We start from the raw sequence: 121896 nt of genomic DNA on the forward strand, positions 1-121896 counted from the left end.
GAAGTGGCCACTGGCTCCCTGGGCCAGGGGCTGGGAGCTGCTTGCAGGATAGCATACACAGGCAAATACTTCGACAAAGCCAGCTACCGAGGTCTATTGCATGCTGGGAGACAGGGAGGTGTCTGAGGGCTCCATCTGGGAGGCCATGGCCTTTGCTGGAATTTACAAGCTGGACAACCTCGTTGCCATTTTTTACATCAACCATCTGGCCCAGAGCGACCTAACTCTGCTGCAGCACCAGGTAAACATCTACCAGAAGCGTTGTGAGGCCTTTGGCTGGCACACCATCATTGTGGATGGACACAGCATGGGGGAGCTGTGCAAGACGTTTGGTCAGGCCAAGCACCAACCAACAACCATCATTGCCAAGACCTTCAAGGGCAGCGCAATCACAGGGATCGAAGACAAGGAGGCATGGCACGGGAAGTCCCTCCCCAAAAACATGGCTGAGCACATTATCCAGGAGATGTACAGCCAGGTTCAGAACAAAAAGAAGATCCTGGCCACTCCCCCTCAGGAGGATGCCCCTTTAGTGGATACTGCCAACATCTGAATGCCTAGCCCACCCAGATACAAAGTGGGGGACAAGATAGCCACCCGGAAGGCCTATGGACTGGCCCTTGCCAAGCTGGGCCATTCCAGTGACCGCATCATCGCCCTGGATGGAGAAACCAAAAATCCCACCTTCTCGAAGCTCTTCAGAAAGGTGCACCCAGAGCGTTTCATTAAGTGCTGCATTGCTGAGCAAAACATGATGAGCGTTGCTGTGGGCTGTGCCACACGTGACAGGACAGTGCCCTTCTGTAGCACTTTTGCAGCCTTCTTCACACGGGCCTTCGACTAGATTCGCACGACTGCAGCAACCTCAATCTCTGTGGCTCCCACTGCGGCTTCCCACTGGAGAAGACAGGCCCTCTAGGATGGCCCTGGAAGACCTGGCCATGTTTCCGTCCGACCCTATGTCTACTGTCTTTTACCCGTTATGGAGTCGCACCAATGAAGGCAGTGGAATTACAGCCAATACAAAGGGCATCTGCTTCATCCAGACCAGCCGCCCAGAAATGCCATTATCTATAGCAACAAAGAGAATTTCCAGGTTGGCCAAGCCAGGGTGGTCCTGAAGAGCAAGGATGACAGTGACAGTGATCGCGGCGGGTGTAACTCTGTAGGAGGCCTCGGCTGTTGCAGAGATGCTGAAGAAAGATCGGTATCCGTGTGCTGGACCCCTTCACCTTCGTGCCTCTGGACAGAAAGCTCATTCTTGACTCTGCCCAAGCAACCAAAGGCAGGATCCTCACCACAGAGGACCACTACTATGAAGGTGGCATAGGCAAGGCAGTGTCTGCTGCCACAGTGGGAGAATCTGGAGTCACCGTCACTCGCCTGGCTGTCAGCCAAGTACCATGAAGTGGGAAGCCAGCTGAGCTACTGAAGATCTTTGGTATTGACAAGGACGCCATTGTGCAAACTGTGAAGGGCCTTGTCTCCAAGGGATAGGCAGGACGTGGGATGGGTGAACTACACATTCCCAAGAGGTTCTGGCAAAGGTGCTCAAGGATGTACTGAGTAGAGAGGTAAATATATGTTTTGAGGGGGAAAAAAAGGAAGTGTGATGCCTCAGGCCTCCCTCACAGACCTGCTCACTGCTACCTTCATGTGCCCCCAGTAAGTACCTTCCAGTCAAGCATTTTGCCACTCCCACACCAGTATTTTTCTATTCACACAGTAGTTCTGCTGTTCTGCTCATTGTATTAATATGTTCTGAAACTCAAGGAAGTTGGAGCATTTGCCAGGGATTTGCAACCAGGAAGTGGCAGAGCCAGGATTTGTCCCCTATGCTCACAGTAACATCTGTCTCCCCTGCTCTCATGCCAGATCCAAAAGGATGCAGAAGCAGGCAGCCAGCTTCAGGAAGGGCCAGCTGATTCAAGATGTGAGTTTACCAATAACACTGGAAAGAAGAAGATAAAGTCTACACTGTGGTCATCCTGCTTATCCACACTTTCCCTTGCCAGGGTTTCAATTACCCACAGTTGGTTGTCAAACACGGAAAGGGAAAGATAAAGGAAAGAGAAGAGATTTGGAAAGAGGAAGGCAAGGCAAGGACAAACACTAAATGAAACTTCCACAAATAAGCCAATCGTACATTCTGCACAACTTTCATTATATCATACTGTTACACATATGATTAGTTACTGTTGTTATTAATCTCATACTTCATTTCCAAGCTAGCTTTTATCCTAGATCTGTCTAGGATAGCCATAGTACTGATGGAGTTTGGTATTAGCCAGAGTTTCAGGGATCCACTGCAGGTCTAGGAACACATTCTTTATGATTAAGGAGAATCACTATGTAAACTTCATCTTAGACATTCTACATTCGAGACAGCAGAAACAGAAGCTATAATTGTGTCCCACAGGAATGAGTCTTCATTCAGACTGTACAAAAGGACGATGCTCATTTTGCTTAGGAGATTTATCTGTGGGGTGCTGATGTGGTGGTGGTGGGCGTGACAAGTCCCTCTTCTCTAATGAGACTGGCCCAAGGCATCTGCCTACTTCACTGCCAACAACAGAGAAACGCTCTGGTGAACACTGAGCGCATTGGATGACTTATAAATAAAGAAAAAACAAGAAGTACTCAAGTCAGAAAAACACAAATATCAATTTAGAGATTCTTGGATTGATTTATGCTCAGATGGTTTAAATTATATGAACGTTCAGACCTGCAAGAGAAAAAACCAGCCAGGGCTTAGACTACAGACCCTGAGACACCCAAGCATTGACTGCACACCTTGTTTGACTCTCCTGCTGGCTTTGTTTAAGACTGGATATATCACATCCTGCAAGGGTCCGGGTGCAGCCAGTAAGTAGTCACTGAATGAATCTGTCTCTCCTGATTAGGAACCATGATGTGTGCATTTCCAGAATCCTATATATGAAATAAACAAGTGTACACATCTCCTTCTCCACCTATTTTCAATCAGCTAGAACATACTAGCTTTATATGTTGAACTTCTGAGAAATGTTTGTGTTAAAGAAAAAGTTCCATCACAAAAAAAGGAAAACGCAATTTTTGAAAACCATTGGTACAAGAAAAACTGATTACTCAGAACATAAAAAGGAAAAACAGCTGGTGAGATGGCTCAGAGAGCAAAGCATTTGCCTTGTAAATGAGAGTTCAGACTCCCAGAAGCAAAGGCAAGTTGGTGTTGTGGCCCACCTGTGATCCCAGCACACGGAGAAAGAAAGGAAGAATTCCTGAAACCAGGTGGCTACCCAACTACCTCAAACAGTGAGCTCTGGGTTCAGTAAGAGATGCTGCCTCAATATACAAGATGGAGAGCAAGGAAGATACCTGACATGAACCATAGGCTTCTGCATCAATACAAGTATGTACATACGTGTGTGCTTACACACATACATGGGCACTTACATGTCTGTTGCTGTAATAAAATACTCTGAGTTAAAGCAACTATCTTAGTCAGGGTTAGTATTGCAGTGATGAAGCACCATGACCAAAAGTAACTTGGGGAGGAAAGGGTTTATTCAGCTTCTGCTTCCACATCACTGCTCATCACTGAAGAAAGTCAAGACAGGAACCTGAAAGCAGGAGCTAGGCATACGACATGGAGAACTGATACTTACTGGCTTTCTCCTTGTGGCTTTGCTGAGCCTGCTTTCCTATAGAACTCAAGGTCACTAGCCTAAGAGTGGGACCACCCACCGTAGACTGGACTCTTCCACACCAAATACTAATTAAGAAAATGCACTACAGGCTTGCCTACATTCTTATGGAGACATTTTCTCTACTGATGTTCTCTTTTCCCAAATGACTCTGTCTTATGACATAAAACAACAAGGTGGGGGGATGATCCCTTTGGCTTATACTTCCAAGACATTGTCCATCACTGAGGGAAGTAAAAGCAGGAATTCAATGGTAAAAACCATGAAGGAACACCCCTTCCTTCCAGCTTGCTTCCTTATGTATCCCAGAACCACCTGCCAAAGGAATGGTGCTGCCCACAGTGAGCTGGGCACTCCTATATCAGTTAACAACCAAGACAGTTCTCCGTAGACATGCCTGTAGATCAACCGAACAAAGACAATCACTCACTCAAGACTCTTTTATTTCTCCTAGGCAACTCTAGACAGTGTCGAATTGTCAGTTATTGCCAACTAGGACACATACACAGTATGCACATGCATATGAACATAAACATACAGATGGATAGAGAAAGAAGCTGAACACAGTGATGTAAGCAAGCCTCTCGTCCAACGCTCGGAAGGCTGAGGAGGGAGGAGAGCAAGTTGGAGGTAATTTTTGGCTATGTAGGTAAAGTAGTCTCAAATAAATAAACAAATAAATAAATAAGAGGGAGAGGGATGTAGGGAAGAAGGAGAGAAAGAGAGAAGGGAAGGAGATATGGACAGATGGAGGGACAGACAGAAAAAGAAAAAGTGGAAGACATTAGTTCTCTTATTTTAAGCTGTGTGACCTTAGATAGTTTCTTTCTCTGATGCCCATTTATATCACTGTTAAAATAATTTGATGACTTGGATTAATTTTAAGGTCTTTTAAATCTGGATTCAATAATGGTAGTTTAATTACCACTCGATTTTATTTACTTCTTCTTTGTGTGTTTTCTGGTTTGTTCTAATTTCTTTTCAATGAGCATATACTTTCTGTAGAAAGATTTACTTTCAAAGACTTGGGAATTAAATTAAATTAAACAAGGATGACAACAAGACCCTCCCAAGTATTCCCTACACCTGCATTGCTTTTAACAAAAGCTAGGTAAGATGTTTTTCCCAATCTCCTTGGGGGAAAAGAACTTACAATCATGCTGTAGGGAGAGCTGAAGCCTTCAAAAGCAAGCGAGACTTAAGCTGTTCTATTTCTGAAGCAAAAAATAAAACCAAACAAAAAAGGAAAATAAGCTACCACTTTGCCAATGCCAAGTCTTCTCATGCATAAGCAGAGATCCATCCAGAAAAACAGCATTCTCAGTCGGATGAGACAAATCCTCGTGCTTTGTGGAAAATTCCCCCAGGAAGCTGGCATCAAGGACACTGACTACAGCTGTCTCCTCACACAGCCAGGAAACCAAAAAACGTGGAAAGATAGCTTGGGCCTGGAGAATGACAGCCTGAATGACAAAACCCTTCTAAGTCCCCTGCAGGCCATGTGGCGGATAGACAGCTGGAATGCAAGAGCCCACAGCCACCACTGCCACCACTACCACCAGCTCAGGCATAGCAAGCCCTAGAGATGAGGTCTGAGTTTGACGCTCAGGTTCTGTCCATTTGTCTTTTCCTAATCCACCAACCTAATCGACGGTAATACCCACTCTGAATTGTTTTGTTTTGTTTTAAAATAAGGTCTCTTATAACTAAGGTTGGCCTTGAACTTGCTATATAGCAGAAGCTATCCTTGAACTCATAGCTTCCTGCCTCCATCTCCCAAGGGCTGGGATTAGACGTATGCATCACTGTATCTATCCCTGTCTGAGTCTTAGCAGCACGCAGTAAGGCTCTTTATTCCTGGGTCCATTGGCCCTCTCTTCTCTTTTACCGATGCCTCTCTTAGGAAGGAACTCAATCATTTCAGACTGCAGATATGCATGTGGTTTCTGGTGACATTTCTCACAAGCCTTCAGCTTTAGTGGAAACTGAGGGTTGGCATTTCTAGATGACAAGGTTGTCAGCAGACTAGAGCTTGCCGGGCTACCTGAAACCACGCACACACCAGAGCTGTCTCACTGTATGAGAACAAAACTGCCCTTAGTCAGTTGCAGGGCTTGAATAAGTAAAGTGGAAAAAAGCACTGAGTGGAATAACAGAATGGTCCTAAAGACAGGCATAGCTGCCTCCTGTGAGGCTCTGCAAGAGCCTGAAAAATACAGAGGTGGATGTTCACAGCCAACCATCAGACTGAGAATGGGGTCCCCAATAGAAGAGTTAGAGGAAGAGCTTAAGGAGCTGAAGGGGTTTGCAACCCCATAGGAAGAACAGCAATACCAACCAACCAGACCCCACAGAGTGCCCAGGGACTAAACCACCAACAAAAGAGTACACATGGAGTAACCCATGGCTCCAGTTGCATATGTAGCAGAGGATAGCCTTGTCTGGCATCAATGGGAGGAGAGGCCCTTGGTCCTGTGAAGGCTTGATGCTTAGGGGAATGCCAAGGCAGAGAGATGGGAGTGGTTGGGTGGGTTGGGGAGCATCCTCATAGAAGCAGGGGTAGGGGGGATGGAATAAGGGAGTTTCCAGAAGGGAAACCAGGAAAGGGGATAACATTTGAAATGTAAATAAATAAAATATCCAATTATTTTTTTAAAAATGTATAGACCACAACTAAAAAAAAAAAAGGCAGGGGCAAGGGCAGGAGGTGGTAATCTCAGTATTTAGGAGGCTGAGACAAGAGTATAATTAAGAGATTAAGAGTTCCAAGCCAGTCTAGGCTACCAGTGAGTTATACACCAGCTTGAGCAACAATTCGAGATCATGGTTCAAGAAAGAGAGACGGGAGAGGGGATGGAGAAGGAGAAAGAAGGGAGGGAAGAAGGAGGGAGAGAGGGAGGAAGGACAGAAGGAAGGAAGGAAGGAAGGAAGGAAGGAAGGAAGGAAGGAAGGAAGGAAGGAAGGAAGGAAGGATGGATGATATACTCACTGATAAGTAAGTATTAGCCAAAGAATAGTTCAGAATATCCACAATACAACTCACAGACAATATGAAATCCAAGAAGGAAGACCAAATTATGGGTGCTTCAGTCCTATACAAAACAGGGAAGAAAATAATTACATGAGGAAAAGGGAGAAAGAGAGAGATCTGGGAGAGAGATAGAGAGGAGGCCGAAGTAAATGGGGCACAGGATCAGATGCAGGAGGAGACAGGGAGAAGTACAGAGGGTTAAGAATTTGAACAGAAGTATATATCAGTTGGTGAGGGGAAATTGGGGGTAGCCACTAGAAATTCCCTAATGCCAAGGACCCAAGAGGTTCCCAGGACCCAACAGGGATGGCATTAGCCGAAATATCCAACAAAGGAGAGATAGAACCTGTAGAGACCATATTCAGTGGACAGGCACAGCCCCTGGTTGAGGGATGGGGCCACCCACCCATCTCAAAATTATTAGTCCAGAATTGCTCCTGTCAAAAGGAAATGCAGGGACTAAGAGTGGAACAGAGACTGAAGGAAAGGCCATCCAGAGACTGCCCCACCTAGGGATCATCCCATATACAGCCACCAAACCCAGACAATATTGTTGATGCCAAGAAATGCTTGCTAACAGGACCCTGGTATAGCTGTCTCCTGAGAGGCTGTGCCAGAGCCTGACCAATACAGATGCAGATGCTTGCAGCCAACCATTGGACTGAGAGTGGGGACCCCAATGGAGGAGTTAAGGGAAGGACTGAAGTAGCTGAAAGGGTTTACAACCCCATAGGAGAACAACAAAATCAACCAACCAGGCCCCCCAGAGCTCCTAGGGACTACTACCAACCAAAGAGTACACATGGGGGGACCCATGGCTCTAGCTGCGTATATAGCAGAGGATGACCTTGTCTGGCATCAAAGGGAGGAGGGGCCCTTGGTCCTTCCAAGGCTCTATGGCCCAGTGTAGGGGAATGTCAGGGTGTAGATGTGGGAGGGAGTGGGTGGGGAAGTGGGGGAGCACCCTGATAGAAGCAGGGGGATGGGAGATGAGATAGCAGGTTTCTGGAGGGGAAATTGGGAAAGGGTATACCATTTGAAATGCAAATTTAAAAATTCAATAAAAGCAAAGAAGAAATTTACACTCACAAAGACTTTAAAAGAAAATTTTACCAAACTGAACAGCAAGGTACTTTCAGTGCACAAAAATAGTCCCAAAGCAGGAAAAACAAGGAAAACTTTAAAAATTATTTTCTGAAGCAAATGTAATATTAGGGCAAAAATCTGATTATCTTGATTTTAGATAAATGCTCTAATCCAAACAAATTTAATAAAATTGCAGAGTAATACAGCATTGACTACCAATATAAAATATTAAATATTTACTATGGAAAGCATAATTCATTGCTACACTATGACAATAATATATAATCACCAAACAGATGTAAGACATCCTTTGTTTAGACAAATCTATGGGTCAATGCCTCCTGGAACATAGACACATTTAATCTCAGAGCTCAAGAAACAAAGGCCCTGGGTCTCTGTGAGTTTGAGATCAGTCAGTGCTACATAGTGAGATGAAGGCTCAGAAAAAAAGAAAAGAAGGAAGAAAGAAAAGGAAGAAAGAAAAGGAAGGAAAACCTGCCAATGAGTGGCTGAGAGAACTCGCTGCTCTTGCAGAGGAACTGAATTTGGTTCTGAGCACTCATACTGGGTGGTTCACAACCACCTATGAGTCCAACTCCAAGAGTTCCAATGCCTCTGGCCTCTGTGTACACATAAACTCATGTGCACATACCCACATACAGCATACTCACATGCATGTAATTAAAAATAATTGCGTGAAGAAAGAGAAGGCTTGATGGGTGTGTATACATATCTAAACATACACATGCCCAGCAGTGATTCTGAAGACATGATCACACTTAGTATAAAAGTACTCTACATATGTGCTGGACTACATATGTGCTGGACTAGCACCTGCAAGTTGACCCCAGTGATTCTCATTTTCATGTACTCACTCTTCATAGACACCTCCACATTGCTTAATCCTTGAAGTCTTGACCTGTACCCACCACAAATACTGTATAAATGTTGCAACGTGGCATCAGATATCAGGTAGAACCTCCATTCCGTTCTTTCTTGGCTCACTTTGCCCCGTGGGATTCAGTTACCATTGCTGCAAAGACACTGAAGCAAGTCTGGAGATGGCATGTGGTGAGAAACTGTGACCTCTGGCCACAGGTCAGCATCAACCTACCAACTATGCTCCTGGCCCACCATGGAAGCAACCCCACACGTATGAAGCCTCAATCACCATCCTGGCTGCTACCACTTCCAAAGCCAGAACCGTAAATCCATTCCTCAATGCTTTACTAACAGGAACTATGGAAGATGATAAATATAGATTGAATGGAGTTATGACTCTGTAGGGAAGTGTTTGCCTGGCATATGTAGGGCCCTGGGTTCAACCCTCTTGTCACAGAAAAGGGAAAGAGAAAGAATTATTATTGCTATTTTAAGCCAGTGAGTTCTGGCATATTTTGTTAAAGAGCTGTAGAAAATCTTCATCATGACACCAGACAATGAAATCTTGTGTCATAGAAAGAGTAAAATGAGACCAAGCCACATTTTATGAACAAGACAAGCAAATCTTTAACAGTAGTTGGGGGAGAAATAGCTAGAGGGCTGAAGGGGGATTGTCACTGAACAAGCATTCATGAGACTACACTGGATTTTTGTTTGATTTTGAAGCAATTGCCTACTAGTTGTACACACGGTCAGATCTTCTCTTTTTTGTGTGTAAACATGCTGGCCTTGTACTTGGCTAAACAGCAATGACTGGATCCAGAAAAATGCTAAGGTGCTAGGTTTTGTGGTTTGATCTGAATCTTATGATAATGCTAAAGGATGCTGAAGTTGATGAACAAGAAATGAAAGAAACATTTCTTCACTCCAGTGGATATGTCTGTCTTAGACAAAGTATTTCTCAATCAGCGCGTCCCCTAGAGAAGCAGTGTAGAGTCTGATGCAAAGGTTGAGGTAGGGACGGGACAGGAGACAGGAGAATGGAGATGCCAAGTGGATGTCATTAGAGTCTTGTACTCAGTGTCTCCAGATACCAGTAAAGTGTCACCCATTGGTAAAGAGACACTAGTACAGATGTGTCTGCAGAGAAGTCAGAGGCTGATGTATTATTTCTCTATGCGCCCTCTAAAGTGGATGGTTTTTAGGTTAGACAGGGAGCAGTGCAGCTAGAGAGTGTTGGGGTTCTCCTTGGTAACAAGTCTGTCTTGTCATTGTGTATCTTTATGCATCTTAAACTCTACTAGTCTGAGCTTGGCTAAGTCATCAGGGGCTTCTAACATGTAACTATTATAGCCTTGTGAAATCAATCTGTTGTTTTATGACAAATGTGTGAAAAGCATGCTTTTTTAAAATGGGTAATGCTTAAGGGCCCTCTGTCCTCTGCCCTCTGTCCCCTTGTGAGATCCCATTTCAGCAACACGTTAAACACTGCTGAAAGACACAAAAATGACTTGGGAACAATGGAGAGTTAGCCCTTATTCTCAAACAGAATGAAGTTACAAAGTTAAAAGATTGCTCCTCCCAACACTTATTCGCACATTTAAGACAGCAATAAAAATATCAATAAACTTTTCTGTGAGGCTAAATGTGCTGCAATCAAAGTTTGTATCGGAAACAAACTTGTATCAGGAGCTAGGGAAACAGTCCCAAAACAAGCTATATGAAGGGACTCACCCTCCATATACAGATTCAAACAACAGTCAGCAGCGTCTCCATGATGAAGGCAGTGTGGGACCACTCACAGAGAAGCAGTCAGCAGCGTCTCCATGATGAAGGCAGTGTGGGACCACTCACAGATAAGCAGACAAACCAAGGTCCCTAGACAGAGCCCCAGGCACAAATGAAAATTAGCATCCAGCAAAGGAGGCCATTATAACATGGACAAAAATCATCTTTCCTATGCTGAATATCTCTAAATCTATTTTACTTTTTTACCCTTTGACAGTTTCCTGCCTCTATATAGTGAATTTTGGGCATTTTCCTCCCCTTTCTTATTTTTTCCTCCCACTCTCAGCAGCTCCCCCCTTCTACCTTCTTGTCTTTTCAGTGTGGAAGAAAACACAACTAAGCCCATTACTCCCACCATATACAGAAATAAGCTCAATCTAAATGTGAAAACGAAAAGTATGAAATACAGAATTTATCTGCAGCTTGTTATTGATTTAAAAAGTTTCTAAGTAAGAATGAAATCTGGTTGCAAAGGAAAAAAAAAGGATAAATTTACCCTTATGAAAATGCATACAGTTCATTAAAACACTGCAAACCAAGTATATGACAAGCAGCAAAGGGGGTAAAACATGTGTATGATGTATCATAAATAAAAATGGAGTGGTCTTAAGATATTTGAAAAGTTTCAAACAAAGGGGGAGACTGAGTATTGTGGCACACACCTAACACCCAGCACTCAGGTGGCTGATGCAAGAGGATTGCTGGTTTGAAACTACCTTGGCCTACAAAACAGAACCCTGTCTCAAAGAGTCAGTAAAATAAAAGCGGGCAAATTCTTAGCAGAGCTATAAGCTGAAGATACACGTGATGCATGACAGGAGCATACAGCATAGGGACCATCTCATTTTACCTGTAGTAAGAGGACTTCAAGTGAAATTAGCCTGATAGACCATTTATTTTCTATTAAACTCGAAAAAAAGATTAAAATCTTAGCAATGTATTCTATTGGCAAGGCTGGGAGGTAATCCTACATGTTGCTGGTGGTGGGACCACAGCATCACAGCCCTTATGTTGAGGGAATTTGGCGATCTCTGACAAAATTACACATGGATTTTCCTTTTAACTCAGAAATGTCCATTCTAGAAATGTACCCTGAAAGTACACCTCCAAAAATAAGGATATAGGGGTTGGGGATTTGGCTCAGTGGTAGAGCGCTTGCCTAGCAAGCGCAAGGCCCTGGGTTCGGTCCCCAGCTCCATAAAAAGAAGAATAGAAAAAAAATAAGGATATACATTTGGGTTCAGTTACTCATTATAACACTATTTATACATCCAAAGGATTGGAAACAACCTAAGTGTCTATACCCAGGAGGTTGCTAGAATAAATTGTGATATATGTAAAGACAAGGGCTGGACATTTGGAGTAAAAGAAGGAAAGAAAGATTTCTATGAGCTAATGAACTAACTGTGGCCAATATTGATGGGAGACAAAGCAACAGCATGCAAATATATTTATATTTCCAGAATATGCAAATGTAGTTAATTACAAAAGAAAAGCTGGTTATTGGCAAGCTCGCTTTAGCCAGGAGGTTACACTTAAGACCTTTAACAGTTGTGATTTGAGTGAGAATGGCCCTCATAGGCTCATATGTTTGAATGCTTGAGCGAGAACTAGTGAAACTGTTTAGGAAGGATTAGGAGGTGTGACCTTGTTGGAGAAGATATGTCACTCAGGGTGGGCTTTTAAGGTTTCAAAAGTCCATGCCAGGCCCAGTCTTCCTGTCCCTGTCCCTCTCCCTCTCGCCCTCCTTTTCTCTTTCCCTCTCTCCCTCTCACTCCCTCTCTCCTTCCCCTTCCCCCCTTCTCTTCCTGCAACTTGTGAATTAATATGAGCTGTCATCTATTGCTCCATTGCCATGCCTACCTGTCACCATGTTCCCTGCCTCGATACTCATGGAATAGCCCTGAAATTGTAATTAACCCCTAAATAAATGCTTTTTTATTAGTTGCCTTGTCATGAGGTCTCTGTACAGCAACAGAACAGTAACTGCGATAGCAGTAGTACAAAGTGATTTGATAAGCTTGGAGTCCCTGATGTCTGAGAACACATGTCCTTTGTGATTTTGTGTGTGTGTGTGTGTGTGTGTGTGTGTGTGTGTGTGTGTTTATTCCCTCAGATCACTAACACATTGAGATACATAGAGATATATCGATATAATCATGAAAAATATTAGATACACCCAAATTTACCAATGCTCTACAAAATAAGAGGTTAAAGATACACAAGATAACCACGAGAGACAGACTGACAGATGTATGCTTGCATCTGCTTCAAGGAGAACATCAGACTTTGGACTAGAACCTGGGAACTGAGGTCCAGCGAGGAGCCTATGGGGAAGAATGCACAGATTTATGCCTGAAAACCATTGTGTAGATAAAGCATCAACTGCCCTCATCAGTCTTGACAATATGATCCAGCTTTAAGAGCAGCATAATTTTTTCACAGAAACAGTTTTCCACTTCAAACGCCTATTATACACCTAAAGAAGGTTCAGGGCTTTTCCGTAAGCTTGGAAGACTGATCTGTATGAATATATTGCATGTGGCTCTAAAGACATCTATCTGGAGGATAATCATGTATCGTCTAGTAATATTTTATTGGCCAAAGAAATTCTCATAGTCAAGTACAATTTCAAAGAATGAAAGAGAAGTGTAATTCTACCACATACCACATATGCAAAAGGTAGAAAACAGGTAAGATTGTTATTTATTTGTTTGTTTGTTTGTTTTTGGCTTTTTATGAATACATATGCTTTATTTAACAGTTGCGGGTCATTCCATGGGCTAAGTAGTGGATATCCAGGCCCCAGCAGCAAGGTCAGCACAACCTCCGAGTTTCCCTTTCTGACTCCAATAGGGTGAGCACATTGCCTTCTCGAACAGGGCCTTTGACATTTTGGATGATAGAGAGGCTGGTGTCATCCACAAATTCCACTCACACCTGCATGCATGCACTGTCCCTACGAATCGGTCCTGCCCAGCACTTTGGTTACTCTAGCCAGCTTGATGGGCTGCGCATGACTCATGTCCATGATGGCGGTGATCTGACAGAGAACGTTTTGGCTTTTCGAGACGGGTTTCTCTGTGTGGCCTTGGCTGTCCTAGAAATCAATCTGTGGATCAGGCTGGCCTCAAACTCACAGAAATCTACTTGCCTCTGTCTCCCAAGTGCTGGGATTAAAGGCAAGGTCCACCACCATCCTTGAGAGTAGGCAAACTTTAATGATTGGTGCTCATGACAAGTGTACCCTTAACAAACTGATGATTCAAATCTCTGGTGATATTGGCTACCATGTGTTGTGTGAGAAACCATGACATAAAGGCATTTCTAACTTGGAGGAGCCATGGATTTGAATCACCCTTACTGTAAGCACCTCGCCTGGCAGGAATGAGGGTATACAAAAATGTTACATCTGTACCTCTCTCTCACCGTCAGACTATTGAAACAGTAAACCCCAAGACATAAGAATTTCCCCAGGAATCTCATTCTTGGGAAAGGAAAACGCCTAAAACCTGGGTCTGTGAGAGGGGAACCTTTTCTCAAGGAAAAAGATTTGCAATTTGTCAGACCTCCTTACCAAAGAATGAAACCAAGAAAATGGTGGGTCAACACCTCGTCACTCGTAGTTCTTGCTTCTATTTAAAACTAAATTTCACACTAGAGCCTTGAGGATGGACTCAAGAGTGGACAGTGCTGGGGGTGTCTTTGGAACTCTTGTTCCTTATTCTAATGTGGCCACATTGAATAGATAGACCTCCTTTCTTTGCTTTTCTTTTTTATGTTAATTTGGTTCTTTAAATTGACTGATTGAAGATGGGTGCTCAAGCTAGGCTTGTTAGAGATGCTGTGGCACAATCTGACCCTCACTGTTTCCAATAACCATCCTAATGACAATAAAGCTTGTGTAAGGGACACAGAATCAAGTTCCTTATCTGTGAGAGAACCAAGATTGCCACTTCACTGTTGCCAGCAGCAGCACACGTGAGACCTAAGAGTTCTTGTGGGTAATTTGGGGCTGTTTTGTCCAACAATGCTTTCCACATGGATGGACACATCATCTCTCTGTATTGTCTAATACAGCAGCAGCCGTTAGATATGTACAGCCATTAAGCACTTAAACCAAAGCTAATGTCACTGGGAATGTTTCAATTTAATATAATCTGAAATAATTTAATTTGAATTTAAGTAGGACCATGAAGCTAATGTTCACTGAGTTGAACAGTACAGATTTAGGGCAAAGTTTCTGGACCTCTGGAGTCTCAGGTCATCCTCAAAGGATGCATAAAATCATCTAAAATTATAGATGAGATATTACACAGACACTCAAGAACAAGTATTAAATAAATCTTGGTGGGTATCTGTGGTGGTTTGAAAATGTTTGATGGGTGAGAAGTGGCACTGTTAGAAGGTGTGGACTACTTGGAGGAGAAGTGACCCTGTTAAAGGAAGTGTATCACTGTGGGGGTGGGTTTTGAGGCTCCTATACTCATGCTCTGTCCAGTGCAAAAAGAGAGTCTCCTTTTGGCTGCCTTTGGATCAATATATAGAACTCTCAACTCCTCCAGCACCATGTCTACCTGCCTGGACACTGCTATGCCTCCTGCCATTATGACAAGGGACTGAACCTCTGAACCTATAAGTCAGCCCCAATTAAATCTTTTCCTTTTTAAGAGTTGCCTTAGTCATCTCTTCATAGCGATGGAACCCTGAGACAGTGCCTATGGGGAGAGGGTATAGGGTGAAGAAGGAAAGGGAAGGAGAGGAGAAGGGAGGGGAGGGGAGGAGAAAGGAAGGGAGGGAAGTTTTGTTCGAACTAAAAACAATAGTGTGCCAAGGATTGAAGGGAATGGCTCAGTTTTCCACACACAAGGTATTAAAAAGATTGCACTGGATTTTCAAAGTTGTTCTTGCTTTCAAAAAAATCTAAGACTCCCAGCAGAATTGGAAAAATCATGGACCAAAATCTATTCCCTATCTTAAAACAGATAGATTTAGAGAGGCGTGAAGATTGGATGAATACTAGGAGACCTGACATAATTAGGATTGGGAGTTTACTGGTTAATCTAATGTTCTATACATGTATGTATGTATGTATGTATGTATGTATGTATGTATATAAATGTGTATATGTATATTAAAAGGTCTTAATGTATGACCCAGGGCTGGTCTCAAACTCACAATCCTCCTGATTCAGTTGCCCAAGTATTGAGGCTCTATGTGAGCACCACCATACGTGCCAATGATATTTTTATATAATGTTTTATTAATTCCTTAAGAATTTAATACGATGCATTTTGACTCTATTTACCACATTCCTCCAAGGTCCACCCTCTACCTCACCAACTTCATGTCCTCTTTTCTCTCTGTCTCTGTCTTTCTCTCTTTAAATAGCTAATCAAATCTAACTTGTGCCGCCCACATACATAAGTGAGAAGAATGGGCGGGTAAGGGCTTGGGGAGAAGAAAATCTAATACTAAGGATGTTTGAGAAAGCGGCATGGAAACTTTATAAATTTTATAAATTTGCCGAATAAATATGTTTTCATGTAAAGGAGTTTAAGGGGTAATGTTACTCTGAAAAGCCATAAGCTGAAAATGAAAAATCCAATTCTAGGTGTGTGGGAATCCCTCCTCCAGCTGTTGGCCAGGGTGCCACAGAAACTTCTTCAGCGCAATACATCGTACCTCCACTGCTCTAGGTTGCCCACCAGAACTCTATGGTAAGGCCCCACCACTGAAGACAACACACATTTTGGTGAGAGGACATGAAAGCGTCAAGTTGGTACTGACTAGGAAGCTTCCTTTCCGCTGGCCAGCTTTCGTAGTGGCAGAGGCGCTGTGCAGGCTGCTGTAGGGGGAGGAGCATCAACGGCCTAGCCCAGTCCGGGACCCTGTAGACATAGTGATGATGACTTGTGTGGCAAGAGAGCTCTTGGGTGTAACAATGGCCTGTCACGTTGTTATCTTAACTAGGGAACATTGTTTTAAACAGTGTTTATTTTCCTCTACATCATCTTTCTCCCATAAATCAAAAGCATGTTGCACCTCTGTATTCACAGATTGTTCGAAATGAATCGAGAGCATTAAGACACTTCTCAAGCAGAAAGAAAGATACACTGGGGAGTTTCACAGTTACCCCGCATGTTTTCCATTATCTAGCCCACATCGAATTCAAAAACAATTTTTCTTAATTTCATGTAACAGTCTAAAGCAAGCAAGCAAAAAAAAAAAAAAAAGCCTGAAATCCATAAAAATGATCATGCATTCTCTGTGGTGTGCCCCACCCCCCTTCTCCCCTTCCAGCCTGCACCTCCTCCTCCTTCCAACTGCTGAGGCAGGCAGAATAATGTCCACTGTCTCTGAAGATGAAGGAAAGTCTGAGCCACAAGCAAAAGAGTGTGGGGGCCACCCTTAGCAGTGGGAAAGGCCAAAGAACAGGTTCGTCCTTACAGCTCTAGCAAAGGAGCCCACTGAAGTCCAGTGAAGTCCATTTCTCAGTCCTCTGGAAAGGTAATGAGCTGTACGATTTTTGAGGCACAGAGTTTGGGGGGTTCTGTTAAAGCAACAACAGTAAGCCAGCATACCAGTTTACGTCGCAGTTATAAACTAAACAAATACTGATACAGTAAGTATGATCATTCTGAGAAATAACTCTTTGCAAATACAAAACCCCATATTGTAGACCCAATATCTGCAGATTGGGGGAGTGGGCTGTACAGTGATTGTTAAGAATGCTTTATTAATTGGCATATTTTGTAGGAAACTGAAGAGGGTTTACTGGAGAAGTCATTAGCAACTTTATGAATAAGGAAACTTGAATTCGGAGAGTTAATTAGGCCGTCGGGTCACATCCGTAATCCATGCCAGGAAGCAGCCGGCACTTGAACTGTGATCCCTCTAATTTGAAAGTTTTTTCATTTCTTAGATATTAATCCTATTTCATTTTCCCAATAAAATCTTACTTAATCTAACCTGCCATAGCTTTATCACTGTAACAGTCAGAATCCCAGCAAGAAATAAAGTAGCCACAATGGGTAGTTAATGAGAATTTAATGAAGGGATTTTCCCAGAGCTATGTTTCTACCCTTACTCAGTAACTCATTGCGGAAGTCCAAATGGAAAAATTTTCACCTCTGAGAAAGAGAAAAATAAATAAGACTATACAGTAATGGCATGGCATAGTTAGAGAACATAGCTTATCACAATGTGAAAGTTCAATGCTGATTGACATGCTAATAAGGGAAATCTCAGGGGTCTCCACTCATAGACAAAGAACTACAGACAGCTAAGAACTGTCAGAAAAAAAAATCACAAGCACTTTTACTTTTTTGGTGTTTGTTCACTTTTGAGATTTTATTTCAATTATAGTTCCATTTTCCCTTCCTTCCGTTCAAACTCTCCCATTTAGCCTCTCCCATTTAGCCCCTGAAGCCTCCTTCAATGTCATGGTCTCTCAGTTGCTATTGTATGCACAAATGTATATACATATATATTCCCAAACATAACCCACAAGTCCATATGATATTTGTATGTATGTTTCTAGGACTGACCATTCAGCACTGGACAACCATTGGTGTGCTCTTCCCTAGGGAGGGCCATTTCTCATGTCCCAGCTTTAATGGTAGCCTGTAGCTCTTTGCATGGGGCTGAGGCATTGGAAGCTTTTCCTTGGATGGTTTGTCATGTTGGTTCATTTGTGTCTTCTTTGCTCAGTTCACCTTATGGCAACCATGATGGTGAGACTCTGTGGGTATAGTTTCTGATGATGCTAGGAGATACGATCTTATAGCAAAATTTCTGGTCCTTTGACTTTTTCAATCTTTCTGCTCTCCCCACCCCTCACCCCCTCTTCCACAATGTTCCCTGAGCCACAGGTAGGGGAGTGCTTTGTAGATGTATCCACTGGGACTGGGCTCCACAACTCTGTGTGTTGATTGGCTGAGGGTTTCCATCTGTTGCAAAAAGAAGTTTCCTTGAACTACAAAAAAAAAAAAGTTTCCATATGAAGACTACACTTATACTTTTGTTTTCTTTTTAAATGAAAATTTGTCTTTGCTCTTTAAAGTGCCTGGCCTATACTGCCGACTCAGGCCACATTGGTATCTGTTGACCATGCTGCCTCCAGGGGTCATGCCTGGGTTCTATACTCTTGATGCAGTGTTCATGGCCCGTATGGCCTATGTTATCACCCAAGTGTTGATGTCCATGGTCTTAGTCACCAGATGATGTTGGGGGTTAGGGGGGCAGGATACTGCCACCAGAGACCATGCTGAAGTCCATGGCATGGACTAATACCCGAAGCCAAGTGGATGTCTGTGGTCCGTGCTCTCACCAGATACCATGTGAAAGCCCATGAACTGTACTCCTGCTGACTGTAAAGGACAAGGAAGCTTCTTGTGCAGTGGGATGGATGGTGGCTGAGGACTCACAGTTGAGAAAGACATAGAGGACTTCTGTAACAACCCCTACCTTTCCCTCAGTCCCCCCCAACTCCCCAAAAATAACAACGTAGATGGGAAGGGGTTGAAGAGAACTTTATAAAAATCGTGGTAAGGATGCTAAAGAGTAGTTCTGAACAATTAATTGATGACTACTGGCAGGGGGTAGAGGGATACGACTCACTTTTCTTTAAGATGCTGGCCATTGGGAGTTTGACCACACTCCAGTGACTATATGGACAACACAAATTGGACTTGTTGTTGTTGTTGTTGTTGTTGTTGTTGTGTTGTTTTGTTTTGTTTTTATCTTTTTTAGGTGGAAAGGGAGAGGCCACAAGGGTTGGGGGACAGACATGGAAAGAGTGGGAAATAAGGGTAATCTGGTACATTAGGTGAAACCTCCCAAAAAACAGTAAAAATATTATATAAAAATATCATCTGTGCTTTTAAAAGTTGTCAACTTGCTTTAGTTCAAGATGAAAAATCCAGTATTCATAGAAAATACATGACTTATCCTAGAACATATACCTCGATATTAAATGCAGTGACCACTAGCCTCTCATATTTACAAAAAAAAAAAAAAAAAAAAAGTAAATTGCTTAAGATTTATAAAACAAGGGAAGGTGAACCAGACCCATCTTTTAAAGAAGATGTTTCCATTTGAATAGATGAAGTGGTGATGGACAACATACTAAGTGAATTGTGGGTTGCTTTAATTTTACATCTTCTGGGGTCTGGGTAAGGTATTTGTTAATGAACCCTGTAAGGAAATGAGGGGAAGGGCAGATGCACACCTGTGAGCCAAGGGAATTTATAAATGATGTGTGAGTGGTCATGCAACCTATGGAAAAACTTGATAAGTCCCAAAAACTGTGCTCGTCTCTAAAGACACCAATCAAGCTAGGTACACAGTGAGAGCAGTAGTTATAGATGTGATTAACAAACTTGAATTCAGATGCAAAATGAAAACACCCAACTCTGCAAGGTTACCCACTTAGAAGGCAGTTGCAATTTAAATTTTGCTTTTATATGATAAAATGTAATGTTGGCAGAATGAAGAAGAATGTGTTCGGTCATAGAAATGACTTGGGTGGGTTAGGGAAAAGGAAAATGAAAAAGAGAAAAGAGAAGTGAAGTGAAGGAGAGAAGAAAGGAAAGAGAGGAGCATGGGGAGGACTGAGACTGCCACTTGGGATTTTGACACTCAAGGAACTTGCGGTCAAGTTCAGAGACTAAACAAAGGTTCGATGGGGAGCCAGTCCCTTACAGGTCTCAGAGAGTGTTCCAGAAGAAGCAACTGGTAAGGTGGGGCTGACACAGAGGAAGAGGCAAGAGACTTTAAATTAGAAAAAGTCACTGGCAGAGCTGGTGAAGTGGCTCCGTAGAGAAAATGCTTGAATGAGGTGGACTAGAGTTCAGATCCCTAGCATACATAACAGATATGGTGGCACATGTCCAAAAACACGCTGAGGGACAGTGGAGATAGCCTCTCTGGAGCATTCTGGTTGAAAAGAAAAACTCCGGGTTTAGCGAGAAAGTCCGTCAAAAAAAAAAAAAAGGTGAAGAATGATAGAGGAAGGGAGGTGGTGGGAAGCGGGACTGTGAGGAGAGGAGGAAGAGAAAACTGCAGCCGGATGTAATATATGAGAGAAGTATTTAAAAAAAAAAAAACAGTGATAGAGAAGGCAGGAAGACATTAGACATTTCCCTGTAACCTCTACATGCCCAGGGATGAATGGATGTACACTTGTAACAGGCACACAGGAAGAAGAAACAGAAGCAGAAGAGCTCATCAGTGATGGAACAACTGCAACCCGTGAACAGTAAATATAAAACAAACATGAAGTCTATAAAAAAATAGAAAAATGAAATGAAGCTGGTGCAACACAAATCAGGAATACAGGGAGCTATGGCTGGTAACCACCAAAGAACCAGAGGATCATCCCATGGAACACCAAGAAAATGCAGCTGATGTAGACCCACCCATCTTGAAAATGGCCACAACTCACTCAATATTCAGGCAAACTCTGGAAGAGGTCTCCAACCATGAAGGAAATGGAATTGACCATTTAAAATCTTCTCAAGAATGAATATAGAAAATGAGTTTCATTTACACAATGTAATACCACTCAGCTATTAAAAACAATGACTTCACGAAATTCTTAGGCAAATGGATCGAACTTGAAAATATCACCCCGAGTGAAGTAACCAAATCACAAAAGAACACACTTGGCACACATTCACTGATAAGTGGATATTAGCCCAAAAGCTCGGAATAACCAAGATACAATTCATAAACCACATGAAGCTCAAAAAGAAGGAAGACCAAAGTGTAGATGCTTCAGACCTTCTTAGAAGGGAGAATAAAAACAGGAGGAAATATGGAGACAATGTGTGGAGCAGACACTGAAGGAAAGGCCATCCAGAGACTGCCCCACATGGGGATCCATTCCATATACAGACACCAAACCCAGGCACTATTGCAGATGCCAAGTGCATGCCGACAGGAGCCTGATGTAGCTGTCTCCTGAGAGACTCTGCCAGAGCCTCACAAATACAGAGGTGTATGCTCTCAGCCAACCATTGAACTGAGAATGGGGTACCCAATGGAGAAGTTAGAGAAAGGACTGAAGTAGCTGAAGTAGCTGATTTGCAACCCCCTAAGAAGAACAACAATGTCAACCATCCAGACCCACCCCCAAGCCCCACCCCAGAGCTCCCAGGGACTAAACCACCATCCCAAGAGAACACAGGGATGGACCTATGACTCTATCTGCATATGTAGCAGAGGATGGCCTTGCTGGGAATCAATGGGAAGAGAGGCCCTTGGTCCCTTGAAGGTTTGATGCCCTAGTGTAGGGGAATGCCAGGGCAGGGAGATGGGAGGAAGTGGGTGGGTAGGTGAGGGAGCACCCTCATGGAAGCAGTGAGGGATGGGAAACTGGAGGGGAAATGGGAAAGGAGATAACATTTAAAATGTAAATTTAAAAAATTCAATAAAATAAGAAACACCTCAAACAAAAATACCCAAGTCCAAATGACTCCTATGGAGAAATCTACCTTTTATTTAAAGCATGTACACCAACTGCCCACAACAGCTTTTAGAAATTGCTGGATGTTGACTGGGATAGAGGCAGTCCTTGCTCCCACAGCAATTATGGCTTAACTCACTAATCCTTTCAAGGAGGCAACAAAGCAAGCACTACCAATGTGCCCTGTCCTGCAAGAAAATGAGTCCCCGAGAACCTACTCCAACCACACGGCCAGCACATGCCCCAGTATGTAGTCCAGTATTCTAGTTCAGCTTTTGGTCCCAAGTTCTCAGTCTCGCCCACCACAACTCATACAGTTCACGACAGAGTTTGGCACATAGCCACTTCTCAGGGCATATTGGAATCCAGACAGGTGCAAAGTTTCCTAATCTATTACAAAATTTACTTTCAATTTGATGGAAATTCACATCTCAACAAGAGAACTGTTTCAACAGAGACGTTCAGGCACTATTCAACTTTTCCTTCCACCCAGAAACTGTCCAAATAAACAGGAAGGTCATTCCTTCTAGCAATTTCCATCCAGATTGTTTTTACTCAGAAAGCAGAAAAAAATGTACTTGAGAGAACACACCAAAAGGGCAGTCTGTTACCTGGAAGGTTAATCCCAACACTGTAATTACAAGGGCCAGGAATCAAAATCCTGTTTCATTAAATTTCCCTTTCCTTTGATATTTTACACCTTCAAGACTAATTGTACCCTGTGGTGGTTTGAATGATAATGGCCCCCCTAGGCTCACATATTTAAATGCCTAGTACCCAGTTGAGGGAACTGGTTGGGAAGACTTAGACTTAGGAGGTGTGACCTTGGAGGATGCTTGTCAATGGGGATGGACTTAGGAGTTTCAAAAGCCTAAGTTTTTAACTGTCTTTTTAAATGTCTCTCTGTTTTGCTCTATCTCTGTCTCTGTCTCTCTCTTCCCACCTCACTTCAACCCCCCAACCCCCGCCTTGGGATTGTCAATCAGATGTAAGATCTCAGCCACTGCTCCAACACCATGCCTGCCTGCCTGCCTGCCTGCCTGCCTGCCTGCCTGCCTGCCTGCCTGTTGTCATGATCTTTACCACGATGGTTATGACTCTTATTAGTCTGAAACTATAAGTCCTCAAATTAAATGCATTCTTTTATAAGTTGCCTCAGTCATTTTTTTTGTCACAGCCAGAGAAAAGTAACTAAGCTATATCCCTTCCTGTTGATTTTAAGTACACCAAATTGAACACTGTGGACGAACTGGTTAGAAACTGTAGTGGGACACAGTCATAGCTGATTGCCTCCACTTGAAACACCAGCAGGCAGTAAAAGAGGAGTGTCTCTGCCAACAGTAACACATTACAACACAAATTGACAATATAATGTGCAATGTTTGCATACTTCCTTCCGAACCAAGAGCTTTAACAATTTAGTAATCAATATAACCCACGATGCGGCTGATGGCAAGGTCTGGCTGAGTCTATTCGCTTGTCTTCCTTTAGAAGACATTGGTAGGAAAAGAATGTGTTTTCTGGGACATAAGTAAGGCTCATATGAAAGGCATGGGATTTCTGGGAATTTTCATGGCTGATAATGGAGAATTGACAATTCTCCAGTGTTTCCAGAAAGAGACACCAGCTCTCTACCAGCAGGCCAGAGCCCCGGTGTATTCTGGGAAGTGACTGACTCCAGCAGTCACTGGCCTGAACTGTAATTAGTTGCCATTCTTTGGCTTGCCCATTGCTTCAACCTCCCCTCACGCTTGCTCCAGGCTAGGAAGCACCACACACATATAAATGCCCCAAACAAAGCTATTAACTTGCTTTAACATTAAAATTTTGAGAAAAGCAGACACCACAAAGGCCTTCTTCATACACATCTCAGAGACAGCTGTAGATCTCTAAGGGAACGGTGCCCTATTCTGATAATCACAAGCCATGGGCTTCAGGAAGAAGAACAGAGGGGAAAACACAGTCTGCCAGCCTCTCCCCCGGCCCCTGATTTGTCTCCACGAATCTCATCCTTTCGCTAAGGCCCAAAAGCATTGTTAACATTCATTTCTTCCAGGAGGTCATTCTTTATAACATTTGACAGAACAATTAACACCAAAGAAAACAGGTTCCAGTACTTGTCTCTGACTTCACACATAAACACTGTTCTCTATGCTACACTGGCTCCACTTGTAATCTAAGCCATAATGTTTCATCTAATTTAAAACTGTAATTAAAAACTGTAGTTAGCCAGCACCCAGACTGCACTGAGCTCTTTTCTGTTCTAAGGATATGGAAGATTGGGGGCACCGCAGCAAAAGGGAAGACATGATTGACCATTCTAAACCTCTCTGCCAGAGCCTGTGTCTCTGAAATGCCATTTGCAAAAGAAAACAGTCAATATCGTTCCCTCATAGCCACCCAAATCTAATCAGCCACAGGTATGGCCTCAGAAGGGCATTCCTCACTCTCCAACATCTTATTTCCGTTATAATAAACTGTCCTTTGGGGTCATTCATTCACGAAAATATTTTCCCTAACATTATAGGGACTTTTAATCTTAGAAAAATACCCATTTGCAAGCATGTGTTGAAAACAAACGTTTCAGTTTCTCTCGTAGCTTCTATATAACCCACATTTGAGCATGTTTTCTATAGCCTGAATTTCTAGCCTCCCCCCCCCAACAAAGCTCCTACCGTAAGGACCAGGAAGATTTTTTTTTCCTTTGACTCACTGACAAGGGCAACTTTAGTTTCCAAAGATCAGACTAATAACCACATCCTTAAACAAGCACAAATGACAGTGGGGCTTCCATCCAGAAAGTAATTTCCCCTAAACCTCTAGAAACAAAGCAAAACTAAAAGCCAGCAATGTGACAAGTTCCATGTGTGAACAATTGATGAGCTTCTGAATTCAAGGGGACACCTCAACTCCAAGTAGGAAAACAAAAGCATGAGGCAAGCAAGCAGCACTCTCTCCCGTCCTCCAATCTAAAAGTTCATCTTGGCGCCCACACAAAGAAGTAATGATTCCATCAACAGCTACCAGATGGCAGGCACGAAATGGCCGTAACCTTCTCAGAGAACGCTGGAGAATGGCTCCATGGAGTTTAATTTAATGGTGGCTGCCATTTTCTCTCTGCTACTTCTTGCTCAGCGTGTCTGTCCATAGTTCGTAGGTCCGACTGTGCAGTGACTGAGGTCAGCACCATGAGATAAGCAAGAATTGTGGGGTGGCATTTGTTTATGAGACCTTTTTTCTTCTTTACCTAGGATCCTGTTTGCAGAAAATGGAAATCGAATTTCTGGTCATAACCAAATAGGCTGTTTATGGCTGGATATATTTTACATCACTTTTCTTCTTTTAGTAATTAGGAAATATTGTAGCACTTTTTTTCATCAGGTAGATAATTAATCTCTTAGTAAGGGACCATAGGCAAACACCAAAGGGAGGTCTGCATCACACTTTCTCCTCAGGGGGCTTCTTACAGTGCCATTCCTCTAAAGTCAGTGCAAACCACTGTTATGACCACCTGTGGACCCCTCCCCAACCCTAACACAAGGGCTGCAACCAAGCCAGTCTACCAGAGTCTCCAGGCACAAGACCCAGGCATCAATCATTTCTCAAGTTCCTCTGGTGGTCCAAGGATGACTAAGGTATACAAGAAGTGATACATTTGAAATTTTTACATGCTTTTGTAAAGTGATTTATAGAAAGCTAGCTTCTGTTACTTAATTTCTATCCTGGGTCACTCTGACTTGGGTTTGGTACTTTTGGTAAGTCCCTTCTCTGGTCTCCCTCCGTTACCCTCAGTTTCTTCAAGGTTTTGTTAAAATGCTCGTGTTTGGAGGTTAACCTGTCATCATTCGCATGTCATCCTGTCCCATCAGAGAGACACTGTTCTGGCACTGCAGCTCTGAACTACAAGATGCCAGGTTGGGCTGCCAATGAGAGTCTGAAGGTAAAAGACTCACAGCTGAGTGCCCCATATCCCGTTACCACGACACAGCTCACTGCTATGGTAGAATGGTCGTAGGAGGCTGCTCCACCCTCTGTCTACTACAAGACACAAGATCTGGATCTACAAGAAGCCGTTATCATCTAAGATGCCACATGGCCCTCCCTAACTTAGGCAATATCCAGAATCTAGTTCAAGTCAAAAGAGATGGCACGGCCAGCCAGCCTTTATGTCTCGCACAGCAAGTGCTCAGTAAATGCCGGGTAAACTAGCGTCTACTCCTAAAGTCAAGTCACCAACCTAGGGAAGGAAAACATCGATAAGGTCTGCACAGGCACTTCAATAACAAGGTATAGCTATCACTCCAACACATCCAAGTGAAGATAGATGTCTTAGTCAGGGTTTCTATTCCTGTACAAACATCATGACCAAGAAGCAAGTTGAGAAGGAAAGGGTTTATTCAGCTTATACGTCCACGTTGTTCATCACTAACGGAAGTCAGAACTGGAATTCAAGCAGGTCAGGAAGCAGGAGTTGATGCAGAGGCCATGGAGGGATGTTACTGGCTTGCTTCCCCCTGGCTTGCTCAGCTTGCTTTCTTATAGAACCCAAGACCACCAGCCCAGGGACAGCACCACCCACAGTGGGCTGGGTCCTCCCACCTTGACCACTAAGTGAGAAAATGCCTCACAGTTGGGTCTCATGAAGGCATTTCCACAACTGAGGCTCCTTTTCTGTGATAACTCCAGCCTGTGTCAAGTCGACACACAGAACTAGCCAGTACAGCAGACAAACAGAAATACAGAAATACACAACAGAAACATAGAAGATAGTCTCAGAAACAATGTGCAGGAGACGGCGCAGAGGTTTGGGCCAGCCAGAGGCAGAGCAACTGTCCCCCCCTCCTCTCTGGGGCTACCTGGCTCCACTATGCACACTGTGTCTTTTCCTTTGGCCTACGTGGATCAAATGGTGGCCTCCCTTTATATCTCAGAGAAATGTTATGGGCTCATCTTGAGAGAGCGAGGAGTGAACATCTTGTTATCTATCACCTTTATCTAAAGCAGATGCCAAAAACCAGGATTGCTACTGCAACCCCTAAACACAGATTGGGAGGGGGCGGGGGAGAGAGGATGTGACGTTCCCAAGAAAGGAGTGTTCACTCATAAATACCCATTGTAATGTCTTTATTTCAGAGTAACTACAGAATGGCATTTCATAGCTCTAATTCACAGTAACACTGAATTTAAAACACGTTGTATATGTATAAAAAGCATTTGCATTTGGATTTTTGGATTTTAATCCATATTGGCTTCACATTATCAAGAGAATACATATGAAAATACAAACACAGCTGGGAAAATAAGGGTTTATACATCAAAAGACATGAGCCCGAGCTGCATCTCACTTGAAGTCACAGTCTGAGAACTGTGGCTGAAAGCAGGAAATACAAAGACAGTTAAGCCACTGAAACAATTCCTCAGGGCATGACAGCAAGTTCATTCATTTTAATGTGAGCAAGGCCTCTCACATCCTCATCAGATACTGTTCACTGCTACTTGACACAAACTGTGTTGTCACATGACTTCACGAGCCCACAGAAAGTGAGAGGACGGCAAGTAGAAGCCGACATGGTAATGGTGGCAGGCAATGGCAAGGAAAGGACACCTCAAAAGAAACTAGAATCCGGGCGTTGGGGATTTAGCTCAGTGGTAGAGCACTTGCCTAGCAAGCACAAGGCCCTGGATTCGGTCCCCAGCTCCGGAAAAAAAAAAAAAAGAAAGAAAGAAAGAAACTAGAATCCAAAGAGCAGTCAGTCGGTAGACAGGGGCTTTCAGAAACCTGGGAAGGACCCCAAAGAGTTAAAAAATATGATGGCCCTGAAGAATCTTCAATAAATTCCTTTTACAAAAGTGAGAAATATATACAAAATGAAGAGGGGGAACTTGCCTATACAAAGTAATTCACTTGAAAAGGTAAGAACCCTCCCTGGTGAAAGAATTAAGTCACCCAGAAGGCACTCAAGCTAGCTTCCTTCCTTACAAGGACCTTACACTGTATTCTGAGCAGTTGACTAAACTGATCAAGGGATTCCACTGGTGCAAAACCTTCTTAAAAGGCAGGAGACATAGAGACCAAAACTTGCCCCATCGGATTCTCTCAAAACGTAGTCTGTGTTACAGAACCACAAATGTACTACAGAACTTGCTTCAGAATGTACATCCAGAGACTGTACATTACAAGAATCAGAGTCTGTGGGAGAAGGGCTGAACCTGAACTGCACTGGTATCTGGGGGTGTCTAGAAAGTCTCCACATAATGGTACAGCCTCATCTTGAACGGCAGGCTCAGCAATGCAGTCAGGAAACTACCCAGGCCTGTGAGTGAACATTCCCCACTCTTGTGACTATGGTGCCCAATAAGGCCACACTCCTGACTTTGACATTTCTTATCTAACTCATTAGATGACAATATACATGCTTTGATAAAATATACATAATTTTAAAAAATTAAAAAGAATCCTAATTATAAACAGATTTTTAAAGGATTTTTGTTATTTTTACTTATGTTTATATGTGTATTTGTGTGAATAAATGTCACATGTATGTGGGAAACCCTCAAAGGCCAGAAAAGGGAATCAGATGCCTTAGAGTGGGAAATACAAAAATTTAAGAGCCTCCTGATGTGGGTAGGAACCAAACTTGGGTTCTCTGGAAGGACAGAAAGTGTTCTTAACCACCAAGTCATCTCTCCAGCCCCAGCCCTTTATATTTTTATAAATACTTTTTTTGTTGTTGTTAAGGTTTTCTTTTTAATACTGGGAGGAGGACTGTATGCACATGAGTGCAGTGCCCTCAGAAGCCAGAAGAGGTCACTGAATCACCTGCAATTGGAGTTACATATGGTTGTGAGCCACCCCAAGTAGGTATTGGGAACCAAACGCCTCTGGAGAAGAAATACCTGCTCTTAACTGCTGAGCCCTCTGTCTAGACCCAGGACTATAAGATTTCTAGAATGTGCCAGTCAAACTTTAAGCAACAGATGTCTGAGCAGGGAACAACATTGGGTGAGAAAGAGTATTTGATGCAAGTTAAGAGATTTGGGAACAAAGAAAGAGAATCAGCTAGAAGCTGCCTTGGCAGAAAGGCAGAGTGCAGCTTATATTTAGAGTACAAAAAGCATCCATGATGTCTGGCTGAGATAGTCAAGCCAATCCTAACACCCTCAAAGCATGGGCTCAAAAGTACTGGCTGGGCTGGCAAACGCCACTGCAAACAGAAGAGTTTAAGCCACTCTGAATTTGTTGTTGACACATAAAAGTTAAAAAGTTTCTCCTCCTCCTCCTTCCTCCCTCCCTCCCCTTTTCTTTTTCCTCTTCCTCTTCCTCTTCCTCTTCTTCCTCCTCATCCTCCTCTTCTCCCTCCCCATCAAGGTGAACAGTGCAAAAGCCACATTAAGCAGCCATGGGCTTAACAGAAGTCCACCTTCAGCCAAGCATGGGCTCCAGGGTCTCTGCAGTAACCTCAGGCAGCTTCACTCACCACAGCAGCTGTCAGGACCCACACACTTTCTCAGCAGCCATCCCAGCTTTCAAAGAATCTGGCACAGCTTCAGCCTCTCCCGGCCTTACATTCTTAGTGAAAATTCCTGCCTCACATGTGTTAAGGAAGAAATCAAGGAGAAGCTGGGGCAGGACACTTGCTCCAAGTTGGAAGCCAGGCTGGAGTACACAGCAAGTATTGGAGCACCCTAAGCTACGCAGTGAGACCCTATGTAAAATAAATAAATAAATAAGAAATAAAAGAAGGAAAAAATCAGACTTTAATATGGGGCTCTTATCCTTGGATTCCTATTGGGCACACCCGAGGAACTTTAAAGGCAGTGATCCCCAAAGTCTCACGTTCAGGGATTCTTATTTCTTGGTCTGGGGTGCACTCTGAGCTTTGAGATAGAATGAAGTCTCCCAAGGGACCCTCAAGGGTAGCTGAGGAAGAGAACTCGGGCTTTGAGAGGATGTGAGCTATTTAAGTGCAGAGAACTGTATTTACTCCAATGTCAACCTCCAAGTAAAAAACTCGTGCCTCTCTCATCCATAATAAATCACTTACTTTTGGAAAAGGGAAATTATTCCAAACGCCATTTACAAGCTGGAAACCAAGGTCAAATATGCTCTGACTTCTACCACTCATTTTCCCTCCAACACAACGGAAGAGTAGAACACTAAGGAAGGAGGGGAAATTATCCCAGGAGACAAAACTCAAACAGCACGAATGGCTCAGACACAATGAGAGAAGGCTCGTGGTGGCAGGCTTGTATGAAAAAGTACAATTGCTTTGGAATTCATCAATGCACTGAGCAGGAAAAAAGTTCAAATCATAAAAAAGAAAAGAGAAAAGAGGGAACAATTTCCTTACGTCGTTTCAATAGTGGCCTAATTTTTACCTTAAGATGAGTTCTAAATTATTACTTCCTTTCAAGCTTCCTGTTAGATGGTGCGCATTTACATTTTGGCTTCTCATCATGTCATGCAAACTAATGTCATCTAAATTTAAATATTAACACCACACACAACCCAGTTAAAAAGCGGGTGCCCGGGCTGGCAGGCTCCGTTGGTGTGGCACTTGGCAGCGTGCAGAAAGCTCTGAGCCCGGTCCTCAGCACATACCGCAATTCCAGCACTCTGGAGGCAGAAGCAGGAGGATCAAAAGTTCAAGTTCATTTTCAGTTACATAGAGTTTGAGGTGAGCCTAGGCTACACCAGACCTTGTCTCAAAAGAGGTAAAAGACAAAAAGAACACAGAAAAGCAAATGCTCCAAAAAAAAAAAATCACTTCACATAATAATGGAATCCATTTAATATTCCTACATACCATCTCAGGTCAGTCAGACAACCTCATTTTAAAGCCATTACCTCATCGCACAATTTTGATTTAAATTCGCTTTGTAGGGGTTTAAAAATGATGTGCAAGCCCACTAAATAATGGTAGGAGAAGCTGGGTTTAATCCACGCCAAACCAACTGGCCCCACGCCTGTACTCTCCAAGCTAAACCTACAGAGAGAACTATGTCTGACTACTCACACTTTCTGGTCAAAAGAGAAGTGGAGAGAACAAGTTAGTGGGAGCCACAGCCAGACCCTGCCTTATGCTCTCAACTCCATGTTCTCACGGACCAGCAAGTCAGTTCATGTGTTATCTCCTAAAAGCTGTCTGACTTCTGAGAATATCAAAAATCCATGCACACGTGGCTTAGCTGAGCATGGTATGAACATGGCTTAGTTGACCATAGTATACATATTACTTAAGCTTCTTCAGCAGGGTGTACTTGTGGCTTAGCTGCACATGGGTCTGGCACACTGACTTTCTATTCCAGATCTCTGGAAAGAGGTACTAGGATGGACCTCTATCTATCATTCCCAGAAGCCTCTTCTGGATCCTCTGAAAACAGATGCTGGCATCATAGGCACACAAGGAGCTTCCCCGAGCCTTTATCCTCCTCTTGGCTTCCCTGACAGCATAGCAGGGAATCAGCAAAACATCTGGAAAAAGCATAGATGTCATCTGATAGGTTTTTCCCTTTATTCATGAGATTGTAAAGAGACCATGTCATAAAACTCCAGCTGCAAAGTCTCATCTCTGTGAGTCCCATGATTTGAAGCAGGCCCCAAAGGGGAGTGACAAGTCTGTACTCTAGCAGGAAGGTCCCCTCTTCTCTAAGCCACTGACTCTGTCCTGGAACCAGCATCCGGTAAGTGTGCCTATGATGTTGTGGCCAAGAAGTAAGTCTCAAGGAAGAGTAGACACAGTGGCAGCTTCCCTGCAAGAGAAAGAAATAGGTTTTATCACCTAATAAACACGTCTCAGCAATCAATACTTATTTGCCCTCTTGTCTAAAGCAACTCCCGAGAGTCACTTGAATTCTCTCACTATGGATAATTCTTGAAGAAATTGCATTCCTACCTCCTAATGATCTTCGAACAAAGCAAGGACCTCATTTTATTAAGTCCTGCTACCTAGAGGAGCCAGTTCAGTGCGGGGCTGAAGATACAGCTAAAAGTAAGGTCTTAATCATTCTGGTGGGATAGAACTCTACTGTGTTATCAGACCTCACCAAGCCAGTCCTGAATGCCAGTGGCAAGAACAAACAGATGTCAGTACTATTTGTTTTATTCAAACGTGACAGGAAATCAAAAATCCATCAAACAGATGTGTCAGCAGCAATGCCACAAGCATATTGGTTACTGAGATTTATGGGCCTCCATTTCAGTCCATGAGAAAATTACCTTCTAAGCATTCTACATCTTCAAATGTCCAGTCGGACGCACAGGTCAGAGAGTTCATGAATGTTACTTCTGATGCCAGGTACCAGGGAAAATGGAGGCATATTCTACATGAATGTAAAAATTTTTTTTTTGATATGGGGTTAACAATACAGCCCTGGCTGGCCTGGAACACAGAGAGATAGGCATGCATCTTGAGTGCTGGAATTAAAGACATATGTTGTAAAAATATGAAACAATCTATGTTGTAAATTTGTGTAAATCTACGAATTGTCTTTTAAAGGCAGAGCTCAGGCTGGAGAGATGGTTCAGTGTTTAATAGCACTGACTGCTCTTCCAGAGGTCCTGAGTTCAAATCCCAGCAACAATATGATGTCTCACAACCATCTGTAATGAGATCCGATGCCCTCTTTTGATGTGTCTAAAGACAGTGTGTGTATATATACACACACACACACACACACACACACACACACACATATATATATATATATATATATATATATATATATATATATATATATATACTGGGCTGGGGAGATGGTTTCATGGGTTAAATGCTCACTACACAATCATGAGGATCTGAGTTCAAATACCTAGAGACCATGGGAAGTCAGATACATTAGCACGTGCATCTATCAACCCAGTACTCAGATACGATGGAAAGTGGAAACAAGAAAGTCCCCAGACGATCCCAGGCCTGGCACACAGAGCAGAGCAAGAGATCCTATCTTAAATATGGTACAACATAAGAACCAATACCTTAGATTATCACCCCTCCTCCTTCCCTCCCTACATCTCTCACACACACACACACACACACGTCTGCATATAAATGCATACATACACATATGCACACATGCAAAAGACAAAAGAAAACTAAGAATTGCAAAATTCCCAAGTTCGTATATCAGTGAAGTTATATGCAGTGCTCATACTATGACCGTGCTACAGTGATTTTGTCTGGGCCCCTCTGAGTGACTTCGGCGACCACTGTTGATGATACTTTTAACTTCATTGTTATTAGCATTTTAATATGTCTTTATGCCTTAAGATAGCATCATGTGAGTCTTCGCTAAGTGAGGGTGTTAGCACAAATGCAGAGGAGATAAACAGACAGTACACAGCAGAGATGTGATGTGATCGATTTTATAGGTTTAAAAGGCCATACAATCTCCACCACAATCCTTGGTGTTAATTTAAAAAAACTAACTCAGGAGACAGCAATGTTTTCTTTCTTGTTTCCAACAAACAACAACTGGAGCATAAAGTAAAGAATTTAGACTTTAAAGGTAAAGACTGCAGGGTCTCTGTCAAAACTATTCGAGTCTGCTGTTGCCGCTTTGAATGCAGCCACAAGCACAGCTATGTTCCAATAAATCTTTATTTATAAAAGGCAGCAGTCTGGATGTAGCTTATGGGGCTCTTGTTTTCTGAACCCTATTCTCTGTGTGATCCCTCCTACCCATTATTATATTTTAACTTTTTTTTTTCTTTTCTTTTTTTCGGAGCTGGGGACCGAACCCAAGGCCTTGTGCTTGCTAGGCAAGCACTCTACCACTGAGCTAAATCCCCAACCCCATATTTTAACTTTTTTTATTTTAGTCACATTTGTGTGTGTGTGTGTGTGTGTGTGTGTGTGTGTGTGTGTGTGTGTGTGTGTGTGTGTGTGTCCCCGTGTGTCTGTGTATGTGTGTGTACTTACACAGCCCATGTATGGAAGACATAGGACAGTTTCAGTACCTTCTTTCTACTAGCTGGGTCCACAAGACTGACTCAAGTTATCAGGCTTGGCGGCAAGCACCTTCTCCGAATAAGCCATCTTTGAAATTGTTATTTTGATTTTTGAAATAGGTCTCACTCCATAGCCAAACCTCTCAGCAATCCTGCCTCAGCCTCCCAAATGCTGGCCCCTTTCCATTTAATTTTATTGCTTTCCATCTCCTAAGAACAGTACATTCCCCTCCTACAACTTATTTTTCCTAAAGCTGTTTCTGAGAAAGTAAAAAACGCTCCATCAAGTCGGAGGGAATTTAAACTACAAAGGCGTTGTAAAAGCTGTCAAGAAAATGGGGAGGGGAGAAAATAAGCCTGTAGCTGGGTTACAGAATCAAAACCTCAAATTTTCCAAATCTACAGAGTTGTTTATACTTCACAAACTGGTACACCTCAAAATCAACAATTAAATCATCAATTTAGTTATATATAAATAAGTCAATGATAGTGCTTGGGGAACAGCTCATGCCTTAAATAGTTTATTCAGTTTATAGTAACTGTGGACATCTCTGTGAAGAATTATGTCCTTTGAGAAAGTGAGTTCTGAATTGTGACACCCCACTCTGCATAAAATGTAGGAATTATTCTATGGCACAAAATGATAGTACCCCACTCAGAAGTCCTGGCATTTTGCAGACCCAACCACTTAGCTACTTGAGAGAAAGTAAATGGCTTCCCATACACCAGGAAAAGCCTAAGCTCAGGAGCCCACCTAAGACTTGGTCAACCAGAACTCTAAGAGTGAGCTCATTCTTCTATGCTTTAAAATCCTCCAGATGATTCTGACGCTCATTAAAACTTTAAAACCACTAATATAAAATTTGGAAAGTATCAGGTTTATACCTTCCCAGTGTTAGCACAGGCCCCTTAACTCCCTCACATAACTTTGAGCTGACTTCAGATCTCACTCCCTGGGTAAGATGGGATCCATGCCCAAGTGCACAAGCACATTAGTATTTAGTGAGAGTGGGGTCCATTATTAACATTGAAACAGAAATGGAAGCCATTAGAGGTGCCTCTATCTGGAACAACAGTAAAGAAAGCCATTATTGAATCCCTGAAGAGATTGGTGTCACCATCAAGGCCATAGGGGTGGTGGCTCATCCATATCTTCATTTAAGTCTACTTGACCTGTGCAGATTCAGTTCTAACATTTTATAAGCACCTACCATTTGCCATGCCTATACTAAATAAAACTTTATTTAGCCCTCCAGTAACAGTGAAATCTACTATATGTCACGTGTACATAGCTAAGTATTCATCAGAATATCGTTCAACTTGCAAATAAACGGAAATGCGACTCTCCAACTGATGTCCATTCAGAGGCATGATTGGCACGCTTTGAAACTCAAGGTTCTTGTATGTGAGTGCTCCTATCAGGTCTTCTTTGGCTAATAGCTCTCAGAATTCATTGTATACCACAATTAGACTGGTGAGTTGTTTACAGGAAGCCACGTGTAGTGTCCTTTCAAGCTGGCCTAAGGTAATGAATTACTAGTCTGTACCAATGACAAACAATCCTAATAACTCAAGGCCCTCCAGCCAGAGGCCAGCAATTATTCCTAAGATTCAGATTCCTTCAGAACAGTACTTTGAGCAGTGGAACATGTTTACTTATTAAATACCTCCACAAATATTTTGGATTGGGAAATTTTCCATATTTTTTGAAATATTTTCACATACCAAATGAGATTCCCTAGAGCTAGAACCCAAGTGTAAACAATAAATTCATTTCTGTTTCATGTAGTCTGTATAGTCCTACCCTGAAGATGATTTACATACAATTCTCAGTCCCCTTGTCTGGACGTCCACCCACCACCCTACCATATAAGGTCCGGCATAAAGGTCACACATCACTTTAGGTCCGCATTCTGGAAGTTGCATATTTGGGAGAATTTCGTATTTTGGTCTTGGGGGTTGGTTTCCAGATATATTTGTTTTCTGGGCCAATCAACACATTCCTGTTGATCCTTGTTGTTTCTTGTGATCCTTCCTGCCCCAATTAGAGCTCTAAGTCTCTCTTTTTATTGTTCTGAGAACAATCAACTAAGCCTCAGTTGATCCTGAGAGCTGCCTTTACAAATCTCTGCCACCTCAAGGGCCTCAATCATGCTAGATTATACTGAACAGTTTTAGCGATTTGAAAGCAGTTGTAACTCAGCGCACAGTACAAAACTGCTTTGAAAATCAGAGAGCAAATAAAGCTGCTGAACAGATAACAAAATGCCTGTGAAATAGTATTCTACGGGTATCACTGGGAAACGCGAGCGTGAATAGCTCAGGGAGCCTGATTCATAATGCCAGGTTTATAAGCATGACAACGCGGCTTGAGTAAATAATTCTGATTTTTGCTTTTGATACTCACTGATGATTTTTTATTCCACTAAGGGGGAACCACACTGTTCCTTCAGCAGCATCTCCATTATTCTAATTCCCTATGGAGAGAAGAAAGAAAGATCAAAATGCCATCTATCATAGACAAGCACCATTACATTTATCGAAACCTTTTCCCTTCAGGGAATCCAGGTCCCGACCATATATTCATTGCAGAAGAGAGGGCTCAGTCATCCCTGACATTTCTGTAATATTTCACTAGGCAACCTCCCTTCTGTTTTCACCGCATACTCTTGGAGCTGGGCAGAGCAGAATTGAGAATCTGCTTACCGCATCAGAAAGCAGCCCACGCCAAGGTAAGCGACGTCTCACAAGTGGCACAGCTTGCTGGCGTTGGGATAATGGCAACTGTAAATGTTTGCTGAACACTGACAGTTGTGATGCTTTCCCTGCCAAGGTTCAAGCATGTCGGTGTGGGCAGCAGGTGCTGCCGTGTCCCACTGAGATGCTCTCCAAGATGAAGGCACGCTTTCCCCATCCACAAGAACCCGTTACGGACTGCTGCAGGCACAAGTCTCAGGATCTCAGCCAAGGCAAATCATCACCTGAGGTCATGACCCCTCTCCAGGGCCAGCCCATACCCTATGGTTGGTGGATATGAAGATATAATGGCTCTCTTCCCTCAACTTCAAATAACTTTGAAGGTATTGCATCCCCACAGTCCCCCATGGCATAGCCGAGACCTTTGCTGCAGCTGCACCATAGTACCCTGCTTCCCTCTGCATCACACGGATGCTCCCAGACCCCCACCCAATGTGCTCCGGATGAAAACCCCCACTTCTCCGACACCTTATTCGAAGCAGACAAAACCACTTTCCTAGTTAGAACACAGATGTTCAAAGAGCTTTAAGTGTGTGCCGAAAGCTCTGACGTGGTGATGCCAACAGGCAGCACTCCAGTCTCTCCTCTGCTCCTTCCCGGGCTGCCCACACCACCTTGTTTATCACTTGAGTCTTGGAGGAAAGAATATGGCAGCTCCTCCTCCCCTACTTTAGAGACCAGTTCTGTGGGCTAGAGAATAGCTTTCACATAGAAACATGGACAGGAACAAAAATATTAAACACCCAGACCACCCCACCACCCCACCCCTCCCAGAGCTCCCAGGGACTAAACCATCATCCCAAGAGTACACGGGAGTAACCATGGCTCCAGCAGCATATGTAGTAGAGGATGCCCTTGTCGGGCATAAATGGGAGGAGAAGCCCTTGGTCCTGGGAAGGCTCCATGCCCCAGTGTAGGGGAATGTCAGGGCAGGGAGATGGGAGGGAGTGGGTGGTTGGGTGAGGGAGCACCCTCATAGAAGCAGGGGCAGAAGGATGGAATAGTGGATTTCTGGAGGGGAAACCAGGAAAGGGGATAACAGTTGAAATGTAAGTAAAGAAAATAGCCAATAAAAAGAAAGAAAGAAAGAAAGAAAGAAAGAAAGAAAGAAAGAAAGAAAGAAAGAAAGAAAGAAAGGGAAAGGAAAGGGAGGGAAGGAGGGAGGGAGAGAGAGAGAGAGAGAGAGAGAGAGAGAGAGAGAGAGAGAGAGAAAAGAAACTAACAGACAAACAAACCTGGACTTGAGGCATAATTGTGAGGTAGGATCTTAAAGAAGGAAAGATCCAGAAGGATGGGGGCCTGCCATTCACAGACAAGAAATACTGAGAAAAGTAACAATGAAAGGAATTTTAAAATGTTTCCTCAGGCCCTCCCAGAAAAGCCGGTTTAATGGCTCTGGGGGTTGGGGGTATGGGTGGGGGTGGGGGTGGGGACAGAGTTTTGTTATCTTTGACAACCTTTCACATGATTACCTTAAGGTAAAGCAGGGCTGGGCCATGCTAAGTGGGCCTACAAAAGAAGGGCTAGGACCCACCATTAGTGTTTGTGTGCGTCAGGAGATAGGGATTGGGCGGAATCATAAGCATCACGGGGGAACACAGTAAAATATCTTAGAGGCTGGAGAGACGACTGCATTGGGAAAGTGCTCAGTGTGCACAAATGGGGACCTGAGTTCAAATTCCCAACTCACTTGTTTAAAACAACCAAAACAGGGTTGGGGATTTAGCTCAGTGGTAGAGCGCAAGGCCCTGGGTTCGGTCCTCAGCTATGGAAAAAAAAAAAAAAGACAAAATAATAAAACAACCAAATAAACAAACAAAAAAAAAAACAGGCAAGCAGGGAGGGAGGAAGGAAGGAAGGGAGAGAGGGAGGGAGGAAGAAAGGAAAGGAGGGAGGAAGTGAACCACAAATCTATATTCCCAGCCCCGGGAGGCAAGGGAGCAGGGACAGATAGATGGACATAAGGAGTTCATTGCCAAGCAATTCTAGCCAAGTCTGTGGGCTCAGGGGTCAACTAGAGACCCATCTCAAAAACACGTGGTAGAAAGTGATAGGGAAAATGCCTAACAGCAACCTCAAACACGCACATAACCCTTGTATGCACATATGCATGCCAACATGAACATACACCATATATATATATATATGCAAACATGCACATACACACATATGTGCATATGCACAAATACACAAATAAACACACATACATGTACATATACACAAATAAACACATAGAAACACACATTCAAACATACACACCTATACACAAATACACAGAAACACACACATACACATATACACAAATAGGCACACACACTAATATGAAAGCAGAATAAGGGGGTTGGGGATTTAGCTCAGTGGTAGAGCGCTTGCCTAGGAAGCGCAAGGCCCTGGGTTCGGTCCCCAGCTCCGGAAAAAAAAGAACCAAAAAAAAAAAAAAAAAAAGCAGAATAAATGGCATATAATCCTGAAGGTCTTTCCAGTTGTGCCAGGGCTATCACCCCACATATTGTTGCAGCATTAAAGGATCTAGATAGGGCCTGAGAAGCATGACTTGTCAGATGAACTAGTACAGCAAGTACCAAGGCCTTTGAGGCCAACTGGATCAATGCTATCTATTTCCTGCACACCAAACCAACCATCTCCCGATACATTAGAGGCTCCTTAGCCCTAACAGTGATGGCCTGGATCTGTACATTGATAACACAGTTCATGTGATTCTAACATGCAATTCACAAAAATTTGTAAATAGTACCTTTGTAATATCTCTAAGGTCACTTCCAACTCTGCTCATCTGGGCATGATGAATTAGACTCTCCTTAATCAGACCTGGAGATGTTCTCCAAAATTGTACTTTTAAAGCTTATCTCCTGTCAGGGCTGGAGAGACAGCTGACTAGCTAAGATCACTAACTGTTCTTGCAGAGGACCTGGGTTCAAGTCCCAGCACCTACACCAGGCAGCCTTCGACCTCCTGTAACACCAGCTCTAGGGGAATCCTACACCCTTTTTTGGCCTCCTCAGACACCTGCAGTCACATGCATGTACAGTGTCCCACATACATAACTAAACATAAATCTTTAAAAAAAAAAAAGCTAGTTTTCTAAATCCCTGGGGAGAAAGAGGTGGGGACAAGGGACACAAAAGGTAATAGGATAAAATCCAAGCAGATTCTAAAACCCAGACCAGGATGGTATTCACTTCTGTTCATTTATTCATTTATTCAACAACAAAGCTACCAAATATTTTTGTGTGCCTACTATGTGCACTGGATATTAAATGTTGAAGAGATAAGACAAAAATCACTGCCCTGATAGAATTGACAAAGAATTTTCTTCCTTGTTTCAATTTTATTCTTGTTCCAACAATCCCATTAAAGAATTAAATGTCCTTTCACCTCCCGGAAGAAGGAAAAGTGCCACATAAAATCCTTTTTTCAGACTTAGTTTTTCGGGGTGCACATGCAGGCGGTATGTCTTTAAAACAAGCAAAGTGCATTACTCCTTGGTAAGGTAGAACTAAGCCATGATCCACCCCATCATCTAAATTAAGACCTCCACCACTACTGGGCCACTAATTGATGAAAATAAAGATTCTGAGGTTTGCCCTGGGACTTGAAAGACGTTATTTATTGAATCAATTATGTTCGCAATGTGACAGTTGATTTTGTTCTTTCCCTCTTTTCCCCTCATACCACTTTACTCTTAAGAAGAAGAGTTAGATGCAGAAAGGGGATCGTGAGGGCAGGCGGGGCCAAAGGCCCATCGATAGAACTTTCAAATAAAGTTTATTCTAGTTGTCAAATCTCACCCCTGAGAGATGAGGCTTAAAGAAGCTAAATTTATACCCCTTATCACACGATGAGGCCCACATGCAGAGCACACATTAAGCACATCCACCTTTTAGATGTGCCTTAAAAGCCTTCTGGACTGACAATGCATAAAGCAGCTTGATCTCTCTACCTTCAGGGTGTTTTTCCTTTATCACTGGGGCATCTTTCCCCATTTATCAAAGCCCAGGCAACTAAGGCACCTCAGGGCTGTGTGTCCCTGACGCCAGGACAGCGACGCCTAAAGCTACTTCTATAGTCTCGGAGCCTTTCACGCTCAAAAGCCTTCACAACCAGCCCACTCTGCTTCTGAGAAATTGGTGATTATCGCTGCAAGACCAAAGTGTGTCTTCAGGAGAGGTCAAAACCTAAGACAGCTAACTGCAGACAGTGTGTTTGTTTTATAATCAAGTGGACACTCCCTTAGGAAGCTCTGATTTACCTGGGAGACTCCAAAGGGAGTCATATTAGACCTTACAAAATTACAGACATCGGAGCCATTCCCAAAAGATATACCCATGCAGAGCTCTTAATAAGAGAGCTGCTCACTTAATTATCACAGTAATAAAAAAAATGGTGTCAAAGACCCCACTGGAGATAACTCCTTCTGGTTCATGGCTTTGGAGCAAATACTGCCTGTGCTAGCTAAATTTTTGTCAACTTGTCACAAGCTAGAGTCACCCAAGAGGAGGGAACCTCACTTGAGACAATGCTTCCATAAGAAGGAAGACCAACAGAATCAACTAACCTGGACCCTTAGGGCTTTCAGAGTCTGAACCACCAATCAAAGAACATACAGGGCTGGCCCTAGGCCTCCCTGCACATATGTAGCAGATGTGCAGTTGGTCACCCTGGAGCTGTTTCTTGTACTTGGGATTTGTTCTATTTGGGCCGCTCTGTCTGGCCTCAGTGGGAGAGGAAGGGCCTAGACTCGAAGAGACTTGAAGTGCCAGGGAGGGAGATACTCAGGGAGACCCCTATCCACTCAGAGGAGAAAGGGAGGAGGAAATAGTGAAAGGATTGTAGGGGGTGACTGGGAGGCGGGCAGTGAACGGGATGTAAAGTGAATTAAATTAAATTAAAAGAATGGCATGTATACAAGCCATAGGATATTTTCTTGGTTGATGAGGAAGGGCCTATTCCTTTGTGGATGGCGCTATCCCTGGGCAAGTAGTATTGGAATGTAGAAAAACAAACTGAGCAAGCCATAAGAAGCAAGCCAAAAAGTAGCATTCCTCCATGGCTATGCATCAGCTCCTGACTCCAGGTTCCTGCCTGGAGCTCCTGCCCTGACTTCCTTCAAGGATGTGACTCTGATAAGGAAGTGTAAGCAAATAAACCCTTTCCTCACCAAGTTGTTTTGGTCAATAATAGTATTTTATCACCTAATTAACAGTCTATCCAATAGTATCAGATGCCACAATGTACACAAAGCTGCAGCCAGCAGCACTGAGATCCAACAGGACAAGATGGCCCCACACAGAGGTCATCTGTCTCATGGGAGAACACAACTGGAAGATGAGACAATCTCTGAGAAGTGCTGTAACTTACAGAGGAAAGGGCGTATGAAAGGAGACCGGAAGAGCAGGTCAGTCACACAAGGAGAGAGTGACTTGGGGGAGCAACCAGAGGAGGAGACATGCAAACTCCAAAGCCTGGTTATGACAGTTCCCAGAGACAGCAAAGATCAGGAAAAGGCGCGTGCGTGGGGGTTGGGGGTGGTGGTGACGCACACTACATGCTCACTATTAAGCAATTAGCACCGGGAACTGGACAGAAGGAAAAGGATTTCCCATCTTTCAAGGTCCTGGTGCCCCACCCACCCACACCCACACTTTCCCATCCTTAACTCCACTTCTTACTGGAAGAGACAGTAGCACTTAAAACCTAAGTAGCCACAAATGACACTGTCGTTTGGCTAATACTCTCGTACTGAAGACATTTAGGTCACATCCAAGCTTGCTGTGAAACTTTGTGCAAAATTTAAAATTCTTTATGCCTCGATTGCCTCCTCTTTGAATAAAGATAGCAACATGGACTTGTTTGGGGGGTAAAAACATGTCTAATCTGATTACCAAGATTCCTAGTGTTAAAATGCTAGTTTACACTAAACATCCTGTAATTAAATAGCCAAGCTTCCCCTGAATCGTCCTTAATCCTCTGAGGCCAGGGAAGTAGCTTAGCTGGTTCCCAGCATGCACAAAGCTCCTTCTCCAGCACTGGTTAAAAATCAAGTGTAGTGGTATATAGCTGCAACCCCACCCTTCAGGAGGTAGTGGAAAGGGGAGCAGAAATTCAAGGTCATTTTTGGCTACATAGCAATTTCAAAATCAGCCTGAGATACAGGAAACTCGGTCTTGAAAGAGAGGAGGGGAGGGGAGGGCTGATGCTACGGCTTAGGTAGAAACCCTTGCCATGAAATCTTGACCAACCACATCTGATCCCTATAAAGAAAGTAGAAGGTGATGAGACCACTTCACAGAGTTGTCATTGAAGGACCCCAGTTCTTACTGAAGTGTAAGAGCTATTGAGAAGCTTGACCTGGTAGAAAGTAGGTAGGTTATGGGGCTCATGGGAAGGACCCTAGGGGCTTTTGCCAGCCTTATATCCATTGCCTCAGATCAAGATTAGGCCAAGTACCAGCTTCCTGCCTCGGGTCAAGGCTAGGCCAAGTTCCATTCTCCACCCACAGTTCTTGAGAACAGCAGGGACATTCTTGGAAAACTGCAGAATGTACTCAATGATAGTCACCTGACCCTCTGGTCCCAGATAGAGTTCCAATGCATGTCATATGCTTGCTAGCCAATACATTCAAAGGTCAGTATGCCTAGCCAATAAGTTGAAACTGTAACCTTGCTGATGTAACCTGTACCCCTAAAAAGTATAAACACTGCTTGTTATAGCCATTCGGGGTCATCTTCTAGTCACTCGATATGAGGGGCCGATTTAGGGTGGACCCCAATACACCAAAAAATAAACCTCTTGCGTTTGCATCAAACTCCGTTCTCGTGTCTCACTTGAGGGGAGGGAGGGTTTCCTGGTAGTTAAGACTCACTTTGAGCCATACAGTCATGACTTCCACATACACAACATAGCATTTGATACCCACAAGCCCCCAACTTCCACCCCCAACACACATAGAATAATAAAAAGGCAAACAAACAAGAATACAGCCTTGGGACGAAGAACACATCATAACGTCCATCGAATGAATTAATGAACCCATTAGTTAACCAATCAATCACCAATTTGTATTCCTACCACTTTAGATGAGATGCCAAGGTGCTCAGCTAGGGAAGAAATTTTGCTTATGTTTTAATCCCAGTATCTTGGGCGGAATTTTTTGACACACAGTAGGTGGTCAATGCTGATGGGTTGTAAAACTTTTCACCTTATACTTTTTGAAAATGCTAAAATGAGTTTAAGATGAACTGCCCTCAAGGAGTCTGCCTCACACTCAGCATCCTTGAAGTGTGGGTGGGAAGATCAGCATCACAAGAGCTGCTACAGGGATGAAGAGACAAAACAAGTAAAGGATGGAAAGACCAGAGGAAGAAGATGTGACATGGAGGGAGCCAGCAGCACACACCAGATCAGTCAACAAATACTCAGAGTTAGTCAACAATTACTTGTCCATGCTGAAGTTCACGTTGTTAACCACTGGACACAAAAAATATTTGCATCAAATTTACTCCATGAACTTCAGACCTTTCAACTCCCACTTTCCGTTAAGATGGACTATGTAGAACTTGTCTTGCCTCAACTCACAACTTGACCTATGGTCATCATCATGCTTGTTGGGCTCTGTCCAGTCCGTTTCTGTCTCTGTCTTTCAGCCAGGGCCCTCTGCATTCTCCTCTGACCACGGACATGACTCACATGCCAGCTTCCTACTCAGAAACCTGCCAGTGCCTTCTTTCTCACTGCCTGTTCTCTCTGAGGAGCATTCTTGGTTCTTTTAAGTGGCAACCCTAGCTCTTTGCAGCATTCACAGCTCAACTGATCTAGCCCCTCCTCAGAGAAAACCTCCTCCCAGGGCCACCACCCCTGCTCACACATCCCAGCCAGTCAAGAGCAATCACCATGCCCCACTGTCTATATAGCATTCATATAACAATTTTCAAGCTTCTAAATAAAGCCTTGTCTGTTACTTCCAGTGAGAAGTTATATTCCATGAGATCAAAGAAAGATGCTATGGGTATCTGCTGCTGAATCCCACCTTCACTAGAACCTGATAGGATGGGCAAGACATGAGGAAGGGTGGGGTAAAAGGACAAAGCTATCTGCATCCAGCTTTCTCATCAAAATATGAGAAGCACTCAGCAAAGCTTTCCAGAAAGAGATATTTTATCACAATAAAGCACCTTTTAATTGGATGCCCAGCTCTTTTCAATTTAGAGCTAGCTTCATCTACAAAACTGGAATAGGACCAAATAACAATAAGAAAGATTTATTAGCACATGCTATGTGCCAAACACTGTGTGTGAACCTTCCCAGAACAAACTCCTTCTACCTCCCATCTGCCCTAAAGGCTGTTATTTGTGTTTGAGGGTGACACCAAAGCTCAGAGACATTCAACATCCCATCCAAACCCACACAGTAACTAAGAAACAGAGCCTCCATTTGACTCAAGGCAATCAAGCAGAAGAGCCTGGATTTCAACTAGGCTGGAAGTTCAAATGAGAGTGTGAAAAGCCTATTACAAGGCTGGATGTGTACCAAGAGCTTTTCTCCCTCTCCTGTTGACTATGGCTCGAAAATTCTGATAAACAAATCAGATATTTTAGTCCTGTTCCCAAACAAAATGTCATGAATTTTAATATATGAGTCAATATCTAATCACATCTACAAATTATCTCAAATACAATACCTTTCAAATAGGACTAGTCAGATTCAACAGCTATGATATAATTTTTCCATATTAGTTGAACCGTTCTTCAGTAAGATTAATTTTTGTTTTCATTAATCACACCAAATCTTTAGGTGTGATTGCATAACATTAACTGTTACAATGACTTGGACTCCTCAGCTTCATATTATTAATTTCTCCTGAAGGAGAATATTTAACTCGCAACAGGAAATAATAATTCCCCAAATAATAAAATCTAAAACTTGGGAAAGACTTTATATTTTCTAAACCAGAATAAAGGAAATCCTCAGCAAAGGGTTGAAAAGTGGCCCATTTGGTTTAGAGAAATCTAGAGCCAAACAGAAGAAAACCTGGCAGAGCCATTTCCATGGCCCTTTCCCTGTAAACCCCAACATGACAAGCTTCAAGTCTCTGGTACCACGTTCTACTACCACACTCTTTCTCCACCTTCCAAAAAGACTTGACCTGCCTTAATTTTGACTGTGACCTGAACATAATTGTATTTCTCCTGATTTGAACTTCACAGCTAATCAAGGCCAGCTTCTCACTCAGAGGCACGCCTCACCCAGGACCATCCCGTAACTGATCATCCACATCTGCTGAGAAGGCTCCATCCATGGGACGAGCTCACCATTCTTTACTCCATCTTTGTTGGTCCTAATTACAAGGGACTCTCTCTCATCCTCCAGCAGAGAGCACCTTTAGTGCCTGGCACCAGTGGGACTCGTTACCTACTCTTGTTGTGACAAATGAAAAAAATAACGAGGCTTCTACAAGTTCCTTTTATCACCTTTCCCCCCTGTTCATCAAACTTAAGCCAAAGTACAGCTTCTCCATTTTCCTTCCTCGCTCTGAGACAAAACGGAGAGCCACAATGTCTGTCTATTTTTAATCAATGAATTGTCCCTAAGAGAATGCATAAATCTAACTGTCCCCAGAAAGTAAATAAATCCAATGGATTCCTTTTTGTTCTATTTCTACCTCTGCCCATATTCATACTTCTTTTTTAATCAAGAATATTTGCATGCATGTCTTCAAATCAGGTGTTTCCTTTGAACAAATCATCATTTCCTGAAGCCACAAGTTAGTAAAAAGCCCATCTCAGGAAGTCCCAGCATCCTCAAGGTTACTACCGATCTGTTACCGACTGACTACAAGCCTCCATCTCGCCCATATTTTTAATGTTCTCAACAGTCCCATGAGGTTTGACTTCATCATTTCCAGGGAAGGAAACAGTCTCAGAGTGGAAAACTGAAGGCCACATGGTCATTGAGTAGCTAACCTAGAATTTCAACCTGGATTTCTCCAGTTATTTCCATAATGAGCATTTACCTCAAAGGATGTGTTTCCTCACTTGGCTGGAATAGAGTGGAGAGAACAGAAGGAGCATTTTGCTTTGCAATGTTACCTTTAAGGATTAAATGAGATATGCAAATCACACATCATGCTTGCGTTAACAATGCTTAACCTTCTCATTTTCCTGTAGCCTAAAGACAAGTGGTAACCTCTGAGACCACAAGGCCCTCTTCCATCAGTGTCCAGTGGCCCACAAGAAATGCCACCAGAGATGCACTTTGAACATCTTTACGTTCAAGCATTTCACTTGCTGGTTATATCACCTCAAAGAGATGCTCTGTGATGCGAACTAGCCTTCACTAGGTCACAGAACTGGTCAACAATAGGGACACAACTAGAATTCGGTCAAAGGAAGTACTGGTCCTCAGCAGACAGGCTAAAAGCTCTGCAGCACCAGGCTGAGCACACAACACACCCAGTCTCATCAACTCCTCTGGCTCCCAAGTCATCACACCGCAGAGATACTTGCATATCCATGTCCACTGCTTACAGTTCACAGAAGTAAAGGACCAGCCTAGAGGCCCATTCAGAAGGTGACCGGAAAAAGGAAACATGGTACTCACACAACAGGCCTTAAAATGGCCATAAAGAAGAACAAAATGACATTTTCAAGAAAAAAAAAATGGATAGAACTGGAGATAATTGTGGAAAGCAAAAGCCAGAGTAGGAAGGACAAATATTGTATGAGTTGTGTCATATATAGAATGCAGATTTAAATTTTATGCATGTATTTAGGTTTCTGTGTGCATACAGCCCATAAAGTAAAAGGGAAACTATCACAGAAATAAAAATCTAAAGTGGAGACCAAAGGAGGTTAGCAAAAGACATCTGACACAGAGGCAGAACGAAGAGTGATTTACAGAGTAAAGGGGCCCAGTAAGAATAAAGAAGTGGAGAAGAGGACAAGATTTTTGGGGGTCAAAATAGTAACCAAATGTATACGTATATAGGTATAAAAATGCTACAGTGAAAGCCATTCCTTTGTCTACTAACTAAAAATCAGTAGATAATAATAAAATCGCAATAAGTAAAATATTGGGGTAAAAAACATTACCTGTTCTTAATAGTTTCATTACCATCCCATTGTTTCTGTATTTGAAAAGAAATTACTTCTCTTTAATAGTAATTTAAAACAGAATAGAAGCATAAAACCTCTTACCATTCCTGGGAAATAATATAACAATACGTTCATCAAGTCAATAGATAGCCACTGAACCCTGAGCAATTTCTGGGCCCTGAGGATAAAGTAGTTCATTCCATCTAGAAGTGGTCAGTAAGGAACATGAAACTTTACAAAGACCAGGGTAACAGTTACATATGTAGGAGTCCTTCCATTAATATTTTCTAAGATAGTGTTGTAAACATGAAAGGTTCTAACCTGAAGATGTTTCACCTTGGGTCACTTTGTAACACTGTAACATTGAGTAACATCAGTACTAAAGAGAAAGTAAGTTATAACTATTTAATGAAACATTATGTGGCAATGAAAATGATGGCTTTGAAGTTTATGTAGTTAGAATAAGAGGCATTTGTGATGAAATGTTATTTTTTAACAGATGTATAACTGTATTAATTCTGTAGGTATCAATGTCTGAAATCTACATATAAAACATGGGTGAAAAATGTGCCAATTAGTTATTAACATGTTTTTGTCTTTGTTTTTAAGCCTAAGTCTTGCTATATAGAACAGGCATGATTCTCCCGCCTCAGTATCCTGAGTGCTAGAATTACAAGTATACACCACCAAGCCTGACTCCAATTTGTGCTTTTAATAAAAGCATATATACATTACACTTAAGTTCATATGGAATAATAATTAATATGAATTAAGTTATATGTATGAAATTAGGAAAAGTCCAGATGATAGCTTACAAAGGAAGAAGCCTTCTGGTTTGACCCTGCCACCAGAGCAGACCTGGAGCACTGACTCTGCACACATTCCTACAACACCCAGAGAAAGCTCGACCCCCAGGGACTCTAACATGCCCAGGATCACAGATGAGGCCCCAACATCTGACCCATAACCCCAAGTAACTGGGACCCCAGGGATTCAGGAACACAGGAACACCACACAGTCAGTGGCACAGGTTCCTTCTGGTTTGAACTTGCACCCAGAGCAGACCCGGGGTGCTGGCTCTCCACCCATTCCTACAACACTGAAAGGGAAACCAACTCTCAAGTGCTCTGAAATGCCCATGATTACAGGATCACAGGATCACAGGATAACAGGATCACAGAGGAAGCTCGATGGTCAGGAGATCAGACACACCCAGGATGACTGGAGCTGACATACTCAAGATCACAGATGAGGCCACAGCACCTTTCCCAACACCCCTCATAACTGCGACACCCACAGGAACCAGGAAACACAAACCCCACCCAGCCAGAGGCACGAGTTCCTTCCATCTTGTACCTGTCTCCAGTGCAGAACCAGGGCTCTGGTTCCCCCACCCACTCCTGCAACATCCAGAGAAAGCTTGACTCCCAGGAGCTCTGAAAAGAAGAGTAGTATCTCAAGAGCTTGGTTACACCAGGATTTCAGGAATGCAGAGGCAGCTTGACTCCCAGGAACAGTGACACAACCAGGATCTCAGGATCATAAGATCCCAGAATCACAGGATCACAGAGACAGCTGGACTCTGAGGAGTTCTGGCACAACCAGAATCACAGGAAGGACAGGCTCCAGTCAGACACAGCAAGGTCAGTTAACACAAGACATAACCAGACAGCACAAGGCAAGCACAAAATCATAACAGAAACCAGTGCTACTTGACAACATCAGAACCCAGTTCTCCCACTACACCAAGCCCTGGATACCCTAAGACATCTGAAAAGCAAGATTCAGACCAAAAATCCCGTCTCATAAATATGATAGAGGAATTTAAGAAGGAAATAAGCAACTCACTTAAAGAAATACAGGAGAACACAGGAAAACAACTAGAAGCCCTTAAAGAGGAGACAGAAAAAGCCCATAAAGAAATACAGGAAAACACAATCAAACAGGTAAAAGAATTGAACAAAACCATCTAGGATCTAAAAACAGAAATAGAAACAATAAAGAAATCACAAAGGGAAACAACCCTGGAGATCGAAAACCTAGGAAAGAGATCAGGAGTCACAAATGTAAGCATCACCAACAGAATACAAGAGATAAAAGTATCTCAGGTGTAGAAGATACTTTACAAGACATTGACACAACAGTCAAAGAAAATACAGAATGCAAAAAGCTCCTAACTCAGAACATTCAAGAAATCCAGAAAACAATGAACCTAAAAATAATAGGTATACAAGACAGTGAAGATTCCCAACTGAAAGGGCAAACTAACATCTTCAACAAAATTATAGAAGAAAACTTCCCTAACCTAAAGAAAGAGATGCCCGTTAACATACAAGAAGCCTACAGAACACCAAACAGATGGGACCAGAAAAGAAATAATTAAATATATGAAGTGCACATAACAAAGAAAGAATATTGAAAGCAGTAAGGGAAAAAGGTCAAGTAACATATAAAGAGATACCCATCAAAATTACACCATATTTCTCACCAGAGACTATGAAAGCCAGAAGATCCTAGGCAGATGTCATACAGACCCTAAGAGAACACAAATGCCAGCCCAGGCTACTATATCCAGCAAAATTTTTAATTACCATAGAGGGAGAAACCAAGACATTCCATGACAAAACCAAATTTAAACAATATCTTTCCACCAATCCAGCTTTACAGAGGATAATAGGAGGGATACTATACCCAAGAAAAAGCAAGAAACTAATCTTCCCACAGCAAACCCAAAAGAAGAGAAGCACACAAACATAATTTCAACTCTAACAAGAAAAATAACAGGAACCGATAATCATTGGTCCTTAATATCTCTCAACATCAATGAACTTAATTCCCAAATAAAAAGACATGGATTAGCAGGCTGGATATGAAAACAGGAGCAAGCATTTTGCTGCACACAGGAAACTCATCTCAGTGACAAAAACAGACACTACCTCAAAGTAAAAGGCTGGGGAAAAAATTTCCAAATAGTTCCAAGAAACAAGCTGTAGTAGCAATTCTAGTATCCAATAAAATAAATTTTCAAACAAAAGTTATCAAAAAAAAGATGCTACATACATACTCAAAGGAAAAATCCACCAAGAAAAACTCTCAATTCTGAACATCTATGCTCCAAATGCAAAGGTACCCACAAATGTAAAAGAAATATTACTGAAGCTCAAAGCACACATTGAAATTCACACAATAAAAGTAGAAGACTTTGTTTTTACCGGAAGTCCCACACCGGCGGATCCCGGACCGCAGCAGCTCTCTGCTCCCAAACCCCGTGGGAGAGAGACCTCACCGCCTGATCAGGTGGGCACTCCTGAGGCTGCAGAGCGGAGGAGACCACCAACACTGCCCACCCCTGCCCACATCCCTGGCCCAAGAGGCAACTGTATAAGGCCTCTGGGTTCCCATAGGGGAGGGCCCGGGAGCGGCAGGACCCCTGCGCCTGAGACACTGCCGGAACCTGAAGGAAACAGACTGGATAAACAGTTCTCTGCAACCAAATCCCGTGGGAGGGAGAGCTGAACCTTCAGACAGGCAGACACGCCTGGGAAACCAGAAGAGACTGCACTCTGTGCACATCCAGGCGCCAGAGGAAAACACCAGACGTCATCTGAAGCCCTGGTGCACGGAGGCTCCCGGAAGGAGCGGCACAGATTTTCCCGGGTGCTGCCACAGCGGAGAGGACTTGGGCAGTACCCCACGAGCAAGCTTGAGCCTTGGAACCACAGGTGGGACCAACTTTTCCCCTGCAGGAGGCCTGCCTGGTGAACTCAAGACACAGGCCCACAGGAACAGCTGAAGACCTGTAGAGAGGAAAAACTACACGCCCGAAAGCAGAACACTCTGTCCCCATAACTGGCTGAAAGAAAACAGGAAAACAGGTCTACAGCACTCCTGACACACAGGTTATAGGACAGTCTAGCCACTGTCAGAAATAGCAGAACAAAGTAACACTAGAGATAATCTGATGGCGAGAGGCAAGCGCAGGAACCCAAGCAACAGAAACCAAGAATACATGGCATCATCGGAGCCCAATTCTCCCACCAAAGCAAACACGGAATATCCAAACACACCAGAAAAGCAAGACCTAGTTTCAAAATCATATTTGATCATGATGCTGGAGGACTTCAAGAAAGACATAAAGAACTCCCTTAGAGAACAAGTAGAAGCCTACAGAGAGGAATCGCAAAAATCCCTGAAAGAATTCCAGGAAAACACAATCAAACAGTTGAAGGAATTAAAAATGGAAATAGAAGCAATCAAGAAAGAACACATGGAAACAACCCTGGACATAGAAAATCAAAAGAAAAGACAAGGAGCTGTAGATACAAGCTTCACCAACAGAATTCAAGAGATGGAAGAGAGAATCTCGGGAGCAGAAGATTCCATAGAAATCATTGACTCAACTGTCAAAGATAATGTAAAGCGGAAAAAGCTACTGGTCCAAAACATACAGGAAATCGAGGACTCAATGAGAAGATCAAACCTAAGGATAATAGGTATAGAAGAGAGTGAAGACTCCCAGCTCAAAGGACCAGTAAATATCTTCAACAAAATCATAGAAGAAAACTTCCCTAACCTAAAAAAAGAGATACCCATAGGCATACAAGAAGCCTACAGAACTCCAAATAGATTGGACCAGAAAAGAAACACCTCCCGTCACATAATTGTCAAAACACTAAACGCACAAAATAAAGAAAGAATATTAAAAGCAGTAAGGGAAAAAGGTCAAGTAACATATAAAGGCAGACCTATCAGAATCACACCAGACTTTTCGCCAGAAACTATGAAGGCCAGAAGATCCTGGACAGATGTCATACAGACCCTAAGAGAACACAAATGCCAGCCCAGGTTACTGTATCCTGCAAAACTCTCAATTAACATAGATGGAGAAACCAAGATATTCCATGACAAAACCAAATTTACACAATATCTTTCTACAAGTCCAGCACTACAAAGGATAATAAAGGGTAAAGCCCAACATAAGGAGGCAAGCTATACCCTAGAAGCAAGAAACTAATCATCTTGGCAACAAAACAAAGAGAATGAAAGCACACAAACATAACCTCACTTCCAAATATGAATATAACGGGAAGCAATAATCACTATTCCTTAATATCTCTCAATATCAATGGCCTCAACTCCCCAATAAAAAGACATAGATTAACAAACTGGATACGCAACGAGGACCCTGCACTCTGCTGCCTACAGGAAACACACCTCAGAGACAAAGACAGACATTACCTCAGAGTGAAAGGCTGGAAAACAATTTTCCAAGCAAATGGTCAGAAGAAGCAAGCTGGAGTAGCCATTCTAATATCAAATAAAATCAATTTTCAACTAAAAGTCATCAAAAAAGATAAGGAAGGACACTTCATATTCATCAAAGGAAAAATCCACCAAGATGAACTCTCAATCCTAAATATCTATGCCCCAAATACAAGGGCACCTACATATGTAAAAGAAATCTTACTAAAGCTCAAAACACACATTGCACCTCACACAATAATAGTGGGAGATTTCAACACCCCACTCTCATCAATGGACAGATCATGGAAACAGAAATTAAACAGAGATGTAGACAGACTAAGAGAAGTCATGAGCCAAATGGACTTAACGGATATTTATAGAACATTCTATCCTAAAGCAAAAGGATATACCTTCTTCTCAGCTCCTCATGGTACTTTCTCCAAAATTGACCATATAATTGGTCAAAAAACGGGCCTCAACAGGTACAGAAAGATAGAAATAATCCCATGCATGCTATCGGACCACCACGGCCTAAAACTGGTCTTCAATAACAATAAGGGAAGAATGCCCACATATACGTGGAAATTGAACAATGCTCTACTCAATGATAACCTGGTCAAGGAAGAAATAAAGAAAGAAATTAAAAACTTTTTAGAATTTAATGAAAATGAAGGTACAACATACCCAAACTTATGGGACACAATGAAAGCTGTGCTAAGAGGAAAACTCATAGCGCTGAGTGCCTGCAGAAAGAAACAGGAAAGAGCATATGTCAGCAGCTTGACAGCACACCTAAAAGCTCTAGAACAAAAAGAAGCAAATACACCCAGGAGGAGTAGAAGGCAGGAAATAATCAAACTCAGAGCTGAAATCAACCAAGTAGAAACAAAAAGGACCATAGAAAGAATCAACAGAACCAAAAGTTGGTTCTTTGAGAAAATCAACAAGATAGATAAACCCTTAGCCAGACTAACGAGAGGACACAGAGAGTGCGTCCAAATTAACAAAATCAGAAATGAAAAGGGAGACATAACTACAGATTCAGAGGAAATTCAAAAAATCATCAGATCTTACTATAAAAACCTATATTCAACAAAACTTGAAAATCTTCAGGAAATGGACAATTTCCTAGACAGATACCAGGTATCAAAGTTAAATCAGGAACAGATAAACCAGTTAAACAACCCCATAACTCCTAAGGAAATAGAAGCAGTCATTAAAGGTCTCCCAACCAAAAAGAGCCCAGGTCCAGATGGGTTTAGTGCAGAATTCTATCAAACCTTCATAGAAGACCTCATACCATTATCCAAACTATTCCACAAAATTGAAACAGATGGAGCACTACCGAATTCCTTCTACGAAGCCACAATTACTCTTATACCTAAACCACACAAAGACCCAACAAAGAAAGAGAACTTCAGACCAATTTCCCTTATGAATATCGACGCAAAAATACTCAATAAAATTCTGGCAAACCGAATTCAAGAGCACATCAAAACAATCGTCCACCATGATCAAGTAGGCTTCATCCCAGGCATGCAGGGATGGTTTAATATAAGGAAAACCATCAACGTGATCCATCATATAAACAAACTGAAAGAACAGAACCACATGATCATTTCATTAGATGCTGAGAAAGCATTTGACAAAATTCAACACCCCTTCATGATAAAAGTCCTGGAAAGAATAGGTATTCAAGGCCCATACCTAAACATAGTAAAAGCCATATACAGCAAACCAGTTGCTAACATTAAACTAAATGGAGAGAAACTTGAAGCAATCCCACTAAAATCAGGGACTAGACAAGGCTGCCCACTCTCTCCCTACTTATTCAATATAGTTCTTGAAGTTCTAGCCAGAGCAATCAGACAACAAAAGGAGATCAAGGGGATACAGATCGGAAAAGAAGAGGTCAAAATATCACTATTTGCAGACGACATGATAGTATATTTAAGTGATCCCAAAAGTTCCACCAGAGAACTACTAAAGCTGATAAACAACTTCAGCAAAGTGGCTGGGTATAAAATTAACTCAAATAAATCAGTTGCCTTCCTCTATACAAAAGAGAAACAAGCCGAGAAAGAAATTAGGGAAACGACACCCTTCATAATAGACCCAAATAATATAAAGTACCTCGGTGTGACTTTAACCAAGCAAGTAAAAGATCTGTACAATAAGAACTTCAAGACACTGAGGAAAGAAATTGAAGAAGACCTCAGAAGATGGAAAGATCTCCCATGCTCATGGATTGGCAGGATTAATATAGTAAAAATGGCCATTTTACCAAAAGCAATCTACAGATTCAATGCAATCCCCATCAAAATACCAATCCAATTCTTCAAAGAGTTAGACAGAACAATTTGCAAATTCATCTGGAATAACAAAAAACCCAGGATAGCTAAAGCTATCCTCAACAATAAGAGGACTTCAGGGGGAATCACTATCCCTGAACTCAAGCAGTATTACAGAGCAATAGTGATAAAAACTGCATGGTATTGGTACAGAGACAGACAGATAGACCAATGGAATAGAATTGAAGACCCAGAAATGAACCCACACACCTATGGTCACTTGATTTTTGACAAAGGAGCCAAAACCATCCAATGGAAAAAAGATAGCATTTTCAGCAAATGGTGCTGGTTCAACTGGAGGGCAACATGCAGAAGAATGCAGATCGATCCATGCTTATCACCCTGTACAAAGCTTAAGTCCAAGTGGATCAAGGACCTCCACATCAAACCAGACACACTCAAACTAATAGAAGAAAAACTAGGGAAGCATCTGGAACACATGGGCACTGGAAAAAATTTCCTGAACAAAACACCAATGGCTTATGCTCTGAGATCAAGAATCGACAAATGGGATCTCATAAAACTGCAAAGCTTCTGTAAGACAAAGGACACTGTGGTTAGGACAAAACGACAACCAACAGATTGGGAAAAGATCTTTACCAATCCTATAACAGATAGAGGCCTTATATCCAAAATATACAAAGAACTCAAGAAGTTAGACCGCAGGGAAACAAATAACCCTATTAAAAAATGGGGTTCAGAGCTGAACAAAGAATTCACAGCTGAGGAATGCCGAATGGCTGAGAAACACCTAAAGAAATGTTCAACATCTTTAGTCATAAGGGAAATACAAATCAAAACAACCCTGAGATTTCACCTCACACCAGTGAGAATGGCTAAGATCAAAAACTCAGGTGACAGCAGATGCTGGCGAGGATGTGGAGAAAGAGGAACACTCCTCCATTGTTGGTGGGATTGCAGACTGGTAAAACCATTCTGGAAATCAGTCTGGAGGTTCCTCAGAAAATTGGACATTGAACTGCCTGAGGATCCAGCCATACCTCTCTTGGGCATATACCCAAAAGATGCCTCAACAATAAAAGAGACACGTGATCCACTATGTTCATCGCAGCCTTATTTATAATAGCCAGAAACTGGAAAGAACCCAGATGCCCTTCAACAGAGGAATGGATACAGAAAATGTGGTACATCTACACAATGGAATATTACTCAGCTATCAAAAACAACGACTTTATGAAATTCGTAGGCAAATGGTTGGAACTGGAAAATATCATCCTGAGTGAGCTAACCCACTCACAGAAAGACATACATGGTATGCACTCATTGATAAGTGGCTATTAGCCCAAATGCTTGAATTACCCTAGATCCCTAGAACAAAGGAAACTCAAGACGGATGATCAAAATGTGAATGCTTCACTCCTTCTTTAAATGAGGAAAAAGAATACCCTTGGCAGGGAAGGGAGAGGCAAAGATTAAAACAGAGACGGAAGGAACACCCATTCAGAGCCTGCCCCACAGGTGGCCCATACATATACAGCCACCCAATTAGACAAGATGGATGAAGCAAAGAAGTGCAGACCGACAGGAGCCGGATGTAGATCGCTCCTGAGAGACACAGCCAGAATACAGCAAATACAGAGGCGAATGCCAGCAGCAAACCACTGAACTGAGAATAGGTCCCCCGTTGAAGGAATCAGAGATAGAACTGGAAGAGCTTGAAGGGGCTCGAGACCCCATATGTACAACAATGCCAAGCAACCAGAGCTTCCAGGGACTAAGCCACTACCTAAAGACTATACATGGACTGACCCTGGACTCTGTCCCCATAGGTAGCAATGAATATCCTAGTAAGAGCACCAGTGGAAGGGGAAGCCCTGGGTCCTGCTAAGACTGAACCCCCAGTGAACTAGACTATGCGGGGAGGGTGGCAATGGGGGGAGGTTTGGGAGGGGAACACCCACAAGGAAGGGGAGGGGGGAGGGTGATGTCTGTCCGGAAACCGGGAAAGGGAATAACACTTGAAATGTATATAAGAAATACTCAAGATAATAAAAAAAATAAAATAAAATAAAATAAAAATAAAAATAAAAATGGGAAAAAAAAAAAAGTAGAAGACTTTAACACCCCATTCCCACCAATGGACAGATCATAGAAACAGAAACTAAAGAGAGACACAGCAAAACTAACAGAAGTTATGAACTAAATGGATTAAACAGATAGTGTAAGGCTTGAAGTGAGTTTTAACTACCAGAAGATGCCCCCGCCCCAAGTGAGACAAGAGAATGGAGACAAGAGGTTTATTTTTCCAGCACATCAGGGTTGACATTCAATCAGCCCGTTGTGGTGAGTGACTGGAAGGCACCCTGAATGGCTATAACAAGCAGTGTTTATACTTTTTAGGGGTACGAATCACATCGTCAAAGTTACAGTTTCAACTTATTGGCTAGGCATAATGACCTTTGAATGTATTGGCTAGCAAGCATATGACATGCATTGGAACTCTATCTTGGACCAGAGGGTCAGATGACTATCAGTTCATTCTGTGGTTTTTTTGTTTTGTTTTGTTTTGTTTTTCAAGAATGTCCCTGCTCTTCCCAAGAAATGTGGGTGGAGAGTGAAACTTGGCTTAGCCTTGACCCAAGGTGGGGAGCTAGTACTAAGCCTAATCTTGACCTGAGGCAGTGGGTATAAGTTTGACAAAAGCCCCTAGGGTCCTTCCCATGAACCCCATAACTTACCTACTTTCTACCAGGCCAAGCTTCTTAATAGCTCTTACACTTCAGTAAAAACTAGGGTCCTCCAATATCTATAAAACATTTCATCCTAAAACAAAAGAATATACCTTCTTCTCATCATGTCATGGCTCATTCTCCAAAATTGACCATATAATCAGACAAAAACAAGCCTCAATGGATATAAGACATTTGAAATAATCACATGCATCCTATCAGATCACCACATACTGCAGCTGGTCTTCAATAGCAACAAAAACACTGGGAATCCCACATGCACGAACAATGCTGCACTCCATGATAACTTGGTCAAGAAAGAAATAAAGAAATGAAAGACATTTAATGAAAATGAAGGTACAACATACCCAAACTCATGGGACACAATGAAAGCAGTACTAAGAGGAAACCTCATAGAACTAAGTGCTTCCATAAACAAATTGGAGAGAGTATACACTAGCAGCTTAACAGCATATCTGAAAGCTTTAGAACAAAAAGAAGCAAATACAACCAAGATGAGTAGATAGATGGCAGGAAATAATCAAACTCAGAGCTGAAATCAATCAAGTAGAAACAAAGAAAACTACACAAAGAATCCACAAAACCAGAGCTGTTGAGAAAAAACAAGATAGATAATCTCTTAGCCAGACTAACCAGAGTACACAGAGAGAGTATCCAAATTAACAAAAATCAGAAGTGAAAAGGGAGATATAACCGAAACTGAAGAAATTCAAAAATCATCAGATTCTACTACAAAAGCCTATACTCAACAAAATTAGAAAATCTGGATGAAATAGACAATTTACTAGGCAGATACTAGATACCAAAGTAAAATCAGGATGAGATAAACCATCTAAACAGTCCCAATAACCCTAATGGAATAGAAGCAGTCATTAAAAGTCTCCCAACTAAAAAATCCCCAGGAACAGATGGTTTTAGTGCAGAATTCTATCCGACCTTCAAAGAAGACCTAATACCAATTCTTCTCAAAGTATTTCATAAAATGGAAACAGAAGGACCACTACTTAATACATTCTATGAAGCCACAGTTACACTAATACATAAGCCACACAAAGACACAATAAAGAAAGAGAACTTCAGACCAATTTCCATCATGAATATTGATGCAAAAATACTCAATAAAATTCTTGCAAACCAAATGCAAGAACATATCTGAATGATCATTCACTGGATCAAGGTTTGATCCGAGGGATGCAGAAATGGTTCAATATATGGAAATCCATCGATGTAATCCACTGTATAAACAAACCGCATGATCATCTCATTCAATGCTGAAAAAGCCTTCCACAAAACACAACACCCCTTCATGCTAAAAGTACTAGAGAGAATAGGAATTCAAGGTCCATACCTAAATATAGTAAAAGCAATATACAGCAAGCCAAAAGCCAACGTCAAACTAAATGGAGAGAAACTTGAAGCAATCCAACTAAAATCAGGGACTAGACAAGGCTGCCCACTCTCCCCCATCTATTCAATATAGTACTTGAAGTTATAGCCAGAGCAATTAGGTAACAAAAGGAGATCAAAGGCATACAAATAGAAATGAAGGAAGTCAAGATATCACTATTTGCTGATGATATGATGGTATACATAAGTGACCCAAAAAAGTCCACAAGAGAACTCCTATAGCTGATAAACTACTCCAGCAAAGTGGCTAAATGCAAAATTGACGCAAACAAATCAGTAACCTTCCTCTACTCAAAGGATAAACCGGCTAAGAAAGAAATTAAGGGAATGATACCCTTTACAATCGTCTCAAATAATGTGAAATATATTGATGTGACGCTAACCAAGCAAGTGAAAGATCTATATAAGAAGAACTTCAAGTCTCTGAAGAAAGAAATTGAAGAAGACCTCAAAGGATGAAAAGATCTCCCATGCTTATGGATTGGCAGGATTAACGTAATAAAATTGGCCATTTTACCTAAAGCAATCTATAGATTCAATGAAATTCCCATCAAAATTCCAACTCAATTCTTCACAGAGATAGAAAGAGCACTTTTCAAATTCATCTACAATTTAAAAAACCCAAGATATCAAAAACCATTCTGAACAAAAAAAGAACTTTTGGGGGAATCACCACACCTGACCTCAAGTTATACTGTAGACCAATAGTGGAAAAAAAGAACAAACAAACAAACACATGGTATTGGTACAGACAGACAGGTAGACCAGTGGAAAAGAACGGAAGTCTCAGAAATGAATCCACACACCTATAGACACTTGACCTTTGACAAAGCAACTAAAACCATCCACTTTCTACATTTTCTTTTTTCTTTCTTTTTTTTTTCTTTTTCTGAGCTGGGGACCGAACCCAGGGCCTTGCGCTTGCTAGGCAAGCGCTCTACCACTGAGCTAAATCCCCAACCCCCATTTTCTACATTTTCAAGGCAACATTTTCAACACATGGTGCTGGTTCAACTGGAGATCAGCATGTAGAAGAATGCAAATCGATCCACTCTTAACTCCTTGTACAAAGTTCAAGTCCAAGTTGATCAAGGACCTCAACATCAAACCAGATACACTGAAACTAATAGAAGAGACAGTGGGGAAGAGCCTCAAACACATGGACAAAGGGGAAATTTTCCTGAACAGAACACCAATGGGTTATGTTCTAAGATCAAGAATCAACAAATGGAACCTCACAAAATTGAAAAGCTTCTGTAAGCCAAAGGACACTGTTGTTAGGACAAGACAGCAACTATCAGTTGGAAAAAGATCTTCACCAATCCTACATCCCATAGAGGGCTAATATCTAATATATACAAAGAACTTAAGAATTTAGACTCCAGAGAAGCAAATAATCCTATTTAAAAAAAATGGAGTACTGGGATGCAGAAATGGCTCAGCAGTTAAGAGCACTGACTATTCTTCCAGAGGTCCTGAGTTCAATTCCCAGCAACCACATGATGTCTCATAACCATCTATAATGGGATCCGATGTCCTCTTCTAGTGTGTCTGAAAACAGCTACGATGTATTACATATATGAAATAAATAAGTAAATCTTTAAAAAAAAGTGGAGTACTGAGCTAAACAAAGAATTCTCAACCGAGGAATAGCGAATGGCCAAGAAGCACCTAAAGAAATGTTCAACATCCTTAGTCATCAGAGAAACGCAAATCAAAACAACCCTGAGATTCCACCTCACACCAGTCAGAATGGCTAAGATCAAAAATTCAGGTGGCAGCAGATGCTGGCGAGGATGTGGAGAAAGAGGAACACTCCTCCATTGTTGGTGGGATTGCAGACTGGTACAACCATTCTGGAAATCAATCTGGAGGTTCCTCAGAAAATGGGAAATAGTTCTATCTGAGGACTGGGCTATATCACTCCTGAACATATACCCAAAAGATGCTCCAACATATAACAAGAACACATGTTCCACTATGTCCACAGCAGCCTTATTTATAAGAGCCAAAACCTGGAAACAACCCAGATGTCCCTCAACAGAAGAATGGATACAGAAAATGTGGTACATTTATACAATGGAGTATTACTGTGCTATTAAAAACAATGATTTCATGAAATTCACAGGCAAATGGATGGAACTTGAAAATATCATCCTGAGTGAGGTAACCCTGTCACAAAAGAACACACATAGTATATACTCACTGATAAGTAGATATTAGCCAAAAGAAGCTCGGAATACCCACAATACAACTCATAGACCATATAAAACTCGAGAAGAAAGAAAATCACACCAAAGTATGGCTATTACAGTACTACTCAATAGGGGGAAGAGAATAATCTCTGGGAAGTAGAGGGAGTGAGGGATATGGGAGTGAGAGAGGAGGGGGAGGGAAAAGGGAGGGTCAGTTCAAATATGGGAGGAGAAGAGAAGTACAGAGGTTCAGGAGTTTGAAAGTAGTTGTGTAGCAGAGGGGTAAGGGGAAGTGGGAGTAGCCACTAGAAAGTCCCAGATGCCAGGGACCCATGAGGTTCTCAGAATCCAATAGGGAGGACTTTAGCCAAAATACCCAACAAAGGGAAAACAGAACCTGTAGAGACCGTATCCAGTGGATAGGCATGGCCCCCAGTTGAGGGATGGGGCTACCTCAAAAATATTAATCTAGAATTCTACCTGTCAAAAAAAATGCAGGGACAAAAAGTGGGGCAGAAACTTAAGGAAAGACCATCCAGAGGTTGCCCCACCTAGGGATCCATCCCATCTGCAGACGCCAAACCCAAACACTATCGCTGATGCCAAGAAGCACTTGTTGACAGGAGCCTGGTATAGCTGTCCCCCGAGAGGCTCAGCCAGAGCCAGACCAATACGAATGGAGGTGTACACAGCTAAACATTGGACTGAGTGTGTGGACCCCAATAGGAAAGTTAGAGCAAGGACTTATGGAGCTGAAGGGGTTTGCAACCTCATAGGAAGAACAATAATATCAACCAATCAGACCCCACCACCACCACCAACGTTCCCAGGACTAAACCACCAACAAAAGAGAACACATGGAGGACTCATGGCTCCAGCTGGATATGTAGCAGAGGATTGTGTTATCTGGCATCACTGGGAGGAGAGTCCTTTGGTCCTGTGGAGGCTTGATGACCCGGAATAGGGGAAAGCTAGGCCACTGAGGCAGGAGTAGGTATACTGGTAGGGGAGCACCCTCTTAGAGGTAGGAGGTAGGGAAGAGGAGATAGGGGGCTTGTGGAAGGAAAACTGGGATAGGGGATAACATTTGAAATGTATATAAATAAAATAAACAATAAAAATAAGAGAGAGAAAAGATAGGAAGAGAATCAACAGTAAAAGCTACTCTCTCCCCCTGCTTCAGCAGGCAGGGACTTCCACAGAAAGCTGCGCCTTAATCTGATTGTCCAAGTCATCAAAGTACGGGTGCTTCAGGGCTACTTTGCCATAAACTTGTTTGGCAGGATCAAAGACTAGCATTTTTTTAGGGCAAATCTGAGCTGTTTCATCCAGATCCTTGACATGGGCTACAAGGATCCCTGGCTTCCACTTAGGAAATGTGTTCTTTATTTCCAGTCAAACCTGGTTGTTAGAAGTTTCCAGATCTTTAAAAATCCTGAAAAATTGGTCCGTGTCTGAATCGCCGATGAATAGCAGCTTCTTGGCCGTTCTGGAGATACGGTCCCTCTGCTCCAGAGGTCATGCAGAGTGGAGTATAACTGATCCCAGCAACATTTCCAAAGATGGCTACCACAGTGTCGCCACCTCTGAGTGCACAGTCTTATCTGTATTCTGAATGCCATGACAAGGCCAAAACCAGCTAGGTTGATTGCTCCTTTGTCATCAATCAATAGATTGAGTTTTCAAGTCTCTATGAAGTGCTCTTTGGGAATGAAAAACACGATCCCCTGGAGGATTTGGACAGGGAACTCTTAAAGAATAAGGAATCCATGAACTGACCTGGAGGGATTAAATCCAAGTACTTCTTGTAATCCAGGAACAGGAATTCAAAACTTAGATACAACCTGGAGTTCTGCATGAGCACAGTCTGAAGTCTGACTATTTGGATGACCAAGTTCTCCAAATTGCATTACTAGGCACTCTTTCCTCACTTTCAAGACTGATTTTCTCCCTGGTGTCTGGCCTGTAGTTATACACTGCTATACACCGTACAAGTACCTTCTCCAAGTTTCTCTGTTTTGATATAGTCTTCCACAGCTACTCAACAGGTTACCGCAGACCCTCTCTGTTCCCATGGCAGCCACACGACAGTTCAGGACCTCACAGACTCGGCGAGCAACTCTGGGAACTTGGAGGGCAAATGCCTCCAAGTTGGACTTTAACATAAAAAGATGACAGTGACCACTTATGGTCACTTCCTGTGTGCCAATGTATCAGAAGTGCTTCATTACACTTGCCTGTGATTCTCATACTCATGACGTAAACAGCATTCATTATTCAAATGTCACCCAGAGAAAGGCTGGGCTACAAGATTTAAACCCAGGTCATAATGACTCCAAAGACAGGCTCATTATAACCACTAAAAATTGATGGCAGTCCTATAATGGGGAAAATAAGTTTTTGCTTTTAACTGTCTTGCGCTTTGCTTTTTAAATAACGACAAAACAACTGATCATTTGCCTTGTCCTGAGTCCTGACCCTTGTTGTTTTACATAACTCATTTACTCTTCCCAAGGACTCTAGGAAGTAGAGTCCTCAAAAGGGAGATGTTAATGGCTTGTCCAAGGTCACACAGCTATTCTGGGCAGGGAATTGTCATGAATGGCTCTACAAAGAATCTAATTTAAAAGAGGAACTAGTTATTTAGTTCATGTACTATTACTTAGAAACAGTCTTTAAAAAGCCTCATAAAAATTATGTAAAAGATTTATAGTCTTTGGGAGAAGAATGTCCTAATTTCTTTGAATTTTAACTATTTCAGACATATGGAAAAGATTAGAGAATAATAAAAAAAGTCAATGTTTTAACAAATTAAGAATCTTTAAAAGTAACAAAACCTATACCCTACTAAAGGTCACTGACCAGGAAAAATTTTAATTAGACCCTTTAAATTCCACTTATGCTGGGAATCAATACGAAAGAAATTAATTAACTGCAAAAGACACCGTTTTCTTTTGCTCAGGAAATTTGGGGTTAAAAATAAAAAAACAGTTTAGGGTCACATGTGACAGACAGCTCATGCCTGTAATCTTTTTTTTTTTTCCTTTTCTTTCTTTCGGAGCTGGGCAAGCGCTCTACCACTGAGCTAAATCCCCAACCCCTCATGCCTGTAATCTTAGTACTTGGGGAGCTGAAGCAAGAGAGTCACCATGAATTCCAGGCCACCCTAGGATACGAAGACACTATCTCAAAACAATAACAACGGCAACAAAAATCCAGAAAGAGTAAGGGGAGAAAAAGAAGGAGGAAGCAGACAGGAGAGAGGGTTTGAGGCAGGGAGAAAGGGAAGAAATAGAAGGGCAGCTGTTTAAACTGCCTCCAAGGAAGACAGATAGCTAAGGTCTAGCACGAGTCAAAAAGCCAAATACCAGACAGCAAGTAGAATTCAAAACAAACAACTTGAAGGTCACAAAAAGACATACTTCAGCAAACTCACTAAATACAACACTCCTCTGTTCTTGAACAGGAAGACACAGAAGCCTCCTCCAGACACCCTCCAGGTGCTCTGCCCACTGCTGAGGTCTCTCAAAGAGTAGACATGCATCCAGCACCAAAACATGAACTCCTACCACAGAGTAGAAGTCTACATAAGAAAGAAGTCAACCCTGAGAAGAGGCAAAGGACCCAAAAATAACAAGTCCACAGAACCAGAAACCCAGGAAGCCTTTAATTAGCATTATTTAGACCTACCTCAAATACCACAGAGTAGATATCTAGATAAGCAATCAACACACCCTTCCCCAATCTCAGCTGAGTAGTGGTGGCATACACCTTTAATCCCAGATCTCTGGAGGCAGGGGCAGGCAGATCTCTGTGAGTTCAAGGGCAGGCTGGTCTACAGAGCAAGTTTTAGAATGGCCGGGGCTGCATAAGAGCAACCCTGTCCCAAAAAAAAAAAAAAAAATAGGAAGGAAGGTGTGAGAAGGTGGATTACTAGACAGACTACCAGTAAGAAATGAAGTTACCTTTCAATTGAGTAGCCATTCCTATACTTCTGAATTTAACTCCTGAGCTGAGATTTTTTTGGTCTTTGGGTCAAATTGAGAGCCTTAATTTAGTGCAAAGAGCCTAGCTGGGGACAAGCTAGAACCTACCAAGTGTTTTGATCCACAGAAGATCTGTACCTCTGCTGTGGTGTGCTTAGCATTCAGCCCATGTACTGTGCAAACTCTCTTCTTCCCTTTTTCTTCCTTGCTTTTTCCTTCATTATTTCTTCTTCTTCTTCTTCTTCTTCTTCTTCTTCTTCTTCTTCTTCTTCTTCTTCTTCTTCTTCTTCTTCTTCTTTTTCTTCTTCTTCCTCTCCTCCTCCTCCTCCTCCTCCTCCTCTTCCTCCTCCTCCTCCTCCTCCTCCTCCTCCTTCTTCCCCTTCCCTTTCCCCTTCCCTTTCCCCTTCCCCTTCTTCTTCTCCTTCTTCTTCTTTTGGAGGTGGTGCATCTTGGTTCAGCCTGTTTCAGCTTTAAGTTCTGTGCCTGCCTCATTTTATATCTAGAAGGTAATGTTTTATGGTGGCCACAATCTGTTTCCATTGTCTTAGTATATTTGAACTTTTGCACAACAGAGTAAGTGCACAGGCTCAGAAAACTAACACACTGATGGAAGATTTGATCGAGGACAGTGGAGAGGACTCAGCTCATGATGACGTCCTAGTACGGGATTGAGTAGAACAGAAGAGCATTTGAAACTGAGTGACACAGTAAGAGCCAAGATGGCAAGTGTATGACCTCTGCAGTCTGACAACTGTCCACTTCAAGGTCATAGGTACACCTGCTGTTGCTTCAGCTGGGCCATTGTCTTATCTCCTAACCAAGATTCCTGTCTTCACACCAGAAGCTAAGAGAATGGGATTCAAGTTCCAGCATTGTATGCTAGATTCATTTCGACATTTGTAGGAGGAAAGCTGGGAATAACTACAGCCCTTTTCCAGGCTATCGAAAGGATAACTGTAAAACTACAAAGTGCTTGGATCACAACGTGCAACCACTGATTAACTACTATCATTGTTCTATCCGGTCTCCCTAAAGCTTCTAAACTGTATTTATGGAAGGTACAAATTAAAAATAAGCCATTTTGCTCTATTACTGGGACCAGCATGCCAAAGGCCTACACATATTTATAATATGGCATTTGGCTCATATGAACAGAGCTGTATTATAAAATTATAAAATCCCTAATGCATGTTCACTGCCTTTCCTGCTAACTAGTGTTTTATGAGCATGTTTCTCATTTTTAATACTTTATTGTCTCCTCAACCTTTAACCATCTACTTTTTAAATGGTTTATCTCTGGTGCTCTTTAATCTAGGCATACCTGAAATTATTTAGTTTTTAATGTAAGTTTAAAGATTAACAATTAGAAAAATGCTTAGAAATAACAAGAAATAGAAGAGAATGAAAAATAGATATAATTTTAGAATTTAAAATTATTTAATTGGGGCTGGAGAGATGGCTCAGCAGGTAAGAGCACTGACTGCCCTTCCACAGGTCCTGAGTTCAATTCCCAGCAACCACATGGTGACTTATAACCATCTGACCTGATGCCCTCTTCTGGTGTGTCTGAAGGCAGCTACAGCATACTTATATACAATAAATAAATCTTTAAAAAAAAAAAGAGGAGGTAATGCCTATTTTAAAGTAATGTCTTAATGCAATCTAATTTTACAGAAAATGATAGTTTAGATTGAAGGACCCTAGGGCTTTCAGCCAGCCTTACACCCACAGACTCGGGTCAAGATTAGGCCAAGTACCAGCTTCCTGCCTTGGGTCAAGGCTAGGGCTGTAGTGAGCCATATTGGATTTGGGCCTGGATAGCTCAAAGTGGCTATGTGACTCTTGGTCACACATACTCCACGAGAGCCTCTCCCATGTATTTACGGCACAGGAAGAAAAGACCAAGTAGTAAACATGCGGTGTCTCCACTGCATGACTGCTGAGCCCGGCTGATGCATGTGGAACTGACACACCTGGACCACACCTGGGTGGTGGTCAATTTACTTCTGCCTTTTGCTTCTTCAGCTTTTATCCTTGAAATTTAGGCTGGTCTTCTCGGATTTCTCCCTAATTAATTCAGGTCTCGTAGTCGGTCACGAGCCAGGGTTTCCCACTGTGCTTCCCAGATATTTTCTACCTGGGGAACTTGGGTACATAAGTGGTGAATAAAGCTACAGGAGGCTCTCTCTCACTTCCTCTCCTGGCTTGACATGAATAACCTGTGTGTGTGTGCTTCTTTCATCCCGCAGGCTTTCGCCCGATTCTCGGTACCGTGCCCGTGCTGGCGCCGACATAGGGCAAGTTCCATTCTCCACCCACAGTTCTCAGGAGGAGCAGAGACATTCTTGAAAAACTACAAAATGAACTGACTGATAGTCACCTGACCCTCTGGTCCCAGATAGAGTTCGAATGATGTCGTATGCTTGCTAGCCAAAAGATTCAAAAGTCAATATGCTTAAGCTAATAAGTTGAAACTGTAACCTTGCTGATGTAACCTGTACCCCTAAAAAGTATAAAAACTGCTTGTAATAGCCATTTGGGGTCGACTTCTACTCACTCGCCACGAGGGGCTGAGTGAGGGCTGACCCCAACATACTGGAAAAATAAACCTCTATGTTTGCATCAAACTCCGTTCTCATGTTTCACTTAGGGGATCTCCTGGTAGTTAAGACTCACGTCAAGCCTTACAAGAGCAGAGCAAGCAAAATGAACAACATGGTTATCAGAGTTTGGCCAAAACAGGCCTGGGTTTCCTAACGCATGGCCAGGTCAGCACACTCATTGCTGCACCATGTATTCATGGTCTCTCCTACCATCATACAAACAGTGACACCACACATATCGGAACCTTGGTAAAACAATTTTAACCTTTCAGACAAGAGCTTAAATTCCCAGATTTCATCTTCCTTCGGAGAGAAAACATTCCAGAATTGCAGCTTGCTGATTTAAGAGATTCCCAAAAGCTATGGTGGTAAGCAAAGTCTATTACAAACAGATGAATTCAAATGAGCCATCCAGGAATTTGGGATTCCTAGACCTTATAGTCAAAAAAATATATATATAGCTCACAGAATACTCATTTTTCTCTGCTGGGATGGCTGTGCTTCAGGAGCCTAAGACTCTAATGGCAACAGAATGAGCAGAGCTGATAGGGAGGGGCAAAGCAATAGCACAGGCCTATCTGGAAATAAATTGTTAAGAAGTAGTCTCCTTTATAGCTAATACCCACTTATAAGTGAGTCCATACCATATGTGTCTTTCTGCCTCTGGGCTACCTCAGTCAAGATGATAGTCTCAAGTTCCATTCGTTTGCCTGCATGACTCATGATGTCTTTGTTTTTAATAGCTAAATAGTATTCTAATTCTGTAGATATAACCATTTTCTTTATCCATTCTTCAGTTGAGGGACGTCTAGGCTATTTCCAATTTCTGGTTTTTACAAATAAAGCTGCTATGAACATAGTAGAGTAAGTGTCCTTGTGGTACAGTAGAGCATGTTTAGGGTATTTTCCCAGGAGTGGTATAGCTAGGTCTTGAGGTACCCAATGTTCTGAGAAACCACCAAATTGATTTCCAAGGTGGTTGTATGAGTTCGTATTCCCATCAGCAATGGAGGGTGCTCCACATCCTCATCAGCATGTACAATCACTTGAATTTTTGATCTTAGCCAAGGAGCATGTAGGGGCTACACATTTGTAGCAAATATGCAGCTTGGTCTTCATGTGAGTCCCTAACAAGTGGAGTGGGGGTTCTCTTGGTCTCTGTCCCCCTGTCATTGGATCCCTTTCCCCCTACCTGGATTGCCTGGTTGGGCCTCAGTGGGGGATGATGTGCCCAGTCCTGCTGTTACTAGATGCCCCAGTGTAGAATGATACCCAAGAGGAGCTTCCCTTCTCTGAGGAGGAGGGGACAATGGAAGGAAATTTGTAAGAGTAAATCTGGAATAGGGGAAGGGAGAGGGACTATGATCAAAATAAAATAAAATAAATATATAAAAAGGTAAAAATAAAAAAAAGAAGTAGCCATCTCATGGCATCAAGAGAAGTAGTCATCTCATAGCATCAAATGAATTAATACACCTGTATCTCCTGAATTGGTCTATTTGAGCTCTCAAGAGGTGGGTTAAAGAGCATTATCAACCTTTAACCCCAGCATTCAGGAGGCAGAGACAGATGGGTCTCTAGTCTACACAGTAAATTCTAGGATAGCCCAGGCTACACAGAAAAAGTCTCTTCTCGTGCCAGTAAGTTTTATTTATGTTGTGGAATGATACTTCTTCTTGCTCTATTCTTCTGTCTTGGGGACACTGACTTTGAAATGTCCATCTCTTATTAAGTGTATACATGGGACACAAAGTTGTCAGTTAAGGAACTCATCATTCACAGAGCAGCCATATCAACATCACACAACAGAAAAGGCCCAGACGGGAACTGGGGCCAAATGATGTGCCAATGGCAGAATCAGTAACTGTTATCATTTCCAGAGCAGATAATTGGAGGCTCGGACAGAGCTGGTAATTTTGTGTCTGCTTCGCAATTCAATGAGCTAAAAATAATCAGCCCTTTGACAGTCCTAAGACGTCCACGTTCATTCAACTCACAAGAAAACTAGGGATGGCCAGAACAGAATTGGTAAAGAGGCTGCAAACTGGCAGAATTATTTTAGACAGGAACTTGCTAATACACATAGAAAGTTTTAACCCAAGAAGTAATCAGATGTGTACAGAAGTATTTACACTTAGGGATTTGACCCAATACTATTTCCAGTAATGGAAAAAATAGAAATTGATAACAAAAGCTATTACTCAAAGAGGAGACTGTACAAACTGTCAAACTTCTGAAGACTGCACTGTCTAGTTACCTGGGCACACCCATAAGCCATGCTTGGGAGGCAATGGCAGGAGATTTAAATTTCAACACCGGCATGAGCTAAGGAAAGAGGTTATGGCAGCTTAGGCTATTTGTAAAAACGTATCTAACAAAATCAAAGAACAACAACAACAAAGGAAGTATGTAATGACAAAAAAAGTTAAAATATGTCCGTAAGTGAAAACACTAGGCTGAATAATTCCAACTTTTTAAAAAATAAAAGCCATTAATCCAGACACCTGCAAAAACAGAGATACACAGAAAAAGCTATATCAACATGCAAAGAGGGATACATTATTATAATTTATATTTCCTTGTACTTGAATCAAATATTGATAATTTTTAAAAATGATAAAAACACAAAAAGGGAACAACCCAAAGCTCTCTCTCTGTTACCATTGTAAACGTCTCTGTTACCATTGTATATCTAAAATATTATCCAAGGCTGGAGACATCTCCAACAGCCTACACTCTCTCTCTCTCTCTCTCTCTCTCTCTCTCTCTCTCTCTCCCTCTCTCACTCACACACACACACACACACACACACACACACACACACACACACACACACAGAAGAAGGGATGTAGGGAAGTAGGGAAGCAAGGAACTCCTGAGTAATCAAGTAGTGTTTGATTTGGCACAGCCATAACAAAGATTCCAGATCCACAGGAATGGCAAAGTCTTCCTTGGGTGAGGCTCAAAGGGACAGAAGAGTCGTCCTTGGATCCCAGTGCTAATGCTACAATGTGTGCAGAAAATGTCTCCCACAGCAGTCTCCTCCTGGATGTTTGTGACCTGGAGACAGCTCCCCTACAGAAACTGCTCCTACAGAGATTAACTAGATCCTCCTCCTGTTCAGCTGCATATAATAAATAACCCTCCCTCTGCATTTATCTGTACGTGATAATAGCGCCTCCCTCCCTGTTCAACTGTATATAATAGATACTCTGAGTCCCAAGGTGCTGTGATTTCTCCATCAGATCCTAGCTTTTCTGTACCCACATGTAAGTTGTTTCTTCATTCCCTTGTTGCTCCTTGTCATGGTTCTTGGACCGAAGCCAATAATGAAGCAAAGGGGGAAGCAATAGCACCTACAACCAAGCTCAATTAACTGTCAAGACATTTCCAAAGGCAACTGAAATCTCATCTTGGTGGGCTACTGTGGCCCACACTGGTAACCTGAACTTGGAAGCTAAGTCAAAAAGATCCTGAATTTTAGGCCAACTAGGTTATATAGCAAGTTCCAGGCCAGCCAAGGATACTACAATAGAGATTTTTGTCGCAACAAAATAACAACCAAAATCATTCTAAAGTAAGTACTTAAGCTGTTTATAGGGCTGGCACTGTAACTCACTTGGTAAAGTAATTGTCTTGCCAGCATGAGGACCAGAGGTCAATCTCAGAATAGAAGTAAGCCAGGCATGGAGGTATATACTTGTAATCCCAGTGCCAGGGAGGCACGGACAGGTGGACAGCCCTGCCATTCACTAGTTTGCCAGCCTTCCCAGAGATCCCCAGGTCCCAGCAACAGGTGCTGTGTCAGAAAACAAAGTGAATGGCATCTTAGGTGTAATGCAAGAGGTTGTCCTCTGTCTTCTACACTCATGCATGCACATGTGCATGTGTTATCTGTTATCTTCCTACACACACACTCTCACACACACACATTCTCTCTCTCTCTCTCTTTCTCTCTCTCTCTCTCTCTCTCTCTCTCTCTCTCTCTCTGTGTGTGTGTGTGTGTGTTTTATTTACATATAAATCTACTTTTTATCAGAAAACACCTTTTAATACAAGTAATTACTGAAGTTTAATATGTGCCAAGCATGCTTACAGGCTTATGAAATCCTTTCCAATCTCTGTGGAATAAAACTATGATCGCCCATTCTACAGAAGAAAAGCTGGGGTCTGGGTTGTAACACGTGAATCTAGAGTAGCAGACCAGTGGCCAACGAACCTTTCTCTAAAGCTTCACATTCAGTCGCTACACTGAGCACCTGCCCAGAATTCCACCTCATTCCAAACAGCCTCTGAGAAGCAGGCACACTCTTTAGCTCAGGGGTTGATACTTGAATCTGGCTGTCATGGTGTCTATGATTTGCTCCAAAGCACTTGAGTATACACACTGTAATAATGTAGCATGTATACATTATGTGCTGTCATATGCCAGGCAGGCCCAGTGCCCTCAGGGCCTTCACGCTCCAGTGGTCATAGTGACTACTCTAGTCAGCACCTTCACTTCAGAAATTTCCATTATCATTATCCTTGAAAGAACATTAGCCCAAGGAATGTGAACTGAGTTTTCACTGGTGAAATTGGTGTCTCAATAACTACCATAGTGAACGTTAGAGATAGACTCTCATTAATGGCATGAATGAGACTTGAGATATAGGGATCAGGTCAAAATTCTAGACTTGAGATATAGGAATCAGCTCAAAATTCTCAAGATTTTCCCATCCTCACCTGATCTCAATTAAAGAGATGGAGGCTATATCTCAATTAAAACCATTCAGGATCAGATAGTCCTATAGCAAACCACTGGTTCAGAAGACTGTTTGACTCTACTTCCTTCTCCTTATTATGAGTCTGTGACACCACAAACTGAGGATCTGTGTGTATACTCTATTACACCTCTAATTTTCATTCAGACAAGACATTTTTGCTTCCAAAGCCCAACTCTTCCCTCTTGTTAACACCACCCCATTGAGAAAGGGCATTTTGCACCACAGTGAATGAGATCCAGGGAAGCTTTGCTTCCATCTCTGCAAGTCAACAGAAGTCACCGCCAGCCACACACACCCTGCCCCGCCCCCACTCCCAAATAAGAGGCAAATCTACATCATCGCTTTTTGGTAAGCTGTTCCCATTTGGTTTCTCTGGGGGCCGAAATTCACTTTTCACTTCTCCGTGGAGGCTTGGAAGATAATACATGGTAACAATCTTGTCATAAGAGTGTTCTTTTTTTAGCCAGTTTGTCTCTGTGGTTAGGGACAGCTACGAATGCCTCGGAATGCAGAGTTCTCATTATACAATCACACAGACGTGCTCTTTCTTTAAGTTTGTGAAATATATTTTTCAATGTGTGATAAAATAATTTGTTATTTGCAGCCACTCTTGTAGAAGGCCCCATTATTTGTGCCACGGGTATTCTAATCACGCTGATCAGAAGGCTGGAGCAGAGATGGCATGCAACAGCGTGTGAAATATTTGTTACAGAAACAACTGTGGGCAAGTCAGACCATTCAAAAATGACTTTCAAGGTCTGACTTGGACCTTGAGTGGATCTGATCTTTTTTCTGGTGGTGTTTTTCAAAGCCACTCTATTGGCTATTTATTGCGACGAACAAACTACCCCAACTTTGCAGATTAAAACAACATGTGCCTCCTACCTCTCAGGTTCTGTGGGCCATGTCCACACTCATGGGGAGAGGGCCACACCATAAGAAGAGAACATGAGGGGTTGGGGATTTAGCTCAGTGGTAGAGCGCTTGCCTAGCAAGCGCAAGGCCCTGGGTTCGGTCCCCAGCTCCGAAAAAAAGAAAGAAGAAGAGAGCATGACAGAAGCATGTGACTGTCAGGCTTTTCACCCTTCAAATTAGAGAACGGCAGGAGTGATGGCTCAGTGGTAAGAGCACTGACTGCTCTTCCAGAGCTCCTAAGGTCAAATCCCAGCAACCACATGGCGGCTGTAATAGGATCTGATGCACATTTCTGGTGTGCGTGAAGACAGCTACAGTGTACTCATAAAATAAATAAACAAATCTTAAAAAAATAAAAAACAAGGAGAACATGTGTTTATGCGTGACCTGTGTGCCTCTCTAGGAATGTGTAAAAATCCCTCTTTGGCAGAAAAGCAAACTTGGGCAAAGAGACTCCTGCTGGGTCACAAAAGCAATGGGAGGGTGCCCAGCCGCCACCTGTGTACAGGCACTTACACTGCAGGAGCAAAGCTGGAGCTTGGCACTCTACGGAAATCAATAACTCTGATGACCACTCCACCTAACCCAAGAGGAGAGCAGCTTCTGACTGGGCTGTGAAATCCAGCGTGTGCGCCAGAAAGTTACAAGTTACAAACTGCACTAGAAAGTGAAGGGAAAGGAGAAAAATACAATTGAATAAGCCCGCAGAGGCTCAGACACACAAGTGACCTCAGCCTACAGCCCCACATCAGCCGCTCACAAACACAGAAAGTCTGAGCGTTTAGTTTTGCTTTCTCTAGGGGAAAAGAATAGCTATCAGCTCCTGCCTTTACCTCTGCTAAACAGCTTCAAGGACAAAGCTCAAAAGTGAAAGTACAGTCACCTAAGCCGCTGGCACAGGCACTCGGGCAGAACCCAGTTATGCAGGTACAGCTCTGAGGTTTACCAGAAAGGCAGGCTGGCCCTCAAAACCTCAGCACGTGGACAAGATAAAAGACACTTAAGCACAGTTGTCTCCTAAAACCAAAAAGCTAATTAAACTTAGCCTCTTCAGAAGGCAACATTAGAAAAGCTGGTGGGGTTGGATATAGTCTCTTCTGAACATAATAAAAAAATAAAGGGTTGCTCTGGTTGGTAAAAGGGTTGGTGGCTCGGTAATGTTGGTTTTGTTCCCATGAATATTCAAAAGAATCGCTAACAAGGCACCTTGCTGTGTACTCCTCTCCCCATTCATTTCCACCTGCACAAACCAGGCGCTGTCCAAAGTATCAAAAGTAATGGAGAAACAGGATCAAGATTAATAAAGTTGTGGCTGAAGAAACGATTAAGTGGATAACAACATTCTCTGTGCAAACGTGAGGACCTGGGTTCATATACCAGTACCCACCACATAAAAAGCTGGACACACACACACACACACACACACACACACACACACCCCTGTAACCCAAACTCAATAGGTGGGTGGAAGACAGGTGGATGGCTGGGTCTTACTGACCACCAGACTAGCTTCAGGTTCAGTGAGAGACAGAGTAAGACACCTACATCCTCTTCTGGCACACATGGTGTACAGGGGTGGGGGTGGGAGTGGGGGTGGGGGGTGAGGAGAGAGAGAGAAATCTTTCTTGCTCTCTCTCTCTCTCCCATTAGGGTACAGGGTACAGAGTCCACTGTGAGACCATGCTAGAAACAAAAATGCTTAGGGAATATTTTTTCTGAGAAGAGAGCTCAGTCCTGATCCCCATGGTCATGGCAGAGAAGAAGGTCATGTTCTGTAGCTGTCACTCTACCTCCTAATAAGTTTGGTGTGCTTACAAACAAGGCCCTCTGTTTCCAGAAACATTAGAAAAAGAAGAAATAAATGGACAGTTATTTTGCTGGCAGAAAGAAATGAAAAGGAAAGAGAGAAGGAAGAAAGGAAGAAATAAACAAATGAATAAACAAAGATGATAGACACATAGATACATAGACATAGATGATAGATACATAGAGACAGAGATCCATATAGATAGATGGATGGATGAATAGAGAGGAGATAGATTAGATAGATAGATAGATAGATAGATAGATAGATAGATAGATAGATAGACAGACAGACAGATAGATACATGCAGGCAGTCTTTCCATTGGCTAGAACTCTATTCAACATAACACCTGGACAGTAGACCCACATTCCCTCTAAACATAGAGAGCCAGGCTGCAGGAAAAAGAACCATGAAGCACACAACCATCTCTACAGACAGAGGTAGACTGGAATCCTACAAACATATTCATATAAGCTCCCGCCTCAGGGAAGTCCTTCCTGAAGCCAACAGTCAGTTTCAGCACCCTTGTACCATTTCAATGACCAAACTAACATGTGTTTTGTCACTTGCAACCAAAGAATCCTAACATATCCAAGAAGCATAGGCATAACACAAGTCTGCCCCAGAGCAGGCATCTGTGTAAAGTTAATTGTCCTGAGATGGTAAGGTCATTACCACATCTGCCTGGGGCTTTGGATGGGAGTGAACACACCAATGAAACATGGGATGTGAGTCTACAGCCTAAATTTTACTACTCCTGTGACAGAATAAATCCATTTACCCATAGTTTACACAGTTCCTAGCACAATGCAGGTACTCTCTCCTGTAAGAAGAAGACAGGTGAGATGGAAGGACTGTATGGGGCATCCTTATTTAATCATCTTTCACAAATAAAATGGGGATCAAGATATGATTAACAAGTATCACCAGGGTCAGACTGAAGACAGGTAAAATACAGTCACTGGGCTGAATGGGACACGTATTTATCTCAAGTGCAGCAGTCATAACCCCCCAAGATGCATACAGCCCCCCACTCTGTTTTCATACAAACTACCAGAAAGGATTTTTTTTTACAGATGTCTGTGTGCAGCCAATTTAATAATAAGAAGCCTCAACTCAACTTTTAAATATTATCTTTCCCAAAAGGGATCCCTTCTTTTTGATGAATAGACTTATGTGCAAAACAATTATACTTAATTATTATTATGGCTTTTCTAATATGGGATTTAATAGATGAACAAGGAATCAACTTGTTCAGCGACACAGTCATAAAATTAATTTTCTCGCCAGGGGCATTATTTTGCAGCAGCAATTTTGCAGATGGGAGGATAGCAGTGTTATTTTTCCTTTCTTTCCTTTTTTTCTTTCTTTCTTTTTAAATAAATGCACATATTGCAGACTAGCAGAAAACAAGCCCAATAATGTTTCAGTGAGTAAAAGTGACATCTGACCTTCTAGGGTTTCAGCTACTCCCTTCCAGCCTGGGCTAAACCAATCTAGATCCATGGCAGAAACCCCTCAACTAGGCCAAGAACACATTACCAAGCTCAGTATCCCTGTGCAGTGCTTCTTAGAACACGTTCAGACTGGTTCAGCCTAGGTTCAAAGGAGAAGGGTAAACTCCTGACTCAACAATTATTAAGAGAAATTCTGGGGATATGTTTATTCATTAACTCCCTATTTTTATCATATCTGTCCACAACATTCTTCTATGATGTCTTAGTCAATACCCAACTGAAACCTCCATGTTTTTTTTAAAACTAATGTTAGTTCAAAGTAGAAACAAGCTTACCTTTTGGGCTCCTTGTCTTAAGAACGTACTAGCAAAAGTTTCCAAAATGCAGTTGAGAAATCCAGCCCCTGTGATTGAAATTCTGCCTGTTTGAATGAACTCTGTCCTGCAAAAAAAAAAAAAGACACAAAATTCATCTCCATGAATTTTCATCTGTATAAAATATGCATATGCATAAAGTAAACTAAAGCAAGCTTTGAGCACAGAAGGGAGACTAGTTAGGAAGAGTCAACTAGCGTGGCAAAAGGAAAAGGAAAAATGATGGACATAAACACAACACAACAGTTTTTCCATGGAATTGTCGAAAAACTCATCTTTCGTGTCACTTTGCATTTGGATATGTAAATTATAGGCACCTTCGGCAGCATAATTACCATTTATAATCAACACAAAATAATATTCATAATAATAGAGTAATTGCTTGTTACAACAAAATATTCTATTTAAGGTTGACCTAACTATATACAGTTTATTCAGTATAAAAAAAACCAATCATTTGAATTAGAGAATATTTGTGTCACCATGCGAAATGCCTCTTCAAGAAGCTACCACAACCATTTTTGCTCAAATGGATGCACTGCTTTCCAAACACTTAATTCTCATGCCCATAGATTAGTGCTGCTCTCATCTTATAATGAAGAAACTGCTTTTTGCAGTAGATGAATGCCATTTGCAAAGAACCTCAACTGGCCGTAGTGCAGTGATCCAGTATCTCTGGAGTTCCCATCTATAACATCTCTAACAGGCCCCTGAAACACCCAAGAAATATTATCAGAGCCAGAGAACAGGGAGGAATGATGTCTTCTAGATATGAGGAAGATGTCTCACCCATGGACCCTCAACAGCTAAAGCTGCCTGCACAAGACCTGTGCAAGACCACGCCTGTCAGCATTCTGGCATGGATCAACATGGGCTCACAAGGTCACCCCTAGTTGACCAACTAGAGGCAATCCAGTTTCTGAGAACACTCAAGTTTTCTTCACAGACAAGCTCCTGATAGGTTGGCCATGCCTAAGTGGTCAGCCACACACGCATATACATACAGGCAATGTTGATTGGACTGTGTCGGGGAGGGTCAGGGAGGGAAGGGTGGAGATAGGATTACAGTGCTTTCGATTCATGCATAAAATTCAAAATAAAAACAGTTTAAAAAGAAATGATCACTCTTTGGAGGAAGGGTGCTGTTTTTCCCAAGATAGACTCTCATTACATAGCTCTGACAGCCCTGGAACTCGGCCTTGAACTCAAAGAGATCCTCCTGTCTCCTCCTGTCATGTGCTAGAACTAAAGCAGTGCGCCAGCATGCCCAGCTGTAACTATCACTCAGCTTGAAGTTGAGGGGATGTATACGTTCTGTGAACATAACATCTAATACATTTATTTTCATGGCAATCAGGACCAAGAGTCCCTTTCACTATATGACTATCATAAACTTTCTCCGTGACAATGAATGTAATTAAAAGAGAAATGCCTCTTAAAAATTGAATCTGAGGGGTTGGGGATTTAGCTCAGTGGTAGAGCGCTTGCCTAGCAAGCGCAAGGCCCTGGGTTCGGTCCCCAGCTCTGTAAAAAAAGAAAAAAAAAAATTGAATCTGAGACCAGTTTCTGCTTCCTGACTTTGAATAAAATACCTACTTTCTATAATCAATTTTCTCATATGTAATCGTATGTAATCATATGTAATCACATGTAATAATATGTAAATGGGATTCCAGCATTGCCCACTTACAACTGTGGTAACAAAGGAGTTTATGCATATAACCGGGATATGAAGAACGAAGGACATGTGCTGAGCGTTTGCTAAATGCTAGCTAGCAGCAGTTGCTAAAGAGAGACAGACGAGCACAGAGACTGCAAAGCCAGAAGTCTGCAATAGGTACTGAGTCTCTGACAAGGGCTAGAGGCGACAGGGAGCAGATATGTTAGTATATCTATCATTTTAATTACCAAAGTTCTACCAATAGTCATTGTCCCCAGCTCATAAAACAGAGATTTGGATTACACTTGGGAATGATATGATGGCCAAACTGGAAGCCTCCAGTTCTCATCGTCCCATGAAAACAATGATTTAACAAAAATAAACAAACAAAATTACCTTTGAGAGACCTCCTGAATCCAATTAGGAGGTGGAGTATACCCAGTGAGGGTAGAACCAAGAATAGTCAAGCCAAAGCAGCAGAAATGTGGGCTGCTATCACTTACTGTAGGAGCAACCTTTCTACCAAAAGAAAACCTGTGACAAAATGCCTCAGGCAAGCAAATGCAGGAAGGAGAGGGTTATACTGTTTGTTGATGCTGGGACCCAGTGTCATGTAACCAAGGCTGCCCTCAAAGTCTGTGTGGTAGGGATTAGCCTTGACATTCTGACATCCTGTCCCCAGCTCCCAAGTGCTAAGCTATAGGAACATAGCACCATGCTGGGTAGGGAGGAGAGGTGTTTCAGGTCCTGGTTCATCGGATGATCCATCATGGTGGGGAGAGACTGACTACCTGGCCAGCTCTGGTCCATGCCACTGGGAGGCTACCTGCCTTCATCTCAGTGGATTCACAAACCAGGAAAACAAACAAACAAACAAACAAACAAACAAACAAGGCACTTGGCTAGCTTCTTCTTTTCCTTTTTTTTTTTTTTTTCCAGCTCAGGACTTCAGTGCAGGGGTTAATGCCACCCACATCCAGTGCAGATTTTCTCCAGTTTAGCTTAATCCAGAATGGAGACACTCTTACAAACACTCAGCCCTGAGCCTCACTATTGCCCTGGGTATTACTTAATAATTAATGCGTCTATATTAGCCACCAACCACTGATAGCTCCCTTCCATCTAGCACAACAGAGAAGAAAGGGGGAGAAGACTGCAAAAGTCTGTTTCTCTCACAAAAGAGAAAGAATGTAAAAGTTCATTCAACTCGGGCTTCAGCAAGCATTGCCTGGGGGCGTGACTCTCAGGAGGGGAACTGTATACTTGGAGGCTTGTACAGCAGGTAGGTACAGCCTTTAAGAGCCTGCAGTACCCTTGTTATATGTTGGAGCATCTTTTGAGAGATATGGCCAGGAGTGATATAGCTGGGTCCTCAGGTAGTGCAATGTCCAATTTTCTGAGGAACTGCCACCAGAGCCCTACTAATACAGATGAGGATGCCTGCAGCTAACCATTGGACTGAACAAGGAGACCCCAATGGACAAGTTAGAGAAAAGACTGAAGGAGCTGAAGGGATTTGCAACCCCATAGGAAGAACAATAATATCAACAAACCAGACCCTACCAGAGCTCCCAGGGACTAAACCACCAACCAAAGAGTACACATAGAAGGATCCATGGCTCCAGCCACATATGTAGCAGAGGATGGCATTGTCCAACATCAATAGGAGAAAACTCTATTGGTCCTATTACATTTATATATTATATTATGTCACTCACGGGTGGAATCTCAAAGGAGAAATAACTGAAAATGGAGAAGAGAGAATATATAAAGCAATATTGACCCAAAATCCCCAGATTTTAAAAAAAGAAGATGTGCATACAAATTCAAAAATCTCAACAAACTCCAACTAGGAGGTGTCTGAAGAACGACATCAGACATGTTATCCAGTATGAAAGGTCACAGGGAAAATATTGAAAGCAGCAAGAAAAAAGTAACCTGTCCTATACAAGGGGCTTCCAAGAGGCTGGCAGTGGACTGTTTATTCCATCGGAAACTTTGTAGGCTGGAGGGAATTGGGTTAATATTCAGTGCATCAAAAGAAAAAGTAAATAAATAAACCAAAAACTCAGCAAAACTAGCTTCCAGAAATGAAAAGGAAATTAAGATTCCTTAGCTATACAAAAGCTGAATGTGTGCATTCCCACTAGAGACGTGGGTTGTCGTTGACCTGGCCTAACTCATTTGTTGAAACTACTGACTTCACAGTTACTATGTGCTCTATATTACATATTGCATATAATCACACACACATAAAAATATCGCAGAGCTATGGAAAGGACTCAGCAGATAAGAGTGAAGTTCAAATTCCCACACTAAAAAGCTATGTGTAACAACTTGCTTGTAACCCTACCAGCTATGGCAGGAGGCCACAGGATCGGTGGAACGTGAAGATAGCCAATCTAGTTCCTGATTCAGTGAGAGGTCCTATCTCAAGGAAATCAAGCAGGACACCCAGTGTCTTCCTCTGGCCTCTACACATACAGAGAGATGGTCATACCCTCAGACACACACATACACCATGACATACATACCACAAAAAAAAAAAAAGGCCGTGAATCTGTTTTAAAATGCCAGTCATACTAAGAAACATTTTCAGTTAAGACACCCGGTAACTTTGGCTCGTCCTTTACTTCAAGACATCTTAAGTCACCACTTGCTTTTCCTTTCCCACACCATACAGAGAACTAGAGACTCTTCCAGGACCTCACTGTCTTAATAGGAAATAAAAAGGGGCAAGTGGGAGTGTCAGCCTCAGCCAATGGAGGCAAAGCTTTCCAAGACAGAAAACCTATAGGGTCCCAACCAAAAACCTGGAGCCTCAGACAATACAGAGGAGCCACACCCCTAGGTTGATTTCTATTGCTGTAATAAAAACTATTACCAAAATGCAGCTTGGGAAGGAAAGGATATGTTTGGCTTAGACTTCCACATCACAGTTCATCACTGAGGAAGTCAGGACTCAACCTGGAGGCGGGAACCTGAAGCTGAGACCATGGAGGAATGTTGCTTACTGGCTTGCTCAGCTTTCTATTTTATAGCACCCAGGACAGACAGACAGTCCAAGGGAGCCACCACTGTCGGCAGTTGAGCCCTCCCACATCAATAATTGCTCAGGAAGGTGCTTCACATACCTGGTTACCATCTAGTCTGATGGAGGCATGTCCTCAAGTGTGACTCCCTCTCAGATGGCTCTACCTTGTGTCAAGGTAACAAAACAAAACAAAACAAACCCCTAACACACACACACACACACACACACACACACACACACACACACACACTGTATGAAAGTGCCCATACCTGGCACAGGCCTCATCAATCCTGTGAGAATCTCTGGAATTACATGGTATGCAGGCTTCTGAGTCAGATGTTATCCCAGGGAAAGAGGCTTCCCTGCAGAGTAACTGATACAGATTAACAGCTGTCGGAACACCAGTGACCTTTGCTGCCACCACTGACGCCTGTAGACAATTCCTTAGGCCCCATTTGCAGAGCAGTTCTTACACTCCATGAGTGCCACGCGCTTGTTAAATGAACTAGCTAAAAATCTTTGCAAGCAGACTACTCAGAACAGAACGTGTTTTCTCAATTCTCCTAACTTGTTTATATCTTACAGGAGAAAGGACCCAAGTCTCCTATATCTATGTTCCTATGTATATATACACATGCATCAAATATACACATATAAACATATGTATGTATACATGCACGCAGACACACACACAAAAAATATTCTGAGAAACACTAAACTCAACAAGACATGGTTTTAGTCAATATAGGTAATATGACCTTATCTTTTCTATCCTTTCTCCCAGTGCTAAGTATTCAGGACCTTATGTAAGACAAGTTCTCCATTCCTTATAATCAGCCCCAGCCCATAAACTCTTCCTTGGATCTAACAGCAGCGCCTACATTTAGATCAAGATCACGGCAAAAACCTACACTTTAGGCCTCCATCCTACACTTTAGGCATCCTCCCTCCCTCCTTCTCACCTCCTAGTTGCTCTTCTTGCTCATACACACACACACACACACACACACACACACACACACACACACACACACCACAGAGAGTTATCCCACCCAATCAGACACACGCCCCTCTGCCTAAGCAGCTTCTTAGACTTAAGCTCCCTTAAAGTGCTTTGTTCATGTAAAACTACATTCTAGTGACACTAATCTCTCCTGTCTTTATTCTGGATTAGTCAGTGTAGACTTTTACAGTGATTTTAATATTTTAAAATGAGAAGCTGAAGAGGCTTCTGCTCTTTAGGAGATGAACTCTTCAGTCCTCGAGCAAGTGTAGGTGAGGGATTAATCAAAGTCTCTCTTAGATCATATTCTAACCAGTATTTCTTTCTGCCAGTTTGAGAAGTGAATTCTCAGAAAAGCATGCTCAAGGTTTGCCCACATGCCAGAGAGCAGCAGGCAGTAAAGGGGGGGTCACGTCCTTGCCATCCACAAGACAGGAGTTCACTCTACTATATTTTAAAACTGCCAGAGAAGAAAATACTACATTTTCTCAATAATTCAAAGCACCAGAGCATTTTCTCCTTGTGACACAAGACCATCCCAGATGCCTCTTGTCAGGACGAGCTTCTGTTTAAATGACTTTGAGAAGCACAGCTCGGGGCTGGAGAGATGGCTCAGCAGTTAAGAGCACTGACTGCTCTTCCAGGGGTCCTGTGTTCAATTCCCAGCAACCACATAGTGGCTCACAACCATCTGTAATGGGATCTGATGCCCTCTTCTGGTTAGTGTGAAAACAGATACAGTATACTCATATAAACAAAATATATAAATCTTTAAAAAAAGAAAAGCACAACTGGTTATGCAGCATAGTTTAACGTCAGATGTTTTCTTCTGGTTTGTGTTCATTGAGAAATGGGAAAGAATTAGGGCCAAGGAGATAGCTCAATGGGTAAACAGCTAAACAAGTGGAAGGACCTGAGCTCAGATCCCCAGCACCCATGGAAAGCTGATGCAGTAGATCATGTCTGTAATCCTAAAGCATTTATGGTGAGATGGGAAGGGAAGATAGGAGAATCCAGGAAATTTCCAAAAGCTCACAAACCAACTTCCTCGGTATAGGAAGTGGCAAAGAGGAGATTCTTTCCCAAATAAGGCAAAAAGTGAGGAGACCCAGCAACCAAGGACACCCTCTAGCATTAGTGAGCTATCAGCCCCTAAAACACACACACACACACACACACACACACACACACACATACATACACACACACATTTTAAAAGAAAACAAAAAACGGAGTTGGAGAGATGGCTCAGTTGTTAAGAGCACTGGCTGCTTTTCCAGTGAACCTGGGTTCGATTCTTAGCACCTACAGGACAGCTCACAACCATATGTAACTCCAGTTCCAGACCTTGCAGTGCTCTCTCCTGACTTTCACAGGCAATGCATGTACATGGTGCACAGACAACATGCAAGCGAAATACCTATACGCAATAAATATTTTAAAAGAAAAAACAAAACAGGATAGATAGACTAAGATGTCATGTTAACAAAATCCATGAGCATTAGAATTAGAGCTGTTACATATTTATTATACTCTCCTATGGTTTATAAATCTTATGTACTGGATATGTATTACTTTGGCAATCATATAAAATGAGTAGTAAAGCCTTGACTACCATTTCTATAAAGTAAACCATTTTGAATATGTTCTGTGCAGCCAAGAACCATTTTCAGCAAAAGTGCAGCTAGCATGGGCTAGCCCATCATTCAGTCTACACTCTGAAAGGTTGGTTCTTCCCCTCCAGCCTGCACATGATGTGGCTGGTGTTTATAACAAGAAGCACACATGGTGATTCAGGTTTTCCACCTGCCTTCCTCTCTGTTACGCCTACAGACAAGACTGCATCACACTCACTTTACACACGTTTTCCACCCTCTCGGTCACACTCAAAACTCTCCATGCTCATCGTACGTTAGACTGCACGTTCCCAGAGGCTGCCATACTTTGAAAATTAGTTTCTCTATATAAATAAGAAGAAACTGTAATAAATAGATGTTGAAAAACTTACCCAAAGGCAGAAGGGTTGATCCTGTTCAGAGCCATCACACATAACCTCAAAGCCTTCTCCTTTCTCTGCCCCTCCTTACCGACAGCCACAAGTGTTACAGTTTCAGATATCTCGTCAGTCACTGATTATATTCAGTTTATTTCCACTGACCCTCAGGAGGTCACGCCTTTCTGCCCTTTTTACTGCTACTGCCTGACATTCTCGCAGTGCCTTCTCTTTTTACTTTCAAGTCAGCCACCTCCCCTTAGGGTCATTGTATCTAGAATGCAGTTCCTCTACTTTACCCTGCTCAAAACTCAGCTGTCACATCCCTGCCCGCTTACTGAGGTGGGGCAGATAAAGAATGCTCAGACACTAACTTACACTTCCCAGACACCTCTTTGTTGCACATATCTGGAGGATGCCCAGTTTCATCTCCTGCATAACATTCCACTTGCTGTAAACAAGCCACATTACTTATCCACGTTTTTAGCACTAAGAGGTAGCATGGTCTGACTAGTATGTATTATCAACAGTGCTGTTGTGAATATATATACTGCAATTCTAAGTGTGTGTGTCCATATGTCACTGTAGCGTCTAGCAGTCAAACGGCTTACTAAAGAAGTCTAAAAAAATTTCTAAGTAGAAGTACCTCTTTTTTTCCTCCTACAGCATCAATTTCAATCATAATAACTAGTATGTAGTAAGAAATCACTAAATGTACTAGGAAGGAAGGGGGAGGGCAGGAAGAAGAGTGGAAAGAGATGTACTTGCAGATTATTTTGTCAAGGAAATTATTCCTTATTATGCAGCTGCTAAGGTCAGTAGGGGGCAGTCTTCACCAGCTGAGGGACCAGCCGACAGCAACACAGCAACACCTGTCAATGAATCTGGCTTACTTAGGCAGTGCCAGGAACCAGTTATTTTTGTCCATACACAGGCAATTCAACATACAGAACACCAGAACCACAAAAAAGAGCACGTATTCCAAGCCTAGGAGCTCTGAAAATTAACAGTAGTTTAAACAACCAAGGCTCCTTTTTTGAGTGTTTTTCCTTCCAAATTTGGGGAAATAGGAGTCCAGGGAAAACACAAATGAAGACGAATCCCTAGGTCACAGGGTCATAGACTCAGAAAGCTTAAAGGGTCAGTTTGCAGAAAAGCAGAGTCTCTTAATGAGATCCTGGCCTGGATTACTGGCTAGCTGGGTGTGGCAAATCCTGTCTGATGTCTAATTATCTTCACAAGGGAAATTTAACTAAAGTGCTTTTGAAGGGAGGGAAAATATTCCACTGGAGTTATGACTTGGTGACATCTCAGTTCCAATCACAGAGTTTAAGGCCTTCTATAACCACACAGAAAGAAGGATGCCCCAAAGGAGGCACAGAGCATTGCAGTCAGCATGCTCACTCACTGAACAATCCCCAAGCCTAACACTGCTGCAGAGCGCCCCCTGGCGGAACCTGGCTCCCACCATGCCAATTCAAGTGGTCTCCCCTATGCGATTTGACAAAATCCATTTCTGTAACCATGATCCTGGTCACCCACACAATCCACAGAGCTCTCAAGTGCACAGTTTTCAGCTAACATAAGCAAGTATACAGGCTATGTCTTCCTACTGGACAAACAGACAGATGCCACTTCAGAACAGGGATTGATGAGGCAACTTCTTAATTCCCCTGTGAACCCTGGGCTAAGACACAACTCTAAACCAATGGAGGATTTTAAAAAATCAATAGATGTCCACTAAGATATTTCAAAAGCTCTCACTTGTAAGTGTCACAGAACGCTGTCTTGGCTAAAATCATCCTCATGGATCCTCATCTCACCTGGCTTCCTTAACACATAACTAAATCCCTGAACCTCTCTAAAATTCTACTCCTCTGTAGAATGAGGTTAGTACCTACTACCTGAATTGTCCCACAGTTGAATAAAGCCATCTGTATAAGGTGCTCTAGGTGACACACAAATGCTCAGCTTGCCTTTTTATGCAATCTAGCAACTATCTGCTCAGGGGATGACACCACCCACAGTGGGCTGGGCCCTCCCACATCATTAATCGATAAAATGTTCCAACAGACTTAGCCACCCAGCCAAACTGATAGAAGCATTTTCTCAACTGAAGTCCACTCTTTTAGATGTCAATTAAAAAAAAAAACTAACCAGCACCCCCTCGCTATGGTTAGAATATGGAACAGCCACACAAAGCTCATGTGGAAGGCTCGATCCTCAATAAAATGGAAATGAGTAGACTGAGGTAAGATTGAGATAATGAATAGACTAATCTCTTGACCTGTATTGGGAGGCTGATGGAAAGGAAGAAATGCAACATGAGTACCTCTGAAGAGTATAGCTCAGGCTCATTCTCTCCCTCCCTCTCCTCAGATGCTGAGCGTCAAGTGACTTTTCTCTACCATCCCCTTCCTTGATGGTGTAAACCCTACCACAAGCTTGATAGAAAGCAGCAGAACAAGCTGGCCATGCACTGGAATCTCTGAAGAAGTGAGACAAAAGAAATGGTGCCTCCGTTAAGTTGGGATTTTTTTTCCTCTAGAATGTTGTCACAATGACAAAATACAGCCCAGTTGTATTTTGTGATAATAAAGTTTCTGGGCCAATGAGCTTCCCGACAATGGAGGTGGATCTGAGACTGGAGACTGTCACCGTGTTCCTCTTGATTGTCTTGGGATATTGATCTGCCCTATTGTTCCCTGGCTAATAAAACACTATCATTTTAATATTCTAAGCATTTAATTTATTATAGAGTCAAAACTAACAAAGAAATGAGCCCATGGCATATGGTCCCTGACAGCAGACAGTAGCACCTCTCATCAGTCCACTTCCTCACCCCTTCCCTTCATCCGCCATTCCTCTCACATACATTCAAGAGGTGCCGAGTTTCTCATGCTTTTTAGCAAGAATTTTTTCCGCTGGGAAATGTTTGCTGTTTGCTGGAGAGTAAGATTATCAACTTCCTGTCACGCTTTACAAGATTAGCAAGGACTTTGCAAAAATAGGGGCGCCAGCTCTGTATCTGCTTATCAGTAAGGCCATAGGACATAGGGCTGGTTATCAAAGTTTGCAAAGTTTCTAGGCAGATTCACCCAGAGCCTCTGTAAAACTAGACTTGCTGTAACATATTTAGACTTCTTAATTCCCCTGTGAACCCTGGGCTAAGACACAACTCTAAACCAATGGAGGATTTTAAAAAATCAATAGATGTCCACTAAGATATTTCAAAAGCTCTCACTTGTAAGTGTCACAGAACGCTGTCTTGGCTAAACATCATTGTTTCCACCTCAGTGATCACCACTTTTCAAGCATGGTTCCTTTTAAGAGCCACCCAATATCAGAAACACACACTCACCATTAGTGACAATAACTCATACTCGCTCTGTATTTAAATCCTCCAAGAGTAGAGCGGTCCCACTTGGGACCTCACTAAATCGTCAGCTCACTCTGTGAAAGAGCTCAAGTCAACTTTTCCCAGAGCAAAGAGAGCACAGGTGAGCAGGAACATCAATGAGAGCTCCCCATACCACTGCATAAGACTCCTACCCTATCCCACCAGAATTTCCCAAGGTCTACTTGCCCTTACCCGGTATCAGCCCTTTTCCTATCCCTTCCACCACTCCAAGTATGGACTAGATGCATCCCATGAACATCAATCATTCATTTGTCGAACGAACCGGAGCATCTTCTGTGCATCACACACTATGCTTGACTCTGGGTTATGGAAAACCATGACATCAGCGCAAATCCCCTACAAGGCAGGAAGTACAAGAAGGGAAACCGGAACAGACTCTAACTGTGTGAACACAAATAGCAGAAGGCAAATGGGATCCTTTTAGAGGTCAGTCATCCTGCGCACAAATAAGGCTCTCCCCAGATGTTGAGTTTGAGCAGAAGGGGCCTTAGGGTCATAACCAGCAGTGCACTCTGCTAATTGTTAGATCACCCTCTGGTGTCCTGGAAATCAAGGTCAATGTGAGCAGAGAGAGTTGCATCTGCAGATGAAACTGGTAGTACTTATTCGGGCTATTAGGTAACAATACCCACAAGGCCTTCAGCATCAGGACTGAGGCTTAGAAACAATTGTCAAGTAAGGCAAGTAGAGCCGGAAGATGCTAATACCTTGGAAACCATGAGCCTGGAAAGCGATCAAAAGATGGCAGTACCAAACTTAAAAGCTCACAGAAGTCACCCAACTACTACATCTGTTGCTGACACAAGCGTACTACAATTCCTGAAGAAGAAAGAGGTAAGTGCTCAAAGAAACTGCCCAACAATTACCTCTTGAAAGTCATAAATCACACTACTTGATTTGTCAGGTAATTACTTGAAACTTGGCACTTTTAGCCAAGAAAACTGAAAACTTCAAGGCTACATACCTGTTTATTAGAATGAGTAATATTCACCTGAGGAGTCTCTATAAAACTATAAAACTAGGCTGTTCAACCCGCTAATTTAGTCTGTAAAATTTCATGTGTACTCTCAATGTCTATTGTACTCTGTTATAGGAATGGTTTCAATGAAATTTTCATAAAAACCAAATCTTCAGTGTTCTTGGTATCTATTCAGCTGAGCATTTTAAAGCCAGATGTGAGATGTCATACCAGCAGAGCACGCGGATGGAGTATTGGGCATAGAAGAGCTCAGATAGGAGTCACTGAGATACGACACTGGGTGTAGACGAAACATCTTGTCACACAAACCAAAACTCCACCAAAGCTCTATGAGGGAGAACCTGAAGATACAGCTATTTTAACTTGCTATGAAAATACATAGAGTTATGGGATGTGGAGTAGAAGGCAAAACCCCTCAAGACAACAGTTATTTAAAACTGCATTTCTTAGGTAAAGTAGCAATGATTAAAACCAAAGCAACTGTAAATCTATCATGCTCTAGACAGTACAAAAAACTTTATTATAAAGGAAAAAGAATAATAAGACTACTCAAAACTACATGAGTAAGCGCTCAAGAACTCACAACAGCTATGGTTCTTAACACTCCATCACAGAAGGATCGGGGTCCAGAAGGCCTCACCCCTCCTGGAAGATCTACTGACAGAAAATGGTTACCAAACAAAGAAATAACATTCCTCGGTGCTGTAGTCACTGCTTGACCATCCCACCCCCCAGTAAGTAATCCCCCAGACCATGCTCATGCAAACAATTCTAACTTAATTTGATAGACCACACATACATTCACATGCAACATGAAAGTAGAAGGGGGCCTCATTGGGCATTTTAGCAGGAAAGAACGAGAATGAAAGCTAGCAAGGGGGGAGGGGTGTGAAAGTGACCAAAATTCATTATTATCTATGTATGAAATGTTGATGAACTTTTTATTATGTGTATATAAATGTGTGTGTCTGTGTGTGTGTCTGTGTGTGTGTGTGTGTGTGTGTGTGTGTGTGTGTGTGTGTGTGTGTTTTGATTTTTGAGATAGGGTTTCTTTGTATAATCCAGGCTGTCCTGGAACTAGTTCTGTAAATCAAGCTGCCTTAGTGCTTGTGTTAGTTAAGGGCATGCACACACACACACACACACACACACACACACACACACATCTGGATCTACCTGGATCTTCTTATTATTTTTAAAAGGGCTAGAGCAATGCCTCAGCAGGTAAAACTACTCCACCTATCCCGACTATCTGAGTTAAATCCCCAAGACACATACACACACAGTGGAAAGCGACAACTAACTCCTACAAGCTGTCATCTGACTTCCAAGGAGCATGCACACATGCACTCGAGCACACATGCACTCAAGTACATGTGCACACAAAATAAGTACATCAAAAAGTTTTCAGTTGGGCTGGAGAGATGGCTCAGAGGCTAAGAGCACCCGACTGCTCTTCCTGAGGTCCTGAGTTCAATTCCCAGCAACCACATGGTGGCTCACAACCATCTGTAAAGAGATCTAGTGTATCTGAAGACAGCTACAGTGTACTTACATATAATAAATAAATAAATCTTTTAAAAAAAAGTTTTCAGTTACAAAATAAAAACTCAAAACTGATCAATGTACTGGTTAGAATGCATAAGCATCATTGCCAAAACGGCCTTAGTTCTGAGGCTGCCAAGCTAAGGGCAAGAGACAGCAAGCTAACTCTGTCTTCTTAGTCAAAATTGCAGCATTTGAGTGGCAGCCACTAGGTGCTGAGCCTCCAAATCAATAATGGCATACTTTAATTTATAGATGTCAGAAGCTCATTAGGAATTTTTGTAAAATAGCCCTCAACAACTGCTTATACTAATTATATGTAGATATGATATTTTGGACCTATCAGGTTTAATCAAATATATTATTAACATTAAAAAGGAATCAGTTCAAATACAAGTGCTAAGAAATTAATAAGTCTATCTCATAATGGAGGTGTTTACAAAGCAAACTATCACTTTTTTCTTCTTCCAAAAAAAATATAAAACAGGGCACCACTATTCTCCATTTTCTAAGTAAAAGCACACTCCCACAGGAGAAAATTTTAATTTTGCTCTGTAGTTTTATCTACTTTTCTATTTTCTGGTTTGTCCCGAGAAGTCACAAGGGCAAGGAGAAGATCAGCCTGAAGTCAGAGTCCAGAGGCTCTGAAATTCGCCAGAACACTCCATATGGCATCCTGGACTAACAAACACCAGTCGCTGTACAAGAGAAAAGACAACAGCAAATACGTGTGATTGTCTGCCAAATACATAAAGCCCTGAATACACATCTTTCCCGGACTTAAATATGGCTCTGGAAGTAAAACAGCAGGTTTCTAGTCCCATCACTCTTAAATGGTGACATGAACACTTCTGGGGATGGTGTACTGAGATGACACAGAATGTAAATACTGGAGCAGAATCCTGTGAGTCTTGCAAGTTAATGGGAAATAGGTATAAACATAGTTTCTGTTTCTATATTTTGAACTATGCAAACTGAACTACAGCTCAGTGGTAGAGCACCTACCTAGTTTGCCCAAACCTTCAGCAACAAATATTCATATTCAGTCATTTTTCTCCTGTAATTTTAGTATTGGGGAAGTTCATGGTCATAATTGTTACATAATGGATTGAAGACCAGCCTTGGTGTCATGAGATTCTGTCTCCAGAGAAAATAATTAAATACATGATAAAATATACAATCACAGAGATTTTCATTATAACACTGCCATCGCTAAAACTTCAGAAACCTGGGAGTCAAATAAGAATGAACCAAGACTAATATGTAAATAACATGTAAACAGTATATAAATGAGCATGATCTCTAGTTAATGTGAGTTGTTTGCCGATTGAACTGATTAATATTAGATAGCAGTGTCATGTACTATTTTTCCTATAATCAGAATTCTTTTCATTAAAAAATAAAACTAAAAAGTGAAAAGTTTCTCGGGTTATCAGAGCAAATCATAATTTAACTCTCATGAACTGGACAAGTATTCAGTTCAGCTTTTAAGACTGCACCCAAATGTAACAATAACAGCAGCACAAACCATACTAAAACAAAGAGAATGAAGTCCTGCATGGAATCGGACAAAGCCATCCTTTTACCACATCTGCATACCAACGACAGAGCTCTGCTCTCTGGCTCAGGCCTTAATCCCATCCATGCCCTAGGTTAGCTTTCAATATCAGCAAATAAAAACCATGAATCAATGAATCTGCCTCTGGTGCTTCCTTCCTCGTCATTGATGTATGGCCAAGTTGTGCAAGAGGGGATGATCTGGAGAAAGGCTGGGCCTTAAGGACAGCTTTTACATTGGGACAATTAGTTATTTGAGGTTTTACTATTTTCATTACAACTGTAACTATATAATAAAAAATGTCAAGCCACACGGAACAGTAACAATAAAACACAGCAAACGATCCCCTGAAATCACATTATTCACAGTAGTGGTTTAGTGCTTGTGATGTTTTATTTTTGTTTCAAAATCTACCTTTGAATACATGAAAAAATGATATGGGGAAGTTGAGGCAGGAGGATGGCAGGGGCCTGGGAATTTAAGACAAGATAGAGTAAATTCTCAGACACTTGTCTCAAAAACAAAACAAGGGGACTGGGGAGATGGCTCAGCAGTTCAGAAGCACAGGCAGCCCTCACACAGGGCTGGGTTTCGTTCTCAATCCTCACACAACAGCTCAGACATCTATATATAATTCCACTTAAAGTTCTGGCCTCTGCAGACATGAGGTATGCATGTGGCGCACATTTATATACACAGGTAAAACACCATCCACATAAAGATATATAAATCTATCTTCAAGGAACTGACCGTTCCTCACCCACTATACTTATAAAAACTTAAATGTGTATTAATTAATTATAGACTGTGCTGCAGGGAAATGAACATTGTTGGGTGCTATTATGGGATACAAATGTGTATTAACATCGGAAGACAACGTGCCCTAATCTGTGCTACAGACCATATGTCTGTGTACCCCCAAATTTATGTTGACATTTTTATTCTATTATTTTGCATTTGATTGATTGATTGATTGATTGATTGATTGATTGATTTTGTGCTGGGGATAGAACTGAAGAGCTCATGCATGTGGGAAAAGCTGCCTCCAGCCCACTGCCTCCAGCTGAAACCTTAACTCACAGTAGGAAGGACTTAGGACTTAGGCCTTTGGGGAGTAATTCGTTTCCGTGATTCCAAGAACTCGGCCATGGAACCTGGTCCATGGAGAAGAAGAGCCGAGCACATGTTCTCTACTGCCAGGATTAACAGAAGACAGATGTCTACAAAGGTAGAGGCAGGCCTCCAGACACAGGATCTGACAGTGTCCGCTGACTGGAATTCCCAGCCTGCAAAACTATGAGATCAGAAATGTTGCTTGATGCACATAGACTGTAGTGTCTAATTACAGCAGCTCAAACCAAGATTCCCTAGAACTCAATCTGGGTGTGTCCTAAAAACCAGCCCGCAGTACTTTAAAACTAACTTATAAGGCATACACCTAGAGCTCACTTATTTTAAGTTCACACATTTCAGAGGAATTGACTGTACCTACAGGGTTTGGCAGGAAGTGGGACAGTAGTGACTTGAGTTTATATATTTGTCAAAACTCAAAGAGCTGAATGCTAGGAAAGGTAAATTTGATTGTCTGGTAAACATAAAAGATAAGTGTACAAAAACTTAGATGATGCAAAAGCACATGTGTAAAAATGATATGCAAATTAACTGCACAGTGCCTCTGGACACAGGGATATAGGAACAGACAGCCACCGCTACCCACGGTTCTGTTCTGTGCCAGCCCAGGTTACTGTATCCAGCAAAACTCTCAATTAACATTGATGGAGAAACCAAGATATTCCATGACAAAACCAAATTTACACAATATCTTTCTACAAATCCAGCACTACAAAGGATAATAAATGGTAAACCCCAACATAAGGAGGCAAGCTATACCCTAGAAGAAGCAAGAAACTAATCGTCTTGGCAACAAAACAAAGAGAATGAAAGCACACAAACATAACCTCACATCCAAATATGAATATAAAGGGAAACAATAATCACTATTCCTTAATATCTCTCAATATCAATGGCCTCAACTCCCCAATAAAAAGACATAGATTAACAAACTGGATACGCAACGAGGACCCTGCATTCTGCTGCCTACAGGAAACACACCTCAGAGACAAAGACAGACACTACCTCAGAGTGAAAGGCTGGAAAACAACTTTCCAAGCAAATGGTCAGAAGAAGCAAGCTGGAGTAGCCATTCTAATATCAAATAAAATCAATTTCCAACTAAAAGTCATCAAAAAAGATAAGGAAGGACACTTCATATTCATCAAAGGAAATATCCACCAAGATGAACTCTCAATCCTAAATATCTATGCCCCAAATACAAGGGCACCTACATACTTAAAAGAAACCTTACTAAAGCTCAAAGCACACATTACACCTCACACAATAATAGTAGGAGATTTCAACACCCCACTCTCATCACTGGACAGATCATGGAAACAGAAATTAAACAGAGACATAGAGAAACTAACAGAAATTATGAACCAATTGGATCTAACAGATACTTACATCCGAAAATAAAAGGATATACCTTCTTCTCAGTACCTCATGGAACCTTCTCCAAAATTGACCATATAATTGGTCATAAAACAGGCCTCAACAGATACAGAAAGATAGAAATAATCCCAAGCCCACATATACATGGAAGTTGAACAATGCTCTACTCAATGATAACCTTGTCAAGGAAGAAATAAAGAAAGAAATTAAAGACTTCTTAGAATTTAATGAAAATGAAGGTACAACATACCCAAACTTATGGGACACAACGAAAGCGGTACTAAGAGGAAAACCTCATAGCTCTGAGTGCCTGCAGAAAGAAACAGGAGAGAGCATATGTCAGCAGCTTGACAGCACACCTTAAAGCTCTAGAACAAAAAGAAATAAATAAACCCAAGAGGAGTAGAAGGCAGGAAATAATCAAACTCAGAGCTGAAATCAACCAAGTAGAAACGAAAAGGACTATACAAAGAATCAACAAATGCAGGAGCTGGTTCTTTGAGAAAATCAACAAGATAGATAAACCCTTGGCCAGACTAACCAGAGGTCACAGAGAGTGTATCCAAATTAAGAAAATCAGAAATGAAAAGGGAGACATAACAACAGAATCTGAAGAAATTTTAAAAAAAAATCATCAGATCCTACTACAAAAGCCTATATTCAACAAAACTGGGAAATCTGGAGGAAATGGACAATTTTCTAGACAGATACCAGGTACCAAAGTTAAATCAGGAACAAATAAATCATCTAAACAAACCCATAACTCCTAAAGAAATAGAAGCAGTTATTAAAAGTCTCCCAATCAAAAAGAGCCCAGGTCCAGATGGATTCAGTACAGAATTCTATCAGACCTTCATAGAAGACCTCATACCAATACTGTCCAAACTATTCACAAAACTGAAACAGACGGAGCACTACCAAATTCCTTCTATGAAGCCACAATTACTCTTATACCTAAACCACACAAAGACCCAACAAAGAAAGAGAACTTCAGACCAATTTCCCGTGTGAATATTGACACAAAAATACTCAATAAAATTCTTGCAAACCGAATCCAAGAACACATCAAAACGATCATCCATCATGATCAAGTAGGCTTCATCCCAGGGATGCAGAGATGGTTTAATATATGAAAGTCCATCAATGTAATCCACTATATAAACAAACTCAAAGATAAGAACCACATGATCATTTCATTAAATGCTGAGAAAACATTTGACAAAATTCAACACCACTTCATGATAAAAGTCCTGGAAAGAACAGGAATTCAAGGTCCATACCTAAACATAGTAAAAGCAATATACAGCAAACTAGTAGCTAACATCAAACTAAATGGAGAGAAACTTGAAGCAATCCCACTAAAATCAAGGACTAGACAAGGCTGCCCACTCTCTCCCTACTTATTCAATATAGTACTCGAAGTCCTAGCCAGAGCAATCAGAAAGCAAAAGGAGGTAAAAAGGGATACAAATTGGAAGGGAAGAAATTAAAATATCACTATTTGCAGATGATATGACAGTGTACTTAAGTGACCCCAAAAGTTCCACCAGAGAACTACTTAACCTGATAAACAACTTCAGCAAAGTGTCAGGGTATAAAATTAACTCAAATAAATCAGTAGCCTTCCTCTACTCAAAGGATAAACAGTCTGAGAAAGAAATTAAGGAAATGACACCCTTCACAATAGTCCCAAATAACATAAAATATCTTGATGTGACTTTAACCAAGCATGTGAAAGATCTGTATGACAAGAATTTCAAATCTCTGAAGAAAGAAATTGAGGAAGATCTCAGAAGATGGAAAGATCTTCCATGCTCATGGATTGGCAGGATTAATATAGTAAAAAATGGCCATTTTGCCAAAAGCAATCTACAGATTCAATGCAATCCCCATCAAAATTCCTACTCAATTCTTTATAGAGATAGAAAGAGCAATTTGCAAATTCATTTGGAATAACAAAAAACCCAGGATAGCAAAAACTATACTCAACAATAAAAGAACTTCTGGGAGAATCACCATCCCTGACCTCAAGCAGTATTACAGAGCAATATTCATAAAAACTGTATGGTATTGGTACAGGTAGATCAGTGGAACAGAATTGAAGACCCAGAAATGAATTCACACACCTATAGCCACTTGATCTTTGACAAAGGAGCTAAAACCATCCAACGGAAGAAAGATAGCATTTTCAACAAATGGTGCTGGTTCAACTGGAGGTCAGCATGTAGAAGAATGCAAATCGATCCATTCTTATCACCATGTACAAAGCTTAAGTCCAAGTGGATCAAGGACCTCCACATCAAACCAGATATACTCAAACTAATAGAAAAAAAAGTGGGAAGAGTCTCAAACACATGGGCACTGGAGAAAATTTCCTGAACAAAACACCAATGACTTACGTTCTAATATCAAGAATCGACTAATGGAACCTCATAAAACTGCAAAGCTTTTGTAAAGCAAAAGACACTGTCATTAGGACAAAACGGAAACCAACAGATTAGAAAAATATCTTTAACAATCCTCTATCTGATAGAAGGCTAATATCCAACATATACAAAGAACTCAAGAAGTTAGACTCCAGAGAGCCAAATCACCCTACTAAAAAATGGGGTACAGAGCTAAACAAAACATTCTCAGCTGAGGATTATTGAATGGCTAAAAAGCACCTAAAGAAATGTTCAACAGCCTTAGTCATCAGGGAAATGCAAATCAAAACAACCCTGAGATTCCACCTCCCACCAGTGAGAATGGCTAAGATAAAAAACTCAGGTGACAGCAGATGCTGGCGAGGATGTGGAGAAAGAGGAACACTCCTCCATTGTTGGTGGGATTGCAGACTGGTTGAACCAGTCTGGAAATCAGTCTGGAGGTTCCTCAGAAAATTGGACATTACACTACCTGAGGACCCAGCTATACCTCTCTTGGGCATATACCCAAAAGATGCTCCAACATACAACAAAGACACATGCACCACTATGTTCATAGCAGCCTTATTTATAATAGCCAGAAGCTGGAAAGAACCTAGATGACTTTCAACAGAGGAATGGATTCAAAAAATGTGGAACATCTACACAATGGAATACTACTCAGCTACCAAAAACAATGACTTCATGAAATTCACAGGCAAATGGAATGAACTAGAAAATATCATCCTGAGTGAGGTTACTCTTGGTATGTACTCATTGATAAGTGGATATTAGCCAAAAAGCTCAAATTACCCAAGATGCAATCTACAGACTACAGGAAGCTCAAGAAGAAGGATGACCAAAATGCAGATGTCCCCACTCCTTCTTAAAAGGGAGAAAAATATTCATAGGAGGGGATGTGGAAGCAAAGTTTAGAGCAGTGACTCAAGGAATGGCCATTCAGAGCCTACATGCATGTGGCCCACATATATATAGCCACCAAAACTAGTTAAGATTGATGAACCTAAAAAATGCATGCAGAAAGGGACTGGATATAGATCTCTCCTGAGAGACATAACCAGAGCACGCCCAATACAGAGGTCAATGCTAGCAGCAAATCACCGAACTGAGAATAGGACCCCCTTAGGGGAAATTAGAGGAAGTATTGTAAGAGTTGAAGGAGCTTTCAACCCCATACAAACAACAACGCCAACCAACCAGAGCTTCCAGGGACTAAACCACTACCAAAACACTATACATGGACCGACCCAGGGCTCCAACTGCATATGTACCAGAGAATAGCCTTGTTGAGGCACCAGTGGAAGGGAAAGCCCTTGGTTTGGACCCCCAGTGCAGGGGAATATGGGAGTGGGCAATAAGGGGGATGTATAGAGGGAATACCCATATGGGGGAGGAGGAGGGGAGGGAATGGGGGCTTATGAACAGAAAACCAGGAAGGGAATAACCTTTAAAATGTAAGTAAAGAAATATATAATAAAAAATTTAAAAAAAAAAAAACCCTGCTTGGATTGGCTGGTGCCACTAACAGGGCTACTACACAGGGCCACTAACAGGGTCACATTCGTGATAACATTAAACAAAATGTTTTCCTTATTTAAGCTCTGTTGAATATCTAGGCTGCCTTTAAAGGTCCAAACGAATATTCAATCAACTGGTGCCATCACTGCCTTTGAGTAAGAAAATACCAGAATTTGGAGGGAACTTGGACAAGAGTTGAGTTCTGCCCTTCTTCCTCCAAAAGATATTCATCTACTTATATGATAAAAATAAAGTGAAGTATGTGCTCAATGGACAGAGACCATAAATATGAAATTGTGTGCTTGCATATTGATCCCCTCCCCTAACACACACACACACACACACACACACACACACGTGATCTTACCAATTTGGATTCTCCACACTTTCCCGGAAAACTGACTCTTCCCTCATGGATGCATACTGTGTCCACGTGAGGCAGTGACTCCGGATAGCCATGTTCCTTTTCTGAAGACTGAGCCATGACTCTTCTTCTAGTTGGATATCAGGTACCTTTAAAATACTCACCTGCCCAACAGAGAAAGGACAGCATTCTCAACTTAGGAAGAACAAGCCACATGAAGACTCTGCCTAGAGCCCATCTCAGTCTTGGATAACAGGGGGGACCACTGATCCTGATGTAGATAGCACTTCAACCTATCCGGACACACTGTGGACTCACTACATGCTGTGAAGGACTTGCGAGTGACCCAGGACTCATGGAGAACAGTAAACAAATTATCAGCTGTTCTGTGTCTCTTCTGGGGCTGGCCTCCTCGAGTTGATGGCTTCTCACCAGGCCCACCTACATGCTCCCATGCAGGGCAGTATCAAGCGAAATAGTTTCCTCGTTGTAATCTCTGTTCAGTCCCTAGAAATCGATGCTTTCCCAGGTGGAGAGGACAAGGAAAGCTACAAAGGCAGAACTGTACAAGTCAGAGCCTTAAATTATTTAAGAATTGAGATACAAGGCGAAGCTGAATGCCTTTCTGAATAATAGATTCTAAGTGCTATATAGGGCAAAGGCAGCTATGAGCTCTGCAAAAGCCAGTGATAATTTGCTGTGGAAGTGTAACGCGGTTTCCCATCTGCAAGTCGAAAGAAGTTCATTTTCTCTGTAGTTCCAGCTTTCTCTCCATTGAGAGAATAACAGTTCTTTAACCCACAATGAAGAATGGATGGAAGCTGCCATTTTTCCTAGTATAAGCACAGCAATTTAATTTGCAAGCTAATGCTGTGCCCAGCTGTGTCCCATATCACAGAGGGAATCTCTTCCGGGGAGTCTTTTAAAGTGTCTGTCCAGATGCTCTCCTCTTATGTCTTAAAAGACCCCCATCAAAAATCATACATTGTGATGGGAGAGCATCATAGCTATCCAAAGCACTAGGCTAAGTGACAGTGAGTGCTTAGTCATAGATAGAACATCTACACCCATCACCCTAAGGGTCAGGGAACAAGGTGCCAGAGAGAAGAGAAATACTGAGGAAGGGGTGGGTGCTGTAAGAGACTATCTTACAGATATGACATGACTGTTGCACACATAAACTCCTAAAGGCTGTGTGTTCCTACATAAGACCCGCCCAAGATGGAGCCAGTTAAAAAGTCCAGTCTAGATAGCATCGATAGGCAAAGGCTTAGCCGAGGAGTTATTGACAGTTGATGTCTGCTAGAGGAGGGAGAGTCACTTTACTTTGGAGAGGTACCCATGTCCCCGTAGATAACCACAAACCCAAGTAGATATTGGCAACAGTAGTTAGACTCAATGATTAAAAAATACTAACACTAGAACAGAAGTTAAAACAGAGGTTTGGAGGGAAATGTGTTGGGAGTCTGAAAGGAGTTGGGAGTGGGGGGTGTCGATAAGATCAAGACATTGTATACAGGTATAAAATTTTCAGGATAAATAAAAATTATCTTCAATAATATTTCTACAGCTAGGAATAGTGGTTCACATCTGTAATCTCAGCACTTAGATGGCTGAGGCAGGAGGATTATTCTCAGTCTGAGGGCAGCCTAGGCCAAACAGTGAGTTCTAGGCCTGCCTGGGCTATAGTGTGAGGCCTTCTCTCAAGAAGAAAAATCTTCAGATGGTTCAAGCCATGCAAGTGACGGTCTCCACTCACCTCCGTCCAACACAGAATCAGCAGAGTGCTTAAGGGTATCAAAGAGAGAAAACAATTTTCTATAATGAAGATTCCAGCATCAGCAACCTTATTGTACAGAAATACACACCAGAAGGCTTGCACGGGACACTAGGAATATCGCGCTCTCTGAAACAGCTATTATGTCTGACCATGCATTACAAACAGAAGTGTGGCCTTCCTGACCTAAAGGGGATTGACATTTACAATCTGTTCATTTGTAATTGTCCTTACCTAAAGGCCATTGGCAATTATGGGCAGACTAGAAAAGAAAACACTTCGTTCAAGACATCAAAAGTACCCACAAAATAATCATCAAGTCTCCCCACATTCACCAAGGATGGAAATCAACACACAGCATATCATGCAACATCTGCCAAAACTAGGGTGGACATGGAAGAAATATTCCCCTACCAAGCTATGAGATTTGGAGAAGCAAGAAATTCTAACACCACTTCATATCAGAAAAAGCTGTCTTTTTCTATGATTATTAAAGTTCTTCAATTCTATATCCACTGTGATTAAACTCTGAAATGAATTTACCTTTCTTAAAACTTCTGGAACCACATTCTGACAGATAGCAATCCTCTTTCTATAGATGAGTCCTGTTGATTCATCTAGAAAAAGAAAATTTCATAGCCAAAAAATAATTAGAAAAGTAAAATGTATTCTTATCCAGGAGTCCATAGAGCTTCTTAATTCAATTTAGACTGTCAGCATGTAGAATTCTTACAGATAAGGCTTAATATAAAACTCAGTTCTCCGGGGACTGGAGAGATGACTCCCTGGTTAAGAGTGCTTACTTACAGTTCTTACACAAAATAAACAAAGTTCAGATCCAAGCATCTACCTCAGGCACCTCACAATTTCCTATACCTCCACTCCCAAGGGTTCCAATCTGATCTCCTCAGACACCTACACCCAGGCGCATATACGCACACAGACATACACCCATAAACACAATACAAAGTAAAATCAATCTTTTCTTAAAACATTCTCTGTTTCTGATCAGTGTTCTGAGCCAAATCTCAAATGCTTAAGGGAATAAAGATAGAACAACACAGAACACACATACTAAAGCTGAAAAAATGAATCACCAATGAGCCACCACTCTGAGTGACTAATGTCAAGCGTCCAGCAGCAGTGGCCAATGGCCACCTGCTCAACAACAAGGAAGATGGAAACAGGTTCTGCCACATCCTGGACCACAGTGTCAGGCGCAGATTTCTAACTGTATACTTAATTAACTACATAAGTCACATTCTTCTCTCATAGAGGAATAAAACGTGTGACCAGAGCATCATCCTAGAGGAATGTTAAAACTACCCATAATAATGACAACAATGAGTTAAAATAAAAGGAAACAGAAGAAAAGAAAAAGATAGCCTGAAGCATTGCCATTTCTCTATGAATTATTAAGGCTCAGTCACAGTGCAGGGCTTCCCAGACTCTGACTACAGCTGTCCTGGCCCCTGATACAAACACCCTGACCACCAGGATCCTGTTGGCAAGAAACAAATGCTCCACCCCAAGCAGTACTTTGGTCATCTCAGCCAATGTGAGCAACACATATACTAAAAATCGAGTAGCTTCCGAGCATGGTGGTACATGCCTTTAATCCCAGTCCCTAGGAGACAGAAGCAGGTGGTTCTCTATGAGTTCTAGGCTAGCCTAGTGAACATAGCAAGTTTCAGGTCAGCCAGGGCTACCTAGCAAGACTATGTCCTTAAAACAAACAAAAGAAGAAGAAAAAAACAGAGGCAAAGCTGACAACATAAAATCACAACCAGCACTCTATGCCACTCTAGAATATGGACTTTATCGTCTCGTTTGGTCCTCATAGCAATCTAAATAAACAGGATTATGTTTCCCCACTTGACAGATAAAGACCTTGAGCCTTTAAAAAGTTCTAAGGCCAGATAGCAAACTTGTCCCTCACTGCATACAGGTATGTGAGAAAATGCCTTTTAGCAATCTATTTCTATACCTGCAGATATGCAGAAAGCAACCCCATAAATCTGACAGTTTTGGGCTTACGAAGCACAGAGAAGGCTGTGGCCATATTACCACCAGTAACAGCCCATGGCTTCTAAGGCTGAAGAGCATGCTGGGCCAGGGTCTAGATGTCTCCACACTTGCCTGTCAAGTGTCCACATCATCAGAGCTTCTGGCACCCCAACTTCTCAAGTCCCAGAATTGATGGTGACAACTTAGGAAGGGAATGCAAAAAGTCCCAAAGGTCCCTGTGGAACACAGTCAGCATTGTCGGAAAGGGGTCATGGAGTAGATAATTCCTCTTTGTATGCCTCCTCAGCAAACACCCAGCTCTTGCTGTTAGTCAGATGAAGCAGCCATTGGTAGCATACAAACAGAGGAGAGGGGTGTCTAACCACTCGGCAACAAAAAACAAACAGCATGGGCCATAATTGCCAAACTACAGTTACAGTTCCACAATCTAAGAACTTTATGTCAACATCTCATCTATAATGAATATATATATATATATATATATATATATTACTCCAAGGTAGCCTTGAATTCCTGATCTCCTGCCTCCATCACTCAATAGCTGGGATCACAGGCATGAGCCACCATCATCTCCGTGTTGTATACAAATGTCTTACCGTCCACGAGTTGATGTGTGTTAAGGATACAGCTGAGTGAGTTTGGGCAGGCTGGTCCCTCCATGTTTTTGTTTCCTTCTGCATTAACGAGGAATAGCCATCATTCCTACCTCAACATTATTCTATAGGTTGAATGAGTCCATGAAGTAGGGAGCTGGCACCCATTGTTACCTGTACACTTACACCCAGCCTCAGGCTTACCATCAGCTGTCATTTAGAAAGTAACCAGAGCCCTGCTTAAGATGTAGTGGACATGCACACAGGCGCAAACACACATATGCACATACAAATACATCCTTTACAAAGTCGGTAGACTTAAGGACCTTAACTAAAGTAAGAGTTTAGTCAGAGAACTTACTTACCTTTCTTTTCTTCCACAGTTTTTACAGAGATGACATTTTTATCCATGGGGTTCGGATACTGAACAAAAATACATAAAGAAAAGTTAGCATTCTCTTCTGTCAACATGAATTAGCTGATAGAAGTGACAGGTTGTCTGCAGGACTAGTAAATATCTTCCAGAAAACCTCAAGGAAAACCCAGTGTTTTGTGTGTCAACTTGACACAAGCTGGAGCTATCACAGAGAAAGGAGCCTCCCTTGAAGAAATGCCTCCATGAGAACCAGCTGTAAGGCATTTTCTCAGTTAGTGATCAAGGGTAGGAAAGCCCAGTGTTGGTGGTGCTGTCCCTGGGCTAGTAGTCCTGGGTTCTATAAGAAAGCAAGCTGAGCAAGGCAGGGGAAGCAAGCCAGTAAGCAGCAGTCTTTGCATCAGCTCCTGCCTCCCAGTTCCTGCCCTGTGTGAGTTCCAGTCCTGACTTCCTTTGGTGATGAACAGTAATGTAGAAGTGTAGTACGCTTAATAAACCCTTTCTTCCCCAACTTGCTTCTTGGTCATGATGTTTTATGCAAGAATACAAAACCTGACTAAGACATCCACTTTTAAATCAAAGATCTTGGTTTTAGCACTTGGATTCAAACAAGTGAGGCAGGCATTCATGAAATCCAGGGAAGTTTTCTTCAATTTTGTGTGCATGGGTCTTGCCTGCCAGAGTGCTTGGTGTCAAAGAGGACACCAGGGGGCAACAGATCCCCACCTCCCAGAACTGAGGTTACAGTTGATTATGAGCCACCGCATCAGTACTGGGAATTGAACCTGATCCTTCAAGAGTAGTAAGCGTGCTCAACCAAAGAGCCATCTCTGTCCCAAAGGAAGATGCCATCTAAGCCCTGAGCAAAGATGAGAATGAGATGAGATTGAGGATAATTTTTATTATTATTATTATTATTATTATTATTATTATTATTATTATTATTATTAAAAAACCAGGATAACATAAACCATGCTCCCTGTGCTAAATACCTTGATTATATCACCCTGTCTAATTCTAACAGCTATTCTATTGTGAGGACACTACATAATATTATTAACCCCAATTTTCAAAAGTAGAAACTGAATGAAAATTGGATTGTTTCAGTACCCAGATGGTCCATGGGAGTCAGAGAACTAGACAGGCCAGTCCAACACAAAGAGAATTCCTTTATTACTGCCCTGACGATGGCTTGGTGATTGTGTTAGCATAGAAGGATATAGGAGACATTTGATAAATGCTCTACTTCTTTTATTAAATTGGCCTGAAAGACAAGTTAGATACACCACGGTTGATAATTGCTACCATTTTCTAACTTTGTCAATTTACACACACTGTCTGTCTATTCTCAGAAACATGGCATAAAATTATATGGTGTTTGTTTTCTATTTTACATATGAGAGATAAGTCTAGGAAAAACTAAATACCCTGCTCAAAATAGCTAATAATTACTGCACCTGGAATAATGTAACTTACCCCAGATACTGTCTGGCTGCCCCCACATCCATCATGAAGTCACCTCAGAGTTACTTTAACCTAACCTTTCTATTCCTCAGATGGAGGGAGGGAGGAGGGAGGCTGGCAGGGAGGGAAAAGGAGAACAGGAATCTCTCAAAGCCACAAGATAAAGTGGCTTCTAACTGGAGCCTGATGCTCTTGGGCTCTCCCTGCTCTTCCCCAGGTTCCCAGCTTTATCCTGTGATCCAATGGCACTGTCACACACTGAGCACCTCAGCCAGGCTCAAGCTGAGGTGGGGAAAGGAGCCCTTTGCCTGGAGAAACTTGAGCTTCAGGACTCCCAGACCCTTAGAAACAGAATATAAAACTATCAGTATGGGTCTCAAAGAACCAAAATAAGAATGAAGGTGCCTGAGTGGTGGTGATCCTGTGAGTCTGAAGCCAGCCTGGTCTACAGAGTGAGTTTCGGGCTACACAGGGAAACCCTGCCTATCAGAAGGAGGAAAAGGAGGAGGAGATGGGAAAAGGAGGGGGGGGATGCATTTGTGCATGTTATTCACGCAGTTCAGTCTTAGAAGGAAAGGCTCAAAATTACAAAGACTACTTTCATGAAGATTAGCCCTCAAAAGATCCATGCTAGTAAGAGGAGGATAAATTGGGGATTCGGTTCCTCTACAGAGGAGATGTCCTGGACCAGAGACATGTAAGTTGCACATAGCTCCCTAAACCATGTGGGCAGGTATGTGAATTAACCTTTCACACTAACAAAAAGTGTAACTGCTTCCTTTAATGCATCCCAGTATGTTCACTAAATATCCATAAATGCATTCTGAGTAAAGGTTACAGTCACACTGTAAGTTGTAGGAAGATAACTAAAGTAAATTATGAAAGAAAAAAAACAGAGTGTATCACTAGACAGGTATAGTAATAAAACGTCCTCAGTTCTGATTATATCACTAAATTGTCAGTGAAACTTTTACAGGTAAAACTATACTGCTTCACATTTTCACTTAATTTTAACATTTACCTTCTGAAAGGAATGATATTCATTTAAACAATAAGACCCTCTTTGTCTTCTGTGATTAGTCAGATAGATATACAGACAGATGAACTGAGAGACAGATGAATAAATAAATGGATACATTAGATAGATGATTGATAGATGATAGATAATTGATAGGTAGATAAGATAGATAATTGGTAGATGAATAGACAGATTAGATGACTGATAGATAAGTAGATAGCTGATAGAGATAGATAGATGATTGATAGATAGATTATAGATAGATAGATAGATAGATAGATAAATAAATAAATAGATAGATAATGGTAGATAAGATAGATAGATAGACAAACAGATAGATAATGGTAGATAAGATAGATAGATAGATAGATAGATAGATAGATAGATAGATAGATAGCATGCCAAATACTGTTTCAGACACTGAGGATGTAGGAGTGACATGAAAACTATGCAGCTCCTTACAAATTCATCTATTAGTTGAAGAAACAAAAGCAGTAAATAAATGTCAGATGCGCTTAAGAGAAAATAAGGCAGGGTCAGAAATGGAAAACCGTGGAAGACACGGTAGCAGTGAACACTTAAGGGTCACTCACTTTGTAGTCCTTGCAAATAGCAAGAGGAAATGGGACTTTTAATAGCTGACCACAAGAGACCGTGAACTATTCATGCTAATAAATATCATTTGCAAAATTTAAGTCATTTTCCCTGATGGCTGCTTCTGGAGTTAACAGACATAAACCTCGAGTTTTCATGAAGAATGGCAACAAAAAAAAAAAAATTAGAGGTTTGTGTGAAACAACTAAAGACTGTGGCATGGATGGCCCATATTTTAACTCTTTGCAGAAATTAAAAATGTATTAAACCAAGGCTCCCTCCACCTGGCATTACTTAGAATAATAGAATGCCATCTTGTGGTACCCTACATAATCATGTTTTATCCTTACACACAAAATGTATCAAAAACCTGCTACAGAGCAGAGAATACTGTGAGGGAGAGCTGCTCAGAGTTCTGAATACCACCACGGGAGCTTTTCCCATCAGCCTGGGCAGGCATCAAGTAGGCACTCAGGAGTTCTGGACACCTATTCAAACACCACATGACTATGGAATTGATCCAGCCAGATCCAGATCGATACTGTGCCCACCTGTGTGTGTTACCCAGCAGCTGCCTGACATGATCCCATTTAGTTCTCTTCCAAACAGGAAACATATTAATGGGTATTAAGATATGGCCTCTTATTGTTAAAAGTCTCATGTGTAAATCCTGCACACAAACAAAAATGAGCCTGCCCATCCCCACTCCATACCAGACACTCCTGGAAGCCATGTGGTCTGTTGACCCAGTTTCTGCCGAAAGCCTTGTCTATCGAGCCTGGTTTGATGGTGGCGTACACACGCCAGATGCACTGTAGTTTATCAGTGACTCCAGGGATTTTTCAAGGTATGTTTGGCTTCATTTTTTAAATCTTATTTATGATTTTACTTTCTTTATAGAATAAACAGGCTCACTCCTTCCCTTCCCAACAACACAACTTTCCCAACCGCAACACTAACAAAGGTAAAATGCACACTCACTCCTGAGGCTCTTGCCCATCTGTTCCTATTTTCCTTTTTACATATTAAAAGGGTCCAGAAACCATTTGAGTGGAGGTATCTTGTGCAGGTAGACAAAGCTACTCCTAGAAGTCACAGGTTATTAATTGAAAATCCCATTTCCAGGGATTGGGCTACTACCTGCAATGATCTTTCAGGGGCTTTCAAAATAATACAGTGGGCTCCTGTTGTTGGCTGCCCACGGGAACTAGATGGTAAGATCATCTTGATGAAAACAGCACATACTCTGATGTAAGGACACAGAGAAATCAAGCTACAGGTGATGCCGAGGCTGGCATCACAGTGTACAGGGGGTTGTGGAAACACTGCCCTCAGTTATTTTCTTCAGCTTTGGATCCTATTCTACTGAATTGCCAGGCAAGATGTGCCCACTAATGCAATGGTGGCAAGCCCATTATCGGTTAATGTGATGGTTTGTATATGCTTGACCCAGGGAGTGGTACTATTAGAAGGTATAGCCTTGTTGGAGTAGGTGTGTCACTGTGGGCATGAGCTTACGACCCTCATAGTTGCCTGGAAGTCAGTATTCTGCTAACAACCTTCAGATGAAAATGTAGAACTCCCAGCTACTCCTACACTATGCCTGCCTGGATGTTGCCATGTTCCCACCTTGATGATAATGGACTGAATCTCTGAACCTATAAAATAGCCCCAATTAAATGTTGTCCTGATAAGACTTGCCTTGGTCATGGTATCTGCTCACAGCAGTAAAACCCTAACTAAGATAGGTAACCAACCACTTTCTGATTGGACTTGAGACCTGCTTCACAAAAAAGAATGAGTCCTCAGTACTGTAAGCCTGGCCAAAGCCCTGTGGCTGGATAGGCCATGGGTCCTAATGGGAAAAGCACTGCTGTTGGACTGTTCAGTGGATATGCTTTTTCTACCAAATTGCCTTCTAAATAATTATGTTTACCCACACAGATTGTGCGCCGCCACGCTTGGGCAGGGCCCTTCTTGCAGTAAGTGGTGGTTACTGAGGAAACTTATAACTGATCAAAGTAACTGAGTGACTGAGGAGTGCTCAGCCCTAAAGAGGACATTAATATCATCCCCTTCAAGACTCAGAGAAGAGTATGAATAAGGAGAGGACAAAGGGGTGGGATGTTGTAGAACAAGGTATCCTAAGTATACTATATCTGCTGCACTCTTAAACTCACAGCAGCTGCAAAGCACTGGCCTATCAACACGCCCTTCCCTGGAGCTTTAAAGGAAGTTAACCTCCCTGACCACGCCCTACCCCTCTCTCACACACCTTGAAAAAAGAACTAGTTGGCACGGTGAAGGGCATCAGCTGGAGTGAAAGGGGAACAACAGAGGGTAATGAGTTTAAACATGATAAAAATACAAAGTACAAATGTACAAATGTCGTGATGTAACCCATCATTACATAAACACACATATGCTAATTAAAAAAACTTTTATAAAGAGCCCAAAAGCCACAAAATGCCAAGCTCAGAGAATATACATTAAAGCAAATATATAATTATTAAAGGGAGAGGTCAAGAAATTGAGTCCATCTATTATAGGAATAATATATATTCCTATCTAGTATATGTTTTATTTACACACACACACACACACACACACACACACACACACACACACACACACGGTGGAGCTTTATGGAGATTAAGCCTCTACATTTGTTTGCTAAGGGAAAGTTCATCATTCAGAAAGCACACTCTTAAGAGCAGGAAGTTATTAAAATATCAGCTATCTGAAAAGTTGAGAGGTCAACACCTGACTTTTGAACAGGACCCTTCTCCTCAGTCAGTGCCTTCACAGGAGTCACTGTGGGCCCTCTTTTGAATAGGGTTATCTGAGAAAGCACAAAGAATGAGGAACTGCAGTACTCCTGGTTCACTGGCATCTGCATATCTGCTCAATACACTATTAGGGGATTTGCTACCCAGCTGCTTCCAAACACATACAAAGGGCCTTGCTGCATGCTCAGTTATACAGAGACATCACCATACACTGCCCAACCTTTCCATGGTCTCCATAAAGCTGCTCACTCCGGAAGAAAAGTGAAGTTGACTTATTACCAAGATCAAATGAGTCTTCAATTAATCAACACTCCTTTGATCTGCCTGGCGTGGTCGTCATGCCCATAATTGCAGAACTGGAGAGGCTGAGGGAGGAGCATCAAAGTGCTCAAGGCCAGCCTGGGCTACATAGGAAGATGCAATTTTAACAAATGTTCCTTGCCCCACACTATATGTCTGTATATTACCCTGAGAAAGCTTGGCACAATAATCTATACATTCCTCTCTGCTCCACCTGGCAGAAAGCACCTTCAGGACAAGGTCTTGTTTTATTTATTGTCAAAGGGTGCACAGACTTAGCATGAATACCAATTAATAGGCATATAATGAATATGTAGCTATTAGCACTTTGATAGATAAAAAATCTTCTTTCAGACACAAAGCCACATCCTCTACTGGATGAGTTACTAAGCACACTTTAAAATTTAAATTGCACTTAAAAAATAATTTATCATTCAGATGTGCACATTATTCATGCTCACCTTCTCCCTTATTGTTCTAAGTTAGTAAAGATTTCTGCAGACTGCTTCCCCCAGCTTTTCGGTTTCCCATTCCTGGACAAACATAAAACTCGCTAGAATTCAGCAAGTGCTTTCAAAGCACTTACCATGCCCCAGCAGTAAGGTAGGTGCTTTCATGGAAGTGCATATGTTAATTAATGTCCCCCGACAACCCTACAAGTTAGCTATTCCTCTAATTCTGCAGACAAGGAAACTGAGGCACAGAACTATGAACTCACCTGTCCCCACCCCCACAACTGTGCACACTGCACCCTGACATGAGAGCCATGCTCCTCACATGCCACACCTCGGCTTTCAGGAGAGCCTAGGGTGGAAGATGAAAAGTGCAACACAGCATGAGATAAAGAGCATCTGTCAGCTCTGCACACACTAAGGCCTAACATCTAACCAAACCCCCATTCCACTGCGAAATGCACATAGATCCTCCCTAAGTACCCCTGGAGCTCCGTGGGGAAAAATGTTCTACACATGTAAATGTCAGGTCTGCAAGAGACTGAAGATGGGATCAGAAGGAAGCATTATTAATTATCCAATCAGCTTTCTACTCTAAATGGAAATGGCCATTCATAAATCCATTTTATAAGCTTACGGGTAAACACCGACCCATTCCACGCAGCACGCCACTGGAATAAATAAAGCCTTAGGTCATGAGTGGAAGTAAAAATTTATTTTACTCTTTTTTATTACAGTAATCCAGAAAGTACACGTTCCTGTGTTGGCTTTCCTCTCTCGGGGTTTTGGTTTGTTTCGTTTTGTGAAATGGTCAGAGGGCGGCTCACTGTGTTGCCCATGCTGACCTCAAACTTCTGAGCTCAAGCAATCCTCCTGCCTCAGATTCTCAAATAGTAACTTTAGTGTAAAATTACATACTGCAAACTGAAAGACCCCAGCTTAGCAGCAGTAACGCCATTTTGCAAGGCTGTACTTAAGATGACTGGTTCAGGGAAAGGTTAGAACACTGAGTACACAGCGGCTGCCAAGCAGGATGTGTTTGGTTGAAGGCCTGGCAACAGGACGACTTCGGTTGAGCACCTGACAATGAAAAAAAAGCCCCGGGAGAGGTCCCACACCCTGGTGGGGGGCCGAGTCAGTCGTTATGTTCCAAGAAGGTAGCTAAGAAACTTGCCCCCGGGCTAAACCCTTGCCATATTAGAATCCACCAATTATATCCCTGTAACCATGCATCTGCTTCTATATGCTTGCTTCTGCTCCCCAAAATCCTATAAAAGCCCATCCTTGGTTCCGTGGGGCGCGCCAGTCCCCCGAGTGACTGAAGCGCCCGCAGGTGCCTGTGCCTGTGTATCCCGACAATAAACCAAATCCTCTTGCTGATTGCATCCTGTGGTGTCTCGGTCTGGTCTTTGGAGTTAGAGGATCTCCATCCCGAGGGAAAGTTCTCCCTGAGAGCTTTTCACAAACCACAGGCAGGTGAGCTTTCCTCATGGAACAGGGGTTTGCTGAGTGTTCCCTGTGTTCTAGAGCCTGTCCAGTGCACTTAGGGTACAACAGAAACAACTGACACAGATCCCCATGGAGTTTGCCCACATTCGCAAAGAGCAAAACCAGCCTAAGCAAGTCCACGGTGAGAAACCTCAAGCTCTCTGCACTCATTCGGACCAACATGGAGACCCACTCATCACCACAGCTCCCATGCATCCTTAGTAATGACTTTAAATTCCAGGCATTCGACATGTAAGGAATTCTCTTAGCATATCAGAGACACATCCATCAAAAAGACCTACACAAGCCTCCACAAAGAGGTGTCTTCTAGGCTTCCACACTTGTCCAAACAACTTTGTGTTCTTTCCCAAGATGATTTTTAGTCAGTTGAAAGGAAAATACACTAACTGATGAGTGCTAGAGAGGTAAGAATTGTATAGCTGGGTGGCGGTCACACACATGCCTTTAATCCCAGCATTCACAAGGCAGAGGCAGGCATATCTCTGAGGTCAAGGCCAGACCCGGTCTACAAAGAGAGAGAGTTCCAGGACAGCTGGAGGCTACACAGGAAAAAAAAAAAAACTCTTGAAAACATTGAGAGAGAGAGAGAGAGAGAGAGAGAGAGAGAGAGAGAGAGAGAGAGAGACTTGGCTTGGCATGGGCTTTTGAAACCTCAAAGCAAAGCATACCCTGAATAAAACACTTCCTCAAAGCCACTCCTAATCTTTCTAATCCTTTCAAATAGTGCCACTCCCTAGAAAGAAAGGAGAAGAAAAAAAGAAAGAAAAGGTAGAATTATACAAAGAGGGGAGCCAGGAATGCAAGGACACTGTGCAGCCACTGCTGCAGTTATGGGAAGCATAGCATAGCATCTGAAGGAGCCATGCAGAGTCAGCACTCTTCCATGAGGAGAAGGAGTCCTGTACTCCACTGATAAGACTGTAGCCTCCGTTTTCTAGGTACCACTCACAGCATGCAGCTAATGTTCTGCCCTCAGAAGCCAACAGACAGGTGTAAGGAGATCAGGCATTCCTTGGGTTTTAAAAATAGTACTGAATTGGAACTCGAGGCGAATCTGCACATACCAAAAGCCACAGAGCAGTAGATGCTATTTAAAACACAATGTCCTCAGTTCTAAAGCAGCCTTGCCCACTGTAGGGCAAAATCCGATTAAACGTCCGGAGAACTTCTCACATGACTGTCTCTTCTGCTCAATTTTTTTAATTGTCATTTTTTTAAAGTATCATCACACGGTCTAAAATTATTTAAAGCATATTTTGCCCAAAATACAACTTACTACCATAGGCCCTATCGAAAGCACATGCCTGTAGATCTGTTGCATTTCTGATCTTCACAAGAAATCTAGAAGACGGTAGCATCATCACTAACAGAGGAGAAAAGGAGATTGTCTACACAGGCGTACATGCTGCTCAGTGCACAGGGGCTCCTGTGCTATGCGGGTGCATCAGTGAGCCATGTGTACTCAGAGGAAGCAATTCCTTTTTTTTTTTTAAAGATTTATTTATTTATTATATATAAGTCACTGTCTTCGGACACACCAGAAGAGGGCATCTGATCTCATTACAGATGGTTGTGAGCCACCATGTGGTTGCTGGGATTTGAACTCGGGACCTCTGGAAGAGCAGTCAGTGCTCGTAACCGCTGAGCCATCTCTCCAGCCCGCAATTCCTTTTTTAAGATATAAATACTTGTATTAATTCTTTGAGATTCTCACACAACGTACTTTGACCATATTCACTCTCGACTCCTTCCCTTAACTCCTTCCAGACCCACACCCACCTTCCTATCTACCTCCACTTCATGTCATTATTATTATTATTATTATTATTATTATTATTATTAGCATCATCATCATCATTATTTAATATCACATCAACTCTAAGCTATGCCGTCCATACAGTTCTAAGTGTGGGGCTATCCACTGGAGAATGGTAGACCTACGAGGAGCTACACTCTTAAAGAAAACTAACTCTCTCTCTGAGAAGCTGTACACTGTCCATAGGTGACAGTTAGGAGTGAAGGCTCACGAACCCTTTGCCCTCCATGCTACAATGCTGTCTAACAGCTCTCTGACATCATGGGGAAATGTTTTGTGAAGTAGATGGTGGCTATTAGAGAAAGTTACAACTAGTCAAAGTGCAGAATAAGAGACTGTGGAGTGAACATCAATATTACACACACACACACACACCACACCACACCACACCATGGCTCAGAGGGACCATTCAAAAAAGGATTGGAAAGATTTTAAGACCCAGGTCTTTTAGTCATGACCAAATACTGCACTCATAATTCATGGTCGTAATGGCTGCCCACAGGAATTCCCTTCTGTTAATATTTTAGTTTAATTTGTTTGGTTTTGGGTTTTCTGGGTCAGAGTCTAGCTATGTAGCCCAGGCTAGCTACAAACTGCTAATCATCCTACCTCAGACTCACCATGACCTGGGATACAGGCATGAGCCACCACACCTGGGTCCTTCCATAGTTCTCAAACATGCCAAGCACTTAGCTGACTATCTTATAAGAATGGCATCAGATACTGAATGTTCTTATATAAATTACTTCAACCACACTACACTAAATCCAACCACATGAGCTCAGTCAACCCACAGAATCACTAGAATTAAAAGCCTGTCACCAAGCAAGGCCACTAAGTTTTAGAGTGATTTGTTGCACAGAAATGACTAGCAAATACTGAGTCCCACCCGCGCACACCTAAGCTAAGCAGCACATTAGGTGCAGAGTCCACCCTGATAAGCAAACCATGAGAGGCAAATGAACTGAGGGGCAGTATTCCCAGCAAAGCTGAGCCCTGTCTCAGAATCTCTTGAATGGCCCCTGTGTGCAGAGGTGGAAGCACAGTCTGCTGGTGAGCCATGGGCTTTAGATTCAGATGAGCTGAGATCCTAGCTCTCCGACCTACTAGCTGGGGGCGCTGGAACAGTTAGACTTCTCTGAGCCTGTTTCCCCGCAACGTAAGTGAGTCAGTTATGATGACTTCTTAGCCTGCTCGGAAGAGTAGAAATAATACTGTATTATACAGAGCAAATGTGTATAAACAGAGAGAGAGAGAGAGAGAGAGAGAGAGAGAGAGAGAGAGAGATTGCCTAGAAAACTCCTCTTCATGTTTCAGCAAACCTATTAGTGTCGCCTTACTGAGAAAGCCTACCTACAAAAGCCTCCACGTGGGACTGCTATAGCTGTTCTGACCCCCACCATCCCGTATGCTCCTTGTGTGAAGTACGCATCACCCATTGAAATGACGCCAACCTCATCATCATTTATTAATGTTGGTCTCACTCTCTAAAACCCATCACCTTTACTTGAAACTGATATGTAGGAGGGAGTGTATTACAAAGAAGAAAATGTGTGGTGTTGTATGTGTGGCTTTGCAAAGGGAGATCTGCCCAAGGCGAGTTGAAAGGGGCAGGGAGGAGGGAGGAGATGGTCAGCGAAGCCTAGACAAAGTGTGTTCTCTCCCATTCTGAGAAGGCAGAGGTCTCCTTTTCAGGATAACGGTCCTTTTTCCCAGGTGGCAATGGTGCTGCAATCTCCATCTTGAATATTCCCCAAGGAATAAGTTAATGGTTAGGTCCCAGGGCAACCCTACTGGGAAGTGGTAGATGCTTGAATAGGTGGAGAATTGTGGGAAGAGATCTTTAGGCATTGGTATACACCCTTGAATTGGATTATGGAGCTGCAGCTCATCTGACCTTTCTGCTTTGCTCCTTGGCTCAGACTTCAGCAGATTTACTCTACCACAGGTTCCCACAGTGAGACGTTCTGCCTTTCCACAGGCCCAGAGTGGCAGGGCAGCTGGGCTGGTTATTTCTTGTCAGATTGAGACAAAGTAGCATCAGCTGTTAAGAAAGAACTTCAACTGAGGAATTTCATCCATCAGACTAGCCTGTATGCATATTGGAAGGCTCTTGATTAATGACTGATGTGGGAGAGACCAAGCCAGTGTGAGTGGTACCTCCCCAGTGCAGAATGAGCAAGGCACGGAGAGCAAACCAGCAATGTCCCCCATGACCTAGTGCTCCACAGTGACCTGTGCTGTACTTCCTGCCTCCCGGTCCCTGCCTTGAGTTTCTGCTTCGACTCCCCTCAACAATGACCTGGCAGAAGTAAAATAAACTAAACCCTTGCCTCAACTTGCTTTTTGGTCAGTATTTTATCACAGCAAGCAAACTAGGACAGAAATTGGTACCGAACAGTGGGATAGTGCTGTGGTTGTGGTTGACCTGACCTTGTTGTCTGTGGGGAAAATTCTGTATAGATTTTGGGGTTTGGGGCCGGAAAAGGCAGAATGTTCAGCTTCATGAGCTGTTGCAGGAGACTGGAAGAAAGTTAACTGAGCAAGGCCAGGAAAGCAGACTCCTCCATGGTCTCTGCTTCTGTTCCTGCCTTTTGCTCCCACCCCTGACTTCATGCAATGAATAGCCTGTAAGCTGAAATAAACCCCTTCCTCCCAAAGCTGCCTTTGGCCAATGTTCTATGGCAAGAAGAGAAAACAAACTAGAACAAAGTAACTATGAATGGGATCCCTCGTAGCAGTGAGCCAATATAGATAACTATCTCCTTGTTATCCCAGACATCCATCACAGGGCAAAGTCGACTAACACAAAACACACTGGGGACCCACACTCCAAACTGTGAGTCTGATCAAAGCATGGGGTGTCAGCCGTTCCTTTTATGTGCTTAGAAGCCTGATCTACGGCAGAGTGTACACCAGATTCACTCATTCATTCGTGAGACTTTTGCTGAGAAGGACCTAGCAGATACAAGGAATGGAGGCTCCTCTTGTAATGGGAGGTCCCAGCTGACCATCTTCACAGCCCCTCCTCAGTTTAACTTCTAGGCTAGACAGATTTCCTCTGACCAGAGTCACCCAGAGACCTAACTGAACCAAAAACAGATTCGAGTTCAGGGTCCCGCCTCCCAGGCCTGGTGACAACTAGTTCTTAGGGATGTTTTTCATTTTACTGTTAGCCGGAGGCACAGTTCTTAGAAAGAGCCTCCATTATGAGGGCCATGGAATCCCATAACAACAATAGTTGAAACAGCAGTATTTCTGAGCCCTTACAATCATCAATCCTGTGATAAACACTCCCTATTAATATTTCACTTAAATCCTCACGACAACCCTGGGAGTGTGCACTGTTTTTCTCACACTACAGATTAGCAAACTAAGGTCCAGAGAGGGTGAGCTCTGCGGGGAGTCCCACCGCTATTTAGTTAAGAGAAAGTCTTGAAACAGTAGAGTAACACCCGAGAGTCTAGCGAGATCACAGTTTCAAAGGCATGCATTAGCGTTTAAAGAGTGGGACATAAACTAGAAAGCAGGTCTAGACAGTCCATCCTGGAAGGCCACCGGAGCCCACACTCTCTGCCTGAGGAGGGAGGCATGTGGACGTGATGCCATGCACGGCGCCCTTCGCTCATCCCTGTGAGCAGCCTTCGAGGAAACCCGCCTCCACCCTTGTCCTGCACATCCCGGGAGCAGCACGCGCGCAGGAGGGGGACTCGGAGGGTGACTCTAGACCCCTGAGGATTGGGTCCGGTCACCACGCGACGTAGGCGGGGGGCACTTCAGGCTCTCCGCAGCGGGCACACTTCCCAGGTCAGAGGGACTGGTACCTTTCGGAGGAAGCAAGCGACCACCTGCTCGAAGGGGTACTGGAACACCTGGTGCACGTCCACGGTGACCCCCATGTCATGCACCCGCCTTCGGTCTCCTCGCCGAGCTCCGGCCACACCCCTCAGCCAAAGGGGCGTTCACTTTCTCTCCCCTCTTCAAACTTCTCAAACTTTATTGTCCTCCTCCGAGACAAGGCTATAGTTCACACCCACGTCCCCTTTCACTTACGTCCTATAAAGCTGTCGCCCGGGACGCCCCAGACCCCAGCGACTGGAAAGTGTGTCAACGCCCACGTTCCCTCCCTGGCCACGCCTGCAGATAACTCCCTGTCTCTGAGCCACCCAGTTACACGCCGCAACACTGCGATTTGCAGCCAGAATTCCAAACCACCACTGCCGGAGGTCACAGAATTATCCTCTGTTGACAACCAGATAGAAATAAGATATAATAAACAGGTAAGCCACCACCCTGAAACTACGGGTGTGGTGCTACAGCCCTGCGCTGAGAAGTCCAGAGAGACAAAGGCCAGCAACCGCACACTTCGGGGGTCTGGATGGCTGCCTGAAGCACGGGGCTGGGCCTCTGGCCTACAGGAAACTGCCCTTCTCCCAGAACAGTCTAGGAAAGAGTTATTCAACTCTAGGAAGTTCCTGGATTAAGGTTAAGCAGCAGTCAGCAAGAAAAAAGATACAGAAGAACTGTGTTTTCTTTCCTCCAAAGAGCAACTGTTGCTAGAAGCAGCAAATGTTACATTTCTTCCCTAAGTTATTCACCTACTTCTGCGCACGCGCGTGCTGTGTGCCAGAGGCTGTAGATTCAGCAGCAAATTCAGCTGGTCCCTGGGTAAAGGGAGTAAGGCATGGGATTTGACACCCACTCAATAATACAGCAAAATAAAGTCCCAGGACCTAGGACGTGTTGGTGCAAGGTTAAACATGGACATTCCCTGAGGTGTTGGCATCTACATTTGCCTGCGCCATTTGTTGTCAGACCTCAAAAACCACCAACCTCAACGGGTCTTTTCTCTTCCCTCCCCCATTTCCTGTGTGTGTGTGTGTGTGTGTGTGTGTGTGTGTGTGTGTGTGTGTGTGTGTGTGTGTCTGTGTGTGTCTGTGTGTGTCTGTGTGTGTGTTGGGTTGTTCTCTCCCTGCCCCCAGCTTTTTTTTTAAAGAGGGGTCTCATATAACCTCGATTTATTAGTGGATTACCTTGAATTTCTGGTTCTTCTGCTTCCACCTCCAGAGAAATTACCGGCTGGGTTTACAGATATGCATGACCACACTCAATTTTTTATCATTTTTTATGTGGTGCTGGGATCAGGCTCAGGGCTTCTGCTTACTAGGCAAGCACTTTTTTTTTTCCTTTTTCTTTTTTTTTCCGGAGCTGGGGACCGAACCCAGGGCCTTGCGCTCTCTAGGCAAGCGCTCTACCGCTGAGCTAAATCCCCAACCCCTAGGCAAGCACTTTTATAACTAAGTTATGCACCCTTGGCTCCTTCCAAGAGCCTTTGAATGGTGTCTGTCCAATGGTCTATCAACTTACAAAATGTCTCTAATCTACCTGTTCTTAGACACTCCCTCATCTCAGGCTTCCATTGCTGTCTTCCCCAGCCCTGTTGCCAGGCCAAAACATAGATGTCCTCCTCACTCAGAAATAGAAGCATTTCACCTCGTCCTGGTAGGTGAATTCTCTGAGCTTAGTTTAAGGACCATCTGTTCACTTGGCTTCCAAAAGCAAGATGGACAGACAAATGCTTTACAAACTCCTTCCCTTACAAGGCAAATCAAACAGATTGTAATTTTCCACTAAGCTGCCAGTTTTTGTGGTGAGAATACTACTGTGTTTAAAGCTAATCTCACTATAGAGTTGGGAATAGAACACAGGACCAGCAAAATATCTACATAGGGCTAGTCAAAAGTAACCTCAGCATAGATAAAAGACTAGTGATATCATTAGGAAATGATACATCTTGAATACTTACTATCTTTTAGAATATAATTTCTTAAGTATAACTGTATAATGCTTAATGTTTAGTGATGGCCATGTTCACAGCCAATCCCAGCACATCACTGAAACCTCCTACCTTCTTTCCTACTTGAGGGCTCTCTCTAGCAATGGCCCTCCTCTTTCCCACATCATCAGCACCCATACTTAGGACATCATTACACCCAGCACACAAGAACACTGTGATTTCTTTCACCCTACAACAAAACAAACAAATCAGTGTTAACCCCTGTATCTGTCCAGACATCTCGCCTCCAATGTACTCCTCAGGGGAGAGACAAATCTGTGATATCGTGAAACCTTTCCCATAGCTTTGTCCTCCACCATCAAACTACACTTATCAAATTCCCAGTGACAAAACTGCTAGGTTCCGTAATTAATTCTTTGTGGCTTATGTTTTACAAGTCCCTCATATTCCGGTTGAATAGCTTGTATAACAAGAATATGATCATTGTTTTTCTTCTTTTAATTTCTCATTGATATGCTCATTATGCACAGTATTGTATTACATAAGGCCATTGTCATACAAGTATGTATCATAAAGTGAGCATACCTTCTATATCTCCCTGACCCCCCTCCTTTACCCCTCTCCTGTCTCCCCTTTATTCTCCTAGCTTGTTTCATTTCTCCTTCTTTCTTTCATTCTATTTTGGTTTTGTTGTTGTATTGTTCTGTGGGGTTTTTTTGTTCGTTTGTTTTGAGACAGGGTTTCTCTGTGTATCCCTGGACATCCTAGAACTTGTGCTGTGACCAGGCTTGGCTCGATCTCAGAGATCCACCTGCCTCTGCCTCCAGAGTGCTGGAATTAAAGGAGTGCTCTACCATCACCTGTCCATTTCTAATTTCTTTGTTGCTTATGACTTTCTTCATTTGGCAATTCCTGTGAGTATATACTTTGGTCATTTCACCACTCATGACCGTCTTTCCTCCCCAGTCCCACAGAATCCCCCCCTTCTTCCCACTTTCAACTGCATGGTTCTATTGGTGTCACCAGGGGTGGGGGAGGGAACTGAACCTAATTAGTTTTAGTGGCATGAGCTTGAATAGGAAGTCATTAACTGGAGAATGGACGACCAACCAACAGCCACACCACTAAAGAAAATGACTATCCCTGAGCCCCAGCAACCATTAGTTGCTAATATTTCCTCATGCAGGAAAAGGAACTCACGGTTCCCTCCTCTGTCCATGATGGGATGTCTACAGGCCCAGTCTGAGTATGTCTTGTGCAAATAGTCAAATCTTCTTTTTGTGATTGCAACAGCTATAATGTATCCAGAAAACTGTTTCTTAGGACTTCTCGCCATTCTGCGATTCCCATACTCTTTCATCCATCTCTTCCTGGGTTTTGGAGGGGGTAACATAAACATCAAGACTAAGGCTGAGCACTCAAGGGTCACTTATTCTCAACACTTCGACCAGTTATGAGCCTTTGCATTAACTGTCACCCACTTCCAACAGAAGCTTCTCTGACCAAAGCTGAGAGTAGCATTATTCTATTACTGTAAACATAAATATTTAGACGGCAGCTTGACACTGTGTTCATTTAGCAAAACAACAATAGTAGTTTCCTAACTAGAGCCTATGACTTCCCCAGTCATAGTTTTTGGCCGGATCTACAGTACCAGAAATGAATCCCCTCCTCTGAAGCGGGCCTCAATGATAATCAGAAAGCAGTTGGTTATCCCCATAATGCCGTGCCGTTATTACACCAGTGAGGCACTCTCACCTGCAGATTCATATTGAACCACATAGGTAAAACTACTGATGAGT

The 121896-nt window shown here is 42.4% G+C and overlaps 1 protein-coding gene and 3 pseudogenes across 3 annotated transcripts; 1 reads left to right on the plus strand and 3 right to left on the minus strand.

Moving 5' to 3' along the window:
* Nucleotides 1-1497, plus strand: part of Tkt-ps1 (transketolase, pseudogene 1) — a 1875-nt pseudogene extending 378 nt beyond the window's left edge.
* Nucleotides 1498-13230: 11733 nt separating this feature from the next.
* On the minus strand, nt 13231-13504 carry LOC108348850 (40S ribosomal protein S28 pseudogene; annotated as a pseudogene).
* Nucleotides 13505-31434: 17930 nt separating this feature from the next.
* Prelid2 (PRELI domain containing 2) lies at nt 31435-118390 on the minus strand. 2 transcript variants are annotated; one of them, XM_087593502.1, is made up of 7 exons: nt 118351-118390; nt 104348-104405; nt 101905-101978; nt 99588-99748; nt 77537-77642; nt 36301-36370; nt 31435-31696 (listed from the first exon to the last, which is right to left on the minus strand). In XM_087593502.1, exons 2-6 carry the CDS (start codon nt 104391-104393, stop codon nt 36311-36313), a joined length of 447 nt encoding a protein of 148 aa, XP_087449628.1. In that variant the 5' UTR covers nt 104394-104405; nt 118351-118390; the 3' UTR covers nt 31435-31696; nt 36301-36310. The 2 variants fall into 2 exon arrangements, with proteins under 2 accessions (XP_087449628.1, NP_001258262.1); NM_001271333.1 differs by lacking the exon at nt 118351-118390 and adding an exon at nt 118122-118232.
* Nucleotides 60370-63578, minus strand: LOC103694262 (cyclin-dependent kinase 1 pseudogene; annotated as a pseudogene). The gene has a single exon (XR_015642734.1). The product of XR_015642734.1 is annotated as a cyclin-dependent kinase 1 pseudogene (transcript).
* Nucleotides 118391-121896: the final 3506 nt, after the last annotated feature.

This window comes from Rattus norvegicus, chromosome 18 (genome assembly GCF_021556685.1).
Source record: "Rattus norvegicus strain SHRSP/BbbUtx chromosome 18, alternate assembly SHRSP_T2T, whole genome shotgun sequence".
Taxonomy (NCBI): Eukaryota; Metazoa; Chordata; class Mammalia; order Rodentia; family Muridae; genus Rattus; species Rattus norvegicus.

What these genes read in the sequence shown, in the direction of transcription:
- Prelid2 (NM_001271333.1), bottom strand. Translation starts at nt 118,196, where the DNA reads ATGGGGGTCACCGTGGACGTGCACCAGGTGTTCCAGTACCCCTTCGAG. An exon ending in TTCCAGAAGTTTTAAGAAAG is followed by an intron (nt 99,749 to 101,904) that starts GTAAATTCATTT and finishes TCTGTTGGGCAG; the next exon opens with GTGAGTATTTTAAAGGTACC. An exon ending in AGTGTGGAGAATCCAAATTG is followed by an intron (nt 77,643 to 99,587) that starts GTAAGATCACGT and finishes TTTTTTTTGCAG; the next exon opens with GACAGAGTTCATTCAAACAG.